This window comes from Trachypithecus francoisi, unplaced genomic scaffold (assembly GCF_009764315.1).
Source record: "Trachypithecus francoisi isolate TF-2019V2 unplaced genomic scaffold, Tfra_2.0 Lachesis_group0, whole genome shotgun sequence".
Taxonomy (NCBI): Eukaryota; Metazoa; Chordata; class Mammalia; order Primates; family Cercopithecidae; genus Trachypithecus; species Trachypithecus francoisi.
This window is the reverse complement of record NW_022681453.1, coordinates 59,803,067-59,945,367: the sequence shown is the minus strand read 5'-3', so window position 1 is coordinate 59,945,367 and position 142,301 is coordinate 59,803,067. Positions and strand designations below refer to the sequence as shown.

Below are 142,301 nucleotides of genomic sequence, written 5' to 3'. Positions count from 1 at the left end.
GTAAAAATAAAATACGCATGTGAATACAGTTGGTAAGGAGAACTTAAAAGTTTTTTAGGGTTTTTTAGAGTGCTAGGAAGTATGTAATCTTTTTTATTTTGTTTTTTTTTTCTGTAGCACTTACAAGCTAGGATATAGTCTTTTTAAAATAAATACTTGTGAATACTTGTGGGGAATAACCATAATAGTTCTATTATGTAAAAGATGCAAACTATGGATGCAGTGGACAAAATATAGATAGAAAATGTAAGAATTAGGCTGGGCACGGTGGCTCATACCTGTAATCCCAGCCCTCTGGGAGGCCAAGGCGGGCACATCATAAGGTCAAGAGATCAAGACCATCCTGACCAACATGGTGAAATGCCATCTCTAGTAAAAATACAAAAATTAACTGGGCATGGTGGCACACGCCCGTAGTCCCAGCTACTCAGGAGGCTGAGGCAGGAGAATCGCTTAAACCTGGGAAGCAGAAGTTGCAGTCAGCCGAGATCATGCCATTGCCCTGCAGCCTGGTGACAGAGTGAGGCTTCATCTCAAAAAAAAAAAAAAGAGTAAAAGAAAATGCAAAAATTGGCTGAGCATGATGGCTCACGCCTATAATCTATAAACTTTGGAGGCTGAGGCTGGTGGATTGCTTGAGCTCACAAGTTGGAGACCAGCCTGGGCAACATGACGAAACCCTATCTCTACAAAAAAAAAAAAAAAAAAAAAAAAAAAAATTAGCTGAGCGTGGTGGCAGGGGCCTGTAGTCCCAGCTACTTGGGAGGTTGAAGTGGGAGGATGAGTTGAGGCCAGGAGGTGGAGGTTGCAGTGAGCCAAGATCACACCACTGCACTTCAGCCTGGGCAATAGATCCAAACCTTGTTTTTTTTTTTTTTTAAAAAAAGTTGTTGGCCGGCTGGCCGGGCGCGGTGGCTCAAGCCTGTAATCCCAGCACTTTGGGAGGCCGAGACGGGCGGATCACGAGGTCAGGAGATCGAGACCATCCTGGCTAATATGGTGAAACCCCGTCTCTACTAAAAAATACAAAAAACGAGCCGGGCGACGAGGCGGGCGCCTGTAGTCCCAGCTACTCGGGAGGCTGAGACAGGAGAATGGCGTGAACCCGGGAGGCGGAGCTTGCAGTGAGCTGAGAGCCGGCCACTGCACTCCAGCCTGGGCGGCAGAGCAAGACTCCGTCTCAAAAAAAAAAAAAACAACAACAACAACAAAAAAAGTTGTTAACTAAGGATGACAAGCTTATGAATAATTTTTTTTTCAATTTCCTCAAACTTTATGTAATATTGTACTGCCTTTAGAATAAAAAGTAACTCCTACCCCATAAAAAGCTAGGTTTCCTTTTTTGGAATTTATTACAGGAGAGAAGACAGAACAGGAATTTATATCATGCTACAATTACAGTATGGTCAAACTATAGTCCTGTATGGATGAGGACTGAAGGAGGAATGCTGAGACTGTTGAGGGTTTTAAAATTTTTATTTCCTTTCCTGTTATATTCCAACAAGATACACATCAAGAATGGGAGGAAAGAACTTCAGTTTCCAGATGCTCTATCTTCTTTTTCAAATTATAAAAATTCTCTTTTTAATTTTATTTTTATTATTCTTTTTTTGAGATCTAGTCTTGCTCTGTTACTCAGGCTGGAGTGCAGTGGTGCGATCTCGGCTCTCTGCAAGCTCCGCCTTCCGGGTTCACGCCATTCTCCTGCCTCAGCCTCCTGAGTAGCTGGGACTACAGGTCCCCGCCGCCACGCCCGGCTATTTTTTTGTATTTTTAGTAGAGACGGGGTTTCACCGTGTTAGCCAGGATGGTCTCGATTTCCTGACCTCGTGATCCGCCCGCCTCGGCCTCCCTCCCAAAATGCTGGGATTACAGGAGTGAGCCACCGCGCCCGGCCAAATTCTCTTTTTTAAATACAAGCTGACCTGGGCTTCCCTGAAACACATTAGCTCAAGCTTCTGACCTGTGGAAAGCAAATCAGACTATGTTGCGACAGAATTGTAATCAGCCTCAGTAGCTCTGAGAGTTATTTAGGACACAGCTTCTTGCTCAGTTACAGCTCCAGCCCAGGGCCAGCGGGGCACTGGGACATGCTGGCAGCCACTGTGTGCTGGGCACCGGAAGGAGGATCTGCAGCAAGCTGGGACGTGGAAGGAAGCCACAGGACTTCCTCTGCAAGCTCTGCCAAGCCAAACAAGTGTTATCTGCCCTCGAGTTTGTTTTTGCCATGGCTAAACATGGACTGCAAGTTGAATGTGAACCAAGCAGATCACTTCCCTGCAATTTTAAAAATCTAAGTAAATCCTAGACTTGATATGGTTCAAATCAGCTGGAGCAGGGCATCTCAGGGGGTGAGAGAGACTTGGGCTACTTCTAATTTTGTTTATTGAATATCAAGAAATAGCAAATACAACTTAAACATTTTGGTATGCTTTATTTTATTTATGAATTTTTTTTAGAGACAGGGTCTCAGTCTGTCTCCTGGGCTGGAGTGCAGTGGCACAATTGTAGCTCACTGCAGCCTTGAACTTCTGGGCTCAAGCAATCCTCCTTCTTCAGCCTCCCAAAGTGCTGGGATTATAGGTGTGAACCATCGTGCTGGCCAGGTAAGCTTATTTTAAAACAGAATATACATTGTTTTAACCTCTAAACCTTTTCTTTCTTCTTTTTTTTTTTTTTCTTTTTTTTTTTTTTTTTTTTTTTTTTTTTTTTTTTTTTTTTTTTTTTTTTTTTTGAGGCGGAGTCTCGCTCTGTCGCCCGATGGAGTGCAGTGGCCAGATCTCAGCTCACTGCAAGCTCTGATCCCGGGTTTACGCCATTCTCCTGCCTCAGCCTCCCTATAGTGGGACTACGGCGTCCGCCCCTCGCCCGGCTGTTTTTGTATTTTTAGAGACGGGGTTTCACCGTGTTAGCCAGGATGGTCTCGATCTCCTGACCTCATGATCCGCCCGTCTCGGCCTCCAAAGTGCTGGGATTACAGGCTGAGCCACCGCGCCCGGCCTTTTTTTTCTTTTTGAGACAGAGTCTCGCTCTGTGCCCAGACTGGAGTGCTGTGGCATGATCTTGGCTCACTGCAAGCTCCGCCCCCAGGGTTCACGCCATTCTCCTGCCTCAGCCTCCCGAGTAACTGGGACTACAGGCGCCGCCACCACGCCTGGCTAATTTTTTTGTATTTTTAGTAGAGACGGGATTTCACTGTGTTAGCCAGGATGGTTTCGATCTCCTGATCTTGTGATCCGCCCGCCTCAGCCTCCCAAAGTGCTGGGATTACAGGCATGAGCCACCGTGCCGGTCCTTCTAGTCACCTTTTCAGGTAAAGCACCTCTACATTTAAAACAATGGAGTTAGTCAGTCACGGTGGCTCATGCCTATAATCCCAGCTCTTTGTGTAGGTAGGCCAAGACAGGAGGATCAGTTGAAGCCAGGAGTTCAAGACCAGCCTTGGCAACAAAATGGTACCCCATCTCTACAAAAATTATTTTTTTAAAAAAGCTGGCTAGGCACAGTGGTGTATGCCTATAGTCCCAGCTACTGGGGAGGCTGAGGGAGGGGGATCACTTGAGCCTATGAGCAGAGATCACACTACTGCATTCCAGTCTGGGTGACAGAATGAGACCCTGCCTTTTTTTTTTTTTTTTTTTGAGATGGATTCTCTGTTGCCAGGCTGGAGTGCAGTGGCACAGTCTTGGCTCACTGCAACCTCCGCCTCCTGGGTTCAAGCGATTCTCCTACCTCAGCCTCCCAAGTAGCTGGGATTACAGGCACGTGCCACCATGCACAGCTATTTTTTGTATTTTTAGTAGAGATAGGGTTTCGTCATGTTGGTCAGGCTGGTGTTGAACTCCTGACCTCGTGATCCGCCTGCCTCAGCCTCCCAAAGTGCTGGGATTACAGGCATGAGCCACCGTGCCCAGCCTGAGACCCTGTCTTAAAAACAACAACAAAAACCCCACAAAATACAGTGGAATCCATTGTTAATTTGAAAAAGTATAGTGAACACACAGAAACATTTGGCCAGGTGCGGTGGCTCAAGCCTGTAATCCCAGCACTTTGGGAGGCCGAGACGGGCAGATCACGAGGTCAGGAGATCGAGACCATTCTGGCTAACATGGTGAAACCCCGTCTCTACTAAAAAATACAAAAAAAATTAGCCGGGCGAGGTGGCGGCGCCTGTAGTCCCAGCTACCCGGGAGGCTGAGGCAGGAGAATGGCGTGAACCCGGGAGGCAGAATTTGCAGTGAGCTGAGATCCGGCCACTGCACTCCAGCCTGGGTGACAGAGCGAGACTCCGTCTCAAAAAAAAAAAAAAAAAAGAAACATTTTATATATATCCTATCTATACATAGTGAATTTCAGGTGTTATGGTTGGATAAAGAAAGACAAATTCAAGGTAATATGATAAGCATCTTCTTTTAATCCTGCCAGTGTGTCTCTGACTCACGCACACCCTTGTATGGAGAGGAAGCTCTTGGAGAGTGCACAGCCTGGCCACCCGCCCATGACATGCCCTGCTGTGGGAAAGCCAGAGCAGGGAGTGGATAGAGCCTGCGACTTGGAATCAAAGGACTCAGGGTGGAATTGCAGCTCTGCCATTTCTTGTGTCAACTCTGAGCCTATATCATCCACAGTAAGGTGGAGATAGTAATAAAACCTTCTTCGCAGAGTTGTGGGGAAGATTCACTAAGATAACAAATAGGAAAGCCCACAGCACACTTTAGCATGTAGGTTGCCCAAATGTTTGCTCCCTTCGACTGTCTCTTCCTGGCTGGATGTGAGGATTATGTTGGATGATGTATGTGAAAACAAATGTTAGTTATAATTAGAAATGGGTAACAAGGTCCTGAATCTAATTCAAGACACCACATCTGATTGTGTGTATGTTGTGTCAGAGCGTCTGCAACAGGATGTTAGTCCTCCCATGCTACAATATTTTTTAACCTCCTTCTGAGCCCCTTCCTGTCTGGCAGTCCCCAGACCTAGCTAGCTTCTCGGAATAGGTTCTGGAAATGCAGAGGAGAACATTCAGGAGGCAGACTCATGGGCTGAAAAATAAGGGTCACAGCTCCTGACTCAACCAATGCTTCAAGGCAGCATCCAACAAGACCACGCACTGTGCGCTCCCTCACACCTTGTCCCCTACTCTCTCCTGTCTTGTCTTTTTTTTTTTTTTTTGAGACAAAGTTTCACTCAGTCGCCCAGGCTGGAGTGCAATGGTGTGATCTCCGCTATCATGACCGGCTAATCATGACCGGCTAATTTTTGTATTTTTATTAGAGACAGGATGAAACTCCATCTCTACTAAAAATACAAAAATTAGCCAGGCCTGGTGGCAGGCACCTGTAGTCCCAGCTACTCGGGAGGCTGAGGCAGGAGAATCGCTTGAAGCCAGGAGGCGCAGGTTGCAGTGAGCCGAGATCAAGCCACTACACTCCGGCCTGGGCGACAGAGCAAGACACCATCTCAAAAAAAAAAAAAAAAAAGATTTATTAGCTCCTCTATGTGTTCGTCTCCATATTATTTGTGTGTGGCTGGTTTTGTGTGTGTGTGTGTCGGGGGGGGCTGTGTCAGGGAAGGGGGCAGGGATATAGAGGGGTCCAGAAGGAGATCATGAAGATTCACTCCCTGAACACTTCTCAAGGCCATTCCTGTGGTCAGAGATCACAAAGCACTGCTAGTGCAGCAGCAGTCCAGATGCGGGAGGTGAACATCGGTGTTTGGAGATTTTGAAACCAAGGACTGTGGGTGCCCAGAAAGAGCATGGCCAACTGCCCCCGGAGACACAGGGAAGGCTTACCAATCCAGGAAGTGGCTTTTGAGCTGAGCATCAGTTGTGTTCTAGCTGCTGTCTTAAAACATGAGGAAGTTGGCCGGGCGTGGTGGGTCATGCCTGTAATCCCAGCACTATGGGAGGCCAAGGCAGGTGGATCACGAGGTCAGGAGATCGAGACCATCCTGGCTAACATGGTGAAACCCCGTCTCTACTAAAAATACAAAACATTAGCCCGGGCATGCTGGCGGGCACCTGTAGTCCCAGCTACTCGGGAGGCTGAGGCAGGAGAGTGGCGTGAACCCAGGAGGCAGAGCTTGCAGTGAGCCGAGATCGCACCACTGCACTCCAGCCTGAGCAACAGAGGGAGACCCCGTCTCAAAAAACAAAAAAAAAAATGAGGAAGTTGGCAAAGTGTTTTGGTCCTTTTCTCATGTGATGTTTAAGACCATCCCATGAGGTATTAATTGAGTCATTTTACAGCTTGTCTGTCACTGGTCACACAACTTGTGAAGGACCACCACACCCAGGCTAAAAAGAGTGAGCTTCTGCAGACTTCAAAGCCAGCCTTACTTCTGTCTCTGTGGCCCCTGAGGTTTGGGGCCACATCCCCTGTCTCTGGGCCCTGTCAAGGACATGCCCAACTTCCCAGCTTCCCATTTTCACAACATCACTACTCTTTGGGGAGGGAAAGAGAGAGAGAGAGAGAAGAGAGAGAGATGCAGGTCTGTGTGACCTTGCAGCTCCTTCATGTATTAAAAACCAAACCAAAACAAAACTCTACTCTATACAAACCTAAGTTTAAGTAGAAAGGCTTTTCTCCTTCCTTTTTTTCTTCTTTGAAGGGAATTAAGTAAATTCAAAGTGATGACACACCTTGTCTCAAGTAGATTATAAGTGACCATTAGTTATTTGAGAGTAAAAAAATACTTTCTTTTACAAATGAATACATTAAAATTTTAGACTGGGCACAGTGGCTCATGCCTGTAATCTCAACACGTTGGGAGGCTGAGGCAGGAGGATTGCTTGAGCCCAGGAGTTTGGGGCTGCAGTGAGCTATGATTGCGCTGCTATACTCCTCCAGTCCAGGGACAGGGTGACACTCTGTCTCTAAGAAAAAATAAATAAATAAATAGGGAAAGTGGGGATTCTTTTACTTCCCAATTTTTTATTATTAAAAAAAGTTATTAGGCACCATGGCTCACACCTGTAATCCCAGCACTTTGGGAGGCTGAGGTGGGAGGATCACGAGGTCAGGAGTTCAAGACCAGCCTGACCAATATAGTGAAACCTCGTCTCTACTAAAAATACAAAAATTAGCCAGGCACGGTGGTGTGCACCTGTAATCCCAGCTACTCTGGAGGCTGAGGCAGGAGAATTGCTTGACCCTGGGAGGCGGAGGTTGCAGTGAACTGAGACCGTGCCACTGCACTCTAGCCTGGGCAGCAGAGCAAGACTCCGTCTCAAAAAAAAAAGAAAAGAAAAAGAAAAGAAGAAGTGAAACATACAGAAGAGTTAAAAGATTCAACAATTGTTGATAAATTGCTATATTCACTTTATGTGTGTGTGTGTTTATGTGTGTATTTTCCTCAAATTTTTTTTTTTTTTTTTTTTTTTTTGAGATGGAGTCTAGCTCTGTCGCCCAGGCTGGAGTGCAGTGGCATGATCTCTGCTCACTGCAAGTTCCACCTCCTGGTTTCACGCCATTCTCCTGCCTCAGCCTCCCGAGTAGCTGGAGCTACAGGCCCCTGCCACCACGCCTGGCTAATTTTTTTGTATTTTTAGTAGAGACAGGGTTTCACCGTGTTAGCCAGGATGGTCTCAATATCCTGACCTCGTGATTCGCTCATCTCGGCCTCCCAAAGTGCTGGGATTAAGCCACCGCGCCCGGCCTTTCCTCAAAGATTCGGAGGGAATTTCAATTCCCCTACATCACCACCATAGCATTGTCACACCGAGGAAAATTAACTATATTTAGACAGAATCTTTGAACAAGGGTTTTGGGGAAGGAGATAACTGAGATATCTGAAATCACAAGAAACTTAGCCAGAGTGCTAGGCTAAATGCAGGTTGTGGGAAGGAAAGGGCTTTGTGCTTCCTGAAGGCCAGGACAAGATGCTTGAAGTTAGCATCATTCAAAGGTATGCTTAAAGCCATCTATGGGGGACCTCAGCTGCCTGGATCTTTTTTTTTTTTTTTTTGAGACGGAGTCTCGCTCTGTCGCCCAGGCTGGAGTGCAGTGGCGCGATCTCGGCTCACTGCAAGCTCCGCCTCCCGGGTTTACGCCATTCTCCTGCCTCAGCCTCCTGAGTAGCTGGGACTACAGGCGCCTGCCATCTCGCCCGGCTAGGTTTTTTTTTTTGTATTTTTTAGTAGAGACGGGGTTTCACCGTGTAGACCAGGATGGTCTCGATCTCCTGACCTCGTGATCCACCCGTCTCGGCCTCCCAAAGTGCTGGGATTACACAGGCTTGAGCCACTGCGCCCGGCCTGCTGCCTGGATCTTGAGCACGTGTGATTAACTGCTTTGTGTGTTAGCAAGCCCTAGGAAGACCCCACTGATGAACAGGGTGAAATGACATGAAAAACAGATGTGAATAAGCCTTTGAGAGATGAAACAAACTATAGCCAAAGATCATCCTAGCAAACAGGGGGAAAAAGACAAAAGATTCAGTGCAGACAATTTCTGCTGTGAATGAACCCAGGTCTTCCCAGGGGGAGAAGTGGGTGGGGGCGATTTGGTTGAGGAAGGAAATGAGGCTCCAGGCAGGAGGAAATTCTTTTTTTTTTTTTTCTTTCGAGACAGAGTCTTGCTCTGTAACCCAGGCTGGAGTGCAATGGCTCGATCTCGGCTCACTGAAACCTCCCGGGTTCAAGCAATTCTTCTGCCTCAGCCTCCCGAGTAGCTGGGATTACAGGCATGCGCCACCACGCCCAGCGAATTTTTGTATTTTCAGTAGAGACAGAGTTTCACCATATTGGTCCAGCTGGTCTCAGACTTCTTACCTTGTGATCCATCTGCCTCGGCCTCCCAAAGTGCTGGGATTACAGGTGTGAGCCCCTGCTCCCCGCCTAAGTTTTGTAGTTTTAATAGAGACCGGGTTTCCTCATGTTGGCCAGGCTGGTCTCGAGCTACTGACCTTGAGTGATCCACCCAGCTTGTTCTCCCAAAGTGCTGGGATTACAGGGGTGAGCCACTGTGTCGCTGGCAGGAGAAAATCCTTTACTGTGTTAAGTTAGTAAAGAATGTGCTGCATGAATACCCTACTTTTCCTACCTGTGGCTCTGGCTATAGGGGGTCCTTCCTGCCCTGGAAGGTTTCACAGAACATTCTGTGCATTCTATGACTGGGTGAAGCCCACAGCCCTCCTTCTTTTCCTCCAGCCCTCTTGCTTCATTTCCATTCCCAAAAGACTGTTTTTCTTTATCAGAGTCCCTAAATTTCCTCACCCATAAAACTGAGATGCCTGGCACGGTGTCAGGCACAGTGTAAAAGGCCCTAAGTGAATGGTGTCTGATAATTTCCTAGGGGTCCTCACTCTTGTGGACACTGCATTCCCAGGCTCCCTTGCCAATTGTTTTAGGCCAGGTCCAGCCACTGGGAGATGCATGTGGGAGACTGGTGCCTTGGGGGAGGGAGAAACCAGGGTATTTCTCCCTTTCTCCCTCTGCCTGGGGTGGGATGGCAATTCATTCTCCTCTGAATTCTGGTTCCCAGTAGGACAGCCCCTCTCTCTGTGGCTGCAGTGCCCACCAGGTGGCCCCCATCACAACCTTGGTTCCCACAGATGGCTCCAGCCCCTGGGCTCCACCTCCACCTCTACCCTAGAGGCGGGAGAGGCTTCCTGTCCTTCCTGTTGCTGATCTCCCAGTTCCCTCGCTGCTTCCTGCTTGGCTTCCCAGCTCTTCCATTCCTGTGTAATAATTCCTTGTACTGAATTCTGTCTGCTTTTGCCTGGGCTCTGGCTGATACACATGGTAATTGTTCAGACTAAGCTATGCAGTAAAGAGATGACTCAGCAGGCTTGCGATACTCAAACCCTGCACATTCCAAAGACCGGCTCCTGGGAGATAACCTGTCAACAGTTGAAATATCCTGCCTGATAGAGTGGCTTTGCATACCTGGGGCCTTGGGCCCTGCCAGATACTTGTGCTAAAAATGTGCTTTGGGGTGAATGTCTGTTTCTGTTTGCCTGGGGTGTTGGGCCACGCTGAGTTTGACTGGTTGCAGGGTCATGCTGGAGACTAAGATCAAGCAGGTGGGTGCTCCATGCCCATGTGACTAACCCTCAATAAAACCCTGCACACTGAGGCTTGGGTGAGTTTCCCTGTTGGCAACACTCCCTGCAGACTACCACACATCCTTATGGGAGAATGAAGCACAGTCCCTACAACTCTTCTGGTAAGGCCACATGGAAACTCGCACCTGCTGTCTCCTGGATTCTGCCCTAAGCACCTTTTACTGTGCTGATTTTAATCTGTATCCTTTTGCTGTAATAAACTGTAACCATGAGTATAGCAGCTTTTCTGAGTTCTATGAGTCCCCCTAGCAAATCACTGAACCTGCAACCCCCACATACCAGTTAAAAAGGACACTTTTTTCTTTTACAGGCAAAATGTCGAGAGTCCCCAGAACTTACATAACTTTCCTGAACTGAATGCGGGTTCTTGACTTTAAAGGCCTGTCTCTTGCTGCCCTGCCCACTGACTCTCACAAGGATAGGGCAGGCAGTGGGAATGTGGAAGCAGAAAGACCACTTGACTGACAGTTTAAAGTACAGTCATGTGTCACTTAACGGTGGGGATATGTTCTGAGATATGCCTCCTTAGGCAATTCTGTTGTGTGCACATCACAGAGTACACTTACACAAACCTAGATGGAAGAGCCTACTGCACACCTAGGCTGTATGGGACCAGCTGGCCAACATGTTGAAACCTCATCTCTACTAAAAATACAAAAATTAGCCAGGTTTGGTGGTGTGTGCCTGTAATCCCAGCTACTTGGGAGGCTGAGGCAGGAGAATCACTTGAACCTGGGTGGTGGAGGTTGCGGTGAGCCGAGATTACCCCACTGCACTCCAGCATGGGTGACAGAGCAAGACTCTGACTCAATTGAAAAAAAAAAGATAAAAATTGTGCCTCTGTATAGGGTGCTTACCATGCATGGAGCTTGTGGGACTGGAAGTTGCTCTGGTGAGTCATTGAGTTTGTGTTGAGTGAATGTGAAGGCCTAGGGCATGACTATGCACTATTACAGACTTCATAAACATTGTATACTTAGGCTGCACAAATTTATAAAATATATTTTTCTTTCTTCAATAGCAAATTATGCTAAGCTTATTAAAACTTTTTTACTTTATAAACTTTTAAATGTTTTTAGTTTTTTGACTCTTTTGTAATAACACTTAGCTTAAGATAAACATATTGCACAGCTGTACAAAATTTTCTTTTCCTCCTTTGTTTTGTAGACATGGGGTCTCCCTATGTTGCCGAATTTCTTTCTTTATGTCCTTATTCTATAAGACTTTTTCTATTAATTTTTTCCTTTTTAAACTTTTTTGTTAAAAACTAAGTCACAACAAACACATTAGCTGAGACCCACACAGTATCAGGATCATCAATACCTCTGTCTTCCACCTCCACATCTTGTCTGACTGGAAGGTCTTCAGAGGCAGGAAGCATGGAGTTGTCATCTCCTATGATAACAATACCTTCTTCTGGACACCTCCTGAAGAACTTGCCTGAGGCCGTTTTATAGTTAACTTTTGTTTTTAATAAGTAGAAGGATGCCAGGCGTGGTGGCGCATGCCTGTAATTCCAGCATTTGGGGAGGCTGAGACAGGCAGATCACTTGAGGCCAGAAGTTCACAAACAGGCTGAGCAACATGGCAAAACTTCATCACTACAAAAATTACAAAAATTAGCTAGGCATGGTGATGTGTGCCTGTAATCCCAGCTACTCAGGTGGCTGAGCCATGAGAATCGCTTGTACTCAGAAGACAGAGGTTGCAGTGAGCCAAGATCGCGCCACTGCACTCCAGCCTGGGTGACAGAGTGAGACTGTCTCAATAAAAAAAAGTATAGTATTGGCTGAACATAGTGGTTCATACCTGCAATCTCAGCACTTTGGGAGGATGAGGCGGGAGGATCACTTGAGTCCAGGAGTTCAAGACCAACCTGGGCCACATATTGAGACCCCCATCTTTATTATTATTATTCTTTGTGAGATGGAGTCTTGCTCTGTCGCCCAGGCTGGAGTGCAGTGTCACAATCTTGGCTCACCACAGCCTCCGCCTCCTGGGTTCAAGTGATTCTCCTGCCTCAGCCTCCTGAGTAGCTGGGATTACAGGCATGCACCACCACACCCAGCGAATTTTTGTATTTTTTTAGTACAGACTGGATTTTACCATGTTAGCCAGGCTGGTCTCCATCTCCTGACCTCGTGATCCGCCCGCCTCTGCCTCCCAAAGTGCTAGGATTATAGGCGTGAGCCCCTATGCCCGGCCTATATGCCCGGCTAATTTTTGTATTTTAAGTAGGGACAGAGTTTCACCATGTTGGCCAGGATGGTCTTGAACTCCTGACCTCAGGTTATCCACCCACCTCGGCCTCCCAAACTGTGAGACCCCATCTTTACTTTTTACATATTAAAAAGTATAGTATAGTAAATACAGACTGGGCATGGTGGCTCACGCCGACAATCCCAGCATTTTGGGAGGCTGAGGCAGGTGGATGACTTGGGGTCTGGAGTTCGAGACCAACCTGGCCAACATGGTGAAACCCATCTCTACTAAAGATACAAAAATTAGCCAGGCTTAGTGGCTCATGCCTGTAATCTCAGCTACTCAGGAGGCTGAGGCAGAAGAATCACTTGAACCCGGGAGGCAGAGGTTGCAGTGGGCCAAGATTGAGCCACTGCATTCCAGCCTGGGCAACTCTGTCTTAAAAACAACAAAAAAAGTAAATACATAAACCAGTAACAGTTGTTTATTGTCACTATCAAGTATTATGTACTGTACTTTTCTATGACTGGCAGCACAGTAGGTGTGTTTACACCAGCATCACAACAAAAACATGAGTAATGTATTGCACTATGACTTTAAGACAGCTACAGCATCATTAGGTGATGGGAATTTTTCAGAGCCATTGTAATCTTGTGGGCCACTGTTGCATATACAATCCATCATTGATCAAAATGTTGTTACATGGCTCATGACTATAGGTGGCTATTAAGGCTCTTTCTGGTTGCAACAGCCTATAAACCTGTCGGTCAATAAGCACTTGTTCAACTCTTAGACTGAGCAATTAATTGCTCACCAGGGGTGCCTGGAAGTTTGTGTGCACAAGGGCGTCCTGGCTGCAGAGTGGAGGGAAGACTGGACAGGGGTAGATGGCGGGGAGGCTGCTTCAGGAGCCCAGGGAGGCAGGCTGGGACCAGAGGGCACAGGGAGGGAGGGTCAGGGTGGATCCTAGTGACTGTGCAGGAAATGGGCTACGGAACACCTCTCCTGGGAAGCTTGTTCCCCCAACCTGGTGCTGTCCGAGGTTTATCTGTTTCAATCAATGATGTTGGCTTATTAAAGCAAGGAACAACCAGGTGCGATGGCTCATGCCTGTAATCCCAGCACTTTGGGAGGCTGAGGTAGGTGGATCATGAGGTCAGGAGATCGAGACCATCCTGGCTAACACGGTGAAACCCCGTCTCTACTAAAAATACAAAAAAATTAGCCGGGCCTGGTGGCGGGCGCCTGTAGTCCCAGCTACTCGGGAGGCTGAGGCAGGAGAATGACCTGAACCCAGGAGGTGGAGCTTGCAGTGAGCGGAGATCATGCCACTGCACTCCAGCCTGGGCAACAGAGGAAGACTCTGTTTCAAAAAAAAAAAAAAAAAAGCCAGGAACAGAGGTGTCACCTTGGATCCCTCCCATTGCCTTGCTTTACCCACCCATGTCAATTCTACTTCCAGATACATTTGATAAGGGTCCCCTTTCCTCCCTCTCCACCTGCTGCACCTTAGTCTAGACCATTCGCCACCTTTCGTCTTTGCACTGGTCCATCTCCCTGCCTTCTCGTTCCTCAGGTTTCATCTGGTATGTGGCCTCCAAAGAGAAGGCTTCTCTGCCCATCCCCATGACAGGAGATCCTCCTCTCTTGATCTCTGCCACAGCTTCCTCTTTTAGTTTTTCCCATATGAGCTTGCTTACTTTCTCTAATAATAACAACTAGCATTTATTGAGCACCTACTGTGTGCCAGATGCTGTTCTAAGCACACTGCATTATAGTAACCCATTTAGTGCTAATTTACCCAACTCTGTTGTATAATCCTATTTAAAATTTTAAAAAATTGTGAACCCGGGAGGCGGAGCTTGCAGTGAGCAGAGATTGCGCCACTGCACTCCAGCCTGGGCGACAGAGCAAGGCTCCATCTCAAAAAAAATTTTTTTTTAATTTCTCCTTTTTTCTTTTTTTTTTTTTTGAGACGGAGTCTTGCTCTGTCACCCAGGCTGGAGTGCAGTGGCCAGATCTCAGCTAACTGCAAGCTCCTCCTCTCGGGTTCACGCCATTCTCCTGCCTCAGCCTCCCGAGTAGCTGGGACTACAGGTGCCCGCCACCTCGCCTGGCTAGTTTTTTGTATTTTTTAGTAGAGACGGGGTTTCACTGTGTTAGCCAGGATGGTCTCGATCTCCTGACCTCGTGATCTGCCCGTCTCGGCCTCCCAAAGTGCTAGGATTACAGGCTTGAGCCACTGCGCCTGGCCAATTTCTCCCATTTAAAGTTAATTCCAAAGCTAAAGAAACTGGTTTAAAACTATCACCTCAGCTAGACTGTGGCCATTATGCGGGTAGGGATTTTGCCTGACTTGTTTATTTTTATATTATATGTATATATATATTATATATATATATATTAGAAGGAGTCTCACTCTGTTGCTCAGGCTGGAGTGCAGTGGCACAATCATGGCTCAACTGCAACCTCTGCCTCCTAGGTTCAAGCAATTTTCCTGTCTTAGCCTCCTGAGTAGCTGGGACTACAAGCGCATGCCACTATGCCTGGCTAATTTTTGTATTTTTAGTAGAGATGGGGTTTTGCCATGTTGGCCAGGCTAGTCTCGAACTCCTGACCTCAGGTGATCCACCCACCTCAGCCTCCCAAAATGCTGGGATTACAGGCATGAGGCACTGCACTCAGGCTTTTTTTTTTTTTTTTTAAATTTTTTAAAAGGAATCACTTCCTGGCTGGGAATTGAACCCAGACTACTGCAGTGAAAGAGCATAATTAGCTACTGGCCCACAGCATGGGACTCCCGGTCCTGTTTGTTTCTCATCCCCAGACACGCAGCCTGGTCTACAGGAAGAATTCTACGTATATTTGCTGAAGAGACAAAGAAGGATGTGGATGAATTGGATGTGGAGAATGAGAGGAAAGAAAATGTCAAGGATGGCTCTAGGTTTCTGGCTTATGCAACCTAGTGGTGTCATTGAGAGAGGTGAGCTGGTCTGCAGGGACTTGGAACAGGTTGATGAATCTGGTTAGGGAAACATGGAGTTAGGGGTCAGTTCCTATGTTGTGCTGTGTTCAGAGCTCTGGGCTGGGTGGTGGGTCTAGATTTAGGTGTCATCAGCACACCAGTGGTAGGTTGGTTGAAAGTGATTGAGATCACCCAGAGAAGCTTGCTGAGTGAGAAGAGGAAGCCTAGGGCTGAGCCGTAAGCAAATACCAACATCCAATGGGCAGAAAGAAGGACCCTGCAAAACAGTGTGAGATGAAGCAGGCAAAAAAGGGAAGTGAGAAACCAGAGCAGGTGACCTCCGGAAGCCGAGGAAAAGAGAAGAGGGTACCATGTGGTATTTGCAAGCATTACAGGGTTGGAGCAAACTTTGTTTTCTTTCTTTTTTTTTTTTTTTTCCTTCTCTTTGGTCTGCATGATCTTGGCATGCACAATTCTTTTTTTCTGTGTTTTTTTTTTTTTTTTTGAGATGAAGTCTCACTCTTGTCCCCCAGGCTGGAGTGCAATGGTGCGATCTCGGCTCACTGCAGTCTCTGCCTCCAGGGTTCAAGCGATTCTCCTGCCTCAGCCTCCCGAGTAGCTGGGATTACAGGCACCCGCCACCATGACCGGTTAATTTTTGTGTTTTTAGTAGAGAAGGGGTTTCACCATGTTGACCAGGTTGGTCTCGAACTCCCGACCTCAGGTGATCCACCTGCCTCGGCCTCCCAAAGTGCTGGGAGTACAGGCGTGAGCCACTGCACCCGGCCTTTTTTTCTTTTTTTGAGAGGGAGTCTTGCACTGTTGCCTAGGCTGGAGTGCGGTGGCATGATCTCAGCTCACTGCAACCTCCGCCTCCCAGCTTCAAGCAATTCTCCTGCCTCAGCCTCCTGAGTAGCTGGGATTGTAGGTGCATGACACCACGCCCAGCTAATTTTTTTGTATTTTTAGTAGAGACAGGGTTTCACTGTGTTAGCCAGGATGGTCTCCATCTCCTGACCTCGTGATCTGCCTGCCTCGGCTTCCCAAAGTGCTGGGATTACAGGTATGAGCCAGTGCACCCGGCCGCAATTTTTTTTTTTTTTTTTGGAGACAGAGTTTCACTCTGTCGCCCAGGCTGGAGTGCAGTGGAGCAGTCTTGGCTCACTGCAACCTCTGCCTCCCAGGTTCAAGCGATTCTCCTGCCTCAATCTCCCGAGTAGCTGGAACTACAGGCATGCGCCACCACACCCAGCTAATTTTTGTATTTTGAGTGGAGACAGGGTTTCACCATGTTGGTCAGACTGTTCTCTGAACTCCTGACCTCAAGTGATATGCCTGCCTTGGCCTCCCAAAGTGCTGAGATTATAGGTGTGAGCCACCACGCCTGGCCTGCATGCACAATATTTTCAAACATGTTGAGTTTGTTGCCAAAAATTTAAAAAACGGAGTATTTCTTTTGAAATCTCCATTTCCAGTTTTTCTGGAAAAATCTGAAGATTGGCCATTCTGGGCCTGAATTCCTACATACCAACAGCCAGGTGCAGTGACTCATAGCCATCCCATTACTTGAGGTGTGCATCTCCTATTTTCCTCAGTCCCTACCTCTCCCTATCCTATCCCTGCCACCAGAGGCTTAGCAGATATTATTCACCATCTCTCTTGCATTACTGCTTTTCTTCTAGTAAAGTTAAGAGAAGGGAAAGGACTTCTTAAGTTTATGTTACTGTTGAAAGTGGGGAAAATGGCACATCTCTATAGTCCCAGCTACTACAGAGGAGGATCCTTGAGCCTGGGGGTTGGAGGCTGCTGTGCCCTGTGATAGTGCCTGTTAGTAGCACTCCAGCCTGGGCAACATAGCAAGATCTTGATTCTTAAAAAAGAGACAGAAAAAAAAAGAAAGTGGGGAAACAAAAGATAGACAGAGTAAGTATCTCTTGAAAAATAGGAGGAAGCGTATTTCTTTTTTGTCGTTGTTGTTGTTGTTTGAGATAGGGTCTTTCTTTGACACCCAGGCTGGAGTGCAGTGGGGTGATCACGGCTCACTGTACTCTCAACTTCCAAGGCTCAAGTGATCATCCTACCTCAGCCTCCCAAAAAGCATATTTCTTAATGAATATGAAGAATATTTCTATATTTTACTCACTTGCCTTCTCTGCTTAAGAGAGTTCTTTTTTTTTAAAGCTTATAAATAACACAAAATTATTTCTCACAGTTCTGGAGGTTGGAAGTCTGGCAGATTCAGAGTCTGGTGAGGGCCCATTTCCTGGTTTGTAGATGGTATCTTCTTGCTGGGTCCTCACATGGTGGAAAGGCTGAGAGACTTCCAGTGATCCCTGCCTCCTGGGGTTTATGGCCTGTGTCAACCCCTCCCTTTGAAAGTGGGCTGGACCTAGTGACTTTATTCTACCCAATAGAGTATGACTAAAGGTGATGGGATGCTCCTTTGTAATAAGGTTACCAAAAATTATTACTTTCTCTGCCAGCAGCCTCTCTCTCTTGCCTTCTTGTTTGGCACACTGGGAAGAAGCAAGTTGCAGCATTGGAGAGGCCCATGTGGCAAGGGACTGAGAGCAACCTCTGACCAACAGCCAGTAAGCAACCAGTGAGCAGCTGAGGCCCTCAGTCCCACAGCAGGTGAGAAACTCAGTCCTGCCAATGATCATGTGATATTGAAGGAGGGTCTTTCTCCAGCTGATCCTAGAGATGAGACTCCAGCCCTTGTGCTGCCTCATGAGAGACCCTGGAGCAGAGGCCCCAGCTGAACTATGCCTGGATCCCTACCCACAGAAACTAGAAGACAATAAGAGTGGTGTTTACGTTTCTTTTATTCTCGTAAAAATCATATAACATGAAATTTTTCCATTCTAACCATTAAAAACATATTTTGTGTGTGTGTGAGACAGGGTCGCGTTCTGTCACCCAGGCTAGAGTGCAGTGGTGCAATCTCTACTCACTGCAACCTCTGCCTTTCAGGCTCAACTGATCCTCCCACCTCAGCCTCCCAAGTAGCTGGGACTACAAGTGCGCACTACCACGCCCAGCTAATTTTTGTTTGTATTTGTAGTAGATATGGGGTTTTGCCATGTTGCCTAGGCTGGTCTCGAACTCCTGGGCTCAAGCGATCCACCTTCAAAGTGCTGGGATTATAGGCATGAGCCACTATGCCCAGCCTTATTTTTAAAATTAAAAAAAAAAATTTTATCAAGAGGGGTCTCAATATGTTGCCCAAGCTGGTCTCAAACTCCTGGCCTCAAGCCATGCTCCCAATTTGGCTTCCTAAAGTGCTGGGATTACAGGTGTGAGCCACCATGCCTGACCATTTCTTTTCTTTCTTTTTTTTTTTTTTGAGATGGAGTCTTGCTCTGTCACCCAGGCTGGAGTGCAGTGGCACGATCTCCACTCACTGTAAGCTCTGCCTCCCGGGTTCATGCCATTCTCCTGCCTCAGCCTCCCGAGTACCTGGGACTACAGGCGCATGCCACCACACCCAGATAATTTTTTGTATTTTTAGTAGAGAGGGGTTTCACCATGTTAGCCAGGATGGTCTCAATCTCCTGACCTCATGATCCGCCCGCCGCGGCCTCCCAAAGTGGTGGAATTACAGGCGTGAGCCACCGTGCCCAGCCCATCCCTGGTCATTTCTAACCATTTCTTTTCTTTTCTTTTTGAGATGGCATCTTGCTCTGTCGCCCAGGCTGGAGTGCAGTGGCATGATCTCAGCTCACTACAACCTCCACCTCCCAGGTTCAAGCGATTCTCCTGCCTCAGCCTCCCAAGTAGCTGGGACTACAGGCGCATGCCACCACGCCTGGCTAACTTTTTGTATTTTTAGTAGAGATAGGGTTTCACCGTGTTAGCCAGGATGGTCTTGATCTTCTGACCTCATGATCTGCTGCCTCGGCCTCCCAAAGTGTTGAGATTACAGGCATAAGCAACTGCGCCTGGCCCATTTCTAACCATTTCTAAGAGTACACTTTGGCCACCCATGGGGGCTCAGGCCTGTAATCCCAGCACTTTGGGAGGCCAAGGCAGACGGATTGCTTGAGCCCAGGAGTTCAAGACTAGACTGGGCAATATAGCAAAAGCTTGTTTCTACAAAAGCAAATATGAAAATCAGCTTCACATGGTGACACAAACATATAGTCCCAGCTACTTGGGAGGCTGAGGTGGAAGGATCACTTAGGCCCGGAGGCAGAGGGTGCAGTGAGCCGAGATCATGCCACTGCACTCCAATCTGGGTGACCAGAGTGAACTTTGTCTCAAAAAAAAAAAAACAAAGTACACTTCAGCAGCATTAGCTATGTTCACATTGTGGTATAAGAGATCTTCAGAACTTTTTCATCTTGCAAACTGAAAGTATATACTCATTGTTCAACAATTTCCATTTCCCTCCCTAAGTCCCTGGTAACCACCATTCTGCTGTTTCTTTGAGTGTGACTACTTTATATACTCAAATAAATGGAATCATACAGTATTTGTCTTTTTATGGCTGGCTTATTAACATCCTCAAGGTTCACCCATATTGTAGTATGTGAATGATTTCCTTCTTTTTAAGACTGAATAATATTCCATCATATGCCATATTTTTCTTATCTGTGTATCCTTCAATGGACACTTGTCTTGCTTCCACATTGTGGCTATTGTGAATAATGTAACAATGAATGTGAGTATGCAAATATTCTCATTGACATCCTGCTTTCCATTCTTTTGGGTATATATCCAGAAGTGGGATTGCTGCATTACATGATAATCCTATGTTTAATTTTTTGAGGAGCTGCCCTGCAATTTTCCAGAGCAGCTGTACCATTTTATATACCCTTCAACAGTGTAAAGGGAAGGCCAGGTGCAGTGGCTCATGCCTGTAATCCCAGCACTTTGGGAGGCTGAGGCGGGTGGATCACCTGAGGTCAAGAGTTCGAGACAAGCTTGGCCAACATGGTGAAACCCCATCTTTACTAAAATACAAAAAATTAGCCAGGCATGGTGGTGGGCACCTGTAATCCCAGCTACTCAGGAAGCTGAGGCATGAGAATAGCTTGAACCCAGGAGGTGGGTTGCAGTGAGCTGAGATCATGCCATTGCACTCCAGCCTGGGCAATAGAGTGAGACTCTGCCTCAAACAAAACAAAACAAAACAAAACAAAAAACAAAACAAAACAGTGTAAAGGGTTCCAATGTCTCTACATCCTCACTAACAATTGCTATCTTCTGTTTTTTTGGCAGTGACCATCCTAATGGGCATAAGGTAGCATCTCATTAAATGTGCAGGGATTTTTGTAGGGTCTATTTGTGTGTGTGTGTGTTTTTTTTTTTTTTTTTTTTTTTTTGAGGCAAGGTCTCTCTGTCTCCCAGGCTGGAGTGCAGTTGTACAATCATAGCTCACTGCAGTCTCTACCTCCTGGGCTCAAGCAGCCCTCCTGCCTCAGCCTCTCGAGTAGTTGGGACCATAGGCGTGCACACCCCCGCCCAGCTAATTTTTTACGTTTTTTCGTAGAGATGGGGTCTCACTATGTTGCCTGCTGTCAACTCCTGGGTTCAAGCGATTCTCCCTCTCATCTCGTCCCCACAAGCGCTGGGATTACAGGCGTGAGCCACCACACCCAGCCCCAGCTTTCTCTTTCTGATGACTCCGGGGGAACTTTGTTTCACTTCTCTTGCTCAACCTTTCAGCAACATTTGAAACCAATGACCACGCCCTTCTTGGAATTCACCAAAGGAAATGGTATGTTACTTATCTATTGCTACTTAAAAATGATCTCAAAACTTAGTTGCCTAAAACAACATATGGTTGGGCATGTGGCTCATGCCTGTAATCCCAGCATTTTCAGGGGCCAGGGTGGGAGGATCAATTGAGCCCTGGAATTTGTGACCAGCCTGGGCAACATAGCAAGACCCCATCTCTACAAAAAATACAAAAATTAGCCAGGTATGGTGGTGTGCACCTGTGGTCCCAGCTACTTGGGAGGCTGGGGTGGGAGGGTCGCTTGAGCCTAGGAGTTGAGGTTGCAGTGAAACATGATTGAGTCACTGCCCTCTAGCCTGGGTGACAGATCCAGACCTTGTCTCAGTAAATAAATAAATAAGATAAAATACAAAAGAGAAGGCTGGGGACATTGGGCAGAGCAGATCCTAGTGCAGATGTGGGGATAGTGGCTGGCCTAGAAGAGGCAGAGACAGGGAGTGAGTAAGGGCTGCTCTTTTTAAGGAGCCATCCCTAGAATTTTTATAGGTTGTCTATATTCTTTCTTGTGAAGGAGAGAGAAATGAGGAGTAGAAGATAGAGAGAGGGTTTTGTTTTCTTTTTATTTTTATGATAGGAAAGAAACACCGCTGGCAGGGCACGGACCACAACCCGGGCTGGATGGCTCCGGAGCTTGCACGTTACCCAGGATACACTGTTGGCTTGCCTAGTTCTGAAGCAAAATGACAACTAACATAAACCAGCAATATCCTGATACTTTTTCCTGATGACTACTTTGAGTCTTTTTTGGGGAGTAAATATCAAATATTTAATTATTTCAAGTATTCTCCCTCCCTTCCTTGCTCTCTCGTCTTGGTTCCCCTGCTTGGCTGGGGTGCAAATACTCGTTTACTGTGTCTCTTGGGCAATCTAGCTCTGTGCCCTTCCTCCCCTACCCACCAACTCCTGTTTATGGCTCTTCCAGTCCCCAGTGACATGTTTTGCATGAGAAAACAGTCACCAAGTGGCTGCACTTCCTGGGGACTTCTAAGCTCAAGGCACTTCCCAAATTGCTCCATAAACACCCTTCAGGGAGCTGATGGAATGGGATCTGGGCAAGGCGCAGCGAAGTGGGCAGTCCTTGCACAACAAATGCACATTGCTTTATTCACACGAAGTGATTTGTGTACACTCCATGATATTAGGCAGATTTTAGCTATTATAGAAAAGCAGACTTGTTCCAGGAGATTTTGACTACAAAATGTATGGACCCAGGTACAACTCAATGTTTACTGTGTATGATGGTTTAAACAAAGAAGCGCTACTGAGGGGTTGGGGTAGGGGGGCATAGGCCTGGAAGACCTTATCATAGACACTCCCTTTTGGTTTTTTGGACTGTCATTATTCTCAGTCTGCTGGTGGGTGGAGATGTTCCAAACCCTTCCTATTCATTGTCACCAGCTCCTGGTGAGTCACTAATAGCTATTCCACCACACCAGCCCTCCAGTCCTCCTGGAGGGTGGGGAGAGCTTGCAGACAGCTGCTTCTCCTACTCTACAGTGGCAGGAAAGCTGGTTCTTAGGAACCTTGAAGCTTTGCTGCAGCCTCTTCAGCTTACAGTCACACACTCAGAAGAGCAGGATGGTGTTAATTTCGTTGCTTCAGAACTTAGGATCCATAAGAAGCTGGGTAGGTAGAGTGCCCTCAGATCCTCAGACCAGGGCTCTTTCAACTTTATCACATGAAAAGAAACTCAACCATTTGCACACAGATATTGATTAGACTTTATATGTTATATTATGTTTTTCTTCTTCTTTTTTTTTTTTTTTTTTTTGAGACGGAGTCTCGCTCTGTTGCCCAGGCTGGAGTGCAGTGGCCGGATCTCAGCTCACTGCAAGCTCTGCCTCCCAGGTTTATGCCATTCTCCTGCCTCAGCCTCCCGAGTAGCTGGGACCATAGGCGCCGCCACCTTGCCCGGCTAGTTTTTTGTATTTTTTAGTAGAGACGGGGTTTCACCGTGTTAGCCAGGATGGTCTCGATCTCCTGACCTCGTGATCCACCCGTCTCAGCCTCCCAAAGTGCTGGGATTACAGGCTTGAGCCACCGCGCCCGGCCTTGTTTTTCTTCTTAGTAAAGCTTAAGTGATCAATGTAAAGGAATTTCTGTGTGTTTTTTTTGTTTGTTTGTTTTTGTTTTTCTAGAAAAAGGGTCTTATTTTGTCATTCAGGTTGGAGTGCTGCAGCAGGATCACAGTTTACTGCAGCCTTGAATTCCTGGGCTCAAGTGGTCCTCCCACCTCAGCCTCCCAAGTAGGTGGGACTACAGGCACATGCCACCACACTTGGCTAATTTTTAAAATTTTTGTATGAATGGATTCTTGCCATCTTGCCTAGGCTTGTCTTGAACTCCTGGGCTGAAGCGATCCTCTTGCCTTGGCCCCCTCAAAGTGGTGGGATTATAGGCGTGAGCCACCGCAACCAGCCTGGAATTTCTTTTTTTTTCTTTTTTTTTTTGAGACGGAGTCTCACTGTGTCGCCCAGGCTGGAGTGCAGTGGCGCAATCTTGGCTCACTGCAAGCTCCACCTCCCGGGTTCACGCCATTCTCCTGCTTCAGCCTCCCGAGTAGCTGGGACTATAGGTGCCCGCCACCACGCTCGGCTAATTTTTTTGTATTTTTAGTAGAGATGGGGTTTCACCGTGTTTGTCATGATGGTCTCGATTTCGTGACCTCGTGATCTCCCCACCTCAGCCTCCCAAAGTGCTGGGATTACAAGCATGAGCCACCGTGCCCGGCCCCAGCCTGGAATTTCTTATTGCAGAAAAAGAATAAACCTGTAGTTGCTCAGACCACGGGCCTGGAATCTTGGTTCTGGCATTCATTCATTTAACTGATATGTACTGAGTACCTATTTTGTGCCATGCCTTGCGGATATGGCAGACAAGGAACTTACATTGCAAAGGTAAACAGAAGAAGATAAAAAACAAACGCTGACTTTGGGAGGACAAGGCAGGTGGATCGCCTGAGGTCAGGAGTTTGAGACCAGTCTAACCAACATGGAGAAATCCCGTCTCTACTAAAATTAGCTGGGCATGGTGGCACGTGCCTGTAATCCCAGCTAATCAGGAGGTTGAGGCAGATTTGCTTGAACCCAGGAGGCGGAGGTTGTGGTGAGCCGAGATCACACCATTGCACTCCAGCCTGGGCAACAAGAGAGAAACTCTGTCTCAAAATAATAATAATAATAATAAGTGGAGCATGATGGTGCGTGCCTGTAATACTGAGGAGGCTGAGGCATGAGAATCTCTTGAACTTGGGAGGTAGAGGTTGCAGTGAGCTGAGATGGGGCCACTGCACTCCAGCCTGGGTGACAGAATGAGACACCATCTCAAAAACAAACAAACAAAAAACAAGTACAGTTAATTTTATGTGTCAACGGGCCTAGATATTTGATCAAACATTATCCAGGGCAGAGCATGGTGGCTCATGCCTGTAATCCCAGTGTTTTGGGATGCCAAGGCAGGAGGATGGCTTGAGGCCAGGAGTTCAAGACCATCCTGGGCAACATAACAAAATCCTGTCTTTACAAAAAAATGAAAACAAACAAACAAACAAACAAACTCGAACTCCTGACATCAGGTGATCCACCTGCCTTGGTCTCCCAAAGTGCTGGGATTACAGGCGTGAGCCACAGCGCCCAGGCCCCTGTCTCTATTTTAAAAAATAAATAAATAAGGCTGGGCGTGGTGGCTCATGCCTGTAATCCCAGCGCTTTTGGAGTCGGAGGCGGGCAGATCACGAGGTCAAGACCATACTGGCCAACCAACATGGTGAAACCCCGTCTCTACTAAAAATACAAAAATTAGCTGGGTATAGTGGCGCACGCCTGTAGCCCCAGCTACTCAGGAGGCTGAGGCAAGAGAATCGCTTGAACCCAGGAAGGCGGAGGTTGCAGTGAGCTGAGATCATGCCACTGCACTCCAGCCAGGGCGACAGAGCGAGATTCCGTCTCAAAAATAAATAAATAAATAAAAATAATAAATAAATAAATAAATGAATACATACATAAAAGGGGAAAAAAGAAAAATGGTGTAAGGAAAACATGTTTATGAGGCTGACGGGACTCCCCAGGTTGTCTAATAACCGTGTGTCCAGGTCAAACCTTGATTTCACCCTGAGCTCTCCTTTTAGTTGATGGCTTGTGATTCAGGGTAAGTAGTAGTCTGTGGAAACTCAAGAAACTGGTTTGATTCCCAGCTGTGTCATTCAGTTGGCGTGTGTCCTTCATCAATGTACATAATGTCTCTGAGATTCAGGTTTATGCCAGTGAAGTCAGCATGATTGTTTACTTTGAACTTTCATTAGGTGGGCTCAGGATAAAATACATGAGTCCTTGATAAACGCTAGCACTTGTATTGTGGTCCTCCTGCCCTAATAATGATCACACCTTAGCACAATGTTGCCCTTCACAGTTTGCAAAGGCAGGGGCGCTTATATTCATGATCTCATCCTAAAAAAGTTGAATTTTTGTTAACAACAGCTCATATGTATAGAGTACTTGCTATTTTTACAAGTATTATGTAACAGTGGGTGCTCAACAAATGCCGAATGAGCGAGGGCATGGTTTCAAAAGTGGGCGTGGGTGGAGAAGAAAACAGGTGACTGCTACTTTGACTAGAAAACTTATTTTATGAGGCTGGAAGCTGCCCCTAAAGCAAGGGTAGCCCTGAGTCTCCCTGTTATACTGAGGAAATGCTCAGGTTAGTCCCCGGACTCTGAAACTGCCCTGGGTCACTCTAGTGGACAGACAGGGCCTGGCATGGGGGCTTCAAGCCTTTTCCAGCTATGCCTTCGCTAAAAAACTCGAGGTAAAAATAGAGAGTTGGTGCCACCTAGAGGGCAAGAGGGTGCATCTCAGAGGAGGGCTGGGGAAATCCTTAGAGTATGGAAGGTGGTGGTCATTGGAAAGTATCATAAAAATAATCTCTGCTGGCCTGGCATGGTGGCTCATGCCTGTGATCCCAACACTTTGGGAGGCCGAGATGGGAGGATCACTTGAGGTCAGGAGTTCGAGACCAGCCTTGCCAACATGGTGAAACCCCGTCTCCACCAAAAATACAAAAATGAGCTGAGCCTAGTGGCATGAGCCTGTAGTCCCAACTAGGGAGGCTGAGGCATGAGAATCGCTTGAAACTGGGAGGCAGACAGGTTGCAGTGAGCTGAGATTGCGCCACTACACACCAGCCTGGGTGACAGAGCTACACTCTGGAAAAAAAAAGGGGGGGTCTAGACTTAAATTACTCATACAACTCTAATAAAAAGATAAAATAATTTTAAAATGAGCAAGGGATATGAACAGATATTTTTTCAAAGAAGATATACAAATGACCAATAAGCACATGAAAAGACGCTCAACATCAGTAGCCATCAGGAAAGTGCAAACTGAAACCTCTTCACACCCACTAGCATGGCTATAATAAAAAAGACAGTAACAAGTGTTGACAACGACGTGAAGAAATTGAAACCCCCATACACTGCTGGTGGAAATGTAAAATGGTGCAGCTGCTTTGGAAAAGCAGTTAGGCAGTTCTCAAAAACATAGTTACCATATGACCTAGTAATTCCACTCTTAGGTATAGACCCAAGAGAAGTTAAAACATAGGGTCACACAAAACCTTGTATATTAATATTCCCAGCATTCACAGCTTTGTTCACAAGAACTAGACTGGAAACCACCCAAATGTCCATCAACTGATTAACAAACAAAATATGGTAAATCCATAAAATGGAATATTATCCAGCTACAAAAGGAATGATTCATGCTATAACATGTCTTGAAAATATGCTAAATGAAAGAAGCAAAACACACAAAAGACTACATAGCATATGATTCTGTTTATATGAAATATCCAGAATATGCAAATCTATAGACAGAAAGTAGATTAGTAGTTGCCAGGGACTGGGCAGATGGGCAAATGGGGAGTGACTGCTAATGAATAGGAGGTTTCTTTTTGGGGTGATGAAAATGTTCTCCAATCAGTGCAGACAGGTACATAAACTTTTTTTAATATACTAAAGCCACTGAATTGTACACCTATATATGTATATGTGTGTGTGTGTGTGTGTGTGTGTATTTTTGGAGACAGAGTCTTGCCCTGTCATGTAGGCTGGAGTGCAATGGCCCGATCTTGGCTCAGGGCAACCTGTGCCTCCAGGGTTCAAGCAATTCTCCTGCCTCAGCCTCCCAAGTAGCTGGGATTATAGGCATCTGCCACCATGCCCAGCTAATTTTTGTATTTTTAGTAGAGATGGGGTTTCACCATGCTGGTCAGATTGGTCTCGAACTCTTGACCTCAGGTGATCCACCCTCCTCGGCCTCCCGAGTGCTGGGATTACAGGCATGAGCCACTGTGCCTGGTCACGCCTATATATTTTTTGAGACAGAGTCTTACTCTGTTGCCCAAGATGGAAGTACAGTGGCATGATAATGGCTCACTGCAGCCTTGACCTCCCAGGCTTAAGCGATCCTCCCATCTCAGGCTCCTGGAGTAGCTGAGACAAGACAAAAATCAGAGTTTAGTCCTCAGATGTACCATAACTTCCTTAATCATCCCTTTATTGATAGACATTTAGGGTGTTTACAATTATTTTGCTGCAAACTGCTGCAGCAGGCAACTTCATTTTCATTTTCATTTTTTTTTTTTTTTGAGATGGAGTTTCGCTTTTGTTGCCCAGGCTCCAGGCTGGAGTGCAATGGCGTGATCTCAGTTCACTGCAATCTCTCTGCCTCCCAGGTTCAAGTGATTCTCTTGCCTCAGCCTCCCAAGTAGCTGGGATTACAGGCATGCACCATCACGCTGGGCTAATTTTTTTTTTTTTGTATTTAGTAGAGATGTGGTTTCACCATGTTAGTGAGGCTGCTCTTGAACTCCTGACCTCAGGGGAGCCACCCACTTCAGCCTTCCAAAGTGCTGGGATTACAGGCTTGAGCCACCACACCCGGCCTCATTTTCTTCTTTTGAACAATTTTCTCCTGATTAGGGGTGGGGTTACTGATAAAAGATTTTGAACATCTTTCTGACTCTTGACAATTTTACATGTTGTAAGATCTGTTGTCCCTGGCCTTAGCCTCTGGCTGACCCCAGCGATATCTTCCCCTCCACCAGCTTTGCGTCACCCTTTTCACCTGGGGCCTCTGCTGCCTCTTCTCTCCACAAGCCCACTCCTCCTGCCCACAGGGCTGCGGGCTTCCCCTCCCCAGACAAGCTGGGGCCGTGTCACAGCGCTTGGCCATCACGACTTTGCCATTGCCAGTGCAATCTGGCTTGTTGGTATGCACTGACCTTAGCCTCAGGGTGTCCTGCATAGGTCCCCAGGAAGATAAACCCTGGGTGATGCTTCATTTACTGCCCTTCCATCTCCCCGTGTAGGCAGTGGATCTAGTTAGCACTCCATAAACATCCAAAGTATTTACAAAATAACGTTGAAGTTCCATGCTGTTTAGTTAGATCTCTTAAAGTTGATAATGTACAAGACAATTTGCATCAGGAGCAGACAAGATAGGGCCCGGCAGATATAAATTAAAAATGCAATTTCATGCATTCATTCAATGAGAACTCACTGAGCAACTACTATGTGTCAACATTATCCACTGAAGTGAATAAAAGACAAACTAAAAAATCCCAAAAGAGCAAGAAAGTTGCCGAGTGCGGCGGTTCACCGCTGTAATCCCAGCACTTTGGAAAGTCCAGAAGGGAGGATCGCTTGAGCCCACGAGTTCAAGACCAGCCTGGGCAACATCATAGTGAGACCTCCTCTCTACCAAAGTTAAAAAATTAGTCGGGGGTGGTGCGCCCAGCTCTACTCGGGAGGCTGAGGTGGGAGGATCGCTTGAGCCAGGGAAGTGTAGGCTGCAGTGAGCCGAGATTGCACAACTGCACCACAGCCTGGGTAGCTGAACGAGACCCTGTTTCAAAATAAATAAAAGCCAGAAAGCAAAAATAAAGTGTTAGATGGCGATTCGAGCTGAGAAGGAAATCAGGCAGGGAAAGAAACTGAAAGCGAGGAGGGGCTGGCAAGGCTCCCTCGGAAGGTGGCAATAACAGTCATAGACCGGTCACCTCAACTGGGTATTTACTGCGGGCCAGTGTGTGCCACCAACCTCACACCCGAAAGCCACAAAGACTCACGCCACAGCGCAAAGAGGCAGGGGCTCCTCCTCCTCCCTTGGTACAGGGAAAGAGGCGTAGAGAGCAGACTTGGGACGCTAGTCAGTAGCCCCCGCAGCTAGCCCTCGCCCCTCCCTCTGGCTTTCCCCACTCCCGCTCCGGCGGACGTCGGGTTAACTTTAGACGTGGCTGCGGCGACAGGAATGAGCGCAGGCGCAGAGCGCGGAAAGCGCCTGCGCAGAGCGCAGGGCGACGTGGACAGCTGGGTCCCGGAAGTGGTCCCTGTAGAACCACTGTCGCCCCGCTGCTCCGTGCCGCGCCCGTCGAGAATTGCGTTGCTGCATTGCGCTCCACCGACTCCACTATGTTGAAGAAATTCGACAAGAAGGACGAGGAGTCAGGTGAGGGGACCAGGCCTGGGTCTGAAGGAGGCCGGGCCCCCACCCGCCGAGCCTTCCTTGGGGTTCTGTGTCCTGACCCGGAGGCTGAGGCCCAGTGAGGGGCAGGGGCTTGTGCCAGGGTCCGCAGCTAGTCAGTGGTAGGCCTCGCAGAGCCCGAGCATGCTTGGCTGTCTCACGCTTGTAAGCTCGGACTGCAATTTTCTGGGTGATCTTGGACGCGTCACCGCCTCCCCCCGGCCTCAATTTACCCATCTGTCAAAGGAGGGAACCAGGCCGAGTGCTCTCTTGTTACTTTCTTCGTCCAGCCCCTTGGGATTCGCTGGGGCTACGTTGGTGCTGGCCAAACTGGGGCTTAATCCGCGGAGCCAGCGTCCTGTGACTGGAAACTCTGACCCCATCATTCATTTATTCAGCAAAGTATATTGAGCGGTTACTGTATCCCGGGCACTGTACGGTGTCCTGGATACTGCAACAGAGCAAGTGGGACACTCAGTGCCTAAGCTGGGAATATTAGAATGGTTGCACCCACGGTGGAGGAGACCGACATCAACCAGATAATCACACGTGTAATTATTTGCAAATGTGTCATCTGCTATGAAGGAACTAGTTACAGCGAGATGGTGGTCCCTGGCACATAGGGACTTAGTTAATTACAAGTTATATAAATGAACAGAAGACATGGCACCATGAGAAGCACAGGACTGTACCAGGGCTGCTGGGAGAACGTGGGTGGTTTGGGGTAGAGTGGAGCCCGCCCACTTGCAGGAGACTAGTAGGATCCTTAGACAGATTGTAGAGGCTTGATTGCCATTCCTGAAGAGTTTGAACTTTACTAGGTTTACTAGGAAGGGACATCTTCCCTTTACTATGTCTGGGAGAGTTTTGAAGTTCAGAGTCACAACCTACCTTCTCCATTGTCCTTGACTGTAGGTGGAGGCTCCAACCCATTCCAGCACCTCGAGAAGAGTGCCGTACTCCAGGAGGCAAGTGACATTTGCTCCCCTCTAGCTTCCATCGTAAATATTCACCATCAATGCCACTGAAATACCAACACATTCAAAGTGTTGTTTTAAAGAGCAACATGGGAGACAACTTGTGCCTGGAAGACAGGAAACCTTTGTTCCTGGAGAGAGTTAGTTACGTTTACTTCTTTTTTTTTTTTTTTTGAGATCGAGTCTCATTGTTGTCGGCCTGGGCTGGAATGCAATGGCATGATCTCGGCTGTCTGCAACCTCTGCCTCCCAGGTTCCAGCAATTCTCCTGCCTCAGCCTCTAGAGTAGCTGAGATTACAGGCTCCCACCACCACGCCTGGCTAATTTTTTTTTTTTTTTTGAGACGGAGTCTTGCTCTGTCGCCCAGGCTGGAGTGCAGTGGCCGGATCTCAGCTCACTGCAAGCTCCGCCTCCCGGGTTCACGCCATTCTCCTGCCTCAGCCACCCGAGTAGCTGGGACTACAGGCACCCGCCACCTCGCCCGGCTAGTTTTTTGTATTTTTAGTAGAGACGGGGTTTCACCGTGTTAACCAGGATGGTCTCAATCTCCTGACCTCGTGATCCGCCCGTCTCGGCCTCCCAAAGTGCTGGGATTACAGGCTTGAGCCACCGCGCCCGGCCACGCCTGGCTAATTTTTGTATTTTTAATAGAGATGGGGTTTCACCATGTTGGCCAGGCTGGTCTCGAACTCCTGACCTCAGGTGATCCACCCCCCACTCGGCCTCCCAAAGTGCTGGGATTACAGGCGTGAGCCACTGCGTCCAGCTGCTTCTTTCTTGATTGTTGTCATTCATTGTTTCTGTTTCTAGTTAGTAGATGTTTGCTAACTATCTGCTAGTCAATAGGTTAGCACATCCCTAACTAATATTTACACAAGAGTCCAAGAATAATTAGTAGTTGAGTAAAGAAAAACAAACCCTTTCCTTATGAAAATAAGCTTGTTGCATACCCAGAAAGCCCTGTTTAGGCAAGTCAGCTTACCCTGAGACTTCTCAGACATTGAATATACTTGAAGGGAAATGAACTAGGCTAGAAGGTAACATCCTTGGTCACTTCTTCTTAGGCCCGTGTATTTAATGAAACTCCCATCAACCCTCGGAAATGTGCCCACATCCTCACCAAGATTCTTTACCTCATAAACCAGGTAACAGGGTGAAGCTTGGGGGTAGGGAGAATGGTGCTGGGGGATTGGAGGGGCGTGGACAAATCATGATCACTCTTAGGCTATTGGACAGCCTCTATGTGGTTGTAGACAACAGCTCAGCTCGGGGTCCCCTCAGCGTCCAAGTCTCATATGTTGCCCTTGAGCCTCTTTAGGGTCTGGAGATCTGGTATGGGCTGATCCTGCAGGAATTGCTGTCTGACCCTCTGTCCCAAGCTGAGACTTCTGTCTTGATTAACACAGGGGGAGCACCTGGGGACCACGGAAGCGACCGAGGCCTTCTTTGCCATGACCAAGCTCTTTCAGTCCAATGATGTAAGTGCCTCGACCCTGCTTTCCTTGAGAGGTGGCAGCTGTGACAAGGTGGTGGGAGGGCCAAGGAGAGCTGGCCCCACCAGTTAGTGTGGGCTGCCTTTGTGGAGATAGGAGGTATCTTCTCCCAACTCTGGCCCTTGGTGAGCCCGGGCTGATAGGTCTTTTCCCACCTGTCTCCCAGCCCACACTCCGTCGGATGTGCTACTTGACCATCAAGGAGATGTCTTGCATCGCAGAGGACGTCATCATTGTCACCAGCAGGCAAGTCATGGGGTTGTTGGTGGCTCCTCTGATGGGTTCCATTGACAGACCATTTTTTCTTGTGTGTACCAGACAGTGAGATTTTTGGTTGCATATTGCCAGCTGCCTACCCCGTGGCAGCTTCCCTGTTATTGCTGCCCATCCCGTGGCAGCCTTCAGGTGTGCTGTTTCTGTTTTAATTCTCTGGCCTTGACTTGGACACAAATGCTTCCTTTTCTTGATTTGTTTTAGTTAACCAAACCAGCTTAGAACTTTCCCAAAGACTTTCTTGAGTATAAAGAACACACACAAAAAAGAGTACAAGCGGTATACTGCTTACTAAGTGACTAGTGTCTGCTTTAAGCTAAATGATTCAGGGACAGATGTGACTAAAGTGTAATCACTGCCCTTAAGAACTGGGGCTCAGTTCTCTTATTTCTTCCTGCTACAGTTTAGGGTGGGGGGGTCATACATTGATTTGTAGGTTCAGTTAGAAAATATTGTCTGTCAGTCCCTGTGTATAGCTCTGGGGATGTAGCAGCAACAAAGATAGACATGGCCTCTGTAGCCCCAGAATTTATGGAGAAATAACCAGGCATCAGGCCATTAAGGTAGGGTGTAATATGGTTTATCATGGAAGTATTATGGGCTATGAGAGCAGACCAGAAGAGCATCCAGCTGGATTTGAATTAGGAAAGTCCTCCTAGGGGAATGATCCAAGTAGAGTCCTGAAGGATGAGTAAGAAGAAATAGGACAGGCCAGGCGCAATGGCTCACACCTGTAATCCCAACACTGTATCCACAGTGTAATCCATAGGCCTCAATGGGCGGATCACCTGAGGTCAGGAGTTTGACACCATCCCGGCAAACATGGTGAAACCCCGTCTCTACTGAAATAAAAATTAGCCAGGTGTGGTGGCGTGCACCTATAATCCCAGCAACTGGAGAGGCTGAGGCAGGAGAATTGCTTGAACTGGGGAGGTGGAGGTTGCAGTGAGCTGAGATTGTGCCACTACACTGCAGCCTGGGTGACAGAATGAGATTCCGTCTCAAAAAAAGAAGAAAAAAAAAAGCCCGGCATGATGGCTTATGCCTGTAAACCCAGCAGTTTGGGAGGCCGAGGTGGGTGGATCATGAGGTCAGGAGTTCAAGACCAGCCTGGCCAACACAGTGAAACCCCCTCTCTACTAAAAATACAAAAATTAGCCAGGTGTGGTGGCGCACACCTATAATCCCAGCTACTGGGGAGGCTGAGGCAGTAGAGCTTGAGCCTGGGAGGCAGAGGTTGCAGTGAGCCAAGATTGCGCCCCACTGCACTCCAGCCTGGGCAACAAAGTGAGACTCTGTCTCAAAAAAATAAAAATAAAAATAAAAAAGAGTAGGACAGAGCGGAGGTGAGGGGTGAGGAGTGCTACAGGCTAAGGAAATAGCACATGCCAAGGCTGGAGAGGAGTGAGCATAGCCAGTTGGGGAAGTTCAAGGAGTTACATTCAGGTCACTGGCAGTAGGAAGCTATGGAAACTTTTTAGCAACAGCAGGGGGATGACCTGTTTGCTTTTGAGTTTTATGAAACTCCCTCCAGCAGCTGTGTGGAGTTAGACTTAGAGGGGCAAGAATAGAGGGAGAGCACTGGTTAGGAGGCTTGTGTAGTAATGTGGGCAAGGGTGGTCATGGGAGCTGGAGAGGAGTGAGCAGGCTCAGGCTTTCTGCATGTTCACAATGCCTTCTTCCCTGCAGCCTAACAAAAGACATGACTGGGAAAGAAGACAACTACCGGGGCCCAGCCGTGCGAGCCCTCTGCCAGATCACCGATGTGAGTCATGCCGGTCCTTCCCTGCTTCCTGGCCTCTCAGTTGAGGCTCTCGGCATCATCTTTTGCATGCTTTGGGGTGTCCCCTATCTCACTGAGCCAGGTGATGTGGGGTGGAGGCGGTGTGCAGGAGCACATGAGAAACACTTACTTCCTCCTCATACTCCTATCTGCCCCCATTTCTGCACTCCTCAGAGCTGCCAAGGACTGACTGGATCTGCTTCCACCCTGCTTCTTTTGCCCACAGAGCACCATGCTGCAGGCTATTGAGCGCTACATGAAACAAGCCATTGTGGACAAGGTGCCCAGTGTCTCCAGCTCTGCCCTCGTGTCTTCCTTGGTGTGTAGCTGCTGCTGGAGCCCTGCTGGGGGTGGGGTAGAAAACTGAAGAAAATTTCAGAGTCACATTCCAGTAGGAAAAAATAAAGTGTTTCCTTCTTTTTTATTTTATTTTATTTTTTTAACTGAGACAGCGTCTCACTCTCACCCAGGCTGGAGTGCAGTGGCACGCTCTCGGCTCACTGCAACCTCTGCCGCCAGGGTTCAAGTGATTCTCCTGCCTCAGCCTCTCGAGTAGCTGGGATTACAGGCACCGGCCACTGTGCCCAGCTAATTTTTGTGTTTTTAGTAGAGACAGGGTTTCATCATCTTGACCAGGCTGGTCTTGAACTCTGGATCTCGTGATCCACCCACCCCCTTTGGCCTCCCAAGTGCTGGGATTGCAGGCGTGAGCCACTGCTGCTGGCCTTTCTTTTTTTTTTTTTTTTTTTTTTTTTTTTTTTTTTTTGAGACAGAGTCTCACTCTGTTGTCTAGGCTGGAGTGCAATGGCTTGATCTCAGCTCACTGCAACCTCTGCCTCCCTGGCTCAAGCCATTTGCATGCCTCAGCCACCTGAGTAGCTGGGATTGTAGGGATGCACCACCACGCCCAGCTAATTTTTGTATTTTTGGTAGAGACGCGGTTTCACCATGTTGGCCAGGCTGGTCTTGAACTCCTGACCTCAGGTGATCCACCCACGTTGGCCTCCCAAAGTGCTGGATTACAAAGCGTGAGCCACTGCACCTGGCCAAAATAAAGTATTTTTGTATCTGTAAGCCTGAGAGTCCCACCCTTCTCCGTGAAGAGAGCCAAGGAACTCTGGGGTGATTGAAGAGGGTCGTGGGTGGATGGCGTTGACCCATGCCTTAGGCAGGGACAATGAGGGTGGGAGCATCCTGAGTTTGTCCATAGTCTCTGAGGACCAGAACAGTGGTGAGCCCCTGAGCCATGTCTGAGGGAGGACCAGAACTGGGCCCAGAAGGTGTGATGAGGACACTTCCTACGTGCCCCTTAATGTGCCCTGTTGCCCACAGCACCTGCTGAAGTGCAGCTTTGACGTGGTCAAACGCTGGGTGAATGAGGCTCAGGAGGCGGCATCCAGTGATAACATCATGGTCCAGGTGAGATGTGAGCAAGGGAGTGATATTTAAAACACTCAGGCAGGTGGTAAGGCACTGGCCGGTTGGCATGGACACTTGCCACCGAGATCCTTGTGACCCTGGCCATAGCAGGCTTTAATCTTTTTGTCATTGGATCATGGGAAGAATTGGGAAGTCCTGGATTACAGAATCCAGGGTACCACTTCGGGGGCTTGGGTTAGAGACTGCTTACCAGCTGGTGCTGAAATATTCAAGTGTTTTGATAACCAGCTGAGTATTGTTTTGGAGCAGATGATGTGGCAAACTTGGCCAAGGCAGGCAGAGAGCTGCCTAAATTTAGGACTTTGCCAACCTGGCTTTGTTATGATGTGTGGAATTATCTTGATGAGGCTTTGATCCACTTTACTCTTCCTTGGTGACCTAGGCCAGCTGTTCCTTTTATCTCTCTGGGTCGTGATTTCCTTGTCTGTAAAATACAAATGAAGGTTACTGCCTCACAAAGCAGCAAGGATCATGCATGTAACACATGACCCATCTGGGGCCTGCCTGTCGGCGCTCCCTGTGTGTTTATGTATTCCCTTCATCTCTCATCTGTCTTCTCATCCTTTGCATGATGCTTGTCTTCAGGGCCAGCTGTGGCTCCTTAAAACACTTATGAGGGCCAGATAAGCTTCCCACATAGAAGGCATCCGCAGCTGCCATATCTTCGCCCTCAAATGTCGCTCCTTTAGGAAACAAAAAAAGAGTATCAAGGACAGGAAATAACTACGAGACCTCACATCTTTAGAAAGGGAGTCCCTGGACTTCTGGCCCTCCAGACCTAGCTTTGTCAATACCAGCCAGGAGTCTTGGGGCAAGTCAGCAGAGATAAAACTGTCTACCTTCAGGGTTGTTGTGGGTAATGCAAGATTTCATGGCTAAGGTGTGCCACACAGTGACTTATAAAACATGACCGTGCTCAGGGTCTGGCTCCCACCTTCTCTCTCTCATTGTCTGATTGAAAGCACCAGGTCTCCCACATTGCTTTCATCTTTGTGCTGTTTTTTATTCCTTTCCATATTTGTATTTATGCTGCCTGTTAGGGCTCTTGCCGAAGTGAGGGTGGGAACAAGAACCACAGTTATAATTCTGTGGTTTGTGAAGCATTGTGCGGAGGGCTGTGTACACAGAGTACCTGGGGCAATTGTCATAGCCGCTCTGTGTAGTACCTGCTACGGTGCCCATCTTAGAAAAGAGAAGGCTGAAGGACCCGCCCAAGGCCACACGGCCAGTATACCCAAAACTGATACGTTTGTACTCTGTTGCTGTCTCCTGTCCTATAGTACCACGCACTAGGGCTCCTGTACCACGTGCGTAAGAATGACCGCCTGGCCGTCAATAAGATGATCAGCAAGGTCACACGGCATGGCCTTAAGTCTCCCTTTGCATACTGCATGATGATCCGGGTGGCCAGCAAGCAGCTGGAAGAGGAGGATGGCAGGTAACGGCTCTCATCTCTCGCCAGCTAGATGATGCCTCACTCGTCCTACCATGCTGGGCTATCCCCAACGTTTTATTGCCATGCTATGTTCTTTTGTAGCCGTGACAGCCCACTGTTTGACTTCATCGAGAGCTGCTTGCGCAACAAGCACGAGATGGTGGTGTATGAAGCCGCCTCGGCCATCGTCAATCTGCCAGGCTGCAGTGCCAAAGAGCTGGCCCCGGCTGTGTCAGGTCACTGGGCGTTCCTTCACCCAGCCTCACATGTTTATGCTTGCTGGGAACTAGACCTGGGTCAGGGGCTGGGGGAAAGAAAGAAAATGCTCTCAAATAGGCCACACACTGGTGTTAAGGAGTCCGTACCTAGGAAGCACCTGCCCTAGACACTATGCTGGGGCCCCACTTGTGTCACGTTTTGGGGGTGGGCTGCTGTTAGTTCATCTGACCGCTGAAGGGGCTGAGGTAAGGCTCGGGTCCACTCTGGAGCCTGTTGGGTTGGCTGGCCACAGGAGGAGGCCTGGTGGAGGAACCCAGGATCTATGAAACTGGTGCATGTGAACTGGGGCTGAGCTTTTCCAGGTGAAGGAGAGAATAGTATAGAGGGTCATTCTGAGCCTCTAGCTAGAGGAGCAGGGCAGACTGGGATAGAGCCCTGGCTCTGCCCCTTACCAACTGGGCAAGCCTGGCAAGGCCACCCATTCTCTCCATGCCTTCCTTTTCTTTTCTCAGATGTGGATGATAGCTCATGCGTATTACATAGGGTTATATAGCCAGAAAATGTGTGATCTAGACAAATTGCTTAGAAGGCAACATGTTTGTTGTTTGCTGTCTGCTGTTTTTTGTTTTTGCTTTTTGAGGTGGAGTCTCGCTATGTCGCCCAGGCTGGAGTGCAGTGGCGCAATCTCAGCTCACTGCAACCTCTGCCTCCCAGGTTCAAGCGATTCTCCTGCCTCAGTCTCTTGAGTAACTGGGACTACAGGCGCCCGCCACCACGCTTGGCTAATTTTTGTATTTTTAGAGAGATGGGGTTTCACCATATTGGCCAGGCTGGTCTCGAACTCCTGACCTTGTGATCCGCCTTCCTTGGCCTCCCAAAGTGCTAGGATTACAGGTGTGAGCCACTGCGCCCAGCCATTGGTTGCTGTTATTAAGGGGAAGCCAGCAGCCTTGAGTCCTGGAGTCTTTGATGTCTCTGTGCAGGGCCCTGCTCTCGGTGTGGGAATCCCCCTGTCAGGGAGGAGAAAGCCTGTGAAGAGGTGCAAAGTGGTTGGTACTGGAAAGTGGGTATGTTGAGAGGCTAGAAAAGGAGAGGCGCTCAGGGTAAGAAACCTGGATTCAAAGTGGAAGAGAAGTGGGGAGTGTTTTAGAACAGGCCAATGGAAAGCAAAGATGTTGTGGCAGGAGAATTAGATTTCCAGGTTTTGAGAAATGATTGGGCCTCCTGTTTTTCTATTATTCTCTACTATAACAGTGTAAACTTGGTCAGGGAAACAGATGAAGTTCATGTTTGGAGAGAGAAGTCTCCCTTCCTCTTTAGAAATGAAGAAAGAATGAACTGCTAGGCATGGTGGCTCACGCCTATAATCCCAGCACTTTGGGTGGCCAAGGCGGGGAGATCACCAGGTCAGGAGTCTGAGACCAGCCTGACCAACATGGTGAAACCCATCTCTACTAAAAATACAAAAATTAGCCGGGTGTGGTGGCACACATCTGTAATCCCAGCTACTCAGGAGGCGGAGGCAGGAAGATCGCTTGAACCTGGGAGGCGGAGATTGCAGTGAGCCGAGATTGCACCACTGCACTCCAGCCTGGGCAACAGAGGGAGACTCTATCTCCAAAAAGAAAAAAAAGAGAAAGAAAAAAAGAAAAAAGAATTAATGAATTCACTCACTGATTTGGGTATTCATTCATTCTTCTTATATCCCCCATAATTCCAGAGTAATGAAAGACGTAAATAAAGTAGGGTCTTCAAGATAAACATTACGAAAAATTTTTTTTTAAGTATTAGAGAATAAAAGCCAAGTTATGAAGAAAGGAACATAGATATTCCAGAAAACAGTAGTCATCTTCGCTCCTATGATTGAGTGCCAAATTTAGCTCTGAGCTTCCTGGCAGCCAGGGCAAGGGAGGGATATGGTATCCGAATGGCTGTCATGTAGTTAAAGGAAATAAACCATTTGTTTAAGAGAGGACTTAGTGCCGAGGGAGAAGTTCTGTTGGAGCCTGTAGACACAATAGGAGACAGGTGTCGAATGTTACTTCACAGATGTTAAGTGCTCAGGCTACAGGTGCAGGCAGTCTTGGAATTTAATCTTGGTTCTGCCACTTACTGGCTGCCAACCTAAAGTTTGTTTGCTTTCCCCTTTGTGCCTCAGTCTCCTTACCTGTAAAGTGGGCTAGTGGTGGCTGCAAGCTATAGAAGTGAGGCATGTCCACTGTATAGCACAGCACCTGGCACACAGCAGATGCCCAGTGAATAACAGCCCTCATGGGAACCCCTGGGCACTCACAGACATTATGGACTCTGTCCATGGCTCAGGTGCACAGGGTGAGGGGAGCTCTCTGTCTTAGGTTGGGATGGGGGTGTTAGCAGGGAAATGAGCTGAGCAGAGGATTTGAGTCAGAACAGCTGCCCCTGGTTTTCCCAGCTGTCCAGCAGTGAAGGCAGCCTGACATGTGGCATCCATCTCCCCACAGTGCTCCAGCTTTTCTGCAGCTCACCCAAGGCTGCTCTCCGCTATGCTGCTGTTCGTACCCTCAATAAGGTAAGACTCCAGGTTGGGGATTGCAGGAAGCTGTCTGATCCAACTGGAGGTGTGTCCTAGCCTCTGACCTGGCTGGGAAGGATAATAGCCCCGGTCACAGTTACTTTCTTCTGATGGTGAGATGATCTCATCCAAAGGACTTCTGACTGGGCCAAACCATCAAAGACAACATTGGGGTCCTGCCCTCTCTGTCACTGTCCTCCCAAAACAGGTTGCCATGAAGCATCCGTCAGCTGTGACAGCTTGTAATCTGGATCTGGAGAACCTGGTCACAGATTCAAACCGCAGCATTGCCACGCTGGCCATCACCACCCTTCTTAAGACGGGCAGCGAGAGCAGCATCGACCGCCTCATGAAGCAGATCTCCTCCTTCATGTCAGAGATCTCGGATGAGTTCAAGGTACCTGCTACTCCCGGGACTCCCATGGCGTCCAGAGAAAGGAGCTCTATCCCTGCTCTCTGTGACCACAGCCTTCCTGCCAGGACTGATCTGAGGGGCTGGTCAGCCTTGAGGACTCAAGAGGAGGCCAGCACATTGCTTGGCCTTCAGAGAAATGTGTGTAGTCCTGCCTCCAGGCCTTCATCCATATCGTCCCCTTGTACTGAAAGAACAGTAGTTTCCAGGCCAGTTAAGGGTTCCTTGATTTGTTGTCCAAGTATTTCTTGAGCACTTGCTGTCTGCTATGTAGAGTGACAAGAGGGGAACATAGCAGTGAACAAGGCAGGTGCCTGCCCTTCTGGAGCTTCCTTTCTAGGGATGGGAGAGGAACAGTAAACAGGTTAAGAAAGGAGTAGACGAGATCATCTCAGGCATGGGTATTGCAGTCAAGAGTGTAGAAATACAGCAGGGATGATCCTAGGAGGAGCATGGTCTGGGAAGGCCGTTCTGGAGGGTGACATTTGAGCTCAAACCTGAATCAGTCCAAAGAACCAGGAGGAAAGGCAGGAACAAGTCAAGGAGAGAGAAGGCCAGTGGGCGGAAGAGCTGTGGGGCCAGTGCAGGTGACAAAGTCAGAATAGACAGGGCTCAATCATGTGAGGCCCATGGTCAGGTAAAGGGTTTTGATTGCAAGGAATATATTGGAAAGGTGTTCTTTTGGGATAGGGAAAGATGTATTTTTTGAGCTTATATTTTGAAATAATTCGGCCGGGCGTGGTGGCTCATGCCTGTAATCCCAGCATTTTGGGAGGCCAAGGCAGGCGGATCATGAGGTCAGGAGATTGAGACCATTCTGGCTAACATGGTGAAACCCCATCTCTACTAAAAATACAAAAAATTAGCCGGGCGTGGTGGCGGGCACCTGTAGTCCCAGCTACTCTGGAGGCTGAGGCAGGAGAATGGCGTGAACCTGGGAGGCGGAGCTTGCAGTGAGCCGAGATCGCACCCCTGCACTCTAGCCTGGGCGACAGAGCGAGACTCTGTCTCAAAAAAAAAAAAAAAAAGAAATAATTCATAGGAAGTTACAAAGAAATATACTGAGAAGTCCTATGAACCCCTCCATCAACCCTCTCCTACAGTGCCAGCATCCCACGCTAGCACAGGACAATGTCAACCAGGAAAGTGACACTGGCACGATCCATAGACCTCATTCAGATTTCACCAGCTACACAGGCAACTCCTGTGTGTGTATATATATATGAAGTTCTTTGCAAGCTGTCACGTGGAGACTTTCAAAATGGCCACCACAGTGAAGACACTCAACTATCCATCTCCACAAGACTCTCCTGTTACCTCTTCATAACCACGCCCATTCCCACCTCTCTATCCCTAACTCCTGGCGGCCATTAATTTGTTCTCAATTTCTGTAATTCTGTTATTTCACAATTGTTAATTAATAGAACATGTAGTATGTCACTGGAGAGTTTTAGTCAGAGCAGACAATAATATGAATATATTGTGGTAAATTCTGTAGTGTGGATTATGCAAAGTAGGCAGCAGTCTACTCTGCCTGTGGGTTACAAGAATACTTTGCAGGCTGAAATGACACAGTGAGACTTGAATATTAGATCCTTCTGGGACTGGGCACGGTGGCTCATGCTTGTAATCTCAGTGCTTTGGGAGGCCAAGGAGGAAGGATCACTTGAGGCCTGAATTTTGAGACCAGTCTGGGCAACGTAGCAAGACCTCATCTCTACAAATTTTTTTTTTTTTTGAGTCGGAGTCTTGCTCTGTTGCCCAGGCTGGAGTGCAGTGGTGCGACCTCAGCTCACTGCAAGCTCCACCTCCTGGGTTCATGCCATTCTCCTGCCTCAGCCTCCTGAGTATCTGGGACCACAGGCGCCCACCACCACACCCAGCTAATTTTTTGTACTCTTAGTAGAGACGGAGTTTCACTGTGTTAGCCAGGATGGTCTTGCTTGATCTCCTGACCTCGTGATCTGCCTGCCCCAGCCTCCCAAAGTGCTGGGATTACAAATATGAGCCACTGTACCCGACCTACAAATTTTTTTTTTTTTTTTGAGGCGGAGTCTCGCTCTGTCGCCCAGGCTGGAGGGCAGTGGCGCAATCTCGGCTCACTGCAAGCTCCGCCTCCCGGGTTCACGCCATTCTCCTGCCTCAGCCTCCCAAGTAGCTGGGACTACAGGCGCCCGCCACCTCACCCGGCTAGTTTTTTGTATTTTTAGTAGAGACGGGGTTTCACCATGTTAGCCAGGATGGTCTCGATCTCCTGACCTCGTGATCCACCCGTCTCGGCCTCCCCAAGTGCTGGGATTACAGGCTTGAGCCACCGCGCCTGGCCCAAAAATTTTTTTTAAAAATTAGCCATGTGTGGTGATGCCAAGTAGTCCCAGCTATTTGGGAGGCTGAGGTGTGAGGATCACTTGAGACCAGGAATTCGAGGCTGCAGTGAGCCATGATCATGCCACTGCCACTCCAACCTGAGTGACAGAGTGAGACCTTGTCTCAAAAAAAAAATTGGCTGGGTGCTGTGGCTTACACCTGTAATCACAGCACTTTGGGAGGCTGAGGTCAGCAGATCACTTGAGATCAGCAGTTTGAGATCAGCCTGGCCAACATGGTGAAACCCTGTCTCTACTAAAAAAGTACAAAAATTAGCCAGCATAGTGGCTCACACCTGTAGTCCCAGCTACTCCGGAGACTGAGGTAGGAGAATCGCTTGACCTGGCCAGGGAGTGGAGGTTGCAGTAAGCCGAGATCATGCCACTGCACTCCAGACAGAGCAAGACTCTGTCCAAAAAAAAAAAGGTCCTTCCGGAGCAGAGTAGAGGGGTGACTGGGTAAAGAGACTATTGGAGTAATTCAGAAGGAGAGGATGGCGCCTGAACCAGCGGGAGTAGGAGAAGAGGGACAGCGCAAGAGCTTTTTGAGGAATAATGCCTATTGGCAGGGTTGGTATGAGGGTTGAGGGGTGGATGTCAACAGAGATGATGCTATTTTCTACTTTGAGCTGACAGTGGTGCTCTTGACTAGTTTGTGGGAGGAGGAAAAGATGGAGTATTGGATGAGGGAAGGGGAAGGAGATGGAGATGATTATGGTTGCAGACATGTGGAGTTTGAAGTGCTGTGGGCACCAGGTCGAGTTGTCTTGCAGGCAGTTGGAAATAGCAGGTCTTGAGCTCAGACAGGAAATAAATATTGGGAGTCAGTGGCATATAAGAGGTGGTTAAAGCCATAGGAGGGGATAAGATTGCCGAAGAGACTGTGAGAAGAGAAGCGGCCAAGGACAGAATACCCCAGAGACAGGCTTAACCAAAGAGGAACCAGAGGAGATGATGGGTGGGAACCATCAGTGGGGGCCAGTGGTAGGAAGAGAAGCAGGACAGGTTGGGTGGAGGGGACTCAGAGACTTAAGAAGCCTTAGTAGAAGAGCAGAGTTTGGGGGACCCAGAGTCTGAGAGTCTGACACTGGGGCTGTTGGCACTGCCCTGGGTGGGCTCAGGAATTGTGCCCTTACAAGCGTGGAGTTGAGTTCCTCTGGTCTCCTTGCCCTTGTGTCATGCCCAAGGCCTGGCCTTACCAAAGGAAGGACTCAGTGGGCACTCAGGGAACTGAGTCACCCCATCTTGGTGTCAGGGCCTGCTGCTCATGCATGTCTATTTCATTCAGGTGGTGGTTGTCCAGGCCATCAGTGCCCTGTGTCAGAAATACCCTCGCAAACACGCAGTCCTCATGAACTTCCTGTTCACCATGCTGCGGGAAGAGGTAAGAGTCAGGGGCATTTGGGGGATGCCAGGTCTCGGTGCAGGGAGTGATCTGACCACTGGCTCCATGCTCAACTTTGTGCGTGTGCTCATGTTAGCCTGTTAACCAACTGGTTTTCATGGTGCCTGCAACCCTTTAAACTCCTTGTGGACATGTAAACATGTACCAGTTGCTAGTAATTACAGTAATAACTATGACTCACCAGCCTGACTTTAAAAACTGGATGTCCTGAGGTGATGCTTGTGCAGAAGATGGGAAAGTGCATGTTCTTTTCTCGTGGACTCTAGTGCAGAAATGTTCTGGACCATTCCAGGAGTTCGAGGAGTGGTTTCTTGTGAAACTGGTGCTAATAATGCATCATTGGTTCTATTTCTGTTCCTGATGTGAATTCTGATTCACTTATGCCACCTTTTTTGGATGTCTCAACAAAACGAGTTAATTCTTAGGAGCAATAGCAAATGTTCATGGAGTAGATTTGTTCCTCAGATACATGGTACCCCTTTCACCCAGCCCCAGAGTGGCCCATGGACTGGGCAGTAGAGGAGCCATTGCCTTGAGTGTCTTTGCGTTTCCCAAGAATGTTATAGAAGGCACTAATGTTTAGTGAGTCGTCAGCTAATGGGCCCGGCACTTTGGTGATTGTGTTTGCTTTTTTTAAGTAGAAGTGGGGTCTTGCTGGGTTGCCCAGGCTGGTCTCGAACTCCTGGCTATAAGTGATCTTCCCACCTTAGCTACCTGAGTGCTGGGATTACAGGTGTGAGCCATCATGCCTGGCCAGGCCTAGCGCTTTGGAGACACTATGCATGATAGCAGTTTTTTGTTTTTTGTTTTTTTCTTTTGAGTAGGAGTCTTGTTCTGCTATCCAGGCTGTAGTGCAGTGGTGCGGTCTTGGCTCACTGCAACCTCCACCTCCTGGGTTCAAGCGATTCTCCTGCCTCAGCCTCCTGAGTAGCTGGGACTATACGTGCCTGCCACTATGCCTGGCTACGTTTTTATATTTAGTAGAGACGGGGTTTTACCATGTTGGCCAGGCTGGTCTCAAACTCTTGACCTCAGGCGATCCACTCACCTTGGCCTCCCAAAGTGCTGGGATTACAGACGTGAGCCACTGGCGCCCGACCTCGATCTGTCATCCAGGCTGGAGTGTGGTGGCATGATCACGGCTCACTGCAGCCTAAACCTCCTGGGATCAAGCAATTGTCTCACCTCAGACCCCCAAGCAGCTGGAATTACAGGAAGGCACCACCATGCCTAACTAATTTTTCTATTTTTTGTAGAGATGGGGTCTCTCCATGTTGCCCAGGCTGATTTCGAACTCCTGAGCTCAAGTGGTCCACCCACCTCAGCCTCTCAAAGTGCTGGGATTATAGGTGTGAGCCATTGTGCCTGACCAGCCTTTTGTTTGACAGGAAAGAGTGATAGAGGCCCAGAGAACCAAGTGCCCTGTCTCCAAGTTCTGTGTTTGGACAACTGTACTTGGTCCAGCTCAGGTCTTCAGCTCTTTTCTGGAGAGAGCAGGCTCCTTGCTCAGCTCAGCTTCTCTCTGCAGGGTGGTTTTGAGTACAAGCGCGCCATCGTGGACTGCATCATCAGCATCATTGAGGAGAACTCAGAGAGCAAGGAGACAGGCCTGTCACATCTGTGCGAGTTCATCGAGGACTGCGAGTTCACAGTGCTGGCCACCCGTATTCTACATCTCCTGGGCCAGGAGGGGCCCAAGACCACCAACCCCTCAAAGTACATCCGCTTCATCTATAACCGAGTGGTCTTGGAGCATGAGGAGGTCCGGGCAGGTAGGTCTGAGCCAGGGCTGAACTTGGAAACTTAACTACCCTTGAATAAATGTCCCAGCAAAGGGACCTGAGCCTCCAGTGGGGACTTGCGCACTCACTGTTCTTGCTGCATAAGCTGTTTTTCATAATATTGTAGGCAGGACCTTACATGTCATCTAGTTGAATGGTTCTTTGTTTTTGTTTTGTTTTGTTTTTTTTTTTTTGAGATGGAGTCTCCCTCTGTCACCAGATTGGAATGCAGTGGTGCGATCTCGGCTCACTGCAACCTCTGCCTCCTGGGTTCGAGCGATTCTTCTGCCTCCGCCTCCTGAGTAGCTGGGACTACAGGTGCACGCCATCATGCCCAGCTAATTTTTGTATTTTTAGTGCAGATGGGGTTTCACCATGTTGTCCAGGATGGTCTCGATCTCTTGACCTCGTCATCTGCCCGCCTCAGCCTCCCAAAAGTGCTGGGATTTACAGGTGTGAGCCACCGTGCTCAGCCATGGTTCTTAACCCCTATAATTTGTTGTGTTTTGTTTTGTTTTTTTTAAGTATTGTTTTAATTGATACTGGGTCTTGCTATGTTGCCCAGGCTGGTCACAAACTCCTGAGCTCAAGCAATCCTCCTGCCTCAGTCTCTGACAGTGCTGGGATTACAGAACCACTGTGCCTTGCCTTAAGTGTTTTTTTTGTTTGTTTGTTTTTGTTTTAACTTTCACTATATGTTGATGTTTAGCTTAAAAAAAAAAGCTGAGGCCGGGCACGGTGGCTCAAGCCTGTAATCCCAGCACTTTGGGAGGCTGAGACGGGCGGATCACGAGGTCAGGAGATTGAGACCATCCTGGCTAACATGGTGAAACCCCGTCCCTACTAAAAAATACAAAAAACTAGCCGGGCGAGGTGGCGGGCGCCTATAGTCCCAGCTACTTGGGAGGCTGAGGCAGGAGAATGGTGTAAACCGGTGAGGCGGAGCTTGCAGTGAGCTGAGATCCGGCCACTGCACCCCAGCCTGCGCGACAGAGCAAGACTCTGTCTCAAAAAAAAAAAAAAAAAAAAAAAAAAAAAAAAGCTGGCTGGGCGTGGTGGCTCATGCCTGTAATCCCAGCACTTTGGGAGGCCAAGGCGGGCAGATCATGAGGTCAGGAGATCGAGACCATCTTGGCTAACATGGTGAAACCCCATCTCTACTGAAAAATACAAAAAATTAGCCGAGCGTGGTGGCGAGCGCCTGTAGTCCCAGCTACTCCTTCTCAAAAAAAAAAAAAAAAAAAAAGCTTTGTTGAGGTGTAATTCACATGCCATAAAATTCACGCATTTATGTAAGTTTACAATTCAGTGAGCCGCCATCCTATTCTTTATTTTTAATTTCCTTTCATGCCCCCACTGGACAGATTTTCTTCTTTCAACAATTGATAATCTTTAAGTAATTTTTCCCTTTCTCATTTATATTATTCTGAGCCTTAACTGCAAATTGACGCCATTTGGATATGGAAGGTGAGGAGCTTTACATTATAGCCAGCTTCTGTGACCTCATCATGGTTAATTTGAAAATAGCTCCTGGAACCTTAGGATGGGAGCTACTGATCCCATCTGGCTCCCTTCTCCATTAAATAGATAAGGAAGTTGAGGACTGGGGTGGCGCCAAGATCCACCCAAAGCCATTCACTGTGTTGATAGTGACTTTGGGCCTTCTGGCTTGAGACTTCTTGCCTCTGGGGCTCTTCTGCCTGAAGATCCATTCTGAGTGCTGGAAGTGCCCAGTGAGTTGTCAGGGTGCATTGGGTAAATCACATTCGCTTCCTAAACACAGGTGCTGTGAGTGCTCTGGCCAAGTTTGGAGCCCAGAATGAAGAGATGTTACCCAGTATCTTGGTGTTGCTGAAGAGGTGAGTCTGGGCCCAGGGGCCCTAATGGGAACAATATTCCCGTGGACTCAAGCAGCTTTCCTTTGTCTTTATTTTTTTTAACTGAGAAGGGAGAGAAAAGTTACAGCTACTGATTGTAGAAAAAACAGAGAAAGCATAGAAAAGCATGAAAAACAATGCTGTACAAATCGCACCAACCAGATGTGACAATTGGTAACTTGAATTATTTTGCCCATTTAAAAAAAATAGCTCTATTGAGGCTGAGCGCAGTGGCTCAGTAATCCCAGCACTTTGGGAGGCCAAGGCAGGTGGATCACGAGGTCAGATTGAAACCATCCTGGCTAACATGGTGAAACCCCGTCTCTACTAAAAATATAAAAAATTAGCCGGGCGTGGTGGCGGGCGCCTGTAGTCCCAGCTACTTGGGAGGCTGAGGCAGGAGAATGGTGTGAACCCGGGAGACGGAGCTTGCAGTGAGCCAAGATCACACCACTGCACTCCAGCCTGGGTGACAGAGCAAGACTCCATCTCAAAAAAAACCAAAAAACAAACTATTGAGATATAATTCACATACCATATAGTTTACCCATTTAAGATGTGTAGTTTGATGAGTTTTAGCATATTCACAGAGTTATGGAACCATCACTACAACCTGGGTTTAAAACATTTCATCATCCCAAAAAGGAACTCAATGTTCATGAATGTGGCCTCTCCTCCCTCCACCCTCAGCCTGGGGCCACCATTAGTCTACTTGTTATCCCTATGGACTTGCCTCTAATGAAGCCCTGCAGGATCCCTCCTGCCATCCCTGCTGGGCCCCAGTCAGGACCACCTTGTGTCCCGGCTGCAGGTGTGTGATGGATGATGACAACGAAGTAAGGGACCGAGCCACCTTCTACCTAAATGTCCTGGAGCAGAAGCAGAAGGCCCTCAATGCAGGCTATATCCTAAATGGTGAGTCATTCCCTGGCTACCTTGGACTCAGCACCTTACTGGAGCTGTGGTTCTTCTCATCACTCCCTGGGCAGGGGAAATCCAAGGCAAGATGCTCTTGGCTGGGCTTGCCTGGTAACCACATGGCATCACGGTGACCTCAGGAGGTCCTGGGTCATTCAGGTCACATCAGTGTGGGTGGTAATTGTGAATTGTGAATTGAAACTCTCATCGTTAATAAAAACTTTATTTTTACAGCACTTTACCCTTTACAAGTCACTTTGTATATATGTTTATTCCTCACACCTACCCTGTAAGGGAGGATGTGTCTGAAAATGAAGAGGCTTAGAGAATAAAGTGATTTTCTCAGGGTCATACTACTTAGGACTTGTAACTTTGGGACCCAGGGCCTCCATGGTGGTTCCTGGTGCGCATTTTGCTCTGTCTGCCAGACATGGTGACCTCTCTTTGCCTCTAGGTCTGACTGTGTCCATCCCTGGTCTGGAGAGGGCTCTGCAGCAGTACACTCTAGAACCATCAGAAAAACCTTTTGACCTCAAGTCTGTGCCCCTGGCCACAGCGCCCATGGCAGAGCAGAGAACAGGTAACACCTATACTCCTCCTAGAGGCCATCAAGGCCAGGCCTCTGTCAGAGGGTCTGCATTGGCTGCAAAGCCACTAAACCTAACTGGGACGGGTGGGAGTTATGCTGGGAGGAGGAAATGATCCTTTCTGCCTCTGGCTCCCAAAAATAGAGACACACATACACTCAGATGTGTACTCTCACATGTCCTGTGCTTTCCACTCTCAGGAGGGTTAGTATTTATAATCCCTGAGTAACAGCACTGGGGTCACTACCACACTGCCCCATGACTGCAGCCATTGGTCATCATGTGTATAATTTGCTCCTGCAGAAAGCACCCCCATCACAGCAGTCAAACAGCCTGAGAAAGTGGCAGCTACCAGGCAGGAGATCTTCCAGGGTGAGTCACAGTGGTTGGGGGGTGCTTGGGACCTGGGCTCAGTTTCCTCAGGGGGATCAAGGGTAAGAACTGTCATTTATTAGACTCTCCTGAGTGCTGGGCCCTTGAGATGCTTTAGACCTAGTATCATATTTGACCCTCAGATGGTGGTTGTTAGGTTCCTTCAATATCTGAGGAATTGAAAGTTCAGAGAGAGGGCCGGGCACGGTGGCTCAAGCCTGTAATCCCAGCACTTTGGGAGGCCGAGACGGGCGAATCACGAGGTCAGGAGATCGAGACCATCCTGGCTAACACGGTGAAACCCCGTCTCTACTAAAAAATACAAAAAACTAGCCGGGCGAGGTGGCGGGCGTCTGTAGTCCCAGCTACTTGGGAGGCTGAGGCAGGAGAATGGCGTAAACCCGGGAGGCAGAGCTTGCAGTGAGCTGAGATCCGGCCACTGCACTCCAGACTGGGCGACAGAGCAAGACTCCGTCTCAAAAAAAAAAAAAAGAAAGTTCAGAGAGAGAAAGTGGTAGGAGGGGCTGGAATTAAGATCCAGATCAAACTGGCTCAGTGCTGCTACTGGGCCTCAATTTGGAGGGCTCAGGTCCCTGGAACCCAGGCCAGTTCAGAATGTCTGAGAGAGCAGTGCTGGGGTTCAAAGACAGTGGTACTTTTTGTCGGGTTCCACATGTGTCCTGTCCACATTTGTCTTGTAAGGTTTTCTTCAGGTATCCATCTATCCTCTGGTGTTGCATTTTTAAGGGGAGAGGCTGTGTGTCTAATTGCAGATTGTTTTATCCACTGAATTCCTACTCAGGGACTAGCATAGACCCCTCTTCCTTCATGGGCCCTTACTTCCATCCTAGCTCTTCTGTCTTCTCTTAAACAGTTCTCTGTGCTAAATAGTTCGTCACATATTCTGTCTTTTATTTTCTGGATTTATCACAGCACTGAGCCCAGTGCCTGCCTTCCTCACAGTAGGTTCCCAATCAGTGTTGAATTAAATGAAATCCCCCCTTCCCCATTCCATTCAGAATCATGTCTTCTATCAACATAGCATGGATCCTGAGCTACTTGGAATCACTGTAACATGAAACTTTTCATTTATATCAGTTTTCTATTGCTGCTGTAACACATTACTGCAAACTTAGTGGCTTAACACATTTATAACCTTATAGCTCTGAGGTCAGAAGTCCAAAGTGGGTTTCATTTGTTAGCAGTGCTGAGTTCTCTCAGGAGGCTCCAGGAATTGCCCCCTTGCCTTTTCCAGCTACTAGATGTGGCCTGTATCCTTGACTCGTGGCCCCTTCCACCGTTTTTAAGGGCCCTTCTAGGGCAGAAGGTCAGAGTAGAGTGATTTGAAGAGGCCACACTCCGGGCCTTTTCAAATCTCTCTACTCTGACCTTCTGCCTAGAAGGGCCCTTGTGATTACACTGCTCCCCCCGGATAATCCAGGATAACCCCTGGTTCAAGATCCTTAATTTAATCACATCTACAAAGACCCTTTTACCATGCGAGGTACATAGTTGCAGGTTTTGGGAATTAGCTTGTGGGCATCTTGGGGTCATTATTCTGCCACACCTTCCAAGGAAGTCTCCTAAGCCCCTTAAAGGGTAACAATTCCATTTTTAAACAATCATCCAAAAGCCTCACATTTACTAATCACATACATGTTCAGTTCCAAGAACTTTCCTAGATCTTGACATTTATTGCCTCATTTGTCTTTACAACAACACTGTGATCAAGATAATTGTATCAGTTTTATTGAAGAAGAGTCTGAAACCCTATCAACAGGATCCCCCAGGTAGTAAGTATCAGTAAGTATCAGGCCAAAACTCTGGCTCCCAAGAAAATAAATAGCAATAGAAAAGCACTTTGGTGGTTGATGATCATGGTGGCCCAAAAGTTGCCCCTAATATCTAGCCTAGATTGTTCTGGGCTTTTTATTGCCTGCGTGTTCATGAGATTCAGTCTTCAGGCTGCAGAGGGCTGAAGCGGTCGCATAGGCCGACTTTTTGTGGAGGAAAAAAGCAAAATAATAACAATAAGGCCCACCTTTCTCTATGTCTGAAACGTGAATTGAGTACCTTCTAAGTACAGGGAAAAGTATCAGATCCCTGGCCTCAAAGCACAATTCCTGTTCTCATGGAGTTCAATTAATTGGGAAGACAAGTTGAGAATCTTAGACCAGTGGTCTTCAAATATCAGTATACATTGGAATAATCTGAGGAAACATATTAGAAATGCAAATTCCTTGATCCTGAAACCAGAGATTCTGATGTAGTAGATTTGGGATGGAATCTGAGTTTTTAGCAAGCTCTACCGCCAACCCCTAGTAATTCTGATACAGGTGATCCATGGTTATAGTGTGAGGAATCCTGCCATAGAATAGGTACAAGAGTGGTAGCTGTAGCCATTATAGGTGGACACCATGTGCACACATCTACCAGATGCCTCATTCACTTGGGTTATTCCCTTTAGTCTGCAAGGAATGCCAGGACCAGCCAGGGTGGGGTCCCATGGGCCTGTGCTTAAATACAGTTCTTGAACCTGGCCATAGGGTGTAGGCATAGGTCTTAACCAGACACAGACCATTCTAAGTTGGGTTTTCTGCAACACTCTCATTCTGAAATATCTCTTTATTGGCCATTTGTCTTTTTTTTTTTTTGAGACGGAGTCTTGCTCTGCCGCCCAGGCTGGAGTGCAGTGGCCGGCTCTCAGCTCACTGCAAGCTCCGCCTCCCGGGTTCACGCCATTCTCCTGTCTCGGCCTCCCGAGTAGCTGGGACTACAGGCGCCCGCCTCGTCGCCCGGCTCGTTTTTTTTGTATTTTTTAGTAGAGACGGGGTTTCACCGTATTAGCCAGGATGGTCTCGATCTCCTGACCTCGTGATCCGCCCGTCTCGGCCTCCCAAAGTGCTGGGATTACAGGCTTGAGCCACCGCGCCCGGCCGGCCATTTGTCTTAACTGACAAATATATAGGACCAGTTTGTTACTTTGTCTGATTTTGTAGCTATAGCAGTATCGATCTTATTTTCCTAATTGATCTTATTTTCCTAATTGTCACTTTCTTTTAAGAATCCTTGCTGAGGTAGGGGGTGGAAATCCTTGCTAAGCTTCTAAAACTGGGGGAATCTCCAATTAGGTCTAGGATTTTGTGGTCTCATATCAGTGTTTTGCTTCTGAGGTCTTTCATGGTACAGAGATGGGGAAAGTATTTGTTGGGGGTTGTATCACATGAGCAAAGCCAGGGAGATGAGAAAATGCATGGATATATTCAGGAAATAATGAGTAGCCAGTTGGGTAAACATATTTATCCATCTAAGGTAGGGTGGAACACCTTGAGAATGGTCATAGGAATTTATTAGAAACCATCACAAGTTGGTCTAGGGATCTAGAAGCTGAGTGAATGTGGCCTGTGGATTTCAGAGCAGTTGGCGGCGGTGCCAGAGTTCCGGGGACTTGGGCCCCTCTTCAAGTCCTCGCCTGAACCCGTGGCCCTCACTGAGTCAGAGACGGAGTATGTCATCCGCTGCACCAAACACACCTTCACCAACCACATGGTTTTTCAGGTGAGCAAAGTGGGCTGAGGCCCTGCTGGGGCATGCACCCAGGGAGTTGTCCCAGATCTGGCAGGTCCTTTAGGGACATGGGTCCCCACACTGTGTTGGTTGGGAGCCCAACTTGATGACAGAATCTGTCCCCAACATGCCTGTCTCACATATCTCTTGACCCAGGGCCTCCATGGCTCCTGATTATCAGCATGGAGACAGGGAGCCTGGGGCAGGGGGACTGGGATGGGAATCACCTTGGTCAACAGGAAAGAGGTGGGACCTCCTGGCTCTTCCTCTGCTGCATGGCTCAGACCTAGAGCAATGTTTAAGCTCCCCTCTCTTCCCTGTTCAGTTTGACTGCACAAACACACTCAATGACCAGACCTTGGAGAATGTCACAGTGCAGATGGAGCCCACTGAGGCCTATGAAGTGCTCTGTTACGTGCCTGCCCGGAGCCTGCCCTACAACCAGCCTGGGACCTGCTACACACTGGTGGCACTGCCCAAAGAAGACCCCACAGCTGGTGAGCCCCTCTCCAGATACCACCCTATCCTCATGGGAGCTCATGGGATCAGGAGGTGGGCGACTGGGCACCAGCTGTTTGAGCTTCAGCTCCTTGATTTCAGTCCCAAGAAGAAGAATAGCTGAGTCCCAAATGCTCTTCTTTAAAAAAATTTTTTTTAAAGAGACAGGATCTCACTAGAACTCATGACTTGACTTTCTTGTCCTACAAGGTGGCGCCCTCTGTCCAGCTTTGTAGGATTGTATGGCTTGTTGCTGCTACTAATAACATAGCAGGGGCCTAGAAAGCAGGCTGTGACCCCTGCCTGCTTGTTCCCTGCAGGAGGAGCCCGTTCCCTGCAGTCTGGGGACTTTCTAACTACCCAGCCTCTCTTCCCCACAGTGGCCTGCACATTCAGCTGCATGATGAAGTTCACTGTCAAGGACTGTGATCCCACCACTGGGGAGACCGATGACGAAGGCTATGAGGATGAGTATGTGGTAAGAGCCTGGTGTCAGGAAGCTCAGTTTTGTGCTGAGGCTGCGAAGCAACTCCCTTCAGGAACTGACAGACAGACTGGAGCTGTTTTTGACTTTTTAGGTCTTTAAAATTTTATTTTATTATTTTATTTTATTTTTTGAGATGAAGTTTCTCTCTTGTTACCCAGGCTGGAGTGCAATGGCATGATCTCGGCTCACTGCAACCTCTGCCTCCCGAGTCCAAGTGATTCTTTTGCCTCAGCCTCCCGAGTAGCTGGTATTACAGGCGCCCGCCACCATGCCTGCCTAATTTTTTGTATTTTTAGTAGAGACAGGGTTTCACCATGTTGGCTAGGCTGGTCGCGAACTCCTCGCCTCACGTGATGCACCTACCTTGGCCTCCCAAAGTGTTGGGATTACAGGCATGAGCCACTGCACCTGGCCTAAAATAACTTTTTAAACTTACGGAAATACATGTTCATGTGTAAAAAGAAAACTTGGGAAATACAAAAACAAAATACAAAACAAAAGTATGAACAACAGGAAAACATTACTCATAATCTTCAGAGTTACTTTTGGGGGGCAGTGGTATAATTGGAATCATTCTTACAATGTAGACCTTGCTATTTTAAAACCATAGTGTATTTTCCAGTGTCATTACAAATACTTCATAAACGCAATTTTTTTTTAGTGGATTTAAAATACTATATACTATGTCAAAACTTGATTGACCTTTCACTCCTTGAATGTTGGGCATTTGGACTTCCATATTTTCACTATTTATAATGCTGCACTAAATATCCCTTTAGATACAAATTTTTATCTGCATTTTAGATTATTTCTTTAGGATAGATTCCTAGAAGGAGAATAATTGGGTCAAAGGGTAAGCATGATTTTAAGACATTTTGATTCCTTTTGTCAAATGCTTTCTGGATACGTTTGACCTGTTTGCTGTGCTGGGCAGTCCTTTCATGCACTGGAATAGCCCTTCTAAATTCTATCTTAACTCGATGGAACTAAGTACAGGATCCTTCTGGGGTCTGACTTTGGGGCAGTGGCTCAGGGCCATCTGAGTGTAGACCATTATGCTCAGCCTGTGGATGGGGATTGTTACAACTTCTCCTGACTAGAGGGACAGTCATGGTGGAATACAGCTGACATTCGCCATTGTGTCATCCTAGAGTCACAGTTGAGGATGGATGGACCTTCCTTAAGCCGGAAATGACCCTGAGGCAGGAGCTGCTTTAAGACCAAGGGAGCTCCTTGAGAGAGCTGGGTCTGTTTGAGCCCACCCAGAGATGATAGAAAAAAAAAAAAAAGAGCTGGGTCGAAGTTGTATTTATATACACTGTAAACATCCACAGGAGTAGGGCCTCGGTGAAAATCTCATGGGAGAATGAATGGGGAACCTTCATGTAGACTCAGTGGGAGTATTATGTGTCAAGTTCAGAGAAGACACAGCTGAAATGGAGACAGAGATTCAGGATCTGTCAAATCCAGAGGACACAGCTGGGGTAGGAGGTTTCTGCTAGCTTCTGCTGAACTAGAAACAGCTGCTGCTCCTGAAGAGCTCATCATCCCCTAGAAATGACAGGCATAGGAAGCAGACCTCTGAGAATGCTATGTAATTCCCTGTATGCCAGATCCTGGAAGCACTGACACTAGGCAGGCTTAGAAGAGATGATCTCACAGCAGGCAGCTCTAGGATGAGTTAGTAGATTGGTACTTGGGATTAGGGCATTTTCTGTTGAAGGGATACCACTTGCCTGTGGGCACCTCAAGGATAGGTACCTGGTCAAGTTGTTCTGTGTCCCCAGAGTCTAGCACAGTCCTCAGTGCCGAGCAAGCACCTGCAGAAAGAGTTGCAGGAAGGGATGTGTGGATGAGTTCAGAGCAGAGTGTGTGGATGGGTGCTTGATTTCTATCTCCATCTCTCCAGCTGGAAGATTTGGAAGTTACTGTAGCTGATCACATTCAAAAGGTCATGAAACTGAACTTCGAAGCAGCCTGGGATGAGGTAGGGGATGAATTTGAGAAGGAGGAAACATTCACCTTGTCTACCATCAAGACACTTGAAGGTAAAATCCTGGGAATGCCATCTCTGGCCTACTTGCCGTTCAAGATCTTTGGGTACTGTTGAAGTGCTCATACCTTTTCTCTCCAAGGATCCAGGGCCAAGTCTGGAGCACATATGTCAAATGCCATTTCATTAAAAGCCCTTCAGAACATGGGGGAGTGGTGGTGGCACAAAGGGCAGACAAGATGGCTTAACAATATTGGGATTTCTCGCTATAGAGGCTGTGGGTAATATTGTGAAGTTCTTGGGAATGCACCCTTGTGAGAGGTCAGACAAAGTGCCGGATAACAAGAACACCCACACGTTGCTTCTGGCTGGTAAGTGGCATTTCCAGGTGGGGAGGGCCTGGATAGCTTATAGCCTGGATGTCCACTGGATCCTGGGCTAAGGACTTCACTGTAAATACGGGGAGTCAAAATTCACAGCATTTAAAATTCGCAAACTATAAAATAATCTGCAGCGAAATGTTTCCTCCTTACCTTGGCTGCCAGCCATTGAGATTCCCTTCCTAGAAGCGACCAGTGTTACTATTACAAACAATGCCTGTATAACCTTGCAGTTATTTTATTGCTATAAAAGCTAATAGGAGCACATTTCCTTTTTTTAACTCAAATGTTTATGTACAAATGGTATATATATTGTCCTGCAATTTGCTTTTCACTTTACAATGCATCTTAAGAGATCTTCCCTGCCAATATGTAGGGCTTCCTCATTCTTTTTCTTTTAATTGTGGTAAAATATACATAAAATTCACCATTTCAGCCATTTTCAAGTGTGTGGTTCAGCGGCGTTAAGTACATTCAAACTATTGTAAAACTATGACCACTATCCATCTCCAGAACTTTTTTCATCCCAAACTGAATCCTTTTTTTTTTGTTTTTTTTATGGCTGCTTAGTATTCCATTATGTGGATGCACCCCATATTCTATGGAACAGCCGCTACTGATGAACATTTAGTTTGATTTCAATCTGTTGCTATTACAGATGTTACAGTAAATAATCGTGTACACACACACACACACATTTACTTTGCATGTGTACACTGAGAATATCTGTAGGATAAATTTTCCAAGGCATCACCAGGTCAAAGTGATTTGTGTTTCTCATCTTGATAAATAACTCCAAGTTGCCTTTCATAGAATTGTGTACCTTTTTTCCTATATTGTGGACAACACAATATGTTACCACACTTTATGATCTTTGCCAGTCTGTGTGGACAATGATACCTTAGTATAGTTTTTGTATTTTCATTGAAGTTAAGTATCTTCTCAAATGTTGAGGCATTTGTATTTCCTTTTCTGATCATTGTCTTCATATCCTTTGTCTTATTTTCTACAGGGTTGGCTGAGTGTACCTGCACTCATTCTCCTTCCCAGATTACTTACTAGCAGATTCCAGAAATAGCATTTTATATGTAAATTCTTCTGTATTTTTATGTTTCTCTAAGAGATAATGGACGGGCGCAGTGGCTCAAGCCTGTAATCCCAGCACTTTGGGAGGCCGAGACGGGCGGATCACGAGGTCAGGAGATCGAGACCATCCTGGCTAACACGGTGAAACCCCGTCTCTACTAAAAATACAAAAACTAGCCGGGCGAGGTGGCGGGCGCCTGTAGTCCCAGCTACTCGGGAGGCTGAGGCAGGAGAATGGCGTAAACCTGGGAGACGGAGCTTGCAGTGAGCTGAGATCCGGCCACTGCACTCCAGTCCGGGCGACAGAGCGAGACTCCGCCTCAAAAAAAAAAAAAAAAAAAAAAAAGATAATGACCCCTGCCCTTTTTTAAAGGGCAATACAATTATCATACCTAAAACAGTTAACAAAAGGAAATGGGATTTTTTTTTGGCTAGGTGTTTATAAACAGGGTTGAAAGGAGGCTCTGCTTCAGTACCCTGCCGACAGCTGACAGTTTGTAGCCACATTGAAACAACCCAGTCCCCTGGGTCTTGCAGACACCTGCCCTGTGGTTTTCTCGTGGTGGGGCTGCCCCCTTCATTTGTGCTCTCAGATTCAGCCAACGTGCAAGAGCCTATGTGACGTCAGATACAAGCCTTTTATGTCCATCAATTCGTTTGAACTTAGCAGAAGCCTGAATATGGTATTATCATCTCCGCCGTTTTGTAGTTGAGGATACCGAAGCCCAGAGAGACAGTGACTTTTTTTTTTTTTTGAGACGCAGTCTAGCTGTGTCACCTAAGCTGGAGTGCAGTGGCACAATCTCTGCTCACTGCAACCTCTACCTCCCGGGTTCAAGTGATTCTCCTGCCTCAGCCTCCTAAGTAGCTGGGATTTCAAGCGTCCACCACCATGCCCAGCTAATTTTTGTATTTTTAGTAGAGATGGGGTTTCACTAAAAATGGAAACGAGGCCAGGCTGGTCTCGAACTCCTGACCTCATGATCCGCCCACCTCGGCCTCCCAAAGTGCTGGAATTACAAGCGTGAGCCACCGCGCCCAGCCGAGAGTCAGTGACTTTCACAGTGAAATCCCTCACTCAGGGATTTCAGCCCAGCTCTCCTGCCCATTTCACTACAGCAGAGCTGTCTTGATGGGCTGCTGCAAATGCCATCCTTAGCCTGCCCTGTACAGTCCCTTCTGCCATATATACCTGTACTTCTGTCTTCCCTTCTAGGTGTGTTCCGGGGTGGTCATGACATCCTGGTGCGCTCCCGGCTGCTGCTTTTGGACACAGTGACAATGCAGGTGACAGCCAGAAGTTTGGAGGAGCTGCCAGTAGACATCATCTTGGCATCTGTGGGATAAGGGGCCAGCCTGCATAGGACCTTATGCCCTTCCTCCCCCAACACTACTTGGAAGTTGTGCCTTCCTCATGAAACTGGCGGAAACCCCTTCCCAAGCTTCTGTATTCAAAAACAATTAGGAATCATTGCAGATTTTTTTTTTATGCTGCCCCTACCCCCCACCTGGGACTACTTGGGGGTGATTTTTTTTTTAATAGGGAATGATTTTAGCTTGTCCTAAATCTTGCTATCCTCCCTTCCAGGAAAGGGACATTGTAAATGAATAAAACATTCTCAACTCCTCTTGAATTTATCACCCAAGAAACCATCTTATCCCTCTAATAAATCAGCATGTATTTATTGAATGATTGCTACACCTTCCCCTTTAAGGCCTCCCCCAAGAGGCAGAACACCTGCCCCGTCCCCCTTGTAGCCGTTTGGCTGTTGTCCTGTGAGGCAGGACCCTCTCCCCGTCATCGCTGTCCCAGCACCAAGCCCAGGGGTGGGAGCGGTACAGGTTGCTTGAGTGAATCAGCTAACAGGCACTGAGTTCCCACTTCCTCCCACTCGTGCTTCTTCACAACGCATCCTCCTTTGATAGTCGATAAACGGAGGCTCCAAAGGGCTTGGGTCCTGTGGCCGTTCCAGCATCAGGTCCTATGTGGAGTGTGCCCTGAGGTTTCTGCTCCCTGTTCAGTTCAGCGCATCAGCATAGGCGAAGAACAGCCCTCTAGAGTATTCTTTGTTGGTTGCAGATGAAGAAATCTCCGGTTTAGATCCCAAGGGGAGCAGGCTTTTAAACTCAAGCCAGGTTATTTTACCAACTTTGAGGCCGAAGTACACCCGTAAGGACTGTTTTAAAAATCTGGGCCTCACCCTTAGAGATTCAGCTGGCGGGTTGGGGTGCGGGGGCAGGAAAGGCTCATTCTAGTGTCCACCATCGTTTGAGGGCTAAGTGCGCGATTCCTGGAAGTTCTCCTGACTTCCATTTATTCAGTGTTCCTCCATTTTTGCCTCGCGCTGTGAGACAGCTGGCAGGACTGTGAAGTAAGGAGTGGAGTTTCCTGGTTTCCCGCCTTCGATAACCCTGTGCCCTAGACTCAGGGCGGCGGGAACCTTCCCCGCCGGCGGCCCTGAGGCGCGCTGGGGGCGGGGAGGAAGGGTAACCCCGCCAGGGAACGGCCAATATGGAAGAAAGTGGAGTCCCGAGAAGCTTGGGATGGATGCATCCCCGAAGGCAGTCACTGTCTCCTGGGGAAACGGAAAAAGATTCATCCCAAATCGGAAAGGAGAAGACGCCGCCTCCGGGGCCCAAGGGCGCCGAGATAACCAAGGGGCCCCCCAGGGGGCGGGGCCTAGCGCCGGGAGCGCGGACTGAGGCGGGGCTGACGTGAGGCGGGGTGAGGCGGGCGGCCAAAGGGGAGCTGAGAGGCGGTGAGGAGAGCCAAGGGAGGTGACGCGAGCCGAGGGAGGTGAAGCGTGCTCCTGGGGCGAGGTGAGGGGAGAGGAGGCGACGCGGGCGGCTGGAGTGTGGGGAGGGGAGGAGAGGGGAAAGGACGCGGCGCGGGTTGACAGAGGGGAGCGTAGGCCCGAGCGGACGCGGGGCGACGCGGAGAGGGCGGCCTGGGCCGAAGTGAGGCAACGCGGGGCGGTGGAGTCTGAGGGCCGAAGCGGAGGGGAGGCGACACGGGGAGGGGCGAGGGATTGAGGTCGGTGGCTGGGGGCCACCTGCTCCCCGAGAATCGGCTCCCGCTCCGGGGAGCAGTGTCCGGAGCGGGATCCGCGGCCCACAGTTTCGCGCGTCGGGCCCGGGGACGCTGCGGGCGGGAGGCGGGGATTCTGCTCCCCGGCCCCGGGCCGCCCAGTGGCCGCCCTCGAGGTGAACCGGTGCTGGCTGGCGTGGGGCGCTGACCCCAGCGGGGACTGGGGGGAAGGACGGGGAGTTGGGGGCACCGAGTCACCCGGAGGAGGCGACCCCAGCTAGCTGCTCTTGCCCTGCTTGGTTGGACCGCGAAGCCCCCTCCGCTGCGGCTCTTCCTGCGCTCAAGCAGGCATTTGCAGAGCTCCTCTGGGGACTTGCCTCAGTGCCCTGCACGGAGTTGGGCAGTGAGCTCAGGGAGCGAAGCAAATGGGCACATCCTTGTCCTTGTGGGACTTCTTGGGGAAGACTTTCGACGGTGGTCACGGAGGGGCACGGCCCTGTGGGAACGGAAAGAGAAGGCGGGGACTCAAGGAATAAGACCTAATATTTGAGATATGTAAGCCTTTTCCTTACGTTTTGTAATTTAAAGGTTGCGAGGGACGGTGTTGAAGAATGTGTGGGCGAACATCCTGTCACTTACCTAGAGATGTTCTCACGAGAGCTTGCGCCTACCAGGATCGGCGGGGCCAGCAGCGGCTCCCGGAATGGAGGGACCCTGATAAGTACTGCCCCTCTTACAACAAGAGTCCTCAGTCCGACAGCCCAGTGCTTCTGTCTCGACTGCACTTTGAGAAGGTAACCAGCTTTGTACCATGCTAGCCCCTCGCCCAGCCTCTCGATGGTTATCTCCTATTTGGTTTGGTGTGTGCTCAGCCTCTTGGGATGACATTAAAAACCAGCGTTTACTGCTATATTCTGACTTCCCGTTGAGAACCTCTCTAGACCTCATGAAAGTTTTATCAATGGCTTCTAACACTGATAAAGACTTATTTTTCAGCATTTTTCAGGCTCAATTTAAATGCCTTTGCTATACATGGCATACTAGCCTTAATATATGCCAAATTTATATGAGCTTTGTGTTTTAAAATAGCAGCTTTCACTGATCATCAGGGTCATTGGAGTATCTTAAAAAAAATAATAAAAAAATTTAAGGCCAGGCGCCATGGCTCATGCCTGTGACCCCAGCACTTTCGGAAGCCGAGGTGGGAGGATCACTTGAGCTTAGGAGCTTAGGAGTTTGAGACCAGCCTGGGCAATATAGGGAGACCCCATCTCTACAAAAAATTAAAAAATGAGGTGGGAAGATCACTTGAGCTGTGGAGGTCGAGGCTTCATGAGCCATGGTTGTACCACTGCACTCCCACCTGGGTGACAGATCAAGACTCTGCCTAAAGAAAAAATTTAAAATTTAAGAATATTTCTATGCCTCTTACCAGGCCAGCTTAATCAGACTTTCTAGGCCCAGGACAGGTTTAAGATCAGTTAATTTAAAACACTTCTAATGTTTCTTGAACATTGAAAAGTTTTATTCTTTCTGCTTGTGCTTTCAATATTTTTATGTTTGTCTTTTACTAAAGCTAGAAACATGTATTTGGTTTGGTTATCTGAAGTTTAATTGCATTCATTGTGTTTGTAGTATTTATCCCTATAGTGTTGGAATTACCAGTCACTTACGTTCACGTTTTAGTTCTTTGCCTTATCTCCTGAAAGAGTGTGTGTCTGTGTATTTGTGCGTAATAAAAATGCTTCGTTCTAGAAAGTAATAGTTTCTCTATGTCTTAAATGTTTTAAATGACCTTGACATGTTTTTTAAAATCATGATTGTTGGCTGGGTGCGGTGGCCCACGCCTGTAATCCCAGCACTTTGGGAGGCCAAGGCGGGCAGATCACGAGGTCAAGAGATCGAGACCATCCTGGCCAACATGGTGAAACCCCATCGCTACTAAAAATACAAAAATTAGCTGAGTATGGTGGCACGCACCTGTAGTCCCAGCTACTCGGGAGGCTGAGGTAGGAGAATCGCTTGAACCCGGGAGGCAGAGTTTGCAGTGAGCTGAGATCGTGACATTGCACTCCAGCCTGGCAACAGAGCAAGACTCCATCTCAAAAAAAAATAATAATAATAATAATTGTGATTGTTTCCTTCCTGAATTTTAACTCTATTTGATCCATAATGCCGAAATCACTTTATAAAGTTGGGTTATACCTCTGGTACATACTCTTTAAACTTTTGTGATAATATGATAGTCAAAAAGGACTCATTTCTGCATTATAGGGTATCACATTATTTTGAAATAAAGATAACAGGCTGGGCATGGTGGCTCAGGCCTGTAATCCCAGCACTTTGGGAGGCCAAGACGGGTGATCACCTGAGGTCAGGAGTTGGAGACCAGCTTGGCTAACATAGTGAAACCCCGTCTGTACTAAAAATACAAAAATTAGCTGGGTGTGGTGGTGGACGCCTGTAATCTCAGCTACTCAGGAGGCTGAGGCAGGAGAATCACTTGAACCCAGGAGGCGAAGATTGAGGTGAGCCAAGATTACGCCACTGTACTCCGTCCGGCCTGGGCAACAGAGTGAGACTCTGTCTCAAAAAGAAATAAAGATAACAAATAATGGCTGGGTGTGGTGGCTCACGCCAGTAATCCCAGCATTTTGGGAGGCTGAGGCCGGGGGGATCTCTTGAGGTCAGAAGTTCGAGATCAGCCTGGCCAAAATGATGAAACTCTGTCTATACTAAAAAAAAAAAAAAATTGTGGAGATTGCAGTGAGTCAAGAATGTTCCACTGCACTCCAGGCTGGGTGACTCAGTCTCAAAAAAAAAAAAGGATATCAAATAACATTAATGTTCTTGGTTGAATAAAGCCATTTATATGAAATAGTTATTTTTGTGTCATTTTTAGAGGATGCATACTTCCCTATTGAAGCTTTTTGTTTTAAATGAGAGGGGAATCAAAATAAAATATCCTGGAGAACCTTGAAGGGGAAAAGAGAGCATAAAACATATTTCAAAGGAAAACATAATTTAGAGTGAGAATAGAGAGCAGGATTAAGTGTATGAGCCTGACTGGGCCTAGTGGCTCATGCCTGTAATCCTAGCACTTTGGGGAGGCTGAGGCCAGAGGATTGCTTGAGGCCAGGATTTCAAGACACCAGCCTGAGCAAATGAGACCCTGTTTTTAACAACAACAACAACAAAAAGAACCTTAGTCATTTATATGACCTTCTTAGAATTATAGAAAGTTAGCTGGAAGAAAAATTTGTGTAACATATGTAAAGATAGAAGTATAGAAAGATTATGACTCGTCCTACCTAGGTTACCTAATCAGTGAGGGACAGAACTAGAACTGAGATCCAGACCACTGTCCCCACTCCAGTGGATGCATCCTGGAACCAGGAATGGGGAAGGTGGAGCTCCTAGCAAATACAGCCCTCAGTTGGGCCAGTGGTATGAATTTGCTGATATAGTATTTGGTTTCACATCTCTAACAAGTTTTGTTAAGATTGCTAGGGTTTCTTAATTTTGATAATATTAGGTATCTCATTTTTCTCAAACCTATAAATTATAAAGCAAACTTAGAACCATTTTAGCAGTTCATTCAAATCATCAACAGCCTGCATGTGTATTTAGATTGCAACATTTTCATTTGAAACCACAGATTTGCAAATTACTTCCTCTTTCATTTATCCACCCCAGTGCTACCAGCTGTTCTGTTCAGAAGTCCAAAAGGGTAGATAGAGGAAAGATGACTAATACTGAGCAATGGTTTTAGTGTTTTGGCTTTTCAACTACTTTCTATTCGTCATTCTCACATTTGGGTTTAGTTTACAGTTGTCAAGTGTACACTTTCAAAGATGATCAGTGGAATTTGTGAGAGCAGAATTCTCAACCTTGACACTATTGACAGTTTTGGCCAGGGCAATTTTTTGTTATAGGGAGCTATTCTGGGCATTGTAGAGCGTTTAGCAACATTCTCTATGTGCTGGATGTCAGTAGCATCCCCCACAGTAGCATCCCCCAGATCAGAACAACCAAAGATATCTCCAGATACTACCAGAAGTCTGGATGATGGGGAGGGGTGTGTCAGAGTTGTCCCATCCTGAGAACCACGGATTTTTCAGTATTGTTATCTTGCAAATTTCTGATGAAAGATCATTTAGTTGACCATTGTGTAATGTTGTCTCTTATTCTCATTTATGCACTGAGCTGGGGGTCCTTCTGCTTGGAAGACTTTTTTTTTTTTTTTGAGACAGGGACTTGCTGTGTTGCACAGGCTGGAGTGCGGTGGTGCAGTCACTGTTGCGGAAGTCAGGGACCCCGAACGGAGGGACCGGCTGAAGCCGCAGCAGAAGAACATAAATTGTGAAGATTTCATGGACATTTATTAGTTCCCCAAATTAATACTTTTATAATTTCTTACACCTGTCTTTACTGTAATCTCTGAACATAAATTGTGAAGATTTCCTAGACACTTATCACTTCCCCAGTGAATATCCTTGTGATTTCCTATGCCTGTCTTTAATCTCTTAATCCCCATCTTTGTAAACTGAGGAGTATGAATGTTGCCTCAGGACCCTGTGATTGTATCAGCTGCACAAATTGTAGAGCCTGTGTGTTTGAACAATATGAAATCTGGGCATGTTAAAAAAAAAAAAACAGGATAACAGTGATGTTCAGGGAACAAGAAAGGTAACTTTGAACTGGTGGCCAGTGAGCCGGACGGAACAGAGCTATATTTCTCCTCTTTCATAAGCAAATAGGAGAAATATCGCTGAATTCTTTTTCTCAGCAAGGAACATCCCTGAGAAAGAGAATGGACCCTGAAGGTAGGCCTATAGACGGCCTTGGCCCCTTTTTAAGGCGTCCCGTCTTTTATGGTCGAAGCCAAAGGGATGAAATAAGCCCGGGTCTCCTGTAGTGCTCCCAGGCTTATTAGGATGAGAAAATTGCCACCTAATATGTGGTCAGACAGGTTATCTGGTCTCAAACCCTGTTTCCTGATAAGATGTTATCAATGACAATGCATACCTGAAACTTCATTAGCAATTTTAATTTCACCTCATCCGGTGGTCCTGTGATCTCGCCCTGCCTCCATTTGCTTTGTGATATTTTATTACCTTGTGAAGTATGTGATCTCTGTGACCCACACCCTATTCGTGCACTCCCCTTTTGAAAATAGCTAATAAAAACTTGCTGGTTTTACGGCTTGGCTCGGGAAACATCACGGATCCTGCGGACATGTGATGTCTCCCCCGACACCGAGCTTTAAATTTCTCTCTCTTGTGCTCTTCCCCTTTATTTCTCAACCCAGCCGAGACACTTAGGAAATAGAAAAGAACCTACGTTAAACATCGGGAGCGGGTTCTCCCGATAAATCATGGCTCACTGAAACCTTGACCTCCTGGGCTCAAGTGATCCTGCTGCCTCAACCTCCCCAGCAGCTGGGATCACAGGCTTTGCCTTTTGGCAGTTTGAGGGGGAAGTTCTCACTATGTTGCTCAAGCCGGTCTCAAGACTCTTGAGCTCAGGCCAGTTGAAGAGGGTCATACCTGTAATCTCATTACTTCGGGAGGCTGAGGCGGGTGGATTGCTTGCAGTCGGGAGTTCAAGACCAGCCTTACCAACATGGAGAAACCTGGTCTCTACTAAAAATACAAAATTAGCTGGGCATGGTGGTGCATGCCTGTAATCCCAGCTACTTGGGAGACTGAGGCAAGAGAATCGCTTGAACCTGGGAGGCGGAGGCTTCAGTGAGCCAAGATCGCTCCATTGTACTCCAGCCTGGACAACAAGAGTGAAACTCCGTCTCAATAAAGACAAAACAACTCTTGAGCTCAAAGGATCCTCCCGCCTTGGCCTCCCAGAGTGCCAGGATTATAGGCTTGAGCTGCTGCCACTGGCCAGAAGGCAAATTTGATTCTGGAAGAGAAAGAGGATACTCTTCTTTCTCACAAACACACACAAATAGACCTCATTATTCTTAGATTCCATATTTCCAAATTCACCTACTCACTAAAATTTATTTGTAACCCCTAAATTCATACTCACTTTGCTTTTGCAATCATTGGTGCACATACAGAGAGGTGACAAATTTGAGTAGCTTGATGTTTCCAGCTGACGTTGATTGAGGCAAAGCTCTGCCTTCTCATCTCTTTTTTTTTTTTTTTTTTGAGACGGAGTCTGGCTCTGTCGCCCAGGCTGGAGTGCAGTGGCCGGATCTCAGCTCACTGCAAGCTCCGCCTCCTGGGCTTACGCCATCCTCCTGCCTCAGCCTCCCGAGTAGCTGGGACTACAGGCGCCCGCCACCTCGCCCAGCTAGTTTTTTGTATTTTTTTTAGTAGAGACGGGGTTTCACCATGTTAGCCTGGACGGTCTCGATCTCCTGACCTCGTGATCCGCCCGTCTCGGCCTCCCAAAGTGCTGGGATTACAGGCTTGAGCCACCGCGCCCGGCCTCATCTCTTGTATTATAAACAAGTATCTTCTTTGCAGCCAGTTTAGTGCCATATGTGATTTCACTGTTTAAAATGACCCCAAGCATAGCGCTAAAGTGCTGGCTGGTATTCCCAAGCTAAAGAAGGCTGTGATATGTCTTACAGAGAAAATATATTGGATAAACTTTAGTCAGACATGAGTTATAGTGCTCTTGGTCTTGAATTTGGTGTAAACAAATCAAGAGTAAGACTAAATTAGATGTCTTTAAACAGAAACACACATAAAACAAGGTCATACATCGATCAGTTGATGAAAGTGTTGTCACCAGAGGCTGTTAGAAACATAACCTTGGCCGGGCGCGGTGGCTCAAGCCTGTAATCCCAGCACTTTGGGAGGCCGAGACGGGCGGATCACGAGGTCAGGAGATCGACACCATCCTGGCTAACACGGTGAAACCCCGTCTCTACTAAAAATACAAAAACTAGCCGGGCGAGGCGGCGGGCGCCTGTAGTCCCAGCTACTCGGGAGGCTGAGGCAGGAGAATGGCGTGAACCCGGGAGGCGGAGCTTGCAGTGAGCTGAGATCCGGCCACTGCACTCCAGTCCGGGCGACAGAGCGAGACTCCGTCTCAAAAAAAAAAAAAAAAAAAAAAAAAAAGAAACATAACCTTAGGCGGGCGCGGTGGTTCAAGCCTGTAATCCCAGCACTTTGGGAGGCCGAGACGGGCGGATCGTGAGGTCAGGAGATCGAGACCATCCTGGCTAACATGGTGAAACCCCGTCTCTACTAAAAAATACAAAAAACTAGCCGGGCGAGGTGGCCGGAGCCTGTGGTCCCAGCTGCTCGGGAGGCGGAGGCAGGAGAATGGCGTAAACCCGGGAGGCGAAGCTTTTAGTGAGCTGAGATCCGGCCACTACACTCCAGCCTGGGCGACAGAGCAGGACTCCGTCTCAAAAAAATAAAAAATAAAAATAAAAATGAAACATAACCTTGCATTTCCCAGCAGTTCAATACTCAAAGCAACTTTATGAAATCTAACTACTGCAAATAATAGGAATCAACTGTTTGTGTATATATATATGAAAAGACAATTGACTGGCGCAGTGGCTCACGCTTGTAATCCCAGCAGTTTGGGAGGCTGAGACAGGCAGATCACTTGAGGTCAGGAGTTCGAGACCAGTGTGACCAACATGGTGAAACCCTGTCTCTACTAAAAATACAAAATTAGCCGGGCGTGGTGGCACATGCCTATAATCCCAGCTACTTGGGAGGCGGAGGCAAGAGAATCGCTTGAACCTGGGAGGCAGAGGTTGCATTGAGCCGAGATCGTGCAACTGCACTCCAGCCTGGGCAACAGGGTGAGACTCCATCTCAAAAAAAAAGGGAGAATTAATGGATACAGCAGGCAGGATTCTGGAAGAAGCAGAACTGGATTTTATCAGGAGCACTGTGGAGGGATTAGCTTTTAAACAAAAGGAAGCCCTTCTGCTGAGACTGCCACTACTGATGATTCCTTTCTTCAGATTCCATCCTCTCCTGACTTTCTTCATTCTACTCGTATCTTGGTGCTTTTACTTGGAACTCTGCCTTTACCCTAATTTCTTCTTTTAACAAAAATTTTTGTACCCCCCGGTTAAATCCTGTGCATTATATACTTTCTAAGAAACTATCTTCATGGCATTAATAGTCATCTCTGTATAGACAATTTTATGATTTGTTTTTAATCCTTACCTTAGAAAAATATTATACTACAATTAAGTGCCTACTCCATGCCATCCATTTTAACTATATTATCTTTCATTCTTGAAAATTATCCTACAAGATAATTATTGTTTGTTCTATTTTTTGTATAAGGAAACTTGAGGGCCCAAGAAATTGAGACTAGTCCAACCTCATAAGTAGCAGAGAAAGGTTGTTTGTTTGTTTGTTTGTTTTTTCCATCACAGAGTCATAGAGTGCAGTGGCACAATCTCAGCTCAATGCAACCTGCACCTCCCGAGCTCAAGTGATTCTCATGCCTCAGACTCCTGAGTAACTGGGATTACAGGTACATGCCACCATGCCCAGCTACTTTTTGTGTTTTTAGGAAAGATAGGGTTTCGCCACGTTGGCCAGGCTGGTCTCAAACTCCTGACTTCAGGTGATCCGCCCACCTCAGCCTCCCAAAGTGCTGGGATTACAGGCGTGAGCCACCATGCCTGGCTCAGAGAAAGGATTTTTGAACCAGGATCTCCTTACAAAGACCTTGCTCTTTCCTCTATACCAGAGATTGGCAATCTACGGTCCTCAGACCAAACCTGGCCCACTGCCTGTTTGTATAAAGTCTTATTAGACCACAGCTGCTATGGTTTGAATGTCTGTGTCCTTGAAAAATGTGTATGTTGAAATCCTAACCCTCAAGATGATGGTATTAGGAGGTAGGGCCTTTGGGAATCAGAGCCTTCATGATTGGGATTAGTGCCCTTATACAAGACACCCCAGAGAGCTAGCTCACCCCTTCTGCCATGTGATGACATAGTGAGAAGGCACCATCTATGAAGCAGAAAGTGGGCCCTCACCAGACACCAAATCTGCTGGCACCTTAATCCCAGCTTTCATAACTATGAGCTAAATCATATAGTATCATTTGTGCCACATTCTGTTGGTTACAAGCCCATCCAGATTCAAGGGGAATGAACATAGATTCCCAACTCTCAATGGGAAGAGTGTCAGATTTTGCAACCATTTTTTGAAAACTGCCACAGACTTCTCACTAGTATCAGAAATTTAACACATGATCTTCATAAAACCTTTCATCAGCATTTTTTCTTCTCTATTCAGTAGTACCATCATTATTTCACTCTTCTGGGCTTGAAATCTTAATTATCCTGCTTTTTTTCATCCAAATCCATTTGTACTACAATTTCTTTTTTTTTTTTTAATCTTTTGGATGTCACTGTTTTTCTTACTGCCATCACTAGACCCCTGAACCATTGTAGTAACACCCCAAAATGCACTCTCTGCTCACTGGTCTCTCCCAACCCAGAGTGTACTGTGCCATGAAGAATAATGTGTATGTGCTTCTTTTTTTTTTTTTTTTTTTGAGACGGAGTCTCGCTCTGTCACCCAGGCTGGAGTGCTGTGGCCGGATCTCAGCTCACTGCAAGCTCCGCCTCCCGGGTTCACGCCATTCTCCTGTCTCAGCCTCCCGGGTAGCTGGGACTACAGGCGCCGCCACCTCGCCCGGCTAGTTTTTTGTATTTTTTAGTAGAGACGGGGTTTCAACGTGTTAGCCAGGATGGTCTCGATCTCCTGACCTCGTGATCTGCCCGTCTCGGCCTCCCAAAGTGCTGGGATTACAGGCTTGAGCCACCGCGCCTGGCCTGTGCTTTTTAATCTATAGATTTCATCAAATTATCAAGGGGCCCATTACTTAAAAAAAGTTTGACAACCATGCGTTGGGAGTCCCCAAGACTGTCCCCATATTTAGAGATTCATTAGAAGGACTAAGCATATAAGGCATATTGTGTATAAGGTTTATTAGTAAAAGGACACAGAATAGAATCAGCCAAGGGAAAAGACATTAGTAGAAATCTGGAAAAAGTCATGCACAGGCTTCCTTATGTTCTCCTTCCTGTGGGAGGATACGCCAAGCATGTCATTTTCTCCAGCAATGAAAAATGTAGTAATGTATGTACAGTGTTTTTTTTTATTTTTTATTTTGAGAGAAGGTCTTGCTGTATGGTCCAGGTCCTGGAGTGCAGTGGCTCAATCACAGCTCACTAGCAGCCTCAACTTCCCAGGCTCAAGTGGTCCTCCTACCTCTGCCTTCTAAGTAGCTAGAACTACAGGTGCATGCCACTACACCCGGATAATTTTTTTTTTTTTTGGTAGAAACGGGAGTTTGCCATGTTGCCCAGGTTAGTATGTACAATGTTTATGCCCAGAGAAACCCATTAGAGAGACTCAGGGTCCAAGGTTTTTACTGGAGGCTGATCATGTAGGCACTCTGCCTAGCAGGTACCAAAATTTCAGACTCCCAGAAGGAAAACAGGTGTTTGGCATAAACTTTATTGTCTACATAGACTAGGCAGAATAAACCACCCTTATGAGTTGGGGAAAAGTGGGAACACTCTCAAAATCTAGTTCTGAGATGTTAATCGAGGGCCAACGTTGTATATAGGTTTTCCTAAAAATAGCATCCTCCAGTGCTTTGAGAGACTGAGGCAGGAAAATCGCTTGAGCCTAAGAGTTCAAGACCAGGCCAGGCATGGTGACTCATGCCTGTAATCACAGCACTTTGGGAGGCTAAGGTGGTTGGATCACAAGGTCAGGAGTTCAATACCAGCCTGGCCAGTATGGTAAAACCCTGTCTTTAGTAAAAATACAAAAATTAGCTAGGCGTGGTGGTGGAAGCCTGTAGTCCCAGCTACTCGGGAGGCTGAGGCAGGAGAATTGCTTGAACCCAGGAGGCAGAGGTTGCAGTGAGCCGAGATCATGCCACTGCACTCCAGCCTGGGCAACAAAAGACTCCATCTCAAAAAAAAAAAAAAAAAAAAAATTGAGACCTGCCTGAGGAACATAGTAAGACCTCATCTCTACAAAATAGCTGAGCATGGTGGTGTGCACCTGTAGTCCCAGGGTGCACTTGGGAGGCTGAAGCAGGAGGATCACCTGAGCCCAGGAGTTCAACGTTGCAGTGAGCTATGATTGTGCCACTGCACTCCAGGCTGAGCAACAAAGTGAAACCTGTGTCTAAAAAACAAAAAAGTTTAAAGAAATTAAACCTCTTTGCATCCCTCTGCCTTATTCAAGCAGAATGTCTTACGTTCCAGTAAATATGAATGCTAAAAAACTCGTTACCTACATCATGATAAATCATTAAATTGTTTTTGGTTGGTTGTGGTGGCTCACAGCTGTAATCCCAACACTTTGGGAGGCCAAGGTGGGCAAATCACTTGAGCCCAGGAGTTCAAGACCAGCCTGGGCAACATAGCAAAACCCCATCTCTATAAACAATACAAAAATTAGCTGGGTATGGTGGCATGTGTCTGTAGTCCCAGCTACTTGGGAGGCTGAGGTGGGAGAATGACGAGCCCAGAAGGTAGAGGTTGCATTGAGCCAGGATTGCGCCACTGCACTCTAGCCTGGATGACAGAGCCAGACCTTATCTCAAAAACAATAAAAAAATTGTTTTCAAGTAGATTCCCTTTTTAAAAATAATCTTGAATTCTTTATATTTCAATACTACCAAATAATGTAATAAATACATATGTTAAATTAGAATTTCATTATGATCTCCTCACTAGATCTTCTTTCCGTGGCAGGATGCAGACTCATCTGAGCGTATCATTGCTCCCATGCGCTGGGGCTTGGTGCCTTCTTGGTTCAAAGAAAGTGATCCTTCCAAGCTGCAGTTCAATACTACCAACTGTCGTAGTGATACCATAATGGAGAAACGGTCATTTAAGGTAAGTGGCTGGTAGCTATTAGTGCCCTGTATACCTGAGAAATCAGGTTCCAAAGGGTGTTTCCATCCTAGCCTACAGAGGACAACCAAAAATAAATAACATAAAAAAGAATGTTCCCCGTTGTTAATGTGGAATGCTATTTTGTTACTACATAACAAACCACACCAGACAGTAGTGTGAAATAAAATGATAAACATTATCTCTATATTCTCTGGGTTGACTAGGCTCATCTGGGCAGTTTTCACTTGGAAGTTCTCATGTTGCAATTAGATGGCCGCTGAGGCTGGATGTCCAAGATGACTTCTTTACCCACGTCTGACACTTCAGCTGGGATGACTAGAACAACTAGAAGGCTTTCCACATGCCTAACTCGAGGGTGTCAGGGTAGCCAGGCTTCTGTCATGGTGACTCATTTATCCCAGAGCTCATGATCCAACAGAGCAGGACAGAAGATATAAGGCTTTGTCTTATAGCATCACTTAATCTTGGCAGTCATACAGCATTACTTATGCTGTATTCTTTTATTATTGTTGTTGTTATTATTATTTTAATAGAAACAAAGTCTGGCTATGTTGCCTAGGCTGGTCTCAAACTCCTGGGCTCAAGTGATTCTCCTATCTGGGCCTCCCAAAGTGCTGGGATTATAGGTGTGAGCTACCATGCCTGGCCTACTTCTGTTGCATTCTATGGGTTACAACGAGTCAGCCCAAATTCATTGTGGGAGATGTCTACATAGGGTGTGAATACTGGGAAGCATGCTTCATTGGCAAGGCACCTTTGAAGACTAGCTATCACAAGTACCTGTTTGTTAGAAAAGAGGTGATTGCTTTTATGTACATTATTTAATCTTTTCAACATCTGTATGAGTTATGACTTTCTTTATACATAAGAGAGGTACAGATAAATTAAATAACTGTTTTAAGGTCATACATTAGCAGACCTCAGATTTTATGTATTTATTTGTTTGTTTTTTTTATTTATTTTGAGATGGAGTCTCATTCTTTCACCCAGGCTGGAGTGCAGTGGCACGATCTTGGCTCACTGCTACCTCTGCCTCCCAAGTTCAAGTGATTCTCATGCTTCAGCCTCCCAAGTAGCTGGGACTACAGGTGTGCACCACCATGCCCAGCTAATTTTTATATTTTTAGTAGAAGTGGGGTTTCACCTTGTTGGCCAGAGTGGTCTTGAACTCCTGGCCTCAAGTGATCCTCCCATCTCGGCCTCCCAAAGTGTTGGGATTACAGCTGTGAGCCACTGCGCCTGGCCCAAACCTCAGATTTTAACTCAGGTTCACCAAGTAATGGCAGTCTATGAAACATGATTGTATTACTAAGACCATATCTTGCTCACCTTTTCCCTCAGGTGCCTCTGGGAAAGGGAAGACGCTGTGTCGTTTTAGCAGATGGATTCTATGAGTGGCAGCGATGTCAAGGAACAAACCAGAGGCAGCCATACTTCATCTATTTTCCTCAAATCAAGACAGAGAAGGTATCATTATCAGCATTCACAATATATATTTGGAAAGGCACAGGGAAACAAATTAATCAAAGGACATTTTTTTTCTTCCCTCGTAGTTTTATTTATTTGTTTTAAAATAACAGCTTTAGCACAGTGCGGTGACTCATGCCTGTGATTCCAGCACTTTGGGAGCCCAAGATGGGAAGATTGCTTGAGCCCAGGAGTTTGAGACCAGCCTGGTCAACATGGCGAAACCCTGTTTCTACAAACAATACAAAACTAGCTGGGCATGGTGGCGTGTGCCTGTAGTCCCAGCTACTCGGAAGGCTGAGGTGGGAGGATCGCTTGAACCCATGAGATAGAGGCTGTAATGAGCAATGGTCACACCAGTGCACTGGATGACAAAGAGTCTGTCAAAATAAAGTGAAATGAAATGAGCTCATTGAGAGATAATTGACCATAAAATTCACCTTTTTAAAATGTGCAATTCAGGAATGTTTTAGTATATTCAAAGTATACAATTATTACTTCTATTTTTAGAATATTTTTGTCTGTCTAGAAGGAAACTCCATATCCATTAGCAATCACTCTTCATTCTCCACTATGCCCAGCCCCTGTCAAACACCAATCTACTTTCCATCTCTCTGGATTTGCCTATTTTGGACATTTCATAAAAATGGAATCATAGACTATGTGGTCTTTTGTGACTGGCTTCTTTGATTTAGCATAATGTTTTCAAGATTCATCCATGTTTGGCATGGATCAGCACTTCATTCCTTTTTGTAAAGATGTACCACATTTTGTTAATTCATTCATCAGTTGATAGATACTTGGATTATTTCTACTTTTTGGTTATTATGAATAATGCTGCTATGAACATTCATTTACAAGTTTTTGCATGGATACATGTTTTCATCTCTCTTGGATAGATGCCTAGGAGTGGAATTGCTAGGTCATATCATAACTCTACGTTTCCCTCATAAAACTTTCGTTGTGGCTGGGCGCAGTGGTTTAGGCCAGGCAGGTGGCTCATGTCTGTAATCTCAGCACTTTAGGAGGCCAAAGCAGGTGGATTGCTTGAGCTCAGGAGTTCAAGAACAATCTGGGCAACATGGCTAAAACCCATCTCTACCAACAATACAAAAACTTAGCCAGGCATGGTCTCAACTACTTGGGAGGCTGAGGTGGGAAGATGACTTGAGCCCAGGAGGTGGAGGTTGCAGTGAGCCAAGATCGTGCCACTGTACTCCAGCCTGAGTGACAGAGTGAGATGCCATCTCAAAAACAAAACAAAAACTCTTTCACTGTAAGATATAATTTGAGCTATTCATGTTAAAACATTATCAGGAGATTGCAAACAAATCAGACATGCCAACATCATGTTTTATTTTTAATTAGATTATGTAGTCTGACACTGCTAAAACACCTGAGTTCTTAGCAGTTTGCTTGTTAAAATTGGGAATTGTTTGTTCACCTGTCATCTCATTTTGAGGACTGGAAATAGTGTTACCGAGTAAAAGGGACTTGCTACCCATTGTGCTAGAAGTCAATACCATGACACTGAGTAGCTGGTCCCAGCTACTTGGCAGGCTGAGGTGGGATGATAGCTTGAGCCTGGGGTAGAGGGTGGAGGTTGCAGTGAGCCGAGATTGCACCACTGCACTCCAGCCTGGGTAACAGAAAAGTTTTTTATTGCAAGTCAACTAACAAGAAGATAGGAGTCCAGCTCCACTCTGTCTCCCTAGCTGGCTTTAAGGTAGTACTTTTATTAAAAAAGGGTTTAGGGAATGGATTCTAGGATTAGTAGGTGATTGGTGGAAGGAAAAGGGAGGTCTGGAAAGTCTTCAGGTATGTGCAGTTATCTCTTCCTGCCTCCGTATAGGTCTCCTGTGCAAATTCAGGGGGAGTTAGTATGAAACGTGGTGGAAATTCAGGCTGTGATACAAGCAAGCTTGTTTTGCATATACTCTAGTCAGTTATATTGGTTCCAACCAATTCAGCGAGTTTTGTTATCTTACAGGCGGAGGGAGTTTCACTGTTTCAGCAAGTTGTTTCTTTTCTCATGTGCTATCCTATAAGCTCAATAATTTAGTCATTGGTGTTTTTTTGTTGTTGTTGTTTGTTTGTTTGTTTTTAACTCCTGGGGCACAGTTTTAGTAGTCAAGAGAGTTTGCTTCACCCTCAGAAAATCCCCTATCAGTGATGGGTGCACCAAAATCTCAGAAGTCACCACTAAAGAATTTATTCATATAACCAGATACCACCTGTTCCCCAGAAGCCTATTGAAATGTAAATTAAAAAAGAAAATCCCCTGTCTAGCCAATCTAGTAACACACAGATGATTTGGTACAAGACAAGATTAATTTATAAAAACATCTATCGGCTGGGCGCGGTGGCTCAAGCCTGTAATCCCAGCACTTTGGGAGGCCGAGGCAGGTGGATCACGAGGTCAGGAGATCGAGACCATCCTGGCTAACATGGTGAAACCCTGTCTCTACTAAAAAATACAAAAAACTAGCCAGGCGAGGTGGCGGGCGCCTGTAGTCCCAGCTACTCGGGAGGCTGAGGCAGGAGAATGGCATAAACCCGGGAGGCGGAGCTTGCAGTGAGCTGAGATCCGGCCACTGCACTCCAGCCCGGGCCACAGAGCGAGACTCTGTCTCAAACAAACAAACAAAAAATCTATCAATTATAATAGCAAATATTAAGCACTTACTACAAGTCAGTTACTCTGTCTAGGAACTTAATGTATATTAGCTTAATATACATTACTTCTTTTTTTTTTTTTTTTTTTTGAGACAGAGTTTCACTCTTGTTGCCCAGGATGGAGTGCAATGGTGTGGTCTCAGCTCACTGCAACCTCCGCCTCCTGGGTTCAAGTGATTCTGCCTCAGCCTCCCGAATAGCTGGGATTACAGGTGTGCACCACCTTGCCTGGCTAATTTTTGTATTTTTAGTAGAGGCAGGGTTTCACCATGTTAACGAGGCTGTTCTCTAACTCCTGACCTCAGGTGATCCACCTGCCTCAGCACCCACCAAGTGCTGGGATTACAGGCATGAGCCACTGTGCCTGGCCTTGAACTTAATTTTTACACTACAGATAGTTAGATTTTCCTTTTTGATTCAGTCTGACAATCATTCTTTTAATTTGTGTTTAGAACATTTAATTTAATGTGTAATTATTGATGTGATTGGGTTAAAATCCATTGTTTTGCTAGTTTTCTATTTGTTCCATCAACTCTTTGTTCCTTTTCTCCTGATCTTTCTGTTTTTGGAATAATCTTTTATAATTGCATTTCATCTCCATTATTGGCTTATTATTTTTACCTCTTTTTTTTTTTTTTTTTTTTTTGAGACGGAGTCTCACTCTGTAGCCCAGGCTGGAGTGCAGTGGCCGGATCTCAGCCCACTGCAAGCTCCGTCTCCCAGGTTTACGCCATTCTCCTGCCTCAGCCTCCCGAGTAGCTGGGACTACAGGCGCCTGGCACCTCGCCCGGCTATCTTTTTTGTATTTTTTAGTAGAGACGGAGTTTCACCGTGTTAGCCAGGTTGGTCTCGATCTCCTGACCTCGTGATCCGCCCGTCTCGGCCTCCCAAAGTGCTGGGATTACAGGCTTGAGCCACCGCGCCCGGCCTATTTTTACCTCTTAAAAATGTTTTTAGTAGTTCCCCTACAGCTTACAGTATACATTTTAAGTTAATAACATTCTGTCTTTATACACTACACTACTATTGAAAAGACCTTACAATAGTTTTCTCCCAGTTCCTCCTGTCTTTTGGGCTACTGTTATGCATTTTATTTTTACACATGCTATAAACTTACAATACATTGCTATTATTTTACTGTAGATGGTCAGTTATGTTTTAGAGTGGTAAAAAATAAAAGTCTTTGTACATGTACCTTCATTTTAGCCATTTTCATGGATCTTCACTTATTTGTATAGATCCAGTTTTCTCTCTGGTATTACAGTCCTTCTGCCTGAAGGACTTTAAGTTTTCTTGTGGTGTGGGTCTGCTGGTAATGAATTCTGATTTTTTTTTTTTTTTTTGTCTGAAAAAGTATCTATTTTAAAAAATCATCATGATGCTTTTTATTGAGATATAATTCACATATAATAAAATTCACCCTTTAAAAATGTACAGTGGTTTTTAGTATATTCAAAACCTTGGCCAGGCACAGTGGGTCACACCTGTAAAATTAGCCATGCATGGTGGCTCATGCCTGTGGTCCCAGCTACTTGGCAGACTGAGGTGGGAAGATCACATGAGCTTAGGAGGTCGAAGTTGCAGTGAGCAGAGATCACACCACTACACTCCATCCTAGGTGACAGAGTGAGACCCTGTCAAAAAAAAAAAAAACCCACAAAATGTTTTGCAGCCATCATCACTAATTCCACAATACTGTTATCAACCCCAAATAAAACCATACCCATTAGTAGTCACTTTCCATACCTCCCTGTCTTTAACCCCTGACAACCACTGTCTTTGTTTTTGACAGGTATTTTTCACTGTGTATAAGATTCTGGGTTAGTGGTGTTTCGTTTTCTTTCAGTCCTTCAAAAAAATACACTTCATTGTCTCTGGCTCTCATAGTTTCTTTTGAGAAGTCTAGTATATAACTGTCTTTTCTCTTTTGTATGTAATACATAAATGTGTGCTTCTCTCACTGCCTTCCCCTCCACCTCCCTCCACCCCGCCTTTAAGATTTTCTCTTAGGGCAGCTGTTTGAATACATTGTGTGTATGTGTTTTGTGTTGGAATACATTGTGTGTATTCTCTTTGCTGCTTGGATCTGCAGTTTGATATCTTTCATAATTTATGGAAATTTATTGGCTTTTTCTTCTTCAAATATTTCTTCTGCCCCATTTTCTCTTTCTGGGATTCTAATGACGTGTTAGATGATTTAATTGTCCCATTGTTCTTGGATATTCTCTCCGTTTTTCTTTCTTTTTTCTCTGTTTCAGTTTGGATACTTTTCTTTTTTTTTTTTTTTTTTTTGAGATGAAGTCTCTCTCTGTCACCCAAGCTGGAGTACAGTGGTGAATGTTGGCTCACTGCAACCCCTGCTTCCCAGGTTCAAACAATTCTGCCTCAGCCTCCCAAGTAGCTGGGATTATAGGCACGCACCACCATGCCTGGCTAATTTTTTTTTTTTTTTTTGTATTTTTAGTAGAAACGAGGTTTCATCATGTTGGCCAGGCGGGTCTTGAATGCCTGACCTCCCAGAGTGCTGGGATTACAGGCATGAGCCACTGTGCCTGGCCATTACTGACCTACCATTATTGACCTATCTTTAAGTTCACTGAGTCTTTCTTTCTTTTTTTTTCTTTCTTTTTTTTTTTGAGACGGAGTCTCGCTCTGTCCCCCTGGCTGGAGGGCAGTGGCGCGATCTCGGCTCACTGCAAGCTCCGCCTCCCGGGTTCACGCCATTCTCCTGCCTCAGCCTCCTGAGTAGCTGGGACTACAGGCGCCCACCACCGCGCCTGGCTAATTTTTTTTTGTATTTTTAGTAGAGACGGGGTTTCACCTGACCAAGGTCGATCTCCTGACCTTGTGATCCGCCCGCCTCGGCCTCCCAAAGTGCTGGGATTAGAGGCGTGAGCCACCGCGCCCAGCCAGTTCACTGAGTCTTTCTTACAGTTACTATCTCTCTGCTAAAATTCCTTATCTGTTCATGTATGTTGTCCACCTTTTCCACAAGAGTCTTTGACATTAATTTTACTTCAAGTTCTCTGATAATTTCAGCATCTGGGAAATGTAACCTTTTGAATCTGGTTCTATTTGTGTATCTCTTGGTAGTTGATTGCTTTCGCTTTTTTTGTGTGTCTTGTAATTTTTTTTTTTTTTTTTTTTTTTGAGACGGAGTCTCGCTCTGTAGCCCGGGCTGGAGTGCAGTGGCCGGATCTCAGCTCACTGCAAGCTCCGCCTCCCAGGTTTACACCATTCTCCTGCCTCAGCCTCCCGGGTAACTGGGACTACAGGCGCCCGCCACATCGCCTGGCTAGTTTTTTTGTATTTTTTCAGTAGAGACGGGATTTCACCGTGTTAGCCAGGATGGTCTCGATCTCCTGACCTCGTGATCCACCTGCCTCGGCCTCCCAAAGTGCTGGGATTACAGGCTTGAGCCACTGCGCTCGGCCTGTCTTGTAATTTTTTATTGTTGCCAGAGATGATATGTAGGACAGAGACTGAGATTAATAATATGTCTGGAAATTATTCTATTAGACCATTAATATATGAGGTTAAGTCAGTCTTGTCAGGAATTGAACTGGGTTTGGGCTTTGTTGTCACTATAGTGCTTTTGTTTGATCACAGGTTTTCAAGGGCTCTGGTGTTACCCATTGTTTAGGGTAAGGATTGACTTTCCAGAGGGTTTCTCAGCAGCCCTGCTCTCTTCAGTTGTTGCATTTTCCTGTGATCCTGTGCCTTAGACAGGGTCTTTCTTGTGCCCTTTTCCCTCTTCCAGAAGTAGACTGCTTCTGCTTGTCACTTAATGTTTGTCATCTAAACAGAGGTGGACGCAGTTCTCCGTTCAGTCTGTCTTAGGCAGACCTGGCTCTATGACTTAGTCTTCCCCAGGGCGTAGGGGGCTTTTTCTTTCTCTCCTTCCCCAGCCTCCGTGGGTCTTTACCTATATGCTAGACATGAAAGGGATTATTACCCTTTCCTTGGGAGCTTAAGACTTTTGCTCCTTAGGGGAAAAGTGATTAGGTGAGGCAAGGGAGCTTGACTTTAAGGTATGCAACAGTGAGGATGGCTTCCTCCAGGCTCCTGCCCTGTCCCCAGTCTGTTTTGAGCACTGGCAAAGTCCAAGAAGAAGAGCCTGTGAGCTGGTGCAGACTCCTCTGAGGTTTGCAGCACCCAGGGATTCTGTACTATCCTGCCAGCCCATACGCTGCTTGTAGAAATGTGATAATAACATTATCTGAATTCTTACCTGCTTGTATGAAGGCTTGTGTCTTCCTCCTGTTGCTGCCAATAAGCCAGTACTTGTGTCCCATTGCCCCTTGGAGGACCCTGTCTTTTCTTAAATTTCAGGGAAATTGATCGACCTCACCTCTGATGAGTTTAAGAAAAGTTATTATTTTGCATATTATCCAGCTTTTTTCTTATTGTTAGAATAGAAGTGATGTTCTTTCCAGCTTTCTACATTTTAGGCCTTGAATTGAGTTTTGAACGGCAAGTAAGAAGTGGCATGAAATTCAATTCAATTAAGAAAGGGTGGGAAGGACATTTTGGGCAGAGGAAGATTGCTTCAGCAAGACGCAGGAGCATGAAATTTCATGAGAGCTTCATTTACCAACAGCTGGTTTGGGTTCAAATTAACAATGTGAGTGATAGCTAGAATGATGGGTCAGTTCACGGAAGGCCTAAATGTCCAGTGAAGGTGTTAAATTCCGAAAGTATTAAAGAGCCATGAATCTATAGCTTCAGTTGGCATTTGCCACCAACCTTCTTTCCTTTAGTGACAGAGTAAAGTAAGACATGGGCTGAATTACTTTTAAAATGATTTCCATGCTCTCGAGTCTGAAGTAGTACCCACCCTGCATGTAGAAGAAGTCTACTGAGTGCATCTAATCTGCCCATATATTTTGCTTCCAGTCAGGTAGCACTGGTGCTGCAGATAGTCCTGAGAACTGGGAGAAAGTCTGGGACAACTGGAGGCTGCTGACAATGGCTGGGATCTTTGACTGCTGGGAGCCCCCAGAGGGAGGAGATGTCCTGTATTCCTATACCATCATCACAGTGGATTCTTGCAAAGGCTTGAGTGACATCCACCACAGGCAAGTCATACTTCTTACCCCTGGATCCAAAAGGATCCAAAGGAGAGTTTGTCCTCTGCTTTTAGGTAGCTTTAGAGAGTAGGAAACCAAGTCGTTTTACAAGGTAAAGTTACAATCAGTTTGACTTGAACATGACATACATTCCTAAAAATCACTGTACTATGTAAAAGGATAAAATAAAAACCACATAACTTAAGGAGAAAATGGGGTTGAGACAACACTTAAAATGTTGTCAGTGACACTTTAAAAATAATGGAAACCTAATAAAACAGTAGCACTGCTTTATTCATGTTAGGTGGTTAAGAAATAAATAAATACTACAGGCGGGCCACGGTGGCTCACGCCTGTAATCCCAGCAATTTGGGAGGCTGAGGTGGGTGGATCACGAGGTCAGGAGATCGAGACCATCCTGGCTAACACGGTGAAACCCCATCTCTACTAAAAATACAAAAACTAAATTAGCTGGGCGTGGTGGCGGGTGCCTGTAGCCCCAGCTACTTGGGAGACTGAGGCGAGAGAATGGCGTGAACCTGGGAGGTGGAGCTTGCAGTGAGCTGAGATCGTTCCACTGGACCCCAGCCTGGGCGACAGAATGAGATTCCATCTCAAAAAATAAGTAAATAAATACTACAATAAATATGGCACTTTACCTTGGCAAGACCTGAAGTTTGCTTGTGGAAGTGGGTATTGGAAGAAATGCATCTCATGAGTTATTGTGAAGTTGTGGAAGGAAGGTTATGTAAAATTTTTTATCTTTTGCAGTCTTAAATCCTGGGGCACATTTTTTCTCCTTTGAACGTATTTCCTTTGAGGCATGCATTTGTAATAGATACTGTTTAATCAAAATGAATATTTGATTCAATGTATAGCCTTCTCCTCCAATAACTTCTGTATCACTGCTAGAAATTCTTTTTTTTTTTTTTTTTTTTTGAGACGAGTCTTGCTCTGTCGCCCTGGAGTGCAGTGGGATCTCAGCTTGCAAGCGCCGCCTCCCGGGTTACGCCATTCTCCTGCTCAGCCTCGGAGTAGCTGGGACTACAGGCGCCCGCCACCTTGCTAGTTTTTGTATTTAGTAGAGACGGTGTTACCGTGTTAGCCAGGATGGTCTCGATCTCCTGACCTCGTGATCCGCCCGTCTCGGCCTCCAAAGTGCTGGATTACAGCTTGAGCCACACCCGCCTAGAAATTCTTTTTGAGACGGAGTCTGGCTCTGCCGCCCAGGCTGGAGTGCAGTGGCCGGATCTCAGCTCACTGCAAGCTCCGCCTCCCGGGTTCACGCATCTCCTGCCTCAGCCTCCCGAGTAGCTGACTACAGGCCGCCCCCACCTCGCCGCTAATTTTTTTGTATTTTTTAGTAGAGACGGGGTTTCACCGTGTTAGCCAGGAGTCTCGATCTCCTGACTCGTGATGTCTCGGCCTCCAAGTGCTGGATTAGGCTTGAGCACCGCGCCGCCTAGAAATTCTTTGCAGCATTCATCTGTACTGTGGCTTCTCCCAATAGCAGAAAGCTTTAAAAATTGTCACCATGTTCGAACCAGTGAACTAACCACCACTAGCACTAAAAGGAGCCACTTGTGGTATTAAGGTTTTATTTATATATTTTTGTGTGAACCTTATAGGTGCTTTTTTTTTTTTTTTGAGATGGAGTGTCGCTCTTGTCGCCCAGGCTGGAGTGCAATAGCGTGATCTCTGCTCATGCGACCTCCACCTCCCGAGTTCAGGCAATGATTCTCCTGCCTCAGCCTCCTGAGTAACTGGGATTACAGGCATGCACCACCATGCCTGTCTAATTAGGTGCTTATTTTTATATTTATTTTTTCAGTCACTGAGCAGAGGTCAAATATAGATGCTTGTTTATATATAAATAAGTGCTTTCTCTCTCTTTCTTTTTTCCTTGAGACAGAGTTCTGCTCTTGTCACCCAGGCTAGAGCACAATGGTGCAATCTCAGCTCACTGCAACCTCCGCCTCCCAGGTTCAAGTGATTCTCCTCCCTCAACCTCCCAAGTAGCTGGGATTACAGCCATGTGCCACCATGCCTGGCTAATTTTGTATTTTTTTTTTAGTAGAGACGGGGTTTCTCCATGTTGGTCAGGCTGGTCTCGAACTCCCGACATCAGGTGATCTGCCCACCTCGGCCTTCCAAAGTGCTGGGATTACAGGCATGAGCCACGGCGCCCAGCCAAGTGCTTTCTCTTTGTGAGAAAGGGTCCAATTTTTTTTTTTTTTTTTTTTGGCACTCAGTCCGTATGCTAAATAATCTCTCCATTGCTTCTACTCTGTTAGGCCTGGTTAGTGTTGATTTCAGAGTACTTCTTTTTTTTTTTTTGAGACAGAGTCTTGCTCCATCGCCCAGGCTGCAGTGCAGTGGTGCGATCTCGGGTCACTGCAAGCTCCGCCTCCCAGGTTCACACCATTCTCCTGTCTCAGCCTCCTGAGTAGCTGGGACTATAGGCGCATGCCGCCACGCCTGGCTAATTTTTTGTATTTTTAGTAGAGATGGGGTTTCACCGTGTAAGCCAGGATGGTCTCGATCTCCTGACCTTGTGATCCGCCCACCTCGGCCTCCCAAAGTGCTGGGATTACAGGCGTGAGCCACCACGCCCGGCCAGAGTACTTCTTGAAGTTGTTCCAGCCATAGTCATTTTGGGTTTTTTTTGTAGCATTATCACTGATGTGGACTCCTTGATATCCTTTGCTCGGGAAATAATCACGTTCTGATTTTTCTTCCAGGATTCTTTACTATTTCAAGCTTCTCTTCAATATTTAAAATGTTTCCATTCACATGCACTGCCTACCATGTTTTGAGCCAGGAAGCTTAGACATGTTTGAGATGTTAAATGTGTGTCTTTTTATATATATAGAAAAGTTCAGAAAGGCAAAAGAAGAGCAAAACACAATTTTGTGAAATAGTATGTAGTGAGCCAAAGTAGCAGTCAGTGTTTGAGATGTATGCACTTTGTGTATTTCTACAAGGCTCAGTTCAGCTGGGTGCCGTTTTCTGTGTTCGCCTTGTGTTTCTCACAGATGAAACTGTGCATAAGCAAACACAAAATTTGCATTGTGCTCCAATTACTCTCTAATATATTAGTGGCACTGGAACAGATTTGCATTTTAAACATAAGCATTGGCAGAACTGACTATACTTGTATTCTACCTTTATAATTTCTGCCAGAGCTGAGTACTCCCTGAAGTGATTTTTTGGAGTTCTCCTGAAAAGAATGCAGTGTGACATCTGTCAGGATTACCTGCTTTAGCCTTGTCCTAGGTTATATCTGTGAAAATATGCTTTCATGTGATATAGTTCTCTTGTAGTAACCTTTAAAAATTACATTTCATTTAATCTAAATCACCATTCATTTTAAAATGTACCATTGTTTTATGTTACAGTGTTTAACATTATTTTATATGTTATATATATGTTTAGGAGACAAATGAACATTTGTCTGTATCTGAATCAACTGTACCACCCAATAAAGTGTGTGCCACACTTTGCATTGACTTGGGACATAAAACTGGAAGCTAAACCTAGTGTATTTTCCTTACATCCTCTGGGTATCCAGGAGTCATGTTTCACACCTTCTCTGCTTTTCTGACACATCATTTCCTTTTGTTCACAATTTTCTTAGTGTAAGTCTTTGAGAGGTGGTGAGGCTTGAGATTACTTTTGATAGACAAGTTTTCAAGAACTGTTTTCCCTGCATTCTAGGCTGGAGTGTCATAGAAAGTTTACCAATTTGCTAGAGTGGACACTGGAGTACACTAGACCAGTCATAGTACTCATCACTGTCTTTGCCATGAAACTTTATAACGTGGCTCTCCAGGTGTTGAATCTGGTGCCCTGTCACCCTGTGCTCAGGGAACACATGGCAGCAATCAGCATGTGAGGCACTGAGGGAGGGCAGGCTCCCCTTGTGATATCTGAGCTATCAGCTGACTCAAGTCTCTCTCCCTTCTCTCCTTATTCTCACACTACTTCTCCCAACCATTGTCTTGACTTCCCTGGCCAGGATGCCTGCCATATTAGATGGAGAGGAGGCAGTTTCTAAATGGCTTGACTTTGGTGAAGTCTCAACTCAGGAAGCTCTGAAATTAATCCACTCGACAGAGAACATCACCTTCCATGCAGTCTCTTCTGTGGTGAACAACTCGCGAAACAATACTCCTCAGTGTCTGGCTCCTGTCAACTTGGTGGTCAAAAAGGTAGGGGCCTGTGACTGGTACAGTCCTTTTTGAGCTTTCTGTCTTCTGTCAGTGTGCCCTTTCTTTTAGGATGTGGCCTTTTATGATCAGCCTTTTAATTTGGACCATCAAAAGCTCTCATGCTCCTTGTACACGGCAAGGTAGTGTAGAGCAGTGATTCTCAAACCTGGCTATGACTCAGAGCTCCCAGGAAAAGAACTGTTTCAAAATGTAAATGCTAGACCCTATCCAGACATCCTGAATCAACATTTAGAGCTAGGCTTGGGCTTTTGTATAATTAAGAAGCTTCAGGCTGGGCACAGTGGCTCACACCTGTAATCCCAGCACTTTGGGAGGCCGAGGCGGGCGGATCACGAGGTCAAGAGATCGAGACCATTCTGGCCAACATGGTGAAACCCAGTCTCTACTAAAAATATAAAAATTAACTGGGCATGGTGGCCCACGCCTGTAATCGCAGCTACTTGGGAGGCTGAGGCAGGAGAATCACTTGAACCCGGGAGGTGGAGATAGCAGTGAGCTGAGATCGGGCCACTGCACTCTAGCTTGGTGACAGAGCTAGACTCCATTTCAAAAAAAAAAAGCTTCAGCTGTGTGCAGTGGCTCATGCCTGTAATCCCAGCACTTAGAAGGCAGAGGTGGGAGGGTAGCTTTACCCCAGGAGTTCCAAACCTGCCTGGGCAATATAGTGAGACCCCATTCTCCACAAATAGGAAAAAAAAAAAAAAAAGCTTCTTTGATGAGTCTGATAAACCAAGTTTGAGGACTTCTAATCTAGACAGTGATTGTGAGAAAGACAAAGGAGCCCTTGACCATATTGTGTCTCCATCCCCAACCAGCTGTGATTTTTGGTGCCTCTTTTCCGTATCTTTGCTTTCTGAACTACAAGTTGGAGGAGCTCCAGTCCTTAGTCTCCTTCAGGAGGATTTGAGAGCATTGCTACCATGAACCTTAACTTCTTAGAATCAGCAAGGATCCAGAGGGTGTATTTTAGGGAGGGAAGGCAAACAAACAGAAGGCCTGCAGTGGGGAAAGAAGTTCCAGAGCAAAAAGCTGGTCCCCACTGACATTTGTGGGTAAGGGTTTAGGAGTAGCGATTGTTTTTAGGTGGCATGGAGGGACTTAAAGTAGGACATACTTGGAATGTTCCAAGAATAGACATTTTAGAATGCCGTGTTAAGGATGATTGTTAGAACAGCTGTCCCCTATTTTTCTTAAAGTTTTTTCCATACCCACAGTCAGTGTCATCTTTTTTTCTTTTGTCGTGATTCTGATAAACTCCTGCAACTGTGGCACTTTTTAAAAATTAGATAGCTTGGCCGGGCACGGTGGCTCAAGCCTGTAATCCCAGCACTTTGGGAGGCCGAGACGGGCGGATCATGAGGTCAGGAGATCGAGACCATCCTGGCTAACACGGTAAAACCCCGTCTCTACTAAAAAATACAAAAAAACTAGCCGGGCGAGGTGGCGGGCACCTGTAGTCCCAGCTACTCGGGAGGCTGAGGCAGGAGAATGGCGTAAACCCGGGAGGCGCAGCTTGCGGTGAGCTGAGATCCGGCCACTGCACTCCAGCCTGGGCGACAGAGCGAGACTCCGTCTCAAAAAAAAAAAAATTAGATAGCTCTAAAACTAATTCTATATACAGGTTGAATATCCCTATCTAAAATGCTTGGGAACAGAAGTGTTTTAGATTTTGAATTTTTTCAAATTTTGGAATATTTGCATTATATACTTCCTAGCTGAATATCCCAAATCTGAAATGTGCCAACAAGCATTTCCTTTCAAAGTCATGTAAGCACTCAAAAAGTTTAGGATTTTGAAGCATTTTGGATCTTGGATTTTCAGGGTTAGGATGCTCAACCTGTATTCATTTTGGACTAGACACTACCCATTTCTGCCATGATCTGTTTTTTTTTTTTTTTTTTTCCTTTTTAGAGACAGGGTCATGCTCTGTTGCCCAGGCTAGACTGCAGTGGCATGATCATAGTTCACTGCAGCCTCGAACTCCTGGGCTCAAACGATCCTCCCACCTCAGCCTCCCAGGTAGCTCGGCCTACAAGTGTACACCACCATGCCTGACTCATTTTTTAAAATTTTTTATAGAGATGGGGTCTTCCTGTGTTTCCTATCTTCCCACCTCAGCCTCCCAAAGTGCTGGGATTACAGGCATGCACCACTGCACCTAACCCTGCCATGGTGTTTACTCCAAAAGATGTCACATTCTGGAGAGGTGGCATTGTGCCAATTCAGAACCTTTCAGTTCAGGGTTGGGGTGTGATGTAAAGGAAGCAGTAGGGAGTAGTGACAGTCAAGCAGAGGTTGTACCAATTGTCTGCACGAAGAGGAAACAATGTAGCCACATCACAGTGGCTGTTAGAAATTCTTCTATATCTCGCCAGTCTCATTTTCCAACACTATCCCCGGGTCATGCTGAATTACATTCTTTTCCCTGAGAATGCTTCATTCTCTGCACATTTGGAATGCCTTTCAGTTTTCTTCTCTGGCTGGTCCCACACAATCCTCTGTGAAACCTTCTCTAAGAGCTACTTTCCTGCCCCTTAGAGCACACTCCTCTCTTTCCACTCTTTACTGGTGTGTCCCAGCTGGCCCTTAGTAACATTTTCCAAGCCTGGGTAAGTACCTGATGCCTCTTCCCCTTTTTCTTCCCTCGGACTTGGCCTTTTCCCAAAAGCTTGAGCTGAATGGTTTGAGCTTTTTCCTTTCTCCTAGGAGCTCAAGGCAAGTGGCAGTAGCCAGAGGATGTTGCAGTGGCTGGCCACAAAGTCACCCAAAAAGGAAGACTCAAAAACACCTCAAAAGGAAGAGTCATATGTTCCCCAGTGGTCCAGTCAGTTCCTGCAGAAGAGTTCACTCCCTACCAAGAGAGGCACTGCAGGACTCCTAGAGCAATGGCTGAAGCGAGAGAAGGAAGAGGAACCTGTGGCCAAGCGTCCTTACAGCCAGTAACACAGGACTTTCAGAGACCAAGGCCAGGGTCTGCCTCACTGCTGTTCTGATAATAGGTTCTTACATTGTATGTGTGTGTGTTTGCTTTGGGAGGAGGTGGCACTGTGTTGACAGTTGTGGGCTCATGGGGAAGTAGCCTTTTTGGCCATGAGTAGGAGCCCCTAGTGGGGCTGGTGGACAGCTTTGGAGGAGGTGTCCTGCTGCTGTCACCAGCCATGTGGGCCCCATAGGGGCACTGTGCCTGCTGCCCTTTCCTGGCAGGGCTAGTGGAGTCTTCTGTCAAAGCATGCCTTACCCAGCTGGGAAGTCTCTGCCCTGATCTGGTACTCCTTGTAGTAAGCTGTTTCCTGCTCAGCCACTGGGCTCTTTCAGTTTTTTGGAATAAGTTCTTAAAATATATTTTTTTCCTGAATAAATTATGTTTGGTAAACTGCCTACATTTTGGAAAATGATGCTGGTGGGGAAAGTTCTGGATCTTACTTGTTTTTCTTCTAGAATCAGTCCTCAGGAATGGGTTTTGTCACAAACGGGGCATGGGGGCTTTCTGAGGAAATAACTACAAGTCTTGGTGGTGGGCTCCTTATTATGTTTCTTTTTATTTCATTCTTGATACTTGCAAGTTGTCTGAATCCTTTAGCTTCAAACCAGCCTGAGTTGAGTGCTTGACACAGCAGAACCTGTCCTTACCACAGGTGGGAAGGAAAGGATCAGTTTCTAGCCGTGTCGGGCCACTCCTCTTTCGAGCATCTAGAAGGGAGGCATTCACAAAAGCTGTCCCAACAGCTTTTGAGATGACCAGGAGGACTGGGCGGCGCCGAGCCCAGAATGCTCCTGGCGCAGCCTTGGCTGCGGCGACCCGACCGATTGCTGTTGGTGGGGTGGTGCAGGCCCCAGTCTGTATGCAAATCAGGGATCAGAAGATCGGAATTTCCACCAATCAGCGGGAAGCCTCGGCCCTGTAACTGTTAATGGGAGACAGCAGCGCCACGCCACAGGCTTCTCCGCTGGAGGGGTGGGGGCCAGGTGGGGCTCCCGCCCCGACCCTTCCCCGAGGCCCGCCCTCCTCGCCTTTTCTCTAAATTCCTCTTTCGAGTGCCCTCCCTTCCGGTTGAGAGGTGGGGGTTGGCCCGTAGTTACACACTCAGTCACCTCGCACTGTGAAGAAGGGGCCTCCCTTGTGGACTGATTTGCGTGGGACTTGGTTGTTTTATTAAGAGATTTAAAAAATTTAGATGACTTACTAGTATGACTGTTTTGTCATATTTGCCTCCGGTTTAATAAATGACAAAAATGAAATTCCCTTTGTTTTTCATTACCATCTCCGCACTGTTTCTCATGATTGCAGATTAGTTTGGTGAGGTCTTTCCATTTTAACATGAAAGAATATAATGCCTGCAGGGGCTCGTTTCTTTTTCATTCAGGTTTTTATACTTTCATATAAATGTGATGTTAGAAGCAAATCCTGGCCGGGCGAGGTGGCTCACTCCTGTAATCCTAGCACTTTGGGAGGCCGAGGTAGGTGGATCACCTGAGGCCAGGAGTTCAAGACCAGCCTGGCCAACATGGTGAAACTCTGTCTCTACTAAAATACAAAAATTAGCCGAGCATGACGGCGGGTGCCTGTAATCCCAGCTACCTGGGAGACTGAGACAGGAGAATCGCTTGAACCCGGGAGATGGTGGTTGTAGTGAGCCGAGATCATGCCACTGCACTCCAGCCTGGGCAGCTGAGCAGGACTCCATCTGAGGAAAAAAAAAAAAAAAAAGCAAGTCCTTACATCTGAGAGCATGCAGTATCATTTTATGAGTTTCAGGTTTACATAAACTGAAGCTTCTGCAACTTCTTTTTCTCTAAGTCATCGGCTTTACTGGGTATTGCCAAATTACTCTCCAAATTTTCACGTATTTCAGGGGCATAAGAATCTTCATTTTCCCACCTTGCCAACATTGAATCCTGCTTACTAGAGCAATGGAGCATCTTCCCCTTTCTTCTGTTTTTAGTCAAATCTCAGGGACCTAACAGGGTAGCTCCTACCTGCCTGTCTGGGTGTGGCCAGGTGGAGCCTGGCCCTCTACCATTCTCTGGAGCAGGTGGGGGCAGGCCTAGGATGTGGCCATCTGGCCCCTCTGCTTGGCTCCCAGGTAGCAGTCCTTCCCACCTCCCTCCCTTTCACCCTCTAGCAGTGACCAGGCTTGGCTCTAAGCCTTAAGGGTATGCTTCCCTGCACTGTAGCCTTAGAGGAGGCAGAGGGTCCCTGGGATTTCTGGTCCTGATGGATACAGGTGCCTGCCCCTCAGTCCCGTCTGCAGTCCATGTTAATCCATTGTCTCATGCAACGCTTATATACCTAAAGCTGAACCCTGCTTTGTATAGAGGTGGAAGCAGACCCAGGCAAGCACATATGGCTTGACATAGGTAAGTTAAGGACAAGTCCACAGGACTCCTGACTTGGGAGGAGTGTATCAGCTTGGGGAAGTTGGATGAGATTTTGCTTGTTGCCAAGAAGAGCCCAGAGGGTGGGTGTTGTGGGGGGAACCAGAGGCAATAAGTGAGACCTCAGACTCCTAGATTCCTGGGCCTGTAGAAACTCCCCATTCTTACCTGGGCCTCTTTCTTCTCAACCAGAATGAGGAACAAGTGATGGGAAGGGTTGAACCTCATTACCTGGGGATAGGAGCTTTGGCTTAGGCTCCTCTGAGGACTCTCCAACTGAGAGGGTCCTCAGTACACACAGACCTTTTTTTTTTTTTTTTTTTCCTCCCCAAAACAGGGTCTTGCTCTGTCACCCAGGCTGAAGTGAAATGGCACGATCTTGGCTCACTGCAACCTCTACCTCCTGGGCTCAAGTGATTCTCCCATCTCAGCCTCCCAAGTAGCTGGGACTACAGACGCATGCCACCACACCCAGCTAATTTTCATATTTTTTGTAGAGATACCCAGGCTGATCTCAAACTCCTGGGCTCAGGTGATCCTCCTGCCTTGGCTTCCCAAAGTGCTGGGATTAAAGGTGTGAACCACGGCACCACCCAACCCCCCGTCCTACCACAGAAAGCTGTAAAAGGCAGTCTTTCACAGTCCCTAACCAAGGCAGCCAGAAGAAGGATAGGGGATGGGAGAGCCAAGAAGAGGTGAGCAAGAAAAGTAGCCTCTGTGGGGGCATATTTATAGGCTGCACTGGGCAAGGCTCTGGGGTCCTAATGACAACCCTCTATGGAGAGGTTGTTACCCAGGTGTAGATGCTCAGCACTGGCAGATAGGTCTCTGGCTTTCACCAGTGTATGGCTTCCTTTGGTTGAGTCTCCTTCAGGACACCACCATTTGAGGCTCCTTGTCTTGTGAAGTGGCCAGAAGGGCCCTCATAGAAGATCTAGTTGAGAAATCTCAAAGCTGGGGGACTTCAGGCCACATTTAGCTCACACAGTGATTTTGTTTGGCCCATAGAATATGTATTTATTTTTTAATTCTGGTAAAATGCATGTGACATAAAATCTGCCATCTAAGCCTTTTTTTTTTTCTTTTTGAGACAGACGTCTTGCTCTGCCCCCAAGGCTGGAGTGCAGTGGCAAGATCTCGGCTCACTGCAACCTCCACCTCCTGAGTTCAAGTGATTCTCCTGCCTCAGCCTCCCGAGTAGCTGGGGCTACAGGCACCCACCACCATGCCCAGATAATTTTTGTATTTTTAGTAGAGATGGGGTTTTGCCATGTTGGCGAGGCTGGTCTCAAACTCCTGAACTCAGGTGATCCGCCCACCTCGGCCTCGGAAAGTGCTGGGATTACAGGTGTGAGCCACTGTGCCCGGCCAAACATTTTAAAATATACATTCAATACTGTTGATTATATTCACGTTGTTGTGCAACCAATCTCTGAAACCTTTTTATCTTGCAAAACTGAAAGTTAAACAACTCCCCATATTTCCCTCCCCTTGGCCCTTGATAACCACCATTCTACTTTCTATCTCTGTGAATTTGACTACTCTAGATACCTCATTCAAGTGGAATCATGTAGTGTTTGTCTTTTTGTCACTGGCTATTTTCACTCAGCATAATGTTCTCAAGATTCATCCATGTGGTAGTATGGGTCAGAATTTCCTTCCTTTTTAAAGCTAAATAATATTCCATTGTATGGGTAGATCACATATTTAAAAATCTACTCATCTGTCAGTGGATCCTTGGGCTGCTTCCACCTCTTGGCTATTGTGAATAGCGCTACTATGAACACGAATGTGCTCTTCTCATCACTACTTTGCATTCTTTGGGGTATTTGCCCACAAGTGGAATTGCTGGATTGCATAGTAATTGTGTTTAATTTTTTGAGAAACTGCCATACTGTTTTACATAGCAGTTGGACCATTTTACATTCCTTCCAACAGTGCACAAGTGTTCCAGTTTCCCCCCATCCTTGCCAACACTTGCTATGTTCTGTGTTTTTTGTTTGTTTGTTTTTTGTTTTTTAAGACAGGGTCTGGCGCTGTTGCCCAGGCTGGAGTGCAGTGGCTCGATCTTGGCTCACTGCAATTTCCACCTCCTGGGCTCAAGCGATTCTCCCACCTCAGCCTCCTGAGTAGCTGGAATTAAAGGTACACACCACCATGTCCGGCTAATTTTTGTATTTTTTGGAGAGATGGGCGTCTCGTTGTTACCTAGGCTAGTCTTGAACTCCTGGGCTCTAGTGATCCTCCCACCTTGGCCTCCCAAAGTGCTGGGATTATAGGTGTAAGTCACAATGCCCAGACCTGTTTTTTGATAGTAGCCAGTCTAATGGGTATGGGGTATTTGTTTTTTAAGCCCATATTTTAAAATAATGGGAAATTTCAGAAAAGTTTAGTTTCCACTTTGAAAAATTTTGAGGAGGTGCCTCCGACACCCAGGCACCACTGCTGAACTGAGGTACCCTACCCCATTCCTCCCTGGATGTCCAGACCACTCCCAGCCTCCAGAGAGGGACATGGAAACTTTCAGGAGGTGCTTCTTCTAACATTATTTGGAGAACTGGGAAGCTCTGAAAACAATCGGTAAGAGCTGGGTAGTCACTGCCCCTCTTCATGTGCAGTCTGTGTCTTCCAGTTGGCCAGAATGTTCTACCTGGTCTGGAAGCCCTCCTCACCACACCCATTTTTAACTGTGGAATTGGGAGGGCTTTGCAACATGCCAACTTGGCCTGGCTGAACCATATTTTCTAGAACTCCCTGACTAGTATGTTTTCCATCAGGGTGGGCCAGGAGGCAGATTCTCACCAGATTTGTAATGAAGCAACCATTTGGATTACTGATCTGCTGACTCACCTGATTGGCATGAAGCAGCACCTGGACCTGCAATTGTTGTGCTTTTCCTAGACTCTCCTTCAGTTTTTTCTGACTCCTGGAGCAGGTGTGTGCACGTCTAGCTCTGTGACTAAGGGTCCCAGCTTCTACCTTCATCAGTGAGGTCAGAGGCAACAGGAATAGACACAGGTTTCAGTCTGTCGTCATGGGTTCTCTCTGTGCTAGTGGGGTTTCAGTATGTTCATGTGCTTATGGTCTTCCCCTCCTGACCACCTGCCTGTGGACTTCAAGCTCCATCAGTCTTGGAGATACAGCCTTACAGAAACTGCTTAATCAGCCCCTACAATTGTGCAAGCCAGTTCCCTGGTTTTCCTTCTCTGTTGAGTTGACATGGGAACCTGAAGCCCTGCTGATTTATCCGGCCTCATGCTCTGTCACATCTCCCCCGCTGCTTTTACCACTACACCTTTCACCATTCCCCAAACCCAGCAGCCTGTGCTACTGTGGGGTTTCCAGTCTGGAATGTCCCTAATAGGAGCTTGCTGGTTTATCTATCCTTCTCCCGCAAGTGACTGCGTCCCATCACTGCCTCTGCTCCCATTCACCCCCAGCCTGGCACAGTCCAAGAGAAGGGGCCCCATCCAGGAGGTGTTGAATGAATGACTGTGGACTAAACCCTTGGCATATGAGATGTTTTATTCTCCCATACCTTTGCAAGTATCACCGCCCCCAGCTTGCAAGTGTAAGTAGCCCTAACAGCAGTTGCTGTGGGAAGAACCAGGATCTTTGCCTATTCTTAACTGGTGGAGCTGCTGGAAGAGCTAATATGCCCTGGGCCACATCACTCAAGATGTGATGACTGGGACAGTGAGATGGCAGCACCCCTTGTGCTAGGAGCTCAGACCCTCCCCAACAGGCCCTGTGCTCAGCTCCAAGCCCTGCCCTGGCAGAGAGACAGCTTTAGACCAGGTTGGTCTAGGGACATTGACTGAAGATCCCCTTCTACCAGTCACTAAGGCTACACACCCTGGGATGGGGCCTTTGCAGTGTCTGCAGAGCTGTCCTGGGGCCAGGGAGAAGGCAGACTGGGGGACCCAGAAGGCAGAGGTGAGATGTTGAAGAGGCTCACAGGGAGGAGGCAACATCACAAGCAGAGTAGCCCTGGCGACAGGTAGAATGCTAACCCCAGGGGGATTCAAAGGATTGGGGGTGCAGAGGCTAGAGGTCTTGGCCAGAGATACTGTGATCAGACTCTGCCTAGTTAGCAGATGAGTGATTTTAAAGTCTTTCTTAGCACCATTTATATATGAGGAAACAGACTTGGGGAGAACAATCTTGCCCCAGACCCAAAGATCATAGTGGAGATAGGTCCACTATGGGAGCCTCTAGCAGGGGCCTGCTCCGACCTGCCTCCCAATACTAATCCGCACTGGGCTGCAGAGGAGAGCTCAAGCCTGGGCTGTTTTGCACACAAGTCCTTTACCTCCTTGCTGTACCAGGGTCACCTCCTCTAGAAAGCCCTCTTCCTTAGCCTCACAGTGTCAAGTGCCTTCAATGTTCAACTGGAATTGAGGCGTCTTGAAGCCAAGTCCAGGAGACACAGTAAATAAATGGTGGATCCTGGACTCCCCAGCCCACTGTAGGAGCTAAGCATCAAGGCAGAAAAATACAGGCTTTGGAGCTACATAGAGCAGGTTTGAATCTTGACCTGGCTGTGTGGCCTCCCAGAGTCTCAGCAACTGCATCAGTAAATTTGGCTCTTGAACACCCTTTTTCAAGATTGGGGTTGTTTTGAGGTTGAGATCAGGCCTGTGAGTCCTCAGAGTACCAAACACAGTGAGTACTCAGGTGTGGTTGGTTGTGGTCATGTGGCATCAACTTAGGGCACCTCTCAGGGATGTGGGATCTACTCTGTGAACCCCACAGTAGCACAGGTCCCATAAAGTCAGAAAGCCGCCCAGCTGAAGGGGCCAACTGAGCAAGCTGGGAAACAGGGAGGGGAGGGGCCTGTGGGCAGAGAATGGGACACTAGAAGGGTGGTTCAGAGGAAGAGCAATTTGAAAGGATGACAAGGTCCAGGATGGGCTTGTGGAGAGGGTTAGGTGAGTCATTCCTTTGAGAGAGAGACCAGGATGCAAGCAACAGAAACCCCAGTCAAACTAATGTATGCAAAAAGCAATGTATAGGCTGACAGGATAGTCAGGGCTATCCAAGCTTTAGGCATGGCTTGATCCAGAAGCTCCATTAATGTCATTAAGCATCTGTCCATTTCCTGGCTCCAATTTTCTCTATCTTGGCTCCTTATTCAGGGGAGCTCTCCCTATATGTTGACAAAGATAGTTACTAGCAACTCTGGCCCACATCCCTAACATTTAGTGATCCCAGTGAAAGAGCACCTGTTTCTCAGCAGTTCCAGGGAAAGTCCCAGGATTGACTTGCATTGAACCCACTGGATCAAGAACCCACTTCTGACCTAATCACTGTGGCCAAGTGAACAACTGATTGAGCACTTACTGGCCAGGTCTTCAGTCATGTGACCACCCTGGGGCTGGGTCCCCAAGAGAAGCTCACAATATCATCAGCAAAGTAGATGGCTTGTCTCACTGAGGGCTGGTCTACTGGGTGCTTAAGTGCTCCTAGAGGGTGCAAGCCTCAGGGTGGGGAAGATAGCAAGCTGGGGCCCATGCCAAGGAATGAAGAGATGGTGACAGGAGGCAGGGGTGGGAGGCAGCACCAGAGGAAGCGGCCACTAGTGGAGGCAGGTAGTGTGAACAGCAAAGGGTAGATTTTGGTGAGAAATACGGAAAGGCAATGAGGAATAAGGACAGCCCAAAGCGCACTTTGGGGCACTGGATTTAGCTGGTCAGCAGCACCATCTCTTTAGCATCCTGGGTGTGCCAAGGCCTCTTCTGGACCCTTGCTGCTGGTGGCCTATTGGCTGGCCCTGCAAGGAGTATGGGACAGGCCTGGGCTGGCACTTGGACATGATAGGATGTCCTCAAAGGACAGATGGTCAGCAAGGTGGAGGACTTGGTTAGGGAGTGAGGTTCAGGGAGGGATGAAACTCTGTTCATGGAGCACTTAACAGGCAGGCAGGAAGGAGCAGTGTCCACAGAGGACAGATGTCTGAGGCCTTGGTGGCCTTGGTGCCCATGGCCCCCTGCTGCAGCCCTTCCCAGCCCTCTGAATCCCAGAACCACCTGGGAAGCTGGTCAGAAGGCTGATTCCCAGGCCCAGCCCCAGAGATTCAGATTTGGACAACCAGGACATGAGCTGGCAGCAGGGGTGGAGCTGCCAGCCTAGGCCTACCTGCCTCCTAGGTGCCCACAGGAGCCCCAGACCCCCAGACCCCAGCCACAGCCGTCTGTGTCCTGATGATGGTACCTCTGCCCTCATCATTCACTGTCTCCACACTAGCCAGGGAGCTTGGGCAGGGCAGGCACCTGGACTGGTTTTGCCTACTGCTGTGTCCTCAGGGCTTGGCCCAGGACAGGGCAGATAGGACTCTCACTGGCACCTGGCTCTGCAGTTCAGTGAAGCAGGAAGCAGCAGGGAGGAGGCCCCAGTGGGTTATGAAGATTTGCAGAGGGAATGGAGTGGCAACTCACCCAGGCGCCAGAGAGGTCTGCCAGGCCCAGATCAAGGGTAGCAGCAGGCCTGGGCTCCTCTCCAGCAATGCTCCCTCCCCTCCAGCCTATGGCCAGGAGGTCCTGCCCCACCTGTAGTTTCTGCAGTCTTTTACACAGGAAGTAAAACATAGGAAGTAAAATGAGCTCTCCTGCATTCTCACCTAACCCCAGCCCAGGGTCACTCACACTGGTATGAGTATATACCCAGTCTTTTAGAACCTTCCCCATTTCCCACTGCCCTTGGGGGCCTGTTTTGCAGTTGTCCATTTTTAGGGACATCTGTCAGAATAAACCTTGGCCTATTGCCCAACTGGACAGACAACTATCCCATATGCTGGACACCAGAGTGTCCCAGGGCTAGGGATCCTTCTGCTTCTACTAATTTTCCCAGCAATCCTTTGGGTCCCGTTTGCACTCCAGCTTAACCAGTAGGCTCAGGGAGAGCTAATACCCTCCTGAGACCACACTTTGAGTTGTAGTCGACAACTCCACTCTCTGGCCACACCTCGTCCCGGTCACAATCTCTAACTCTCGCTGGAATCAGAATGACTAAGCTTACAGGCCAGTCTGGTGTTACTTTGTAAGACCTACCTCTCTGGAGACCACGTTGAGGTCCCTGGCAAGGGCCCTGACCATTAACCCTGAAAACCCATTAATCCCCCCACCCACCACGGCAATGGCCGATGGACCCCCCTGTGCGGGCAGATACACCCATCCCTCCTAAGGGACCGAACCTGTCTATCTCCCTGCCCCAGGTACTTTAAGTTCGTCCCAGGCCAGCAACTCCCACCTCTTGCTGAAGGCCCCTGGCTCCATCCAGGATTACACTGGCCAACAGATCTGGGGTATAAGGACCGAAGGGCCCGCCCTCCAACCTCGCCTGCCGAAGGCGCCCACCTCTATTCCACTCAGATTAAACGAGAGAGGTTGAAAGGTTTAAACGCTTTATTGTGCCCCAAAATAGGCCCATGGAATGAAGGGAAGCGCCGCGCAGCCCTGAGCCCGAAGCGATTGTTTGTCGCGCACCCAAAGGCAGGGAGGGTGGGGAGCCGGGAAGGGATGCGCGGCCTCCGCATCCCCGCGCGCCTGGGCCCGGCCAACCAGCGGCCCCCGCCCAGTGGGCAGGCGCGGCCTCGGCCACCAGCGCCTAAGGGCCAGTAACCATGACGACGACCGTTGCCAAGGCCGAGAGCCAATAGAGGCGTCGCCAGGGCTGTTTCAAAAACCTAAAGCAAACAACGAAAAACGCTACATCGTTGGGGGAGGGGAAAGACAGAGAGGACCCGGGGCCCCTCCCTGAGGCTCAGACCAGGCCCCGCGGCCCCGGCCAGGGCGAGCCGTACAAAATCTACGTCACTTGGGGTAGAAAAACAAAAACACTGAAAAGCCCACGCCGGCCGCTCTGACCAGCCGGCACGCTCACTTGCGGCCCTTGGGCACTTTGGGGACGCTGGGCTTGGCCGCCTTCTTCACCTTCTTGCCCCCGGCGGCCGCCGTCTTCTTGGCCTTGCCGCCTTTGTCCTTCTTGGCGGCAGCGCCCTTCTTGTGCGAGCGCTGCTCCGGCTTCTGGCCCCTGGCGGGCTTCTTGTCCGCGCGCCGGGAGCCGGCCGCGCCTGGAGCCGCCTTCTTCGCTTTGTGCGCGGTGGGCGCCGGGGCGGTGGCGGCCGCCGGGGCTCCGCGCCGCTCCCCGCCGCCCTCCAGCTTCTTGCGGTTGAGCTTGAAGGAACCGTTAGCGCCGGTGCCCTTCACCTGTAGAAGCGTGTCGTTCTGCACCAGCGCCTTGATCGAGTACTTGAGGTAGGTGCGCCCGTTCTGCTGATCGAACCACGGAACCTTCTTGGCCTCGTGTAGATCTTGGCTAGCGACGAGCCGTTGCGTTCGCCCAGCCTGCGGATGGTCTCCACCACCAGCTGGCTGTACTTGCCCGGCTGATTCTTCTTCTTGCTGTTCTTCCTCTTCTTAGATGGGGACAACGCCGCCGAGCCGCCAGCCTTGGTCACCTTCTTGGCCATCCCCTCGGCGGTCGTCACCGGCAGGGCCTCCTCGAGCTCCACAGACATGGTAGCAAGCGGGTTGGTGGCGGGCGGCGCGCGGAAGCCGGGGGGCCGCGCCGGGAAGAGGAAGGCGAGGGGCCGAGGGGGTGCAGGGGGGCTGGGGGCGCGCGGCGGCTCCAGGCGGGAGCGGCCGCGGCCGGGCCTGGGGCCGGGCGGCAGGGCTGGGGTGGGGGCCGGGCCGGGCCGGAGCGAGGGTTGGGGGGCCCGGAGCCGGGGCCGGGCTAGGGGACCGAGTTGGGGTCAGAGACCGAGTCCGAGCCGGCGGTTGGAGCTGGGGACGCAGACCTAGGCCGAGTTGGAGCGAAGAGAAATCCCGCCGAACGCGAGACACCGCCGCAGCTTCCACTGGCACCTCCGGAGCTCGCTGGGCGTGCGCGCTGCGCTCTGGCGGGAGGGCGCCTCTCTCGGCTTTTTATAGCTTCATGGCGGACCACGTTGAGAACAACAACAGCCTGGTCCGGGGCCAGCGCCAACTTGTGCTTCTTGGAGCCCCTTCTCCGGCCGCTGGCTTCTCAGATCGCGCCTCTCCAGCGCCGCGGCGCCCGCAACGGGGCGCCCCGGACGGGGCCTGAGCTCCTGGCGCAGTGGAGAGGCGGCTTTCGTCCGGGAAGGGCTCAGCAAAGGCGAACGGAGAGGTGCACCCTAGGCTGCGGGAGCGCGAGAGGAGGGGGGCACTTCGTTTGGAGGCCAATAGCGCGGGCCCCAGGGGAGGCCCCACGGCCAGGAGCTTGGCGGCCGGCAGCCCAGAGAAGGCCACGGGCACCCGCGCCCTGGTCCGGCCCCGGGGGCTCCAGGCCTGCCCGCAAGAGGAGCTTTAATTTGTCCAAACTAACACAGGGCGCGCCCTCACGTGGTCGGCTGGGGCAACGTGAACTGCGCTAGGACATCCTCGGGGGTTTTCCGCCCCATCCAAAGCGGATGGCGGATAGGAGGCACTCTCCAGCTGCCTCTGGGGGCCTAGGCACAACCCGGGAAATGGAGGACGACAGCAGGGCCTCTCTGGGGACTCTGCCTCGCCTCTCCCCCCACCCAGTTGCCGCTGATGTTCCCATGGTCTCATTTTGTGATCCACAAGTAGCTGCCGCCGGTCCTCCCGAAGCCAAATGGGGACTCCAGGGTGGGACAGGGTGGGCGGGGGTGAGGCTTTGACCCCCAGAGGAGTTCCTGTGAGAGGATGGGGAAGAGATTCGCTCTTAGTTCCTGGGCGCACCCCTCCCCCTCTGCCGTGCACAGGGAAATGATGGCGGCAACACAGCAAAGGAGACCGTGTCCTGGAGAGGGTCCCGGGTCCGGGGCCCCACCCTCCCCGGGGGGCTTGTGCAAGCCTGGCAGCTCGATCTCTGCTGATTCTCGTATTGGGGGTGCAGAGGAGGCACAGGACAGTTTTTGTCGAAGCCAGTGCAGCCTCCACTTGGGGAAGCTGAGACCAGAGTAAGATGCTCGGGTAGGAGAGGGGATCCCTTTGGGGGTACGTGATGTGTAGGGCACAGGAGTGGGGTTGGGGCTGGGGGGTGGCAGGGATGCAGGCAGGAAACAGTCTCCGGAGGCCCAGCATAGAAAAGCGATGGAGGGTTGAGGGGGAACAGGACGCTGGCGAATTGGGATTCCCAGAGTGAGGGACAGGCACATTTACAGGTGGACAGAGCAAGAGGCCCTGAAAAGGGGATGGGTGGGTGCATTTGTGGCCTTGGACCCAAGCAGGCTTCTCTGGGTGAGGACTGGCAGTGCCTCCCTTCTTCTCCAGCTCACCCCTTTCACACACACACACACCCCATTTTGTCACCCTGACGAGGGAATAAGCCCTGGAGAGGAAGAAATTGTGTCTAGGAGGAAACGGTGAGCCTGGATGAGTTTCTTTGCCGGGAGGCTGGCAGGGGCATGGAGCCAGGGAACAGCCTTTGCCCCCCGGAGCACTGGGTACCCTGAGAAAAGTGAGAAGAGAGATCGCAGCCCAGGTCCCTGCAGAGGAGGATGGGCGCCTTTCCCAGGAAGGACTGGCTGATTGGACTGTCTCCAGGGCACAGAACAACATTGAGAGACAGGCCTCCACCTGCTTGAGGAAGGCCCATGTGAATTTCCTGACACAGAATGGGGACGGGTTTCTGACAGCACCACCCAGCTGAGCCTGCGCAGACTGCACAGCTGTTTCCAGGCCAGGCTGGCTGCATGGAGGACATGAGAGGAGCAGCCAGCTGTGGTACTGGACCCACTGATCAGGGTGCTCAGGACCAGGAGCCCTCTGAGTATGTGCAGAGGGGACTCTGGAGAGAGGAACGTGGCGGCCACAGCTGGAGTGACCGCAGTGTACAGAGATGGGATGGGAGCAGGAAACCCAAAAGAGCTGGCCCTGGAACCAGGTGGAGGGGAGGTGGCCCAGCCATGCCAGAGAGGGTAATAGGGTTTGGATCTGTGTTCCCACCCAAATTTTAGGTTCCATTTTAATCCTCAGTGTTGGAGGTGGGTCCTGATAGGAGGTGATCAGATCATGGGGGTGGATTCTAAGGGTTTAGCACCATCCCCTTCGTGCTCTCCTCATGATAGTGAGCTATCATGAGATCTGGTTGTTTGAAAGCATGTTGCACCTCCCCTGAACCTCTCTTGGTCCCGCCCCTGCCATGTAGGATACCTGCTCCACTTCACCTTTTGCCATGAGTAAAAGCTCCTTGAGGCCTTCCAAGAAGTAGATGCCCTGTGCTTGCTGTACAGCCTGCAGAACCGTGAGCCAATTAAACCTCTTTTCTTTATAAATTACCCAGTCTCAGGTAGTTCTTTATAGCTTTGTGAGAATGGACTAATACAAGGGGCTTGAGCTTAGGTCTTCTGAAAAGTCAAAGGGTGAGGAGAAGTGATACCCCTGAAGGAGTCCCAGCCATGGGTGACAGGGCCATCGCTCGGCCTCTTGTGCAGCCACTGCAGGGAGAGGAGTTTGCTGGACATGCCACTCTGGAGCTGGCTGCAGCCACAGGCTGGGCCAGGGACACTCCTGGGTCATCCATGCTGGGGGAAGGGAGGATGCTCTAGTGGAGACCGAGGGACAGGGTCAGGGAGGAAGGCAGGACCCAGGTGTAGCCTCCTTCATGAAATCTGAGGAGAGGAGATGCGAGAGAGGAGGACTGGGCACCACAGCCAGTACAGCCACTCGCAAAGTGGAGCCGCCGTCTGGGGGACTGAGGAGAGTGGCCAGGCTCCTGGCCACCATGCCCTGGGGCACCTGCCTGGGACTGCAGGGGAGAAGCAGTCAGCACAGGACTGGAGCCCTGTGGGCAGGGCAGTGCTGTCCAGTCCTGGGGGAGGAAATGAAGGATGCAGCTCAGATCCCACGCCAGCGTCAGTGTGCACGTGGGCTGGGGGCCAGCTCCTCAGCCTGTGAGAGGAGGGAGGCTTTTGTCAAGAGGGAGGCTGCCTGTGGCCCAGGGCTCAGAAGACTAATTCTAGACTTGGGGAGCTGGCAGGGACTAAGTGGGATCTTCACTTGCCCTCATGATATGGTGGAGGCAACTGATGCCTGAGGAGGGGGTTAGCCAGAAGGAGACCAGGACTCAGGCTGGGGTCTTGAGGCCTTCAGGGTGTCTCTTAACCCCCACGTTCCTGGTCACCCTTCCTGCATTACCCCACCAAAGAAACCATAGGTGGGGAAGGTCCCAGATCCTCAACCAAAAAAAATGGCCAAATATAAGAAAAGGAGCTTTTGGAAGTGGCCAGGGCCTAGCAGAGACCAGGGCAAGACCATGTACCCAGCACCTGAGTCGTGCCCTTCCCTGGGCCTAGCCAGTCTGGAGGAGGTTCTGGCTCGTGAGCAGTGGGGTTTCTGGGGACGGAATCCGGAAGGGGCTCTATGGCTGTTGGGCTCTCTCCTTCCTCCCTATTTCGGAGATTGTTCAGTCCTGGGGCTGCAAACACCACCAGTACCCTGATGATGCGGTTCATTTCTCTAGCCCGAGGTCGGCCTCTCTCCCATGCAGACCCCAGCATCCCGCTCCTCCTGCCACTCTCACCTGGAGTCTAGGTGTGGCCCACACAGACCCCGCTCCTCCTGCCACTCTCACCTGGAGTCTAGGTGTGGCCCACCCAGACCCCGCTCCTCCCAAACTTTTGCCAGTGATTCTGCCCAGAGACAGGAACTGCTCCCTCATGTCCCTACTCTCTCATCCAACCCATGGCTTCCTGCCTGTTTACCCCAGAACTGGTCCCACAGCCACCGAGCCCCCACCCTCTCTACCCTTTCCCCCTGGCCTCCTGTTCTCTCCACACAGCCCCAACACAGAAGTCTGAGTGGTGGGTCCTGGGTCTGCCAAAAGGTCTCCAGTGGCTTCTCACCAGACGTAGGGTAAAGTCTCCCAACACCTTTGCCACTAGCCCCTACCAAGGCTCTGACTGCAGCTCCCCCACTCAGTGCTCAGCCTCACAGCCTTTTTTGCTGCCCACACACACCCAGAGGGCTTTCATGACCCTCTGGCTGGGGTGGCCCCGTGGCTGGCTCCTGCCCTGGCCAGCCTCCCTAGACCCCTCCTCAGGTGCTCCTATCAGAGCACCCTCCCTACCTGGCTCATAGCACCTGCCATCTATTGTGTCCATTGAGTTGTGGTCTGTGAGCTAAGTGCTGAGTAGGGGCGGTCATGCTCGTAGCTGCACCAAGGCGGGGTGGACGCAGCACGCTCCCAACACAGACACACCTGCAGCAGCAGCGGATGGGAGGGAGGACAGGGGTCAGGAGCTCCTGGCTGGGCTGTGACCTGGGCTGTCCTTCAAACCCCAGGTGTGATTCCTTCCCCACCACCACTGCCCAGCCTCAGTCTCCCAGTTTGTATAAAAGGGCTAGATGTGTGGAGTCTGAATGATCCAGCTTGACAGTCTGGTTCTGGGCCTCCAGACACACACCATTCACACCCACAGTTCACACCCACAAACACCTACTCACACACATTTACCCTCACACATGCTCACCATTCACACGCACATTTCACACGTACACCTACTCACAGTCACATGCTCACACACGCTCACACCATTTGCACTTACAGTTCACACACACAACTCACCTACTCACACACAATTTACCCTCCCACTCACTTGCTCACATACAATTCACACAGTTCACATTCATACACATATCTACCCATCCATTCACACATGTATGCACACACTCACACTCATACCTACACATTTACCCTCACACATACCATTCACACCCACAGGTTCACACATTCACCTACTCACACCTGTCATCCTCTCATTCACGTGCTCACAAAATGGTCACACAGTTTACCCCTCACACCCACATGCTCACCCATTCACACACCATTCACATAGATTCATACACATTCACCTACTCAGACACATCATCCACCCATTCACATGCTCACACACACGTTCACACAGGCATGTGCCCTTCACACTCATAAGCTCACCATCACATACCCTTCACACCCACAGGTTCACACACACATTCACATGCTCCCACTCACTCCCCTCACACACATATGCTGATTTACATAGCCACTTGCACATATACACACGCTTACATTCACACAGGTTCACCCATTCACACACACTCAACACATTTACCCTCACATTCACCCACTCACCATTCCCACTCACCAGTTCACATGCACTCACCCAAGCTCACACTTGACCATGGACACACCCTCAAACATAGGTGCTCACACACATGAGCCAGTGCACACTGACCTAGCCATTCATACTCACACACATCCTCACATACCCACACAGCTCTACACATACCCACTTTCTTACACGTACCCACACAGCTCTACACATACCCACTTTCTTACACGTACCCACACATCTCTACACATACCCACTTTCTTACATGTACCCACACATCTCTACACATACCCACTTTCTTACACGTACCCACACATCTCTGCACATACCCACTTTCTTACATGTACCCACACATCTCTGCACATACCCACTTTCTTACACATTCACACACAGACCTATAGACTCATTCAAACATCCATTCTCACATCCTCAAAAACACCTGTGGCCACTTCCTCACTCACACACAAGGTCGATGCCAACTGCAGGGAAAAACGTGGTGTCAGCTGGGGTCTCGCTGGAGGCTCTCCCTGCCTTCGCCCTCTCTGTCCTGTCTCGTTTCTGCCCTCATGTTCTGGGGACCTTGAGACTGATGCACACAAACACACAGGCCCATGACAGAGGCCCCAGAATCTAGTGGCACCTCCCAGAGCTCAGGCTGCAGTGGGAAGAACCCCTGACCACAGAGCCAGCTGCAGGGCGCTGCCTCCCTGACCAGACACAAGCTCGCAGCACACACCCGTGCCCACTCATCATCTGCTGGGAGATCAGCGACCACACCTCTGCTCCCAGACCAGAGGAAACAAGCCCAGAACCCAAGGGGCCGGGACGGTGACACACCTGAGCGGGCAAGGGAGCTGGTGCCAGTGCACAGACAGGACACCAGTCACTACACCAGGGGACAGCAGGCCTGATGTGCCGTGCCCTGCACTGACCATGAGGACTCGAACCCCATATGAGGTGAGTCCTGCAGGCTAATGCCATGTGCAAGCAGGACGGTCAAAGCAGTGACACGTCCCATGTGATGGGGTTGGAGATACTTACGCCTTGAATTTGAATGTTTTCTCTAAGGGCATATCTATCTCTATATACAGATATATATAGCTTTCAAAACACAACTTTTAGAAAAATAAATGTTAATGAAATTCAAATCTGTATTCCAGAATATTCCAGAATTTATTTTCTTTTCTCTATTTTTTCACTATTGGTTTTTATTGGGCTTTTCCTGATTACAAAAAATGCATTGCTATGATGGAAACCTCAAGAAACAACAGAAATCATAAAGACTGTGATTTAAAGTAGGCCACTAGAGAGTAATGTTAAAAGTAACAGAATGAGGCTGGATGTGGTGGCTCATGCCAGCACTTTTGGAGGCCGTGGTGGGAGGATCACTTGAGGTCAGGAGTTCAAGACCAGCCTGGCCAACATGGTGAAACCCTGTCTCTACTAAAAATACAAAAATTAGCTGGGCATGGTGGTGTGCACCTGTAGTCCCAGCTACTGGAGAGGCTGAGGCAGGAGAATCACCTGAACCCATTAGGCAGAGGTTGCAGTGAGCCGAGACTGTGCCACTGCACTCCAGCCTGGGTGACAAAACAAGACTCTGTCTCAAAAAAAAAAAAAAAAAAGTAGAATGGACAAAAAGCCACAATCCTATGAAAACACAAAAGGAATGCACCCAGAAGCGGGGGTCTCATGTACCTTTATTGCGTACTGATGGGTACTTGTCTTTGGTTGCCATGGAAACGTCAAGATGCTGGGATACAGGGTGATGGAGATGTGAATTGCCACCTCCTGCTGGTTCCACACAAGCACCCATAGTGTGTGGACCTCTCCATCCTACAAGGGGTGAGAGTGCCATATGTCATCATGACAACCATGTCATCAGCAGTCTTTCCCAGTCACCGGACCCCCACCCCTCCCTGGTGATCAGGCCACAAAGGTGGATTTTGTGGGAGAGTGGAGAAGAAGGTTCCAGACACCCTGCCACTCTCTCGTTCTCCACGGGTATGGCTTTCCATGGCTCTGCTACAGTTCCACTCCTGGAAGTGCTGCCTGACTGAATCCTCAGGGCACCCTGGCAGAATGAATGTCGTGTCTCCCCCACTTTACAGATGGGGAAACTGAGGCTTGAGAGCTAAAGCAGCCTGCCCAACCTCCAGAGCTGAGGAGGCTGACTCTGGCAGGAGTCACTGTCCGTGCATGGGCACCGATTACAGCCTGCGGCCCCTTCCAGGCTAGGAGGCCTCCTGTGCGGGATAGGAAAATGGGAACACCCAGGCCGATTTTCCAATCATCAGAGCTCTGCTCCCTAAGGCTGATGGGCTTCTTAAAGACAAGGGAAAAAAGAACCCAGGATGCAAGTAACCCAAACAGGCAAAGGGACACTGGTGGCCCAATTCCCTGGGACTCATGGCCCTCCTGGGCTGACATTTCTGCCTACAGAGGGGGACTTCATAGGCCAGGGCACGACGCAGGGGAGCCACCAACTTGCCTGGTCCACCACAGATGTGAGGGCCGCGTCAATGGCCGTCTGTCCCCTCTTTAGTGCCCTGACACGATGGTACGACCCATTCTGGGAGGACGAGAGCACCTCAAAGAACTCAGCAGGAAGCACAGTTTCAATTCGGATGTTCTGGAAGGCGAGGCAGGACAGGAGAGAGGTGCTTCTGGGGTGACTGGGAAGTCAGAGTTTGGGCACGAAGCTACAGGACTGAAACCAGCAGCCAGGCCAGGCCAAGGGGCCCCCTGGGGCTCAGCAGCCTCCACTAGCAGCAGACAGGTGGGCCAAGCCCTGGAACAGAGCTCTGACCACTATGGCCTTTGTCCCCACTGAGGCCGCCCTCCCTGCATGGCCCGATGACCTGTGATCCTGTTTCATCTCCCCGTGTGGCACCTGGGGCAGCTTGGAGCCTACCGAGGTCTCAACAAGGAACCAGTAAATGCAAAAAAAGAATATCACGTCCCGTACAGCTAACTGCAAATGGTGACCATCCCAGCCCTTGTTTGATAACCCCGGCAAAGCAATGACTTCTGTAAGGACACCGAGAGGAACCTCACCTCCTTTTTTTTTTTTTTTTTTTTGAGACAGAGTCTAGCTCTGTTGTCCAGGCTGCAGCGCAGTGGCGCGATCTCAGCTTACTGCAAGCTCCATCTCCCAGGTTCCCGCCATTCTCCTGCCTCAGCCTGCCGAGTAGCTGGGACTACAGGTCCCCGCCACCATGCCTGACTAATTTTTTAAAATATTTTTAGTAGAGACAGGGATTCACCTGTGTTAGCCAGGATGGTCTTGATCTCCTGACCTCGGAACCTCACCTCCTTCTGAAACCTCCAACGCGGGGCCAGGCGCGGTGGCTCACACCTGTAATCCCAGCACTTTGGGAGGCCAAGGCGGGCGGATCTCGAGGTCAGGAGATTGAGACCATCCTGGCTAACACGGTGAAACCCCATCTCTACTAAAAAATACAAAAAAAAAAAAAAACTAGCCGGGTGAGGTGGCGGGCGCCTGTAGTCCCAGCTACTCGGGAGGCTGAGGCAGGAGAATGGTGTGAACCTGGAAGGCGGAGGTAGCATTGAGCCGAGATCATGCCACTGCACTCCAGCCTAGGGGACAGAGTGAGACTCCGTCTCAAAAAACAAATAAATCTCCAACGCCATCCGAAAGGGCCTGGAGGCACTCACTGATGAGACTGGAATTTCTCACAGGGGACAGAGAGGCGGCCAAGACTCCTGCACATTTCCACATCTGTCTGACACCCCTTTCCAGAACCAGAAAGCGTGCTGAGCTCGGCCTCTGTCATGCAGGGTTCCAGGTATTTGGGGCTCAGCAGGGAGAAGGCCAGGACGTGCTCCCTGACCCTCTGCAAGGCAGGAGGAGAATGGATTCTCTGAGGTCCGCAGCTTGGGGAAAAGGGGGCGGGAGAGTGGCGGGCAGAGACCTCCTCCCTATCCCCCTCTCCTGGAACCCTGCCACTGTGGCACCCTCTGCTCTCCAGCGCGACAGGGGCTCTGTGGCGGGGCCGGTGTGCAGGCTCATAGGCTCTGGAGATGCCCTGGGACGCCTCCGCATTATCTCCCACAGACCCAGGAGCGCCACTAGAAACAGGACCCCTCCTCGGTTGACCTGCATGGGGGGTCCTGTTGCTTTGGGGGCTGTTTCCAGCAGCTGCGTCAGGCAACAACCCCACCTCATCCCCCAGGCAGGACAAGCAGGCCCTCACGTCAGATAGATAGACCTTGTTGCTGAAATTGTCAAAAACTTCCATGGTGATTTCATACAGGCGGCTGGTCTCCAGCACCCACCTGTCACCAGGGTGAACGGTGAACCCTAAAACAGGCAGGGGGGCCTGAGCACTCAGGCCTTAGGTGCATCAGGGTGGAGGAGGATGGGACCACCACCCTCAGCCCAGGGGCCCTCAGCATCCACACGGGAAGCCCCACACCACCCACCTGCAGGCCCCACACCACCCACCTGGGAGCGCCACACCACCCACCTGCAGGCCCCACACCACCCACCTGCGGGCCCCACACCACCCACCTGGGAGCCCCACACCACCCACCTGGGAGCCCCACACCACCCACCTGCGGGCCCCACAACTATGGCCCTGGCCTCCTCCATGGAGAGGGACCTGCTGCTGAGGAACAGATGCCTGATGCCGCCTTCAGCCCTGAGTCCTGAGCTGACCTCCCGAGGACCAAACCTGGACTCATCCCACTCTATCTGAAGAAGGCTCCTTCAAACTCGTTCCTATCCTCCGTGGAGGATTCTGAGTGTAGACCCACGGAGGATAGGAACGAGTTGTGTGTCCTCAACACACAGCAGGTCTATGCTCTGAAGTGTTAATAGGTCTATAGTGTTCTCAGTAGAACTAGTCTGAAACTTTGGGGGGTCTATGCTCTGAGGAGGGATGGACAGAGACTCCAAGAAAGTGATGATTCTGGAAAAGGAACATGTCAAAGTTTGTTGATCAAACCCGAATACAAGGTTTGTCAGAATCTACCACAGCATTCCCTATTAGCACCTCCCCCTGGGGACCGGATGACACCACGTCTCACTCTCCCGAGATCCCAGCTTGGGGAGATGTTGCGGACGTGATGGAGCCTGCAGTGTGGGCTGCTGGGCAGACCTGACTTCAGGGATCCTTCCCACACAGCCTCCCACTTCAGCCTGCATTTACAAACGAGCCCACCGTTCCCCTGCACAAGAGCAATCTGCCGCCATGCTTCCATCTCCCCAGCATCTGCCAGTGCCGGGCCACACGGTGTTTTATTTCCTTGCCTGGTTACTCTAGGTGTCACATGTCGAATTGACCACAAATCCAGGACAATCCTGCTCCAACCTGCCTTGGTGTCTGGGATTTCTATTATCATTTGGCTCAGGTGCAGAGCTGCCTGGAAGCTTGGGGGGCCTGACATGGCAGGGGACTGGGGGCTGTCAGAAGGGGACGGGGAACCAGTATCCCCCTCAATATCCAATGTGCGCCAGGCCCAGAGAGGGGCCCTGAGTGGATCAATCTGCCAAGCTGGGCATGGGATCCCCTCCGGCTCTGTTTCCCAGGGCAGGAGGCTGAGGCTCAGGTGGGTAATGTTCCCTGGCTAAGGCCACAGGCAGGAAGCAACAAGGCCAGGACTGGAATCCCAGTCTCTGACTCTGTCCTGTGGTCGTGGTTTTACAAACACCAGAAACCGCAGAGCTGGTCCAGAAAGCTCTGCCTTCAGGAGGGCAACTCAGCTCTCAAAGGCATCAGGATGTGAGGACGTCTGCCTGGAGTCACCGTGACCTGAGCCCTGGAGAAGGTTGTGATGGAGGAACCACCACGTCCCCAACATCCCCTGTGGCCCAGAGCTGGACTTGAATGGCGTAATGGTGGGTGGATCATGAGGTTAGGAGATCGAGACCATCCTGGCCAACATGGTGAAACCCTGTCTCTACTAAAAATACAAAAATTAGCTGGGCGTGGTGGCTCGTGCCCGTAGTCCCAGCTACTTGGGAGGCTGAGGCAGGAGAATCACTTGAACCCGGGAAGCAGAGATTGCAGTGAACTGAGCTTACATCACTGCACTCTAGCCTGGTGACAGAGTGAGACTCCATCTCAAAAAACAAAAAACAAAAAACAAAAAAACAGATGACTGTAAACTCCCCAACAGAGAACTTATAATTACAAAGGGGTGAGAAGGCGACTTCCCCAGATCAGAAGCGAGTGGAAGAATGGAGTCTCACTTCGGTGATATTCCCGCCAAAGACGCAGCACTCAGAGCCTGGCCATGAGGGAACAGCAGATAAACCCAAAATGAGGGCTACTCTACAGATAACCAGACTGTCCTCTTCACAAGTGTCATGGTGTCCAAAGTCAAAGCCCAGGAGACTGTCTCAGGCTGACAGAGACTAAGAGAGGTCAGCAGGTGACTCAGGGCTGGGATTTTTCTTTTTGCTGAAAGGGATAAAACTGGGACAAATGGCCAGGCATGGTGGCTTATGCCTGTAATCCCAGCACTTTGGGAGGCCAGAGCGGGCAGATCATGAGGTCAAGAGATCGAAACCATCCTGGTCAACATGGTGAAACCCCATCTCCACTAAAAATACAAAAATTAGCTGAGTGTGGTGGCGCATGCCTGTAGTCCCAACTACTCGGGAGGCTGAGGCAGGAGATTCGCTTGAAACCTGGAGGCAGAGGTTGCAGTGAGCTGAGATGGTGCCACTGTACTCCAGCCTAGTGACAGACGGAGACTTTGTCTCAAAAAAAAAAAACGGGGGGGCTGGGCCAGGCATGGTGGCTCACTCCTGTAATCCCAGCACTTTGGGAGGCCGAGGCGGGCAGATCACAAGGTCAGGAGATCGAGACCATCCTGGCTAACACAGTGAGACCCCGTCTCCACTAAAAATACAAAAAAAATTAGCCGGGCGTGGTGACACACGCCTGTAGTCTTAGCTACTCAGGAGGCTGAGGCAGGAGAATTGCTTGAATCCGGGAGGTGGAGGTTGCAGTGAGCCGAGATTGTGCCACTGCACTCCAGCCTGGGCAACAGAGTGAGACTCCGTCTCAATTTAAAAAAAAAAAACTGGGACAAATGACCAAACTCGAGTGAGGTCTGAAGACAGTCGGCATCAGTGTTCGTTTCCTAGCACCATAACTGCATGGTGGCCGTACAGGACAATGTCACTGATGGTCATAAAGCACTTGAAAATCATCAGGGTGATGAGACATGAGGCTGGCAACTGGCTTTCAGGTGAGGGAGGGAAACCTCTTTTTGGACTGCACTGGCAGATTTTCTACAGGCCTGAAGTGCTGCAAAAGGAGACTCAAACATGAAAATAAAACTTTAAAAAAAGGGATCGTGCTCTTTAAAAAAAAAAATCACATAGCAAAACTTGATGCAAGCAGCACAGTCGTGAATACAAGCTGAGACCCTGGGCCTTCACCAGCGCTGGCCAAGGACCCGTGTGGCTCTGCTCCTGCCCTGTCCCACATGTGGCAGCACTCGCCGTGCAGCCAGTGAGCCCTGGACAGGAGGCTTGTGCATCTCAGGAACTGAACTGCTCATTTCCTTTCCTTTTCTTTTTTTTTTTTGAGACGGAGTCTCGCTCTGTCGCCCAGGCTGCAGTGCAGTGGTACAATCTCGGCTCACTGTAGTCTCCGCCTTCAGGGTTCACGCCATTCTCCTGCCTCAGCCTCCTGAGTAGCTGGAACTACAGGTGCCTGCCACCATGCCCGGCTAATTTTTATTTATTTATTTATTTATTTTGTATTTTTAGTAGAGACGGGGTTTCACTGTGTTAGCCAGGATGGTCTTGATCTCCTGACCTCATGATCCACCTGCCTCAGCCTCCCAAAGTGTTGGAATTACAGGCATGAGCCACTGCGCCCGGCCAAACTGCTCATTTTCTAACTACAAGTAAATAGCCCTGGGGCCTGTGGCTCCCACATGAGAGAGCAGATCCACACGGATCTGAGTTCAGACTCCAGCTCTACCTTCCCCGAGCTCAGACAAACAGCTCGGCCTCTTCAGGTCTCAGCCTCTACGACCACTCAGTGGAGAGTACAGTGGCGTGCAAGCTCGCATGGCTGCTGGGAGGATAACACAGGTCAAGAAGTTTAAGGCGTCCACCTCACAAAGGGTCTGTCTACACCGCTGTGGGCTGACTTAACTTGTTCCACCTGAGACCAGCGGACACAGCTGGCCATACCCCAGCAGAAACCTGGCTGCCCTTTAACTGGTGCCCCCGTTACGAGGACAGAACTTGAAGGTTCTGCTGCAAGTCCCGAAAGTGCAGAGGGAGGGCCCGGGCGCGGTGGCTCACACCTATAATTCCAGCACTTTGGGAGGCCGAGGCGGGCAGATCACAAGATCAGGAGATCCGAGACCATCCTGGCTAACAGGATGAAACCCCATCTCTACTGAAAATACAAAAAATTAGCCGGGCATGGTGGCAGGCGCCTGTAATCCCAGCTACTCAGGAAGCTGAGGCAGGAGTATCGCTTGAACTCAGGAGGCAGAGGTTGCAGTGAGCCAAGATCGCGCCACTGCACTCCAGCCTGGGTGACAGAGCGAGACTCTATTTCAAAAAAAGAAAAGAAAAGAAAAGAAAGAAAGTGCAGAGGGAGAGGGCCGACTTCTCACCCAGCACCTGGCGCTCACTAGATGGACTTTGTATCCAAGATCAGGTATCTGCCTGTGAGAGGGTTGTGTCTCACCAGATTACTTCCCCTGGAGGTCAACACCCAAAACTCAAACCAAAATCTTTTGTGTATCATTCCCAAGATGTGAAACATAATCAAAGGCTCTGAAGTTTGTTGTGGCAAAGGCAGGAAAGATCTGATGCTTTGGGAAAGACCATCTTTAAATATCAGCGTGAGGACTATGATGGCAAACACAGCACACCTCAGAGCCCAGAGGCACCATCTCTGTATGTTGTTAAAATACAGAGAGAACGAATCAGATTTTACACATTTATTTCTGCTTTCACAGCTCCCTTCCGAGGCTTCACAGCCTTAGGTGTAACCCTCGTGCTCCCCAGAAGCCTCTCCGTTGGGTCCTACCTGGGGTGGAGTTCCCTACCTCCCGTCTTCATCCTCACTGCTGCGCGCATCGCATGGTGTCCAGGGCCACAAACATCAGCAAGAAGGGTATTCCAGAGAGGGCTGACGAGCTCTGCCTTGGGTGCCAAGGCTGGGCAGGGCCTGTGCCCTTGGGAGTCCTGTTTCAGACCCGCCTCCACCACATGGCCCTGCCCTCGCCTTAGTTGCCTGGACAGCACAGCCTGCAGAAGCTTATTTGCTCATCCAATTTGGGGATCCTGAGCTCCCTACTGGGCAAGCCTGGTGGGTTCACAGCTGCCCCTGATGGTTTCCTTGAAGTTTCAAAACAGACTCTGCTCCTTAGTTGCCAGCACCTATTACTAAAGACTGGGGGGCGCAGGCAGAAAGCATGGGGGTGTCGTGGTGACAGGGGTAAGGAGAAGGCAGAGTTTTCCATTTCTGGTGATGGTAGCGGTGGTGGCCACCTGACCCAGTGCACCATCTCTTCCTCCTGTCTGTCCCCAGGTTCCTCTGCCCTGCCACCTCCTCCTTCCTCCCCACTAAAGTCACTGCAGTCCTCTCTCCACTCTTCCAAGATAAATGCAGCTTGCTGCTCTCCTGAGGCCCCCAGTAAGGCTGTGGCTTCTGATCCCCGCTGACCTCTTGGACTTTATTTCCCTGGCCCCCTCCCCCACCTCCTTTCTGTTTGTCCCAGCCCTGTCCCTAACTCCCTCTCCCCCAGCTCTTCCTCTGCCATTCCTAATCCCCCCATCCTGATTCCTCTTCTGGGTTTTCTCTGGCTAAATTATCTTTTTTTTTTTTTTCTTTTTTTTTGAGATGGAGTCTCATTCTGTCCCCCAGGCTAGAGTGCAGTGGTGCAATATCAGCTCACTGCAACCTCCACCTCCCAGGCTCAAGCCATTCTCTTGCCTCAGCTTCCCAAGTAGCTGAGACTATAGGCACACACCACCACGCCCGGCTAATTTTTGTATTTTCGGTAGAGACAGGGTTTCACCATGTTGGCCAGGCTGGTCTCAAACTCCTGACCTTAGGTGACCTGCCCACCTCTGCCTCCCAAAGTGCTGGGATTACAGGGTGTGAGCCACCACGCCCTGCCAATTATCTTTTATATACTTGCTAATATCTGTCTCCTTTCCCCCCAGATCTTGTTTTGTGCAACACAGAATGATGAAAATCTAGAAACAGGGATCTCACTCCCGGCCCTAGTCAGGGCTCAGATTTTGTGAAGCGGGCTGGGGCAGGAGGAAAAGCAAACCCCACCAAACCAACACCTAGTCTACAGCCTGATCTAAAAGCCACTCAAAACATGTTTCCTCCCTTTACTTTCCTGTAACCCGAGAATTCTTCCCGAAAAAGGTAGCCCCTGAGAACCATCTAAAAGCATCACGGGGTGGAGGGGCAAGGGTCCTGAGAGCTAGTCTTGCCATCTCTTGTCCCCAGTTTTCTTGAAGAAGCCAAGCTCCAGAGAAGAGGCAGGACCCGTGGGGCATTTGGATTACACTCCAAGTCTAATTCCCAATGCAGCGATCCTGCTCCCAGAGGCTCCCCTGATCTGTCCGCTTGGCCAAGTAAGAGGTGGGTCGCCCTATGCCCCCTGCCTGGCCACAGACGAAAACCATCAGAAGGCTGTCCATGGGGCCCCAGAACCATGTGGTAATGGCCTACGGAGCTGAAGCCCTTTAGCCTCAAGAAGAGCGTGGGGGACCCAGCACCCTTCTGAAACCTAAACCTCATTCTGGCCTGAGCTGTTTGCACTGTCTGTGCCCTAGAAGGTTGTGAAGGCCTCTAAGTGGGTCCTCTTGTTTCCCCGTCTTCTGAGACCCAGGGCTTCCTCAGAGCCTCCATGGGTCCCACCACTGCATCCATCACACAGTGTCTGGGTCCTGCCTGCCTGGCTCACACCGCCACCCCCACCCGCTGCCCTATTTCCATCCCTGGGACACCATGCTGGGCACTGCTGTTCCCTCTCTTAAGAGACGTACGGCCGGGCGCGGTGGCTCAAGCCTGTAATCCCAGCACTTTGGGAGGCCGAGACGGGCGGATCACGAGGTCAGGAGATGGAGACCATCCTGGCTAATACGGGTGAAAACCCTGTCTCTACTTAAAAATACAAAAAACTAGCCGGGCGACGAGGCGGGCGCCTGTAGTCCCAGCTACTCGGGAGGCTGAGACAGGAGAATGGCATAACCCGGGAGGCGGAGCTTGCAGTGAGCTGAGATCCGGCCACTGCACTCCAGCCTGGTGGCAGAGCAAGACTCCGTCTCAAAAAAAAAAAAAAAAAAAAAAGAGACGTACACAGGCCCTGCCCGTCCCTTTTGTCAATCTAGTTAATGTCACCTCCTCAGAGAAGCCCTCCCTGAGCACCCACCTGCAGTAGGGTCACCCCCATCTTCCACCCTCACTTTTCCTGGTGTTTCCTTCCTAGCCCTTGTCCCTACTGGGAATTTTCTGCACTGATAGACTAGTCTCTCTCACCCACCTGGGGGCCAGCGTGTCTGTCTTCTCTGTCCCAGCACATCGAATGATTATTTGTTGGTATAAATGAAACAGGAAGGCCCCTGAGGTGCTGGTATTGGGAGGCTTTCACCCCAGGTGCGGAAGGAGCCTTGAGGAAGGGGAGACGACCTGAGTTAGTGGCCTCTCCCCACTCTGAGGGTGAGCCCTGGGCAGGGCAGGCCACTGCCTCTTGGGGTTCCTGTTGCCTGTGCCCTTGATGGGTGGCCTGCAGAGGACGCAGCCACCCTGGGTCAGCTGTGGTCCTGGGGCAGCCGCGTCCGGGCAGGCGGCACTTAGGAAGGACAAACTCCAAAGGACCCATGGGAAAGTCGAGTGGCTGAGGGGAGTGACCCGGCAGCTTGGCCAGCGCTTTGAGGCCCCAGGGACCCAGCCCAGCCGAGAGGGCCCAGGTGAGGCATCTGGAGGCGCTGAGCGGGGCCGGGAGCCGGGACCCGCAGAGGGCGCAAGTCCATGTGGGTGCAGTAGGCCTCGGCCACCCGCAGGGGTCAGGCTCTGCCGGGCGCGGGGGAGGGGGGCGAGCGTGGGAGAGACGGGGGGTCCCTGTCTTCACTACCCAGTCCAAGCTGGGTCTCTTTGCCCAGGCTGGACGGGGCCGTAGTTCACCACCGCCTGGCCCCGACCCCGTCTCCATGGGGACCCGAGGCCGCCCAACCGCCTGTCAGGGGCTGCCCTGGAGCCTGGCACCTTCCCTTCTCACCGTCTGCCCCTCGGGGACCGTGCTGTCCAGGCTGACCCCGACTGGAGACATCGGAATGCCTGTCCACGCCTCCACCCCTGGGCCACTTCCCGGTGGGGCGAGCAGAAGGCCAGGGCGGGGTGGGAATCTGTTGTACCCAGGGAAGGGAATTGCCCCCAGGCCCAGAGAGTTTGAACCCTGGGGTACAATAGCCCAGGACCCTTGCAGCTGGGCCCTGCCCTAGAGTCTTCCTGCAGCAGAGCTCTCCTCCAGAGGGGCCGTGCATGTTTCCCCGGGGTGGAGATGAAGCCAGAGGCCAGAGGTTTGCCTCTGAGGCACGGATCCTCCGGGTCACTTGCCCCTCAACAGGCTGCAGTGAAGGGGCCTCTGAGGGGAGGAAGACCGGCTCCTACCCTGCAAGGATAGGGGCCCCTGGGAAGTCATTCTTGCTCTGGGGACTGCCTCCCTCCCCTACATCAGAGTCAACCACTGCAGAAGGTTGGCCAAGCTGACCACTGTGTCTGTGATACCTGCCAGAGAGGCTGAAAGAACATCCAGCCCCACCCGTGGTCCCTTCTCGCCTCAGGCTATATGACAGTATGACTCCCCACCTATTTCTTCATTTCCACTGGAAACACTAGTAAAACAATTCCTCACCTTCCACCTCAGGGAGCGGCCCCCACTAAACCAGCTAACGTGGGACCCCTGGGTCAATGCTGGCCAGGAGACGCTGCTGACACCAGAGACCCTGGGCACCTGGGCCCCCTACAACCCTAGTCATGGTGGCCATGGGATTCCAGGCAGCACACATCTCGGAATCAGTATTTTCCCCACCCCATAAAAAATACGTATATGATTATCCCATGGCCACCTACCTAATCCTGGGGTACAGGAAAAGTGCAGAGGAGGAAGGGCTCTGTCATTTAAGCACAGTTCCTTCCTCCTGGGTGTCCCCCCTCCTCTTTCCCATCTGACAAAGTCCATCTTCCCTGTGGAACCAAAGACAGTTTAAAGGAAGCCGGCTGTTCACACTTTTAATTTTTGGCTGCCCAAGGAGAGTCAGAAGTCAGGGCAGAAGGCCACCATTCCTGCCCCGGAACTCTTCCTGGGCCAGGGGTACCAGTGCCCTGCCATGGACGTATGGAGCCTCCATGTCATTCTTTATTCCATGGTGGCTGGGCCCTGCCCTTCTACTCAGGGAACCTGGTGGACCTGAGGAAAAAAATTATCACAGGACAATACTATTCCCCACCATTTTTTTCCCACTTCAAATTGAAAGATTTATTAAAAAGTACTTAATGATAAACATTAGGGAGCCATCCCTACTGGAACAACTGATGAGGGGCCTGTGCGTGAACAGTGGCCAGAAGATCCCACTGACATCATACAAAGAGCCACTCCTGGACCACCCGAACTCCAACAGCTCAGCTCATAGTGGCCATGGCCATGGGATTCTAGGCTGAGAACATCTCAGTGCCAAAGAAAAAACATTAAACTATCCCATGGCCACCTACCTCATTTTAGAGTACACAAAACAAAAGAGGAAGCACTCTACCATCAGAGAACTGTCCTTTCCTCCTGGGGCTCCCACCTCTCCTTCTCCATCTACTGAAGTTTCCACCTTCCCTCTCCCACTGGAGCAGGCTCACAGCGAGCCAACTTGTCCCACCGTTCCTGCCAGTGCACTTGCCATCCTGTAGAGGAAGCCAGACAGTTTTAGTGAAATCCCCGGCATGACCCTGTGGGCTCCTTCTCTACCAGCAGTAGTGGAGGAGACCTAGAAAAAACCTTGGCCCCATGACAACCACTGCAGAAAGCCAGATTCCTCCAAGCTGGGCAGCCAGAGGCTATGAAGTCAGCCTCATCGACAAGAACCCAGGGCTGCCACAGGGCTGCCCGGAATATGCCTTTCATTTCTTCTACAAATGTGTTGCTTGTGCCCAGCACAGAAATTCTTACAACTAAGATCACCCCAACGAAGTAGTTGGATGGCTGTGGTGAAGACAAAAATCCAGTAGGTGGTGCAGTCAAGCCGCACTTCCTGCGTTTTATTTATTATGTTTTTATTAGCATTGTTTTAATTGGAAAATCATGCTCGTATTCATTTATGGGGTAGAATGTGATGATTAGTTAGCTGTGTGCACCGTGGAATGAGGAAATCATGCTACTTAGCATCTCCACCACCTCAGAGAGACCAGTTCCACATGATGTCCTGGAAATGTTGATCAGAAAAAGTTGACCTCACAGAAGTCGCGAGTAGATCGATGGTGACAGGAGCTGGGGAGTGGCACAGGGAGGAAATGGGGGGCTGTCGGTCAAAGGACCCAAATCTCAGATGGACGGGAGGAAGAGGTTTTGACATCCAGTGCACAGAAGGATGACCAGAGCCAATGGGAATGTACTGCATTGCAAAACACCTGAGAGAGTCCATGTCAAATGCCTTTTTGCATTTACATTAGAGAGGACCAAGGCCCTGAGGTCCAAGAACATTGAAACCTGACAGATCAGTCTTGTGTGGACTCCAACAGCTGCAGATAGGGGCCAGGCAAGACGTCCACACTGCCGTGGCCTTCAAAGGCATCCTATCCCAAGGGGTGAACTGAAGGACAGCCTGGAGCTTCCTGGAGACAAGAGGGCCCCTCCACCCCACCTGGAGCAACATCAGAACCTGGACTATTTCCTGCAGCACTTCTCCCCTGCCCTGCTCTATTTTATCTTTTTTAATAAAGATGGCTCCTGATAAATGACCGTTTCTTTCAAATCTTGTAGTAGCATTGGAAAGGTGGCAGGTGGGTCACAGACACTCTGCTGCTTTTCACCCTCCCTGCACAGAACAGGGGCTGTGCACACCCTAGTTTAGGTGGCATGCAGTCATGTGATCCTCTCAGTTACTCAGAAAAATTGAAAGGAAAAGAGACCTCAGAGAAGAATCAGAGTGACCCCACCCACAGCAAATCATTACGAGTGGCTCTGAAGGGCTGGGGCCCTGAGCGGTTGCAGGGCAGAGTCCCACACATTGTGCATGGTCTCCCCACACTCACACTGACTGGTGAGCATTTTCAGAAGGACCAGTGGCCCATTCAGGTCCCATCTGCCTCTGCCTGTGTTAATCATGCTGAGAGGTCTCCAGGAGGATCCTGAAGTCCTGGGAACCAGACTGTGTTGCGGTCACAGTGACGGGGATGTGGTCCTCAAAGCGCCTTAGGGGGCTACTAGTGCTGCCGGGCTCCTGGCTGTCTAGTGTGGCATTGGCCTTTCTGCTGCGATAGTTTCTCCTTTTGATAAGAACAGCACGAAGCGGTCCCCCTCAGAGGCCCGACGGAGGAGTGAGCCTTCAGCCAGGCCCAGGTTGAAGGGGTGCTTCTGGGCGAGGCAGGTGTCCTGGGGGTCAGGGGAGGGTTGATGGCAAAACACAGCAGCAGCCTCAAGGGATGGAGGGGGTGGTGGGAATGGGGGCTTTCGTAAGGCAGGTTCCAGTTTCCCAGGAACCCGGTGTTTCTGTGTCAGGCAGAGAATCTATGGGTGCAGATGCCCCTCAGCACCCATGAGGGAGCTTCCTTGTGGGTTCTTAAGGAGCTTAAGGAAGATCCAGAAGGCCCCAGTCCCATGCATGGCCGGGGCTCCATGTGCACAGCCTTGAACATGCGATGACCCTGCCCATCACTAATGGTGGCCAGGGATGGTCCTGGAGTTTGACCAGTCAGATGAGATTCTCCTTCTCCCCAAGAGAACAGGACCAGGAAGCAAGAGGCAGGCTGGGGAGAGGGTGGGAGTGTTGTGTGAGGTTTCTCGTCTCCCCAGTGTGCTGCTGTCTTTTAAAATCTACTTTGGGGATGAGGGTCCCTCAGGTGTCAATACTGCCTGGACCCTTGTACACTCAACAAGCATTTGAAGGCTGAGCAGTCTCTGAGTGCCTGGGGTGATCATAACACTGATGACCTCATGAACAGTGACATTTACGCAGTAGTCGTTATAAGCCAGGCCCTGTCATCGTAGTCTCATGTGTACAACAAAGGGTATGTGGTTGTCAGAGAACACCACGATACTAAGACCTTGACAAACCAAAACAACATCACAGCTTTCAAATCTGCGGGTAACTCATCCAAATGCTGTTTAGGGCAAAGGTGAGATTTGAACCCAGGCAGTCAGGATTTGATGTTACTCTGTTCTGTGCTGTGCCGACTGTGACAGGTTGTGTATGAGAGTGTGTGTGTGTGTGTGTGTGTATGCTGGTGGTGCCAGCCCATGTCACAGGCTTATTTATTCATTCCATAGTCTGTACTGTGTGGCAGGCACCAGGCCGGGCTCTAGTGGTGAAAAGACAGATGGATGCTGTTGCGGAGTTCTCAGACCGATCAGAGATCATCCTAAGTGCCAAGAGGAGAAAACAGAGGAGACAGATGAAACTGAGGTGGGGCAGTGTGGAAGGCCTTGCCGAGGAAGTAGCATTTACATTGAGCCCTGAAGGAGGTGCGGGAGGGAGCTTGTCAGTACTGAGTGGAGGGAACAGTGTTTCCAGCAGTGGGAACAGCATGTGCAAAGGCCCTGAGGTCAGCATAAGTTTCCTTGTTTGGAGAGCTAAGAGGTCAGCAAGGCTGGAACACAGAGGGCAGGGGTGAGAGGAAGGAGCTGAGAAGGGGAAAGTGAGCAGGGGCAGATCCTGCCACTCCTTGCAGGCCCTGCAAAGGGATTTGGTAAGGATTTTAAAGATTTCAAAAAAATTTTAAGATGTTAAAGCCTTTGCAAGCTAAAATAAGATTTTGGTTTCTTTTCAAAGTTGCAAGAAATATTTCAATCTAAGATCAATAAAATAGTTACTATAATGTCTCCCATTCACCACGCATTTGGTGCCCACTGTCTTTAATTCCAGCCACGCCTGCCTGGAGGTCGTGGCTGTCTCCAGTTGGCCTGGGAAAGAGTGGCTCTGGGAGGGAAGTGACTTGCCGAGGTCACACAGTTCCAGCCCACGAAGCCCCAGGTGGGTGCTTCCTTCCCCTGCTCCTTTGTTTCCTGTCTGGTAAATGGGGATCTTTAGTGATCTTGAAGCTTCTGGCACGTTCTTAGTACAATGTGTTCCTATGCACCTTGTAAAGCAAAAGCAACTCTGAACTTCTTAGCTTGCGTCATCAGCTGTTCCCAGATGATGGCGCCTGGGCACTCCCAGCAGGGCTGGGGGTGGAAAAGATGGACGTTTTAGTGCATTTATCAGCAAGAGCCGGGCTGCCTGGAGGTCAGGAGAGTAAATCACAGTTCCCAGGCCTGAGAGCGGGAGGCACACAGACAGCAGGGACAGTGGAGGGCCTCAGCGGAACCATCACCAGCCCTTCACCCTGGTTGGAAACTGAGGCCAGGCTGCTGGGGATGGTGAAGGGGTCCTAGGTGAGCTGGGGTGGGAGTGGCACCAAGGTTGGGGATCCAGCCTCAGGCCTCGGCATCCATGTGAGCTTAGCCTGCCTCCTGCAGCTCCAAGCCAGGGCAGCGGTCTCTGCTCCCCACGTGTGGACGTCTTTCTGTGAGATGCCGCCCCGAGAGTCCCCACTTTGCTGTCTGTCTCCACACCCCCTATCAGCCATCAGCGAAACCTGGTGGGCCCCTTCGGAATCTGCCCCTCCAGGCCTTCATCGCCCCACCTGGCCCCAGCACTGCCAGCTCTCCCCTGGTTGTAGCATTATGAACGATCTCCCTGCTCTGCCTGTCAGCCCTCGCCCCTCCTCTGCTCAGCACCCTCCCACAGCACCTGCCTCACCCAGGTAACAACCAGGGTCCTCATGGTGGGCCCAGCCGATGCACAATGTGTCGCTGTCACCCCTCTGACCTCATATCTTATTGCTCTTCCTCTTGCCCCTCCAGTATCCCCACTAGAACATGAGCTGAAAAGGGGTAATAATTTTTTTTTTTGACACAAGGTCTCTGTCACCCAGGCTGGAGTGCAGTGATATGATCATAGCTCACTGCAGCCTTGAACTCCTGGCCTTAAGTGATCCTCTTATCTTGGCCTCTCAAAGTGCTAGGATTACAGGTGTGAGTCACCACCCCGGCCTGGGGGCAGGAAGTTTTGTTTTGTTCCCTGGTGTGTCCCTAGAGCCTAGGACAATTCCTGACACATAGTAGATACTCAGTAAATATTGGTTGAATAAAAGAACAATGATCTGAGCTAGGTATAATTATCATTTTAAAGATGAGTAAATGGAGGCACAGAGAGATTAAATAACAAACACAAGGTAATGCAAGTACTAAATGGCAGACTTGGGATTCAAACCCATGCAGATTGGTTTCAGAGTCAGTGTTCTTAGTCCCTAATCTATTCAGAGTCAGTGTTCTTAGTCCCTAATCTATATTAGGGACTGTTTCAATTAAACTTTGATGAAGCTGGATGTGGTGACTCACACCTGTGATCCCAGCACTTTGGGAGGCCAAGGTGGGAGGATTGCTTGAGTTCAGGAATTCATGGCCAGCCTGGTCAACATGAGGAAACCCCATTTCTACCAAAAATACCAAAATTAGCCAGGCATGGTGGTTCACACCTGTGGTCCCAGCTATTCGGGAGGCTGAGGTGGGAGGATTGCTTGAGTTCAGGAGGCAGAGGTTGCAGTGAGCCGAAATCAAACCACTGCACTCCAGCCTGGGCAACACAGCAAGGCCCTGTCTCAAAAAAAAGAAAAAAATTAAAGTTTGATGAATTAAATAGCTTTTCTACCTTCTTCTTGCACTCTGTACACTAGATCCCCAAACCTTTTCTCCCTTTTGATTCTCTTTCCTACTTCCATTCCCTTGCTTGTGCTGTTTCCTCTGATCAGAATGTCCTTTCACATAAAGGACTCTTCATTCTTCAAAACCCAACCTGAATTGCCCCTTCACCAAGTAAGGTTAATTTCTCTGTCTTCTTTGCTTCCATTGTCCTGTGGATATACCTTTCTCAGAGTCCTTAGAAGTGATCTATTTATGTGTGTTTCTGAATCTTTACTTAACCTTGAGTTTCTTCATGGCAGGGACCTATTCTTTATTTTCTTCATCTCTCCCAGCCTGTGTCTACTAGCACATGTTAGGGGCCTGATACATATTTGTTGAATGGGTGACTAGAAGTTTTCTGGTACTTACCACCTGCCAAGTGAATGTATGCTTGTTGAGTCCTATTTATGATGAACTTTCATTTTAACATGGCCCATGTGTTCCAGAGAGAGAAAAACAGGCCCAAATCATAACAGAATCACATACAGTCAGAGCTTTTTATTTTTATTTTTATTTTTTATTTTTTTGAGACGGAGTCTCGCTCTGTTGCCCAGGCTGGAGTGTAGTGACGCAATCTCAGCTCACTGCAACCTCCACCTCCCGGGTTCAAGCGATTCTCCTGTCTCAGCCTCCCGAGTAGCTGGGACTATAGGCACCTGCCACTATGCCCAGCTAATTTTTTGCATTTTTAGTAGAGACAGGGTTTCACTGTGTTAGCCAGGATGGTCTCGATCTTCAGACCTCGTGATCTGACCACCTCGGCCTCCTAAAGTGCTGGAATTACAGGCGTGAGCCACCGCGCCCGGCTAATTTTTTGCATTTTTAGTAGAGACAGGGTTTAACCGTGTTAGGCAGGATGGTCTCGATCTTCTGACCTCGTGATCTGACCACCTCGGCCTCCCAAAGTGCTGGGATTACAGGTGTGAGCCACCACGCCCGGCCCATGTCATTCATTTAGTGGCTTCTGGTAAAACACTGTTCCATCTTCAGTGCATTAAACACACATTTAATGTTATCCGATGTACTATTGCCTTTTACCCCAGAATCAAAAGGCACCATTGGGCTATAAAACTAACTGACCATGGGGGAAATCCACTTGGTTAGGGGACAAAAGGGACGTTCATGCCCCATTGGGTTATACAACTCCTGGTTGTTGTAAAATGCACTGGTGTCCATGTAAAGGTGTTGACCAAACGTTATGGGGCGGACTATGGTAACAAAACCCTTGCCCTGTGTGAGAATTTGACCTTGGGTTAACTTTCTAGCTCTGTTTCCCTGGGACCCAGGTAAAGGCAGAATGTCCCTCTGCTGCTGGGCAGTCTTGCTAATGGCACAATGTTCCCTGGTTGGTATCTGGGCGGGGGCTATGAGTACCTGCTGGGCCACCAGGCTTGGGCTTCACAGAGCACAGTGACTCTGCTGCACACATCCCTGTGGGGCGCCCGGGGCACTTTGCTGATGGAATTGTTAGTAGAGGTGCTGGCTTCTGGGGGACATGAGGCTTTTAAGCCAGGGCAGTTCCCACACCTACCTGATGTGCCTCTGGTCTTCTTGCACCTGCATGGTCACAGGAGTTGGGGGAGATTGACAATGGAGATGACTCCCATGTGGCTGTGTGGGCAACTGCAGAAGAGGAATGCTCGAAGCTACCCTCCTGGCAGGCTGTGCTCCTGTCCTGGGTCCTTCTCGGTGCACGGTGGCCTAGGTTAGGCCTGTGGTGCTGAACATCGAGTTGAACCCCAAGACACGCCCTGGTGAGCACTGCGGAGATCAGATGCTGTCAGGGGCTGCTTTAGCGCCCAGAAAGCTGAAGGAAAAGTGTATTGGCTGAGGGGACGTCATGAGGCTGAAGCCCCCCAACAGTCTGCCCAGAGCCCCTTTTCCCATTGCACCCTGGACAGCAGGCGGTCCCTGCCTGGGCCAGGCCCAGGGCCCAGAACTGGGAGACCAGTGATGCCCACATTGATCCCCAAGGCAGAAATCATTCTCCTCCCAGGTCCTTCCACCCTTCCTCTCGGGGCCTGATAATTGGGTGTGGTGGCTTTTTTTTTTCTTTTTGAGATGGAGTCTTGCTCTGTTGCCCAGGCTGGAGTGCAGTGGCGCAATCTCGGCTCACTGCAGGCTCTGCCTCCTGGGTTCACGCCATTCTCCTGCCTCAGCTTCCCAAGTAGCTGGGAGTACAGGCGCCCGCCACCACGCCCAGCTAATTTTTTTTTTGTATTTTTAGTAGAGGTGGGGTTTCACCGTGTTAGTCAGGATGGTCTTGATCTCCTGACCTCGTGATCTGCCTGCCTCGGCCTCCCAGAGTGTTGGGATTACAGGCGTGAGCCACTGCACCCAGCCTGTGGGGCCTTCTTTCTTCCTGCTGACCTCCTGGGCTCAGTCAGGACCTCTGTCTTCTCCCTCCTTCTGATTGGTCTGGGCTACAGAGGGGACTCAGCCCTGGTGGGGAGGCCGATGTTGGCTCTACTGGCCCCTGTCGCAGGCTCTCGCTCTGCGCCGGCCCTGGATGGTGCATAGTCTTCCTGTCTTTGCCACTGAAGCCTCCCAGCAGCCTCCTGAGGTTGGCCTCCTCATCACCTCCATTTCTCAGATAAGGAACTGGAGGTTCAGAGAGATTTCAGCAACTTGCTCAAGGTCGCCCAGCAGCTCTGGGGCTGAGGGAGGACTCGGCCCCCACCCTCTGGCTCAGAGTCTGGCTCCGAGGCACTGCTTTGTGCTGACCAACATTCCCTTCCAAAGCTCATTAATGTCCTGTGACTCCAAACCAACAGCACCTTAGGAGGGAGCTCTGGGCAGTGAATTTCTAGGGCACAAGATGTCCTCTTTCTTCCCTCCTCTGTCTGAGTCTGTCCATTCAGAAAATGCTGAGATGGGCCAGGTGTCAAGTCTGGAAAGCAACCCAAAAATGAATCAGCTTTTCTTCCTGCTAATGCCTTTGCTTTGACTTCCTCTGCAGATGCCGCAGTCCCCGTGTATCCCCAGTATGTCTCTTGTAAGCAGGAGCTTGCGTTCTCAGATCTGGCCAATGGGTGCATGGGGAAGGTGGGTGCAGGGACCTGGGAGGCCAGTTTTTCCTGCCGTTCTGCTGGGAGGGTAGGACTTGCCCACTTGTCCCCCATTCCCAGCTTCCCCCTCGAAAGGAGTTCTGCTTCAAGGACTCCCTCTGCAGCAGGGAGGACCCTGCTGGGTGTGCAGAGTTTTCCACTCTCTAGGGGTAGAGGCTGTGCCAGGAACACTCCCATCTCTGGAGGTGGGGAGCAGAGACCCAGGCGCCTCCCTGAGATCTGGAGGAGCTCCATCCTTGTGGGAGGGTTTGGGCCTTTGGGATCCAGTCTAAACCTGAGTTTGTATGTTTCCGTGATTTCCTCCCAGAGCTCAGGCCTCTAACTGGGAAGAAGCCAATTATGCAGGAAGCGTTGACGTTTCCATGAAGACCTGACATTCTGGGGCATCACTGAGGGAGTGTGGAGAGTTAGGCACAGCAGCTGCCACATGCCCACTGGCCGGGCAAGCTGGGGGTCTGGATGGGTCACGCCTCCTCCCACCCAATCCTGCCCAAACCTCGATGGCAGGGCCTTCTGGAACCACAGTTCTCAACCTCTCTGACAAAAGACCCCTTTTTGTTATTTTCCATCCATCACGATTGACACCTTGGTAAGTAGATACTCCTGTGTGAGATGCCAGGGTGCTGAGGGGCTGGAGCTGAGTCTGCCTGCTGCCTCTTGCTTTCTGAGCTTACCCTGCTGTGGGCCTGTGCCATGGGGGACCAGCCAGTCCCCGGGCTGCCCCTCAGAGCACGGTTCCTCAGCAGCCGTAAAGGAAGCAGAGGGATGGCCAGGCGCGGTGGCTCAAGCCTGTAATCCCAGCACTTTGGGAGACCGAGACGGGCGGATCACGAGGTCAGGAGATCGAGACCATCCTGGCTAACATGGTGAAACCCCATCTCTACTAAAAAAAATACAAAAAAAACTAGCCGGGCGAGGTGGTGGGCGCCTGTAGTCCCAGCTACTCGGGAGGCTGAGGCAGGAGAATGGCGTCAACCCAGGAGGCGGAGCTTGCAGTGAGCTGAGATCCAGCCACTGCACTCCAGCCCGGGCGACAGAGCGAGACTCCGTCTCAAAAAAAAAAAAAAAAAAAAAGGAAGCAGAGGGTCTGGGGCTCCACGCACGTTGCCCTTTGTGGGTCCTGAGCTCATTGGCACATCGAGCACTCTGAGGAGTCATGTGGGAAGAAACGTGCTCACTGTTTCCCAAGCCTGTTTGACTTTGGAGTGCAGTGTCTGCTGCCAGAGGCCATTCTCTAGGGTTGGTGAGGATGTGGAGAAATAAGAACTTTTGTGGCTCCATCGCTATAGGGAGGTAAAGTGGTGCAGCTGCCGTGGGAAATGGTGTGGTGGTTCCCGAAGGAGTTAAATATGCAACACAATTCCCATATGATCCGGCAATCCCACTTCTCAGTGTAGACCCAGAAGAATTGAAAGGACCTCAAACGGATACGTGCACACTCATGTTCACAACAGCATTATTCACCACAGCCAGAGGTGGAAGCAAAGCAAGTGTCCATGACAGGTGAACGTGGTCTGTCCCTGCAGTGAAATATGATTCACCCTAAAAAGGAAGGGCGTTCTGCGCTGCGCTGCAACAGGGATGAACCTGGACGACAGGATGCTAGTGAATGAGCCGGCCACAAAAGGACAAATACTGCAGGATTCCACTTCCACGAGGTCCCTGGAGTAGTACATTCACAGAGACAGAAAGTGGAATGGAGGTGCCAGGGCTGGGGGAGAGGGGATGGGGGTTCGTGTTTCATGGGGCAGAGTTTCAGTTGGGGAAGATGAGAAAGTGTACTTAATGCCACTGAAGTGTGCGCCGAAAATGGATAAGGTGGTAAATGTGTGTTGTGTATCCTTTACCACAATGAAAAGGAAAGGGGATCCTCCTCTGGAAGTAGGCTGGGGTGGTCCCACCTCCTGCCCCTCTGCTCCGCCGCTCCCCTCTCCAGGTGGGTCTAGTCGTGGTTGAGGAAACTGGCTCATTTTCCAGAGCACACTAAATTTCTAGATCAGGCGTTGGAGTCCTTTATGAATCTAGTTTGGGAACCTGACTTTCCAAGATAATGCAGGGGAGTTCCCGGTTTTGTGGAAGATGCCTGTGCCGGAGGCAGCTCCCTGCAGAAGAGGCCTGGCCCATGTGATACAGTCATGGAGTGCCACACCGCCCCTTTGGAGGAATGGAAGCCCCACTCGGGCAGGGCATGGAGAGCCGCCGTGGGCTCCAGGCGTCTGTTCCTGGGGCCCTGGGAGCCCTGCATTATTTGAGCTGGTTAGGCCCCTGGGTTTGCTTTGGGAGGGCCTCCTTGGCCAGGAGGCCTGGGGTGGGCTGGCAGGGGCTTGGCCAGATGCAGTTGGGGTAGGAGTTACTGCGTCGGGGGGCCTCCACTTGGCCTTGCCGGGAAAGTCCTTCTTGTGCCCCCGAGGATGCTTGAGGTTGAGGGAGGCCTCCGTGTGACAGAACCTGTCCTAACTCCACCTCTCCCTGGCTCCTACCGCCGGGACACGTCCTGTTGGAGGAAGTGTCACCCTTCCGGCTGAGACAGAGGTGCCTGCAGAAGTGCACGGGCTGGGCAGCTGCCTGCAGAGCAGAGAGACTGGGGCCTGTGTCCACCCTCAGGAAAAACCCTCTGGGCACCACCCAGGCACCCCACCGTGACCAGGGCGGGGCCTGGGACAGTGGCCTCAGGGGCAGAAATTGCCTCCTTCCCCTCACCAAGGCCTCCTGGCTCCAGGCCTTGCTATGGTGTCACACTATAAGGTCCTTCCAGTGGCGGCCCTGCTTACGAGTCCTGGCCTTCCCTGCTCACTGGCCTCCCTGCCTCCTTAAGCCTCAGTCACTGCCTCTCTCTGCGATGTCGTTTCCCCACCATGGATGAGGCCAGCAGCTCTCTTTGAGAAATAAGTGGCATCAATGCCTGTGAAGTGGCCCGGTGGCTGGTAGCTATTAAGAGAAACAGGAGTTCGGCAGCAAAACCCATCCACGCAGATCTAGATGCCAGCGGATATGTGAGGAGTGTTTGGCCGGCCTGTTAATGAGGTCAGTTTAGCCAAATGTCCCGGGACGTGAGTATCCAGGTGGCATCGCCCTTCACACCTGGGGTGCTGGCTGTGCTCTGCAAGGGTCAATGTGCACCTCGGAATGTCTCAGGCTGTGCTCTGTAAGGACCGGCTCCTGAGATCATGCATGAACCAGACCATGCATGAACCAGAGGAGTCAGTCAGCGATGGCCGTGAGGCTGACCTTGTCTTGACCATGAAATGGGCTTGATCATTAACTAGTCATTTAATTCAATGAATATTTATTAGGGAGTCCTCTTCCCCGGGACCCAGAAACGTTGCCTTTGAGGGACTCAGTTTAGACCCACGTCTCAGTCTAGACAATGGCCACAGAGCAGGAAAAGCCTCTTAAGGGGGCGAGTGGGGTATGAGGGGCAAGCGGCAGATAACGGGGTAAAAGGAGATAGGGATCAAGGACCCCCTTTGTTCCCCCGGGTCCCAGGTCTCAAACTGGCAATGTTGGTCACAGGCCGCCTTTGTCCTATGTGATAACTTCCAAGTTTGAAATTTGAGGCGATCAAGGTCTGGGGCTGGAACTGAGTGGCACAATCCCCTCGAAGGGGCCGGGCTGGCTCTCTAGTTTGCCCCAGGCCCACCTAGCCCGGCCACTCCCAGCCTCAGCAGGCAGCTGAGTTTGCAACCCCAGTACGTGCCAATTTAAAATCTTCAAAAGCACTGAAGTGCCTAAGGCTGGGGTTTAGAAATAGCATCCCAACAGGAGCCTGTGACAGGGGTGGGGGCAGCCTGAGTGTAGGTGGCTGCACAGACCCCAGTTCCCTGGACTAAGGCTTCAGGTAACTTTTGCCAAGTTTCAAGTTTCTGGTGAGGAGTCGCCACATCTGGAGTGATTGGGAGAGAGAAAACAAATAAACACATTTGAGTCCCAAAGTCAAGCTCCCAGGATATTGTGAGCAGCAGCGGCATTAAGGAAATAAGTCCCAGCCTCTCAGGGCCTTGCTGGGAAGTGATGGTCTGTGGATGAAGATGTGCCGTCCCTCAGCTTGTTAGAGGCACCACCTCACCTCTGGTGGCCATGTGGCAGGCCTGGACTGTCCCCAAGCTGTACTGCAGAGGTGGCCGGGCCTCGAGCCAGCACTGGCGCCGCCGCTGCCCCAGTGAGCAGAAAGCCGCTAAGCACTTGGCAGGAGCTGCTTGCTGTTGAACTATTTAACATCCTAGTGCATCTACTTTCACATCCTCCAATGATCCCCGAAGACCACCAGGCGGGCGTTGGTGAAGTTGTGATGAATATTAACGAGGCAGCACTCTGTGTCTTCCCGCTGGGGGGGGGGGGCACATCCTCAATGGTGGCCATCCCAATTTGGAGTCGCCAGGGCCCTGGGAATGTTTTTCCAGTGTGAGGAGCTCCCTGGGGGGCTGTGGGGTGGTTACAATGCCAGGAGAAACTGTAGGGAGGGGATTTCCAGCACCTGGACAGTGTGGGCAGTGCGGCTGGCACGGAGTGAGTTGAAGGGCTGGTTCTGGAGTCCGCTGACTTTCAGCTTCCCCGGCCGGTAAACTTGGGAGCAGGCGTCAGGAATACCCTGCAGCCTGGTCTCTGGGGAAGCGTGGCTCAACCAGGGCCTGCTGGCGAGGTGGATGGATAGACCATTGTTCCTGCCTGCAGGGAGCTGATGGTCTCCTGGGGAAAGACAAATAAACAGACACAGAGCTGATGATCCAGAGCACAGAGCACAGGGCGGCTGCGATGGGTATGGGCTGGGAGGCAGCCTGTGGTCTATGAGAAGGGGCTGTGACCAGGTGAGGGGACTGCTCCAGGTGAGGAATGTGCATCAGGGGTGAGGAGCTGGGATGAGTTTGGCAGGAGGTAAAGGAGGCCAGAGAGAGGAGTAGGGTCAGCAGGCCTGGGAGAGAGGGTGGAGTAGAGCCCAGGGCACCCAGGCCAGGGCTTAGAAGAGGAGCTTTGGTCCTCAGTGCTCTGTGACAGAGCCTTTGGAGAATTTTCACAGGAGCTCGGGGTGACATGGTGTGACTTTGTTTTAAAGGCCTCTCCTGGCTGGGCGCAGTGGCTCACGCCTGTAATCTTAGCACTTTGGGAGGTCGAGGAAGGCGGATCACCTGAGGTCAGGAGTTCGAAACCAGTCTGGCCAACATGGTGAAACCCCGTCTATACTAAAAATACAAAAATTACCTGGGCGTGGTGGCACATGCCTGTAATTCCAGCTATTTGGGAGGCTGAGGCAGGATAATTGCTTGAACCTGGGAGGTGGAGGTTGTAGTGAGCCAAGATTGCGCCACTGCACTCCAGCCTGGGCAACAAGAGTAAGACTCTGTCAAAATAAAATATAAAATAAATAAAATAAAATAAAATAAAATAAAATAAAATAAAATAACAGCTGCTTCTGCTGAGGGACAAATTGTAGAAGGGCCAGAGGAAACTGCCAGAACCATTGGGAGGCTGGCATCATGGCCCAGGGGATAGCTGCTGCTGGCCTGGATCAGGGTGGCTGTGGTGACAGCAGGGGCATTTTGGGCTCACTTGCAGCTGACTTGGTGGGTGGCACTGAGTAAGTGGGGGGAAAGTTCGCATTATGGGTGATTTGGGAGAGTTTGAGGAAGTGTGGAAGCCTCTGGGGGTGGAGGCGGCCAGGGCTGTCTTCCTTTCTCCAGGTTCCCTTCATTGCACACCTGCTGCCAGAGAAGTCATGCTGAAGCTGGATCTATTCAGGCCACCCTCCCTCAGGAATGTTCAGTGGCTCCCCATTGCCTGCAGGACCCAGTGCACACCCTTAAGGGTGGCAGTCAGGGGTCTCCCCGACAGACCCCTCTGGGCCTGGGGCCACCCCTCACCTCTACCTGTGCATGAGCAGGGGCAAACAGAGCACATGAACTTCATTTTCCAGTTTCCATGAAAAAAATTTAAAAACCTTTTCCCTTTTCCCTGTCATAAGATGTGAAAAGCATCTTGTGTGTGAGTGCAGCCACCATGCTGTCTCAGCCACAGGCTCCCCTCGCCTCCCACCGAAGACTCCGTTGCCTTGGAGAGCAGCCCCTTTTGGATGGTTCGAGTAGTTTTCAGATGAGTTATTTCAGTCTGTCTTTTCTCTCAGCAGCCAGCTCATTCATGCACACACCTATGAATCATTCATTCTACATTCCATGAGCACCTGCTGTATAGCCAGCACTGAGCCAGACCCTGGGGACTAATGGGATTAAGAAATGATCCCAACTTCAAGGATTCAGCACAGCCAGGTCCAGCTGCTCCCCGCCCATGCCTTGCCCCAGGCCTCACACACCTGGGAGCACCACAGGTGAGCATGGAAGGAACTCAGCACACAGAGGTGCTAGGTCACTTCTGGGCTCCCCCCATGGCTTTGGGAAGGTCCCCAGCCTCTGCATGTAGAAATCCTGGAATCCTGGAATGCCGGAGCTGCCAGGGGACCTTGGAAGCCAGGGGTGCACCTGACTTTAGATGGGGGGCTAGCATGTGATTATGGTGCTGCTTCTAGAGGCTTCGGGCGCCATGTGAGAGGTCAGGTCCTTCCATCCCAGGTCTTTCCAGCTCTCCTGGTTCTGTGAGGGACAGTGGCTTGGTTTGGTGCCAGTCCAGTGTGCGGGCCTCTTTCAGGAATCAGCTTGGGGTGAAACAGCAAGAGTCTGGAGCCAGAATGGGATGACATTGTTTTGTGTTCCTGGTATTATTTTGAGCATTCTTTTCTATTTGGAGTAATGATAGTATTTTACATTTAAAGTGTGAATATAAATAGATGTGCATTTTCTTTACAGAATACACTCAAGTAAAAGAGTGAGCCAATTTAAAGAAAAGTAGTTAGTAGGGATAAGGCACAAAACTGGAGACAGGGACTTGAATGAATCAAGTTGGGGAAATTCGGAGCTGCCAGACCCAAGGCTTCTGGACCAGCTGTGGAGGTGCCCTCGATCTGCCCTCTTTCTAGGTAGAAATATTCTAAAAAATGGTGTGAATGGAAAGTCAAAATGTGGTACTTTCAGGCAGTGGAATACTACTCAGCCCTGAAAAGGAACAATCTGCTGTGCACATTGTGTCATGGATGAACCTCAAAAATGCTGCCAAGTGAAGGAAGCCCTGCCACCAGACTGTGGCATATGGAGGGGTTGTCAGTGAAGTCACCTTCTCTTCCCTTGCCAGATGGTGTACAAGGAACTACATTCCCCACCATCTGCCCCTTGCCTCTGCCGCCTTTGCATTAGATATCTACTTGCAAAAGTGGATGAATCTGGACTCTCGCTTCAGGCCATAAACAAAAAATTAACTCAAAATGTAACTAGATGTCAGAACTAAAAACGATTACAGGCATGAGCCATCATTCCTGGCCTGGTAGAATTATTTTCTTTTGGATAGACACCCAGTAATGAGATTTCTGGGTCGAATGGTAGTTTTAAGTTCTTTGAGAACTCTCCAAACTGTTTTCCACAGTGGCTGAATTAATTTACATTCCCACCAGCAGTGTATAAGCATTCTCTTTCTCCTCAGTCTTGCCAGCATCTATTGTTTTTTGACTTTTTATAGTAGCCATTCTGACTGATGTGAGATGGTGTCTCATTGTGGTTTTTATTTGCATTTCTCTGATGATTAGTGATGTTGAGCATTTTTCACGTTTGTTGGCTGCATGTATGTCTTATTTTGAGAAATGTCTGTTCATGTCTTTTGCCCACTTTTTAATAGAGTTGTTTTTTGTTGCTGAAATAAATCACAGATGATACAAACAAATGGAAAAGCATTCCATGTTCATGGACTGGAAGAATCAATATCATTAAAAAGGCCATGCTGCCTGAAGCAATCTACAAATGCAACACTATTCGTATCAAAGTACTAATGTCATTTTTCACAGAACTAGAAACAAATTCTAAAATTCACATTGATAAAAACTTCAGCCAAGTTAAATGTAAAGGAGCTTAACTGAGCAATGAACGATTCGTGAATTGGGCAGCCTCCTGAGCCAGTAGGCTCTAAGACTCCAGCACAGCCAAGCGGTGGAGGATTTATGGACAGAAAAAGGAAAGCGATGTGCAGAAAACAGAAGTGAGGTACAGAAACAGCTAGACTGGTTACAGGTTGGTATTTGCCTTATTTGAATACAGTTTGAACAGGTGGCTACATTTGATTGTCCAAAACTCGGTGATTGGCACAAGTGAAGGCTATGGTCGGTTTACACCTCCACTTGTTATAGTTCACAATGTACACAGAAACCTTTAGGCTGGACTTAAAATATGTAAGGAGGCAGCTTTAGGCTAAACTTGATTTAACAACATGTAACCAAAAAAGAGCCCCAATAGTCAAAGCAATCCTAAGCAAAAAGACCAAAGCCAGAGGCATCACACGACCTGACTTCTAACTATACTATAAGGCCATGGTAACCACAACAGCAAAACTGAAGTCTCTGGTTACAAACTCCTTACTGTCAAGTTCCATTCCATTTCCACGGAAAATGAGCAATATACTCATTCTGGCTACTTCCTACTGAAAAGTGAAGTAGTTAGGGAGCTGTGGAATGGAACTGATCTACTTGGAGTTGAAAGTATTTGCAAGTCCCTGAACTTACAGACAAAATCTTTCGTAGCATCATGGTGCAAAGGGCCAGAAGCCCCTGGGAGAACTAGTTCTGCATTCCCACGCATGGCACACAACAGCAATAGAGTTCACAGCAGAAGAATAAGCCTGTTCCTATAGTCATGGCCAAAATAATGATCAATTTTTTTCCACCAGAAGGGCCCCGATGCAAACCATGATAAAAGCCATTGATTTAGATATTGTGGGATCAGACATAGCACTAGTTTATTTGTGTATGTCTTGCAGGGCTGAGAATATGTTTCTGGAGTTATCCAGGAAGTACACACAATATTCAGTCCTTTTAAAATTTATTATTATCATTTTGAGACCAGGTCTCACTCTTTCACCCAGGCTGGAGGGCGGTGGTATGAAAATGGCTCACTGCAGCATCAACCTCCTGGGCTCAAGTGATCCTCCTGCCCCCCAGCCTCCAGATAGCTGAGACTACAGGTGTGTGCAGCCACACCAGGGCTAATTTGATTTTTTGTAGAGATGGGCTCTCACTTTGTTGTTCAGGTCGGTCAGTCAAAATTACAGTGCACGTTTCCCACTGTCAGTTGTACCCAGAGCTCCTGTGGGGATCTGATGACAGGTTGGCTAATCATACATATTTAACAGTCTTTGGGAGGAGCTATGAATACTCATGACGGTGGTCTTGACATATGTATTGAACAAATATGCATGTGACATATGACCCACGTTCAATTTGGAGTGGGGACCATTTAAATGTGTTACAATTAGGCCCTATATGTCAAAAGGTTTTTTCGGGACACAAAGGCATGCGAGTATGTGATTTTTGTAGACTGGCCAGAACTAATGCATGCTCGGTGATCTTTTTATCGGGGTAAGTTACTGAAATCAGTCTCTTGTCTAATTAAAGCTGTAGCTGTGGCTGGTAGAACTGGGGCGGGGGTCAGTCAACATTAGTGGAGTGTAAATGGTTTTAATGTTGCTTATCTCGAGGCCAGTGCTTGTTTGGCTGCTGGGACCTCAGTTTTAAAAATCACCTACTTTATTTTTCTTTCATCTCTCCACTCTCACCGCTTCATTCCTTCCTTCTGTAGACACTCCTCTCCGGCAATGAATGTTTATCTAATTATGCTCTTGTTTAAGAAACCCCAGAGGCGAATCTTGAAACAAACCAGGCATGGAGCCTCTGTGGAATACTCCCGCTTGGGGGGAGTCATGAACAATGAGTCCACCACCACTGGGCCAAAGTCAAGATAACACCAATCAGACCTCCAGACCAGCAGTTACCTGAGACAGCCATAGAGACAAAGACAGAGACTCTGTGCCCTGCACTCTTCCCATATCTCCCATGCCAAGTTTCGCTTTAAAACCCGTATGGTAAATCTGAAAATGTAAGATGCTCCTTTAGAACGCTCGTTTGACGTCTCCATTTGCCGGCTCTCCAATTAAACCTGCTTTTCTTCCCACCAGCCCTCACCTCTTGTTTGGCTCATGTAGCTGAACCTGGGTCCACTTACAGAAGTAATGATCATGCCTGCATTTTGCCCAGTGCTTCATCATTTCTGGAGCCCCTCTCTTGTTTGCCCATGGTAGCCTGGGCTGGACAGGGCATCCAAACAGAAGTTAATGGATTTAGGCTGGGCACGGTGGCTCACACCTGTAATCCCAGCACATTGGGAGGCCGAGGTGGGTTGATCACTTGAGGTCAGGAGTTTGAGACCAGCTTGACCAACATGGTGAAATGCTGTTTCTACTAAAAATACAAAAATTAGCTGGCGTGGTGGCGCATGCCTATAATCCCAGCTACTTGGGAGGCTGAGGCACAAGAATCGCTTGAATCTGTGAGGTGGATGTTGCAGTGAGCTGAGATCATGCCACCGCACTCCAGCCTAGGCAACAGCGTGAGACTCCATCTCAAAAAAAGAAAAAAAAGTTAATGGTTTACCCAAAGTCACAAGCCTAGGATGTAGCTGAGCTAGGTCACCTGTTCCCCAGCCCATGCCTGCTGCCCCACTAAAGGAGGGGAAGGGGAGAAGGATGGCACAGTGGAAAAGATAAGCTCTCGCGAGCAGCCACATCTTGCTGTCAGAGGGTAAATGGCTATAAACCAAAAAGTATTTGACACAAGTCTCCATCTCCTTGGGTTTCTTTTGCCAAGGTCAAGGGCCATGGCCTATGACAAAGCCTCAGGAGGTCCTAAGAACATGTGCCCAAGGTGGCTGGGTTACAGCTTGCTTTTTGTTTGTTTGAGATGGAGTCTCGCTCTGTCACCCAGGCTGGAGTGCAGCGGTGCAATCTCGGCTCACTGTGAGCTCTGCCTGCCAGGTTCACACCATTCTCCTGCCTCAGCCTCCCAAGTAGCTGGGACTACAGGCACCCGCCACCACACCTGGCTAATATTTTGTATTTTTAGTAGAGACAGGGTTTCACCATGTTAGCCAGGAGGGTCTCGATCTCCTGACCTTGTGATCTGCCCACCTTGGCCTCCCAAAGTGTTGGGATTACAGGCGTGAGCCACCACGAATGGCCCTAGCTTGGTTTTATACATTTTAGGGAGACAAAAGATACAGGCAAAGACACAAATTGATACATGTAAAGTACACATTACTTCAGCCCCAGAAAGGTGGACATTTCAGACACAGGGGTGGGAGTGGGGGTGGAGAGGACTCACAGGTCATAGGTGGATCAAAGATTTCCTGATTGGCAATTGGTTGAAAGAGTAAGCTGGAGCTTAAGCCCAGGTTCTTTTTTTTTTTTTTTTTGAGATGGAGTCTCGCTCTGTCGCCCAGACTGGAGTGCAGTGGCGCAATCTCAGCTCACTGCAAGCTCTATCTCCCAGGTTCACGCCATTTTCCTGCCCCATTCTCCTGAGTAGCTGGGACTACAGGTGCCCACCACCATGCTCAGCTAATCTTTTGTATTTTCAGTAGAGACGGGGTTTCACTGTGTTAGCCAGGATAATCTCAATCTCCTGACCTCATGATCCACCCACCTCGGCTTCCCAAAGTGCTGAGACTACAGGCATAAGCCACAGTGCCCAGCCAAGCCCAGGTTCTTCCATGTGGATGAAGCCTCCAGGTAGCAAGCTTCAGAGAGAACAGATGGCAAATGTCTCTCGTCTGACCTTAAAAGGTGTCAAGACTCTCCAGAAAAGACCTAGTAAGAGAAGGAGATTCTCTACAGAATGCACATTTCCCTGCACAAGAGAAAGCTTTCCAGGCCCATTTCAAAATATGTCAACAAAATATATTTTGGGGTAAAATACTTTGATTTCCTTCAGGGCCTACTGTTGCACGATGCTGTTATGGGATCTCTGGGGTGTTGTCTTTCTGGCCAGAAACTTCTGTGGCCAGTGGTGCCTTTGCCTGAGTTCTTGCCCTATGTCCAGAAAGAATGAGGTACACAGACAAGTGGAGGGTGAGCAAGATGAAGAGGAGCTTTATTGAGTATTAGAACAGCTCAGAGCAGACCCACAAGGGTAGCTCCTCTCTGTAGGCAGGGGGTCCTGTGGAGTGTTCAGCTCTCAGCAGAGAGGAGGCACTAGAGAGGGTGGCTCCACTCTGCAGACAGGTCATCTCATTGTCTCTGCAGCTCTCAGCAGATTGGAGCCCCTGGAGAGGGTAGCTCCTCTCTCTACTGGTCATCCCGACATCTGCCCAACTCCTAGCAGAGAGGAGGCCCTGGAGTGGGTTGTTCCTCTCTGAAGTTGGTAGTCCCAACATCTCTGCAGGTCTGTGAAGCTCTCAGCAGAAAGGGTAGCTCTTCTCTGCAGCTGGTCATCCTGTAGTCTGCTTAGCTCTGGCTGAGCCCGGGGTTTTTATGGGCCTCAGAGGGGAGAAAATGTATGCCAATTGGTACTTGGGTGGGCCTGGAAACGGCACCACAAGTTCCCAGTCTGGTCCTTGGGACTGGCAGCTTGGCTCCCAGCCTTCAGACCTTCCCTGGCCTGAAGGTGGGGCCTCACTGGGGACCTGCCCCCTTCCATCCAGGAATCTGTCTGCCTCCTGCTGCCATTCATGACACCAGAGCTTGGCCCCAACATTCCTCCAAGATTGGAGTGGGCACTAACAGCAGGGAGAAGCCAGGCAATGGGAGCAGGCACTGCTAAGCCTGCAAGGACAGGGGGACCTTCCAGGCCTCCAAGAGTGCAGGGGTGCCTGAGTCTGCAGCCATGGTTTGGACAGCTACAGCTGTGCTCAGGAAGGCAGGGATCCTGCTTGCTCCTGGCCAAGAGCACAGGGAGGCTCAGACCTGCAGCTGCAAGTTGGGCAGCTACAGCCCTGCCCCAAAGGGCAGGGCTCCTGCCTGCTCTGTGGACTGGGAGGCCCAGGTCTGCAACCCAATGGTTTGGGCAGCTGCAGTGGCACCTGGGGAGCTCCCACCCTAACTTGGAAGGGCTTCATGGAGCGTGCAGCCCCAGCCACGTCTCCCTGCTGCAGCTGGGAGCTACAGTAGAACAGTTGGCTACATTTGATTGTCCAAAACTCAGTGATCTGGAGTAGCCACTGCCATCAATGGTATATCGGAGTCAAGTTGAAATATGGTGTTCTATTGCTGTTACTGGAAGGAGGGCCTTGAGTGTAAGTTGTCCAGGTTCTTGGTGTTTTGAACAAAAAATTGGACAAAACACACTAAGTAACAAAGGACTGAAACACAGGATTGAAGTAGCAAAATCAGGGATTTATAAAAGAGAGAAAGTACTCCACAGGGTGGGAGTGGGCCCAAGCAGCTCAAGGGCCTGATTACAGAGTTTTCTGGGTTCCAAGTACTCCTTTTGAGGTTCCTATCAGTTACCCCTTATATAGTTGAAGGATTTGGTCTGTGGCTAAGTAAAGACTGAGGTGAATGGCACTCTATGCAGATGAAGGGATGGTCCCTGCTTGGCCCTGGCCACTCTAAGCCATTCTCCCTTTTTGTCTAAGCCACAGTGGAAGGGGGAGGGTTGTAGAAAGAGTAACCTTTGACCCTTTGCTACTTAGGCATGGGGAGCTGGGTTTTTCCTTTCGGTTTAGCTTCAGGAAGTTGGCATTAATTGGCCTTAGGGCACCTGCTTCCAGACCCAGATGTTTCCCTTTTGATACAGCTTTGGGAAGTCAGCACAAATTGGCCTCAGACTCCCTGCTTCCCCCAGACCTTGGTGTTTTTCCTTGATTCAGCATGAATTGGCCTTAAGTTTCCTGCCTCCAGACTAGGTACTATCCTGCCTCATTGCTACAGAGTCTGTTTTGTCAGTCTTGAGACCCCAGTTTTCTTGTTAATATCGGTCCATTGTGTCTAAACTTCAAAGGGAGGAGGGTAAAATGAGGCATGTCTGACCCCTTATGCCCATGATAGTTGGAACTAATTTTTTAGGGTTTTTTTGGAATCCCCCTTCTCCAAGGGGAGGGGTTCATTCAAGGGAAGCATGGAGGGCGTAGACTTTTACTTTTGGTTTACACAAGCTTAAAAAGAAAAAACTTGCCTTCAACACTAAAACTAAAAAATGAGACTGGAAATTTCAAAGATAAAGGCCCCAAACAGAGAAAACAGCACTTCCACATCCACATTTGGGAACCATTAGCACAGAGGTCCTGGGTGACTGCTCTTTCCTGCCCAGGAAGCCAGGAGAGACGCAGGCCCCTGAAGCACACTGGCTGGCCTAAAACAAGGGCAAGGCCCTTCCTTGTTAAAGACATCCTGGCCAAACTCAGACTGGTTCTTGTTCCCGCATGATTCAGGAGAATAGGGTCTGGAGGGAGGAAACTTAAGGCTGATTCATGCTGACTTCCTAGAACTGAATCAAAAGGAAAACCTCACCTCTCCACACCGAAGTAACAAAGGGATCAGAGGCTCCCTTTGCACTGCATAGCAGATAAAAAATGAAAAGTACCTCTGATTGGTCCCCTTCTGCAACCAATCAGAATGGTTGTGGACCACTCCTTCATTTACATAGGGTATAACAAAGTAACCAGTGGGAAACCTCTGCAGGGTACTCAAACCCTAGAAGATTTTGCAACTGGTGCTCTTGAGCCTCTTCCTCAAGCCAGCTGTCACTCTGTGGAGTGTATTTTTGTTTCAACAAATCTGTGCTTTTGTTGCTTCGTTCCTTCCTTCATGGCTTTGTGTGTTTTGTTCAGCTCTTTGTTGAAAACACCAAGAACCTGATGGCTTGTGGTCAAGACTCTCCACTGGTAACACACACACACATATGCACATATGCACACGACCACATACAGGAAGGGGCACAGAACCTGGAGTCAAGTCACCTCTGGCTCCAGTCTGAGGTTCTCCATTTGCCAGCTATTTGCTGGGACAGGTCAGTTGTCCTCTCTGAGTCTCGGTCTCCTGGGCTGTAGCCAGGGAGAAATAATACCTACTGCACAGGCCTATGGGGACAGCCAAAAGCCCTTCATAAACCTAAGAAAGAGAAGTCGTTAGGAACTATTCATGGGCATTCACAGCAAGGCAACCCCATCTCGTATGAGGGCGTTGGTCCAGTGCAGG

At 49.1% G+C, this 142,301-nt stretch overlaps 3 protein-coding genes across 3 annotated transcripts; 2 read left to right on the top strand and 1 right to left on the bottom strand.

The window, feature by feature from the left end:
• The first annotated feature begins 29,310 nt into the window (after nt 1–29,310).
• On the top strand, nt 29,311–59,088 carry COPG1 (COPI coat complex subunit gamma 1). Its single transcript, XM_033210852.1, has 24 exons — nt 29,311–29,482; nt 30,413–30,465; nt 31,540–31,620; nt 31,882–31,953; nt 32,135–32,214; nt 33,931–34,006; nt 34,251–34,343; nt 35,357–35,443; nt 36,745–36,902; nt 37,002–37,135; nt 39,599–39,666; nt 39,878–40,066; nt 43,736–43,831; nt 45,381–45,624; nt 47,417–47,492; nt 48,322–48,425; nt 48,883–49,008; nt 49,319–49,387; nt 52,803–52,945; nt 53,280–53,451; nt 53,833–53,930; nt 55,849–55,987; nt 56,205–56,303; nt 58,615–59,088. The coding sequence occupies exons 1-24, from the start codon at nt 29,446–29,448 to the stop codon at nt 58,743–58,745; spliced, it is 2,625 nt and encodes an 874-aa protein (XP_033066743.1). The 5' UTR covers nt 29,311–29,445; the 3' UTR covers nt 58,746–59,088.
• On the top strand, nt 59,088–90,014 carry HMCES (5-hydroxymethylcytosine binding, ES cell specific). Its single transcript, XM_033210853.1, has 7 exons — nt 59,088–60,218; nt 61,015–61,220; nt 72,167–72,310; nt 73,673–73,798; nt 81,371–81,552; nt 85,562–85,754; nt 88,482–90,014. Exons 2-7 carry the CDS (start codon nt 61,038–61,040, stop codon nt 88,716–88,718), a joined length of 1,065 nt encoding a protein of 354 aa, XP_033066744.1. The 5' UTR covers nt 59,088–60,218; nt 61,015–61,037; the 3' UTR covers nt 88,719–90,014.
• An 8,522-nt stretch (nt 90,015–98,536) lies between these two features.
• LOC117083322 (histone H1x) lies at nt 98,537–100,762 on the bottom strand. Its single transcript, XM_033210851.1, is given in 2 exon segments — nt 98,537–99,456; nt 99,459–100,762. Coding segments are annotated over 2 exon segments (639 nt in total). The 5' UTR covers nt 99,670–100,762; the 3' UTR covers nt 98,537–99,028.
• Between the last annotated feature and the right edge of the window lie 41,539 nt (nt 100,763–142,301).

Coding starts and splice junctions, on each gene's coding strand:
- COPG1 (XM_033210852.1), top strand. CDS start 29,446: ATGTTGAAGAAATTCGACAAGAAGGACGAGGAGTCAG. Junction 32,215..33,930: donor GTCATCATTGTCACCAGCAG/GCAAGTCATGGG, acceptor TCTTCCCTGCAG/CCTAACAAAAGACATGACTG. Junction 37,136..39,598: donor GCTGGCCCCGGCTGTGTCAG/GTCACTGGGCGT, acceptor ATCTCCCCACAG/TGCTCCAGCTTTTCTGCAGC.
- HMCES (XM_033210853.1), top strand. CDS start 61,038: ATGTGTGGGCGAACATCCTGTCACTTACCTAGAGATGTTCTCACGAGA. Junction 73,799..81,370: donor CTCAAATCAAGACAGAGAAG/GTATCATTATCA, acceptor TTTTGCTTCCAG/TCAGGTAGCACTGGTGCTGC. Junction 81,553..85,561: donor TTGAGTGACATCCACCACAG/GCAAGTCATACT, acceptor TTCCCTGGCCAG/GATGCCTGCCATATTAGATG.